The following is a 105,924-nucleotide window of genomic DNA, read 5'->3' on the forward strand; positions in this document are numbered from 1 at the left end:
TATATCACTCTTCAAGACTACAAGATGTTTTGGGCAAGATAATTGGAAGAGTGTGGTTTAGGAAGTTGCTGGCCCAGACTAGTGCAGTGGGCTTAAGGGTGAAACACACTTCTCAGAGTGCTGTGTACTTGTTGGCAAAATGAATTTAGTTTGGAAGAAGCTGTCTCTATGTCACTGTGTACTGTTGCTGTCTACTGGCTCCTGTTGGACCTGCTAGAATGCCAATCAGAGTGATGTGACATGGAGACCTGCTTAGAGTGTTCTTGGGCTGCAGGGTTTCATCCCAAAGGAAAAGGTAGAATGGACCCTGTCCCTCCAGACAAGTGCATTCAGGGAAATGGAAAAGGATCTCAGAGAAGGCAGCTTATACATGGGGCACAATAGATGCTAGCTCTCAGCTAAGATCTTATTTATACAGAAGAAATGTTCAAATATGTAAAAGGTAGCGAATAAAGCTCTATTTTCAGTCACTGTGGCTAGGGACAGAAGTTACACACAAAATGGTTTAAGTGATCAGAAACTGATTTAAACCTGTAACAGAACAGAAGTTCAGTGCACATAAACCAGCTTCAAAATGGCTGAAACTAGCTTAAGATATACCTGGTTGAATGTAGTATCAGACTTAGTTGATTTGGGCCAAACCGGTTTATGAAACTTCTGTCCCAGCCCCCTTCCTGGTTCAAGTTAAATCGCAATGCCCTGGCAACCCAGCATGCTTTCCAGCCCTGGGCTCAGCTGTGCTGTCTGATCCAGAGAGCAGGGCTGACTATTGGTAAACTAATGTGCGTGTGTTTTGGTTTTTTTTCTGCAAAGGCCACTGTTCAGGATAAACACCATTTCATCCATTAAAAATGCCTGCAAAGGTAAATAGGTTCATTTATGTTCTAACTAATGTATTACTAGCAAAGTTAAAAATAAAACATTTGAAAATAGAATTGCTGAGAATTTTGAAGCCTGTGGAAATGATGTAATGAAATTCAATATTTACTCGGTCTCAATGACTTCCAGATTAAGTTTGTTTAGTTTACAAGGCAAAAAGATCTTAAAATTACTAACTCCATGAGGATTAGTAAATGCCATCTGTGTCCTTTCTGCCTCTTAGATCATTCCTGTTATAAACATTCTCAACTGGAGTTCAGCTGACATTTTCCTCATGACTGCATCAGGAGGAATAGAATTCAGCTTCTTCCCGTAAAGTAGAATTGGCACTGAAACACAAATGTATTCATATTCAGTAATGTTCTTACAGATGTTATAGCTGGACTTAGCACAAATTGCTCTTACAAACAATCTGACAAGTTTGTTTTCTTGGGGTACAGGCAAATTTCTTTTCTTTTGAAGAAATGCTGTACTGTTGTCACTAGTAATATATACATGTCGTTTGAGAGATGTTCTAGCAGATTATAGAGAGTTTGGTCTGTTTTATTCTCTGTATTTGAGATCAGCTCTTGAGATGGTAAAACTTTCCTGAGAATTAATGTTAATTTGTGGGGTGAGGTTTATGGAATAGGGGCCCACATACTGTTTGTGACTATCTCTGTTCCAGGACCTTGCATGTTTGAAAATAAGATACACTTACACTCTGAATATATCCAGACTCTGGCATTAATTTCTCTTCCATCAGGAAACTGGTTTGCAAGGCTTCCATCAGCAAACTGACTTGTAACCATGTTTCCACTTAGAAAAGGGGGAGAAAGTGACATCAGAAGAAGAGGTAGCACACGGTTGCTATTTTCTGACAATACTAATGCTTTAACTCAGCCTTCTAGCAAATCATGTTCTTTATCCAGAATCACCTGTTATGCTGTCTTCATCCTGAGGTACCCACTTCAGTGCTCACATGTGTTTTTTTTTCTTTATGTTCTATAGCAGATATTTAATAATGAATTAACTTCCATTCAATCTTCAAACACACCACAAAGAATAGTAAAAATGTCACTCAGAACTACTTCCACTGCAGTAAACACTTAATACAGTGCCTTGAAGTCTGTAGTACAGTGGATTGGTGCTTTTTAATGTGTCCAAAGAATTTTGTGACCCTGGGATGATTGCCTAAGATTGCTTTCTTTGTTCACAAATGCTCATCACTTAACTAGCAACACCAAGTGACAAGTTAAAATAGCAAAGCACAGGTGTGATTGAGTTAATTAAACTGCAGAATAAATTGCCCTGTAGAAGGAATGTTTTGGGGCCATATGAACGGGAATGTTACACACAGACAATTCTCTGGAGAGCTAGAAGTCACTGATTACCAGTCTCCAGCATATTAAGCTCAGAAATAGTTAAATATGATAAAATAATGACATCCTGTGAATATGAGTTTGCATGAAATTCAGCTACTGAGAGGTTCCCAAGGTACCAGTGGCCAAGGAAAGCATACCAATAAGTTGGGAAGTAAATTCTTGCCAAGAGACTGACTCGTGAAGGGCTGCTTATAGAAGCATTACATCTATTTAAAAATGGGTATTTCCACGATGTTTCCATCTCTTTCTTGGACTAGGCAAGGGTTTGGTGGAGAAGTAAATAAATGCATAGTGATGTTGCTGAGTTGAGGGAGGAAAATGGAGCAGAGAAAAGGCAGTTGTAGGCAGACTGTGCAATAACGGACACCAGTTGCACGCTGGTGCTGAGCTTTTGCATTAAGGTCTTAAGACAGAGGCTAAGACTGGATGTGCCCTTAGCAACTGTTTGATATGCACTATTTAGTAATCTCCTAGGATTTCGAGAGAGATGGAATTAGGATTGGGAAAACATTTTTGGAATGAAAAAAAGCTCATGTCAAACACATCTTTGTTGTGGGAGAAGAGTATCTTTCACTTAAGAGAAGGGAGTAAAACAAGAACTTTCTCCTGATTTGATGACAGGTAAAAATTTTCATTACTAGAAGAGATTGATTGATTGCTGATAAACATAACAGAGCTCCTGTGCTCTGCCCAAGTCGGTACCCATTTTAACAAGGATCAAGATTTGCAGCATCTAGGTCCTCATAGGATTGTCTGACTGCAGCCTTAACTAATAGTTGTTGACTCATTGGGAGCAGAAATTAACTCAAATTGAAGGCTGTTGATAGTTTGTGTGAAATGAGTTTTATTATCAATCCATTCCAGTTTCTAGAGGTTAAATCATTTTCACTACTCCCAACCCACTCCTTTGTTATCAGATAGAGGAAAGAGGCTAGCGATTTTAAGCTGTATTTTGCTTATAGAAGTAGCTTCATAAATGTGGGAGCCACTAAAGGGTTGTGGGCTACGGGCCAGTCTTTGTACAATAAGTGTAAATTGTTTTATCTGTTTTGTGACTAAATAAAATGCTTTAGGCACTAGCATTTCACCAGAGCTAAATTCATACAGATGTTTGCAATGACATACATAGGTACTCTTACCTTGTCTGTTTTCCATGAATAGTTGTAACTTTGAGGGTAGAAGGTGGGAAACCACCAGAAACAGGTTCTGTAAACCTGGGACAACATTGTGTTGTATTTATGTTCTGGAGGAACAGATCAAATAATCTAAAAAGATTAAATAAACTTCAATCTAATTACAAAAAAACGCAAGGAATCAGAAGACTGAGACTAAAACTCTTCAGATCATAGGTTATAGCAGGGACATTCAATCTTTGCTTCAGGGCCACATTGGCAACTGTAGAGACACTTAAAATGGCATGGAGCACTGCATTCTGGGACCTAAAGACTTGTAGAGGGAACACCTTGTTATTATAGAAGATGGTAGCCTGGGCCTGCACTGCAAGATTATGAAGAGTACAGCCTGAATTGTGAATGCCTTCAGATTATATTTTAGCACTAGCACCATCACAGGGAATATAACAGTTTACCTGAAGTAGTAGCTGTAATATCTGTATGTATCTCTAATATCTGTACATTGTACCAAAATGAGCATATAATCTTTAAATAGTTGTCATGAAAAGATTTATTTTTTGAAACCTGAAATACAGTATCCTGGAGCTTCTGATTCACCTCACTTCAAAATAATACCTTCTGTCTCATGTTAAAAGCCAGCTGTGAGTCAGCTATTGGAAATGATGCTCCAATGTCCTTTTGGTGCCAATACACTAAACTGGGTAAGATTGTGATGAATCCAAGCTGTGTGACTCAGTTACTTCAGTTGAGTAACTGATTGGCTGAGCCAGCAAACTGATGGAAAAACAGGTGAAACAAATGGAAAATAAATTAATAATATCCTTCAATAGTTCTTTGCATATTTAATTTTTACTCGTAAACTTTTCTTTGATGGTATCAGAGCATTGATGAACCCTGCATATTACTTGCATCCTTTTTAGAGATGGGTATTAGGTCTGGAGAAACTGACTTAACTAAGGTCAAACAGTGAAGAAGTGACTGAAACAAGAATATATGATTCAGTTTCCTGTTCTAAACAAAGGACATTTAGTCAAATATCTTTTTGGAATACTAAATATTTTCTACTAAAATACATTGTATCCCAGTGGTCTTCAACCTCTACATGATGAAGATCACTTTTTGCAAGTAAAGGGCACCCCAGGATCTACTGTGCCTCCCTCACCCCCTGTGCCACACACCCCTGGACTGCGGAGTGTCCCAGACCCAGTCAGGGCCCAATTCCACTTCTTTGCCGCAGCTGCACTGAGCTGCCCTCACCCAGTGGCCAGATGAACATGGTGTGGAGCCCTGTCGTAGCCAGGTCTGGAAGTCTCCACGGTCTAGGGGCACATGGGGCAGAGGGCTCCTACTGCTGGGTGCAGCCTGGCAGAGGCTCTGGGGGCCTGTGCCACCCCCCACTTGTGCTCCAGGAGGAGGCTGCTCCAGCTGCACCTGGAGCACAAGGTGGGGAGGCATGCGCTGCGCCCAGTGGTGGAAGCCCCGCCCCCCCATACGCCCCTGGACTGTGGAGACTTCCAGACCCCGCCAGACCAGGGCCCAATGCCACATTCTTCTGGCCACCAAGTGGACACAGCTTAGCGCAGCAGCGGCACAGAGGTGAGATCAGCCCCACCTCCACATGCGTCCCTGCTGCTGAGCTGAGCTGAGCTGTACCCACGTGTGGCCAGTTTTCAGCAGGGCTTGAGGCACAGCAGCAGCAGCCTTTGCCACTTCTGCCCCTGCAGAGATGGGGGGCGGTGCTCCCCTGGGCTCCACCGGGCCAGGCTGGGGCCCTACTTACTTTCCCCTGCTCCTGGCTGGGCTGCATGGTCAGTTGCTCACCGCAGGGTCCTCAATCTGGCCCCCGCCCCTTCCCTCCCCCACAGATTGACCTCCTGGGGCTGGTGGGGGGAGGGGGGGTGCACATGTGCATACACCCAGCTCTCCCCCAGCCCAGGATCAACCAAAAGAGGTTCTGGGATTTACCTGTCAATCAGGACCGAAGGGTTGGTGACCACTGCTGTATTCCATTTGTCACATCTCATTTGGTTCCTTCTTGGGAACTAAACCGTATCTTCTGTAAAGCATTGCATGCATCTTTGTATCTATCACACCTTTGGCAAGTAACTAATATGGATCACCACACAGTAGTTTTGGTATAAAATATATCCATGCCAAATCATATTCTGAATAGACTCATTATGGAACTATTAGAGCATCATGGTACGATGGCACTGTGGGGTGCCTTGAGATTCTTTCAAGGGTGTCATGGGGTTCCACGCAATGTTAATACCATTAGGTTTACAAATCTGATTCACAAGATAAACCCAGACATTTCAAACAGAAATCCATCGTTGTGGTTTCTTTCAATTCTTTGCAACAGAACACTTCTCTCTCATTTTTCTGAAGGCAAAAAAAAAGGGGAAAACTAAGGGCTGGCATTTTTCAAGGGGTCCCTCAAATGTATCCAGGAGTGCCTTAAGTCTGAAAAAGGGTAAGAACCACTGTACTGCAGGATTAGACTGCCAGTATCTTTTGTAAGTTAACTTTGTCAGTTGCCCTATATAAAGGGGAAAAGGAACTGAAATTAGGCCAACCACTTTTTTCCCAGCAAAAAGCAGCTCATTCCTGAAAGGTTGAGGTAGAACTGACTTTCAACAAGGAAGGCTTCTAATGCTGTAGAAGTTGCATTAAAGAGTCATGAGGCTGTGTAGTCTGTATTACTTGGTATTTTTTTAGCACTGACTGTATGAGGGACTCAGAACCACAGTCTAGTAAGCATCACAACATAGGTCCCATTTTAAAAGCAGTGAAATTGAAATGTGGAGACATTTGTACAACCAGTCAGAAAAAGAAAGAGAGAGTTGGGAATGATGCCCAAGATCTGACTGCTAATTATTTTGAGTACACTTTTCCTTGGTTATCAGAGGAGGCCATAGACATAGGGAACAACCAGATGTAACCATTTCAGTGCAAATCATGTAAATCTAATAAGACACCTCCATCTTCCAGGGGTATCTTATATATAACCTGTGGATTATCAATGTTAATGCCTTTTCTTCAAAGCAGCAGAAACCATGAGAAAAATCACTTCAGCTTCCTTTTATTAAACTATATCACACACACACACACACACACACACACTTTTCAGTTAGTATGCACCAAAATAAAAGTGAAAATCCTTTAAAATAAGTGTGGGAGAAGGTAAGATAAATTGAGAGGAGGGTAATAGTAACTACTTATGTTATATGTCTTGACATTTTAACTGCTCTTTAAGTGCTCAGTGCTTCTAAGTAGAGAGTGTGTTTCTGTGCTTGTTGTTTTGCTCTCTTATTTGCAGAGTTAATCACACAAAGGATCCAGTCCAGGAAGGGAATACAGAATAAGCCTTAACAGGAAAACTGGCTAGCTATGCAGTTCTGGCTTTTCCTTCTCTTTAATTCTAATTACAGAGGTGTATGAAAAAGCAACTTCAATGCCTTTCTGACATTATTTTGTTATGGGAGGCGTTATGCTAATTGTTATGGGGACATTAGATGATCATGCCTGGGAAGGAAAGAGTCCATGAAAATCTCTACTAACATGGTCCACTGTATAAACAAAGTTGTGTAGAAGGGGTTCGCAAAGTGTGGCCCTAGACCAAATGTAGTCTGTGAGGTCCACTAATGCAGCCTACCTACCACCCAAGGCTGCCCCTTTTGCATGTCTCATTCTGGTAGAAAAATGTGGGGACCCCTGCTCTACACTATCTAATAAATGAACAGGCTGAACATTAGCCACAAAATCTGGAGCTCTGGCTCATGTAAAATCTAATTTATGATTTTCCCATCCTTATATTTTGAGCTCCTTTCTACAAAGACTACATACATTAGAATCATAGAGAAGTAGGGCTTGAGGGGACCTCCAGAGGCCATCCAGCCCAACCCCCTGACTGAGGTAGGACCATCCCCATTCAAACTCTTCTATACAATCCAGTATCTAAACTCTTCGTAAGACTACTGTCAACCCTAACGCAACACACAGCCAATGTCCTGCTTCTATGAAATGTTGTCAGTATACATGCAAGAGATCCCACACCCCTGGCTACAGAGGAAGGCAAAAACCCCCATAGTCTGTACCAATCTGACCATGTGGTAAAGTTCCTTCCTGACCATAAATATGGCAATCAGTCTGACCCTGAGCAGAGGGGCAAAACCCTCTACCCAGGAACCTCCATCTTTTGTCCCAGCTAGAGCATTGACACACCCAAAGTCCCCAGCCTTGGATGTAACTAACATCCAGTGCCCCTGAGGAAGGCTTAAAAATACCCTGACATGTGTCACAGGCCAGCTGGGCACTGTGAGTATATCAATTTAGTTGCAGACTGACCGAGCACTGCAACTTTATTAGCCACTGGGTCCTGGCCTCCCACCATGACATCATCGACATACTGCCAGACATGCACTTTCGGGTGGCTCAGTTGGACTTCATGGACCACTGCAGCTAGCACTCCATGGGTCAAGGTGGGGCTATGAACCCAACCCTGGGGTAGGACTGTGTAGGTGTTTTGCTGTCCCAGCCATGTTAAGGCAAACAGAAGCCAGTGATCTTCATGGATGGGAATAGCAAAGAACATGTCTTTAATGTCCACGGATACTGGGGTTCATAACACTTTATGTTTTCTGTTAATGCAGGCAGGGATGGGACCGCGGCTGTCAGATGGTTGGTATTGGCATTTAAAGCTCTAAAGTCAATGGTCAATCACCGATCTTCATTTGGTTTACGTACCGGCCACACTGGGTTGTTGTACGGAGAATGAGTCCGAATGATGGTTCCATCCTCTAGCTGCCGATTGATGATGTCCTGGATGGGTTGTGTTGCTTCGGGGGGTGTGCAGTAATGAGGTCAGTGTACCCCCTTCATGGCCGGCAGGGCGAGCGGGGTCATGGAACATAGGGCTACTGCCATCATCACGTCTTCCTGCTCAATTTTCTGGGCTGTGGCGCAGCAAAACTGCCAGGTTTCTTGCTTAAAAATAAACCACTGCTCTTGCAACACATTTAGTCCCAGCAGGTTCAGCCCTCCCAGGAGCATGACAGCAGCTGCTGTTACTACGGAGCCATTAGGCAAGGTGAATGTGGGCTGGACCAAATGTCCTGGTCATCTGATGCCTCTAACTCCTACCACCTGGTAGAGGGTTCCCCATGCCCGTTTCTATTCTGCACAGTCCAAAACACATAGCTGGGTACCAGTGTCTAGTAGCATGTTAACTGACTTTTCACTTCCATTTAAACAAATCTTTGTAGGCACTTTGATTAAGGAGCTAATATTATTCTGTTACCGGTCTCCGATCCTCTACTGCCCCCATGATGGCCCCTTGCACAGGGGGCTGGGTCGGCCAGGAGTCCTACTTTGGGGAGTCGGGGGGTGCCAAGGGTTCTGTCTTCTTCCCCTTCCCGCCCTCACAGTGTTTGATCCATAACACCTGCAGGACTGTGGTAGGCAGTCTGTCAATTTGCTCTTTACTAAACCCTGCTGCCAGTAACTCTCTCCACATTTGCACCCACGGGGCTTTAGGTTTTTCATTTCCCACTTTCCTGGACTTGGGGAACCCTGCTGGGTTGTCTTTCTCGGGGGCCACTGCCATGGCCTTGGCAGTTTTTATTGGTTTGGGAAGCCTCGGCTTCTGCAAGATGAGCAGAAGCTGTACCAGCCTCCGGATCGCATTTCTTACCGGGCGAGTCACTAACTCTTGTTGTAATGCCAGCAGAGTGGAAGTATATTCTGTTGGCAATCTCCGGCAAAATTTTTTCCACATGGCTTCTGTTACTAATTTTTCATCTAAAGTATGTCTCCAGTTTCCTGCTTGAATGATTTCTGTCAAAGCTAGCTGATAAAGACAACGAATAACTTCCTCTAAGTTAGTCCATGCTGGGGGGTGGGGGGCGTAAACTCTTCTATGTTACTGTAACCTGCAGCAGCTGCTTGCATTGCAGCAGAAAACAAAGTGATATTCTGGCCCTGCCCAACCCACTGACCCAACTAGATTTCAGGGCGGAGAACCTATTGTGCTGCCTTGGTGTGACTCACAGATACTGCTGAGGCTCCTCCACTATACATTTGAACTAACTAGTCTATTATTGGCTCCCCTGGTTTAGCTTTATGTTGTTCTTGCAAGTTTTTGATTTCTGTGCAAGTAAAGGAGCGTGTCTCCCTCTGGAGATTTCCCCCTTGTGGCCCTGCACGGGTCATCACTACTGGGAAGGTTTGGGCTAACTCTCCTCCTAAATTCTCTTGGACTGGTGGGGCATAAGGAGGTGGGATCTCATGGGCTTTTGCTGCAAGCCTCTCATACCCATCATTTTCTGGCTTAGTTTTTACAATTTCACCATATAGAATTTCGCTCTCTGGATCATCCCACAGCTCAGTTTTTAGAATTCTGTTATAAAGACACCGCTGGACTTTTTCAAGGGAAGGTTCAACTGATCGTGCCACTTGCACTTCCTGCTCAAGGGAGGCAATTGCCTGTGTGACTAGTATCTTTCCCTGTCGATGTTCTAGTATCTCTAGTCAGTCTTGAGCTGTTCTAGCAGCTGCACACATGACACTGCTACAATTCTTTTCTTCTCTTAATTCACTTTCAAACTGAGTTACTCAACCCTCTAGGGATTGAATAGTTTGATGGACCTGAGTGGCTTCCTCTGCCCCCAGTCTTAGACAGGTTGCTAGCAACCAAGACAGACATCTCTTCCTTGGTTTGCCTTTCTGCACGGCAGTGAATGCAGCCCACTGACAGGGAACTGTGGGAGGATCACTCCAGGAGGGTTTCAATCTCTCTTAATCCCACCCTGGATTTTTAATACCCGTAACCTCTTCTATTAAAGCAATCAGTAGAGCCCACCCCTCTGCCCCCCCTACACCATTCTTTCCCTCTGAACTCTCCATCCTTGATCCTGTTTGTGACACCATTTTGTCACAGGCCAGCTGGGCACTGTGAGTATATCAATTTAGTTGCAGATTGACCAAGCAGTGCAACTTTATTAACCACTGGGCTTTTTGGTTCGGGATCGAGGAGGAGATGTTGGGAAGGAAAGCAATGACAAGTTTCACTTATAAAAAGAATAAATTTTACTTATAACAACAAAATATATAGTTTACACATATAACAGTTAGTAAAAAGGTTCAGCTAATAAACAGACAACATAACAATACAAGTTAAAATTGATAGTGATAATAAAACAAACAGACAAATTAACCAAGACTCCTCACTTGGTTAGTAACTTATTGATAGTCTCTCAGTTAGAAACACGTCAAATTGATTCAGCGAAGTCAGGCGTCCCCGATCTGCGCTTTTGGAGGGCTGTACCACCAGGGTGAGGTCTCTCTGTCGGGATCTGGTCCTCGCTCACATAGGGAGTAAGAGAGATCCGGGGTAATGGGACAGCAATGACTCTTCTGTTCCGTCCTTCCCAAGGGTTACTTAGCATGCGTGTTCTTTTATATCCTGTTTATGCTCATTTGTTGGTTATATAATAATTTATAATCTTATTCTATAGCTGTTATCCTATGGGGTTAAAAGGTGTTAGAAATCATTACAAGAAATTACTGCTTAAGCTTGGGTTTACCCAATAAGCAAATTACACTACATCACTTTGGGGTCTGAGATTAACATGTCCCCACCTAAGTTTATTTTACTATCGCTAAGCAGAAAAAGATTATAAAATCAGCTAAGTCTGTGGTTATATTCTTTAGTTCTGCTTTATAAAAGTCATGCTGTTTCAAGATTAGTATAAAAGTTATATATAATTCTTGTGGGTTATACTCTAGACAGACAAAAAAACAGTTTCATAAGTTCTATTTCAGATATCTTCAAAAAGCATTTTCTTTTGTTATAACTGCTTATTAACCCTTTTGGTCTGGCTATCACACATGTAGTGGAAAGGAGGGCCTGGGGGCAACCTGAAAAGCCCAGAATGATGGAAAACACCCATAGTAGTACATAGGCATAGCTACACCTAGATTACCCCTGACTAGTGGCTGTCCAACCTCTTCTTGAACACTTCCAGTGATGGAGAGTCCACAACTTCCCTAGGCAGTCTATCCCACTGCCTCAGTGAAGAAGTTTTTCCAGATATCCAATCTAAACTTTCTTTGCTGCAACTTCAAGCCATTGGTCCGTGTCCTTCTCTCTGCAGCAAGACAGAAAAGGTGCTTTCCCTCTTCTTTATGGAAGCCTTTCAAGCATTTGAAGACTGCTATCATGTACCCTCTGTTACCAGATTTGCCCATTACTTTGGGGTGTGCTCATTTAAGGGATACGTTTCTAGGGTCTTGGTAATTCTATCAATGTACTGCTTGTGTTACTTGTGTTTCTATACAGAGCTGTATATCTCCCTTCTGCAAGTCCTCACCCCCAATGGAGCTATCTTGCAGGACTCAGTTTCAATGGGGCTGGATTCCTCCAGTCACCAAATCAATCGTACACACACAAACACACACAGATTAACATGACATGCCTGACCCAGCTGGGTTGATCAGCGTGGACAGGCTGACACCCTCATATGCCAAGAATCAGTTCATAAGAGCAATAATAAACTGCAGTCAGATGCAAGCACACAGGTAAACAGAATCCCTCTGAATCCAGCTGGGTGTCCAGCTAACAACCTAATGGGCCAGCATTCAGTTCATAAGGGCACGTCTGAGTCAAACTGGGTCAATCAGCCTGTACAAGCTGATCCCCTTATGTGTTTCAAACTCAGCATGTCCCAATCTTTGGCCTCTTGATGAGCTGACCCCACAGTATTTTTGGGCTTCACAGGGATCTTTAGCTTAGGTCAGAGAAGTGTTGCTGCAGAGCACATGAGGAAGGAGAAGCAGAGAAGGAAAAATATACCCAGTTACTACCAGTTTGACTATAAAAGTTATTTATTGCTAAGTATATGAAATATATAATGGTACTAATAGTAATACTAATAGTATTACTAATAGTAATAGACATGCAAACACAAGCAATTACAATACTACCCTGGTTTCACTAAGTATTTGGGGAAACTTAGCTCAAGCTTAACTAATACAGTTCAGGTTCAGAAATGTATGCCTAGAGAGAAAAGAGAGAGAGAGAGAGAGAGAGAGAGAGAGAGAGAGAGAGAGAGAGAGAGTGCTGAGATCTCATCAGTCCAAGGCACCTGGGTCTCACAGCTGACAGGTAAAGTTCCTAGCACAATCCTTGAAGGGAGACAATATGTTCTTCCAATGTCCCGAGAACAACAGCGGGTGGTGTCAGCACACACACTGCTGCTTTTTACAGATTTTTATACCCTCAGTTCAGCTGCTTCGAAGCATTCTCAATAGTGTCAATCATTGTCTTTTCTATTGACAAGGGGTTATCTGGTTTGGACCATCTCAGGAAACTGATTGATAATCAGGAAACACATAAGGTTAGGGAGTAACCAGATACTTGGGAGCCAGCTTGAAATTCCTATGGATAGCAGATATACTGATGGGATATCTCATGGTTTCTTCAAAAACAATAGATAGCTTGCAGCATCAGGATTTTGGATTTTTACTTGTTGTGAACAAGCCTCAGCTTAGCATAACTTTTCCAGATCTTACTATAGTTTTTTAACAGACTTAAGGCAATTATTGGAGTGTTTATAACCTTTGGGCAGGAGGACTTCCAGCAGTCATCCCAGGAAAAGAATGACAACACCTGTGGTCAGGTCTCCAATGGGCTGGATGTTGTGATGAACCCTTTATCATTGTTCAAATGTTGCCCATACCCCCTCTGACTCAGTCTCTTGCCTCAGCATTCCCTAACCCAGCAACCGAGTTTTAGTCAATCAAGTTTAAATAGACCTCCCATAGTGGGACCAGGGAATGTATGGCCCGAGATGCCTATTAAACTTAGAGGTGTGTGTGTGTCTGGGGTCGGGGAAGGGGAAGGTCCTTTGTAAATCCAGATTAGAGCTGGTATGATAAATGCTGAGCTGGGTGTGTGTAAATGTGGGTTGATTAGCATTTGGAGCACAGATTCCCCATTATGCAGTGCTCCCCTGCTTCTCTAATCCCAGAATTCACTGCAGCCCCTGCTTCAGGCTTTCTGTTCTCCATCTCTCATGTAAACGAATGGTCATCTGGTTCCATCTTGGAAGCAAATGAGACCTAGGGCAGTTGTTTCACTCTTGTCACCCTTATCTGGAGGGTCTTAGGTGTGTCTCTCACTGCATCTTAATCAGTTTCATTTAGTTAGAGGAGGGGAGGGAGGGGGAATTCTTTGTGAGTCAGACAGACAGCATCCTGTGCCAGGGTTCCCAAGAACACAGAGCTGAGACGTAACACCTCTGAAGTGCCTTTTCTGCAAGTTGAATATGCCTAGCTCCTTCAGCCTTTCCTCATGTGACTTGTTTTCCAAACCTTTTATCATCTTTGCTGCCCATCTCTGGATCCTCTCTAACTTCATCACCTCCTTTTTTAAATGTGGAGCCCAGAACTGCACACAGTACTCAAGATGAGGCCTACCCAGTACTGAGTAAAGAGGCACCATTACTTACCGTGTCTTGCACCTAATGCTTCTACTGATGCATCCAAAAACCATATTCAGTTTTTGTGACTGACGCATACTGAAGACTCGTACTGAGTCTGTGGTCAGTCTATCAAGACTCCCAAGTCCTTCTCTATAGTGCTGCCATCCAGTCAGATGTCATCCATTTTGTATTTCTGTTTTCAGTTATTCCTCCCAAGGTGTAGTATCCTGCATTTGTCTGTGCTGAACTTCATCCTGTTAGCTATAGCCCAACTTTGCAATCTGTTGAGTTCTTTCTGAATTGCGCTCACATCCTCCAACTTGTTCATAATCCTTCCCCATTTCATGTTGTCTGCAAACTTGCTCAAGAAGCTTTCTATGTCCACATCCAAATTGTTAATAAACTCATTGATAATTTAGAAGGATAATAGTAATTAAGTATGTTACATGTCTTGACATTTTATCTGCAACTGCTGTTTAAGTGCTCAGTGCTTCTAAGTGGAGTGTGGGTAAGTCAGTGCTTGTTGTTTTGCTCTCCTATTTACAAAGAAACACTTGTTCACATTCCTTTCCAGTTTCATGTTGTCTGCAAACTTGCTCAACAAGCTTTGTGTCAGCATCCAAATTGTTAATAAACACATTGATAATTTTGGAGGAGGATAATAGTAATTAATTATGTTACATGTCTAGACAGTTTACCTGCAACTGCTGTTTAAGTGCTCAGTGCTTCTAAATAGAGTGTGAGAGTCTGTGCTTGTTTTTTTGCTCTTTTAATTATAAAAAAACAAGCACAGGGTCTTGATAGACCACAGCACCAGGCCCAGACTCCTGTGGGACTCCACTTGAAACCTCCTGCCATTCTGATATGGACCCTGTAGTAGGCTGCACGCCTTGGGCTGCAGCCCCACTGTAGGCAATAAGAACTCAGCCAGCTGACAAGAATAATTAGCTAGCTAGTGGAAGTTAAAGGCTAGAGGGAAAGGAACTGAGGGGGAGTGTAGCAAAGAGAGAAGGTGGGTAGGCTCCTGGATGAGCCTGAGCACTATAACAGGATTGCCTCTTTCCCAGAATTTTCAAGAGACCATGAGAGAAGCTGAGATACTATGAGTTTAGGAAAGGACCCAGTGTTTGCTGGAGGGATTGGAAAGAGAGGGAAAAGAGGGCAGGCTAGGGCTGCAACACTAAGCCCGAGCATTCTCTTTGGGTCTGGGAAAAGACCATGAACTATTTGGGTCTTTGTTTTGCTGTTTGTTTATATTGACCCCGTAGGGAGCCGGTTTGCCCCGGGAAACAGAGACAATGTGACCCAATAAAGAAAGACTGCTTGAGCAAGCAATCCTGCTACAGATGGATTAAAAATTACCCTTTGCTTGTGGCTATTGAGCCAGTTATCAGTCCACCTTGTACTAGCTTTCTCCAGCCTACATTTCTCCAATTTGTTTATGAGAGAATCGTGCAGGCTCTTGTGAAAAGCCTTACTGAAGTCCAGATACACTATATCCATAGCGTTCCCTTCATCTACCCAAGTAGTTACTTTGTCAAAGAAGGTGATCAAGTTGGTTTGACCTGCTTTGTTTTTCATAAATCCATGCTGGCTGCTTGTGATTTCTCCTTTATGGTTCCAGATGCTTGCAAAAGGCCTTCCTTAGGATACACTCCAGTAACTTCTCAAGTATTGAGATGAGTCCAACAAGTCTGTAGTTCCCTGGGTCCTCCTTGTTACCTTTTCTTAAAGAGGGGCACTATGGCCCTTTTCCAGTCCTTTGGTACCTGCCCCATCTCCCATAGCATCATAAAGATCATTGCCAAGGGATCTGAGATCTCCTCTGCCAGTTCCTTCAGTATCTTGGGATGAAGTTCATCTAGCCCTGATGACCTGAATGTTATTTAGATGCAACAAAAGCTCCCTGACTGTCTTATGTTATCTCCTCCCTCAGCTTGCCCTCTTCCTTATCCAGATAATCCTTATTAGGTTTCTGGCTGCATCTTAGCTTTTTTGCAGAGACTGAGGCAAAGTAGCTGTGGAGTAGCTTTACCTTCTTTGCATCTTCAGTTAGGAGTTTCCCCTGGCTTGTTAACAGAGGACCCACAGCTTCCTTGGGCTTTCTTTTCTGGCCAACATATTATAGAACTTCTTCTTGTTGTCCTTGATCTCCTTTGCTAGGTGCAGCTTGTTTATTATCTTTGCCTTCCTGATTTTGTCCCTGCAGGTTCATGCTATTTCCTGGTACACTTCTTTGGTGACCTATCCATTCTTCCGTTGCTTGTATGCTTTTCTTTTGCATTTGAGACATTTTAGAAGCTCCTTGTGCAACCATATTGGTCTCTTGCCATTTCTTGTTTATTAATTTGTGCTGCTCATTACTGGAGTATGCATCAGTCCTATACAGTTTGGGATACAGGTGGCTGCAGCAGGACAGAGACATAATATTTGCTGTTCCAAATAGTTGTCACTAAAATGAACAAACCAAGATTTAGACATTCTAGACAATAATACATCTGGCAGTAATCTGTCCATCTGGCAATAAAACTTGCACCAAATGTGATGAGTATTTTTTGGATGAATTTATTTGTCTAGGTATTTACCTAAATTTTACTATTGTGTGTTCACGACTGTAAAGAACAGAAGTATTTGGCCTGTTTCTGTGCAAAGATCACTTGCTTGAGAAAATGCAAACATTTTGCTTACCTATACAAGCAAGTTTTTATGCCTTGGAATTTTCCATCACTGGCTGCTATGCATGTTCAAAGCACAGGTGTCATATAGTAATGACATATAAAATCTCCCCCTTCTTTGGTATCTCCTGGTTATTTCCTAGATTGTCTCTCTGATGCTGGCCCTTTAAATCTAGATATGTGGTGGACATTTTGCAACTGGCCAATGCTAAATTATAGCTTTCTGCATTGCATGTTGTAAGTCCTCTTAACTCCTTTTGTGCTTCCTACTTTTCTTTATTGTTGAGGAGAAGGCCCTACCCAAACACAGGACCATCTCCAAATCTGTGCTATGCATTTCCAAACAGAAGTGGCAAAATGTATTGACAACTCTATCTTCTGTTAGGAACCCCATTGCTTAACAGCAGCACCATGTAAGCTGCTGGGGAATATAATTACATACAATACTACTTGTGCTTTCTAAACAAGCCTTGTATTTCATTCAGAAAGTTAATTTACTCTCAGTTATGATATTGACCTCCTGTGACAGTAGGGGAGACAGGACTGGCTATTATTATCAGGATGCTTTAGTTACAGAGTAGATGAAGAAACAAAATATTACAAGTTAAAAGTGGGTGGGGATTTACTGTGGAGCTGATGCTTAGTAAGATTTCCTCTGCTTGCTTTTACCCAATGGCTAAAAGCAAAAACCTGGTCATTTAGCTCTGTTTCATTGATGGCTAAGCTGCTCCTGTTTAGCTTTTATGGGTTAAATGTGAACAGGCAGACAATTACTGAATGTCACCTGTTCTGTGGTAAATCTCTTTTACCTTGCTGTAGGCTGTACATTGTCCATCCCCAAAGTGTCTTTGTTCACAACTAATTGCTTTATTTGCTTTGAAAACCTTCTCATACAAATGAGTTCCATGGCCACCTGGCTTTAGTGGTGCCTCAGTCTATCTGCCTGCTGAAATGCTATTTGGCAACTCTTCATAGTAGGAAGAAATTGTTTACAGCAGTCTCCTAAAACGTAGTTATTGTAAATTTCAGAAAAGCTGCTGGATCAGCTTCCAACTCTTAAGTATACTGCCACAGCTAGACAAAGAACCTACAGCTGAAGAACTTAGTAAGTCCATAGACTCCTCTAGCAAACAGAAAAGCACCAGGGGAGGATGGCATCCCAGCTGAGGTTCACAAGTGTGATAAGGCTATCTCGCTGCCGCATCTTCATCAACTCCTAGTGTGCTGTTGGGAGGAAGGTCAAATACCCCAGGACATCCACGACACTAACATCATTATTCTCTACAAGAACAGGGGAAACAAGGGTGACTGCAGCAGCTATGGGGGCATCTCTCTCCTCAGTGTCACAGGCAAGGCTTTTGCCAGAGTCATCCTGAAATGCTCACAACTGAAATGCTTGATGACTTCATCTACCCAGAATCACTGTGTGTATTTGTAGCAGGGAGATCAACAGTGAACATATTGTCCTTAGGCCAGCTGCAAGAAAAATGCAGAGAACAAAATAAGCCACTGTACATAGTGTTTGTTGAACTGACAAAAGCCTTTGACACTGTCAGCAAAGCAGGTTTGTTCAAAGTCCTGGTAAATATTGGATGCTCCCCAACATTACTCGGCATGATGACTTCCATGAAAATGTGGTTCAGTTCAGTTTGGTGGATCAACCTCTGACAGGTTTGAGATGAAGAGTAGAATGTGTTCTGGTTGTGTTCTGGCACCCACACTCTTTGGGATCTTCTTTTCTATGCTGCTGCGCTACTCTTTTGATGGCTTGGAGGAAGGCATATACCTTCACACAAGATCAGATTGCAAACTTTACAATCTATCTTGTCTAAGCCAAGACAAAAGTGAGGCTTACTACAAATACTCCCATGCTTGCAGGATGTTTGCCCTCACCATTAGCATTAAGAAGACTGTAGTCCTAGGACAGAGTGTTTGTAAGTCATCATCGATCAGCCTTGACAACGTATCTCTCAGCAGCGAGCAAGTTCTGCTACCTTGGTTCCACAGTGAGTGACATCCTAACACTGGATGAAGTGCTAAATGTCAGTATTGGAAAAGCAGCTACCACTTTTGGTAAGATCTCCAGATGAGTCTGGAACAACACAAAACTCACAATCAAAACTAAGATGCTTGTGTACAAAGCCTGTGTCCTCAGTGTCCTTACGTATAGCAGTGAGACATGGTCAACATATGCATATCAAGAAAAGAAACTGAACAGCTTCCACTTGCGCTGTTTACAGTGCATCCTTGACATCAAGTGGCAAGACAGAATCACCAACGCAGAGGTCATCTGTCCCAGCCACCAGCAGAGGGTTTGGGATTGAGAGTGTGGTCAGGGGTAGAAAGGTAAGAAAGGTTTATTGACTTAACAAAAACATGACTACACATAGTATACTAAGACAGATAATGACAGACAATAATAATTCACTCCAGCAGCTTATCAGCGGTACCCTCTGATGCCTAACGTATGACAAGTTTCTCTTTCCACAAAGCTCAGCAAAATCAGGCGTCCCCAATCAGCACTGTCTGAGGGGTACCAGGAAGGACCCTGGTATTCAGTCCTTGGGCTCCTTGAGATCCATGGGCCCACTGATCCAGGTCAACAGCTAATTAGTAGTTCCTTTCACAGAGCTGTATCTTCCTTCTAAATGATTTCCAGATGTGCCAGCTAATTTATAATTTCTGAGCTATGCTAATAACTTACAGCCATTCAGATTCTTTTTACTTCAACTGTCCTTAGACTGACCGATAGCAGTACAAGCCTTGCATTCTTCTGATAAGGTTAATTTTAACTATGCCACAGGGCCTGCCATCACTTCTATAAGGCTTTGCTAAATTTACTAGGCCTTACTACATCTTAGACTTTAATTAGGCTCTTAGCAATGACATATAGCTTAATACCTGAACAAATGACAGAAAAACACTTGGTCTAATCTTCACAGAGCCTTAAGCAAGCACCTTTATCACACAGACATAATTTTCAGCTGTCACAGTCATCACCCAAGCCAACATGCCAACCATCACTGCACTGCTCAAACAGCGGCACCTACACTCGCTTTGGCCATCTTTGCAGGATGGAAGATGGGTTCATCCTGAAGGACATCCTGTTTGCACAAATTGCAGATGGGAAGACTAGAGTGCCTGAAATTGCATTTCAAAGATATCTGCAAGCAGGATATGAAGGCTTTTGGGATTGACCCAAACCTTTGGGAAGCCTTAGCAGGAGACAGGACAGTGGTGCTCCCTTTTCAATCATGGAGTCCAACATCACAACAAGAAATGGTCACTAAAATTAGGGGAGAGGAGAGACCTTGTAGTAGCCTATAAGTTGGTCAAGGGAGGACAACAGAGAATTGGAGATGCGATAGTTACCAGGGTACCCCTAGGAGTAACTAGGAATAATGGGTACAAACTAGTGGAGAGTAGATTCAAGTTAGACGTTAGGAAGAAATTTCTCACAGTAAGGGTGGCCAAAATCTGGAACGGGCTGCCAAAAGAGGTAGTACTACCAGCTAACTTGGAGGTCTTCAAGAGGAGGCTAGGTAGGCACCTGGCTGGGGTCATCTGACCTTGGTCCTCTTTCCTGCCTAATGCAGGGGGTCGGACACAATGACTCTTCGGGGTCCCTTCCAACTCTACAATCTATGAATATATGAAAATTACACCAGAAACATGACCAAAGGAAACAGCCTATCAGTACAATAGCCCCTAATGCCATGTATACCTTTGACCACTGTGGCAGGACCTGCAAGTCTAACATGGCTCTTTATAGCCACAAGAAAAAATGCACCACCAGTCAATAGAATACCTGCAATATCCATCATCACTCACTGATGAATGGATATCATACATATGCATGTTCATACACCAGACAATGCTAACATTGCATGGCATTCTGTGGTACCCTTGAAACAATCTCAAGACATCCCAGGGTGCCACAGTCCCCTGGTTGAAAATCACTGATTTAAACTTTCTTTTTATATAGCCTCATCAACCATCTCTTACTTTAGTCCTAAAGTTTCCTGCCTTCCAACAGACTGGAGTTCCCTCACTTTCATTTCTGTTTGTAACAAAAAAAAAACACATGAAGCTGAGGCAGTGAAGACAGTTCTTTAGGCTGCAGGTATGAATCTCACAAGAATATGTCCTGCACAGATAAATTATTTTTGTTCTACGCTTCAGGTTTTATAATGTATATGACATCTGGAGCTTGGCAGACTGAAAGGTGCTTTAGTGTGCACAGGAATTGGTAACATCAATTTAAAGAATGTATGAGCTTGTCCAGTCACCATTGTTATCTTCTGAGTTTCAAAAGCCCCCAGAACCCTGTCAGATCAGCAAAGTAGCATTAAGGAAGCCTTGTAGTTATCTATAGTGAAGAAACACATTTATTTAGATGCCACTGTGCCTTCTGTCATAAGATTTATTTTGTGAGGGGAACATAACACCTCACTTTTTTGTAAATTGTGAGTAGAATGAGAGGGTATAGGCCACAAAGCACCCTCCATAAAGTATAGCTCACAAGAGCTGTACCTGTTCCCATTCATTTAAATCCAATTTATTATTAGTCAGTTGCTCCCTAGAGATAATGAAGTACTCCCAGGTAGCTCTGCTTTTGCACCTGTTCTATAAAACCTGGGTTGTACTGAATTGAGAGAGATCTGTTTAGGCAAAAGAAATTTTAGATTGCTTGGTCTGCATTTAGTTCTTCATCTCTTGAAATGTGTACATTTGTCTCCATATGAGGTGTTTTGTAATGATTTCCTACCCTGTGTGCATTACATAATCCTAAATTATCAGTTTAATTTTCTGTGTTGTTAATCTTTGAAAAATTTATAGCCCTTGGCTTTACTACAGTATTTCCCCACCCCCTTCCATTGCCCCTCCTTTTGTAGCTGCTTAAATTCCTCAAAAACAAAAGATTCCATTTTTGGTGAGATCACTGGTTCTCTCCCGTGTTGTCTTCTATTGAAGTTTGAAATACTGTTAATTTTATTGGGTATGAAAAACCTAGCTATGTCCTTCAAATCCATCTCAACTCATATCATTTTAAGGAAGCCTTAATTTACTGTGATAATAGCTGTTTCCTTTTATGCTGTCCTGAACGATTTCAGCCTGGTTTCATGTAAGTGAAATCCCACTTTCTATTTTAAAAGCACACAATCACTTTTTTTTCAGTTGGAAGAGTACAGAGCACAGCCCTTGTTTAGAGAGCTCCACAGTGAAACAAGCAAGCTGTTATTTTGCACATGGAAAATATTACAGTCTTCAGCTGCCTTCTCGAGTGGGAAGGATCAATAGGGCAGGCTGTTCTGGGAATAAGATGAATGTTGAAGTATCCAACACAGAGCGAAGATGGTTCTTTTTTTTCTCCACCTCTTATGAGTTCCACTGAAGATCAGGTGTTTGTGTGCTGGTGAAAAAGATGAAAGAATTTTAGTCTATTTATTCATCTGTTATTTTATGCATTAGATCCATATGCTCTCTTTCCCCACAAAGCCTTGGGTGGCTTACAATAATAAACAAAATAAATAAGAAGAGATAAAATATTAAAATATAATAGTATGCAATAAACAAAAAAATGCCTGAACAGTGCTCCAAAATGTAACCCTTCCTGTTAAAAGCCTTCCTAAATTATAAAAGGTCTTACAGGATTTCCTGGAGATGTGCTGGCTCAGGCTTTGCCAGCCCCCAGGGGGAAGAAATTACAGAACTGATGTGTGACTACAAGCAACTTCTTCTCAATCTCTTAATTGGTTCCAGAAAAACTGTGTTAAGTAGAACCGCACTAAGCGAAACCTGTTTCCCCATAGAAATGAATACAAGTAGAGATTAATTGGTTATTGCCTTCCCTGTCGCCTCTCCCTACTCCCCCGCCCACCTGCCGACACTCCAGCCCCACATACCAGCCTGGGCCTGTGCTCCTGCCGCCCTGCTCTGAGCCCCCGCCAGTCCTGGCCCTGGGCACTGGTCCTATACTCATGCCCGGCCCCGCCTCACTGCTTCTCAGAGCTGCAGCCTCTTCCCACCCCCCTCACCTGCCCACCAGCCTCTCTGGCCCCACTTGACAGCCTGGGCACTGGCACTACTGCCGCCCTGCTCTGGGCACAGGCCCCCACCGGCCCAGGCACCAGTGCGGGCCCCGTGTTATTCACCTCTGTTGCCACCGCTTCTCTCCACGCCTCCGCCTGCTCCAGCCTGGGCACCAGTGTTCTTGCTGCCCTGCTCTGGGTGCGAGCTTCCACTGGCCCTGGTGCAGGCCCCACACTCCTACCTCCACCCTGGGTGTGGGTCTCTGCTGGCCCTGGCCCCAGGCACCGTCTTGGGCCCCGTGCTCCTCCCCTCTTTTGCAGCTGCTTGTCACCCCCCCATTCTGCTCCGGCACCATGTGCCAGCCTGAGCCCATGTTTCTGCCATCCCACCCTGGGCCCTCATGCCTGCCTGCCCGCTCACTGCCACTCACTCACCTCCCACTTGCTGCCACCACTGCTGCTGCTTCTCCCTGCCTACTTGCCTGCTGAAACTCCAATTCCACTGAGCACTATAGCAAAACTGGCTGAGCACTCAGCAGAATCAGGTATCAATTCTAAATGAGCGCTATAGCGAAATAGCACTAACTGAAATCACTTTAAGCAGGGTTTGCCTGTACAGAGAACAACCTACTACAGTAAAAGCCGTGTTAACCGGCACTTCATTAACCAGCATGCTCTATTAATTGGCATGCCAGTTGACGCAGCAAAAGAGACACCGGAAGTGGGACTTCTGGTTTTGTTGAATCCCATAGCCTGGGGGAAAGCAGCCTGCATGGAGCCCCCACTCCCTTGCCCCCGGCACACTGACACCAGGGAAGGGGTGGGAGGGGTGCACAGTTAATCTGAGATGTGGACATGCTGGACATGGCAGGAAGGGTGTCTTTGCCCGACCAGGCAACGATGCCTCTCAGGTAACCGGGACATTTGGTTATCCAGCACCCCCCATTTCCCATAGGTGCTGGATAACAGAGCTTTTGCTATACATGTTTTTGATGGCTAAAAACTGGTACTGAGATGGTTTCCTTTTTGGAACTGGCTTGTAGGTAAAGTAAATTTGCATTAGAACAATGGTCCAGGGGAATGGCAAGGGTTACGTGATTTCTAAAAGCCTGTTTGTGACAAAGTTCCCTTCAAGGCCCACTGGCTCTGAAGCCAGCAGACACACAGGCTGGGAAATTGAAGACATGTACCACAATGTTCCATAACATGAGATAAGGTAGCATTAGGCCACAGTGCCAACTGCAGAGCCCTTGGAATTTCCAGTATTGGTGAACAGTCCAAATTAGGAGGCCTGGTAAATAACCAAATTAAGATGTATGCGTGTGATGGATTTGTGGGAAACAAAGGAATATGCTGACAGGACAGAACGTGGACAGTATGACAACAACAGGAAAACCAATCAACAATGCCTAGGAATGAAGAGTCATCAGAGGGGGGAGAAAGAATACAAAAGGAGGGATTTCAGATCAGCAAAGGGTCCCTGAGAGGAGAACTCAAGGCCACCATGGACAGAGGGCATACCAGCAGCCTGTTTTACCCACCCCACTGGGGCAGAGGGCGGGCCTTGGCCTTTGACCACCAGGCTGCTGACATCTGACATTCAAGAGAGAACCTCAGGGTGAAGCTTGTGTGCTGGTTAGATGTACCTTCCCTCTATAACAGCTCTAGGACTGGTAGATATAGAATGGTATGCATTATTCTTATCTGATATCACTATGTATCAATAACATTTGTCTATTATTGAACAGAGAGGTCTTGGTTGGTCTGAGGGTTTGGGTCCACCTGGAACAAGGTATCTGGGTTATAAATCCAGTGCCAACAGTTTTCACCAAATGGACTTGGCATACAGATGATACTTGCTCTCTGTTAACCTTAAAAATCTCTATGAAACATAAAGGAAGAGGCAATCCTTCCATCTCACTTTGGCATAAAATGGTAGAGTAGAAAAAAAGACATGCTAAGGCATACTTTATTCCTGGTCTTGAATTTTTCAGGACTTGGCACATGAGATAAGAATCAAGGGAGGAAAATGCCTCTTTGATGGTAAATAACAGACTGTAGGGATGTGTAAAGCTTCAGTCACCAATTTGATACAGAGAAGATTCGGCCTGATTTGAAGGCCAAATCACTGAATCCAAATTGAATTGGGAGATGAAAAAACCCCTCCGAATCGATTTGGAGCCTCTGAATCAATTTGGAAAAGATTTGGAAAAAGATTCAGAGATTCGTAAGGCAGCCTTTCAGGGGAACAGAAACTGATAAAGGGGTGCAGCAGTGGAAAGACTGACATCTGTAGCTGGCCAGTGACTGTGATCTTTCCCTGTGTCCCATTCCAATCACAGTGCTCTGGGGGAAGGACGTAGAAACAGTACATAAGCCTCTGTCTGCAGCCTTTCTGTCCCTTTTGTGAGCTGTTTGTGCCTGAGCACCGGGAAGACCCCCTGTTACAGGCTACCATCCCTGCTGTTTTCATCCCGCTGTGCCTTAATGCACACACAAAGTCGCACGTCACGCGTTTTGCTTTCAGAAGCTTGAGGTGAGGTTTCCGAGAAACCCCTGCAACTATCTCCTTGAAACCTGTCAGGCTTCAAGAGCTCAGAAGGGGCTACCATGCCTGCTGTTTTCACCCTGCTATGCCTTACACACACACACACACACAGAGTCACACCTGTCACAATTTTGGTTTGAGCAGTTTGAGGTGCAGTTTCCCAGAATCCCCTATACCTATCTCCTTGAAGCTTGGAAGGTTTCCTGCCCTCAGAAGGGGCTACCATCCCTGCTGTTTTCATCCAAATCTGCCAAAAAATGACAAAGTTATAGGTATTTCAGTGATTCCCCATTATAGTCTATGGCCAAATCACCGAATCTCTCCAAATCAGCTGAATCTTCTGAAGCCAATTCAGCCAAATCAGTTTGAGACAGTGATATGAATCTCCAAATTGAATCACTGTCCCCTGAATTGGCCAAATCCAAATCTGAATCAAATATTTCCCTATTCGCACAGGCCTAACAGACAGCTGTTTTTACTTGAGTCCCATTTGTGATGTTCTTACTGTCATAGAATCCTGACCTGCGAGTTCTCTGTGAGTTCTCTGTACAAGCTAAAGCGTAGGTGGTAGAGTGTGGATTATGTAGCTAAGAAGTCTGTGAAAGCATCCTGGCTCTCGGGAGCCAGAAGCAGAGAGGAGAGGAGGGAGCTGGGCACACGTGCATCCCTGCACACACGTGTGCTCCCTTACATGACTGGAGGCAGAGACAGACACAAGCGCAGCAGCAGAGGTAGCAGCAGGGGCAGCAGCAGTTGATCCCCCTAAGGTAAGTGTGGCAAAGGGAGCTGGCACAGCTGAGCCGGATCCAGAGGGGAAGCCCCCCGGATCCCTTTTAGTTGAGCCAGTTGGGAGCTGTGCATGAACAGAGTGCAGAAACAGGAGCACTCTGTAAGGGCGCGCTGGTGTTTGTGCTGTCGTTCACGTAGGCAGGCAAGCAGGAGGGGACAGGAGAAGGAAGTCTTTGGCAAGGGTAAAGTGAAAGCACCACACCCCCCCCCAAAAAATGGTGTGGACGCAGAGTGCCACTAGGGCCCCTGCCCGGGGGGCGCCACCTACCCAGGGCTTCTCTGAGGCCTCCATCCAGATGGAGATCATGGGGGGGCTGGTGTCAACCTGCCCCCTGGCCTACAGGGGATGCCTGGTGGGGGCAGGGGATGGGGTCCCCACACCTGTCCCATAGGCACCCATCTTAGGGCCTTGGAGGGGCAGGTGAGGGAGCTCCAGGAGGAGGTTAGCAGGCTGAGGGGGATCAGAGAATCAGAGGATGATATTGACAGGTATTTTCTTTCCCTGAAGGGCCATGCACCAAAGGGAGAAGAACTCCAGGAGGTGCCCTCCACAGCAGAATGGCAGAAGGTTCAGTTCAGAGCTAGGGCTGCTCGTGGTGGTGCAGTACCAACTCCCCCAGTCCAGCTGGGAACAGGTGTGAGGCCCTGGCGACATTGGAGGAAGAGGAAGGTGAGGAGGAAACCCCTGGTGAAGAGGTCAGTCCACGCACAGAATGGGCTGAAGGAGGCAAGTTGACCCAGAAGAAGAGACTCTGGGTGCTGGTCATAAGTGACTCCATCCTGAGAGGAACAGAGGGTCCCATCTGTCACCAGGATCCCATGACATGCGAGGTCTACTGTCTGCCCGGAGTGCAGATTCAGAACATGACGGAGATGATCCCGGCCCTTATCTGGCCCACTGATTACTACCCCGTGGTCCTAATCCATGTGGGCACTAATGATGCAGCCAGGAGCAGTCCAGATCACCTGATGGACTACCAAGCTCTGGGGGGCAAGCTGAAGGAGATAGGGGCACAGGTGGTCTCATTGGTCCTTCCAGTGAGTGGGCATGGAAGACACCATGAGACCTGCATCTGGGATGTCAACTTGTGGCTTCAGGAATGGTGTCTTGAGGCGGGCTTCAGCTTTCTGGACCACAACCCATACTTCAGAACAAGAGACATGCTCGGGTGGGATGGGCTTCACCTCTCCCCCAAACGTAAGCGTGTGTTCTCTTTCAGGTTGGCTGATCTCCTCTGGTGGGCTTTAAGACAGACACGTCAGGGGAGGGAGAGGAAGAGGACCATGGGAGCCACAGAACACCGAACCAAGAGACACCTGTCACAACCAAATTAAATACTGCCCATGCCACAAGCAAGAAATATATTAAAACAGTTTTAGTCTGCACTAGGTTAACTAAGAGTTAACTAACAAGAGGATAGTAACAGGTTTTTTTGCTGCGCATGTCAAAAAGAGATTTATAACTGCGACCCTAACTAGAAATGAAACTTAGCCTTCTGTGCTGTACATAAATCATTATAATTGGTCAAAGAAAACAAGGAGTAACCCTATGATAACACCCTAGCAAAGACCGCTAGATAACTGACGATTCTAATTAAATTTATGACGTGGCGAAAAGCAATTGGCTATTACACAAATAAAACCCGTCTTCACTTCCGTGAAGAACAGGAGACCTCCGCACACACACCTGAAAAACCTCTGAATGTATGCGTGAAAGTAACTGACAAATTGATCACTTGTCAGTTTCCCCCGTCTCGACCCAATTCTCAGACGTAAATCAACGACTTGCCGGCCCGACCTTTCTCTCCATTTCTCTGCCCGACCAACGAACTCTTATGCAGACCGACATACGACCTATGAGCCTTAAGCTGTAACTAACCAAGTATCTCTGACCTCCGCTATTCACCACCTTAATGGCGTGAGTAAATAATCTTGCTTTGCAACCGATAAGCATCAGCCTAATTAATTCCACTCCAAGCATCACAAATACCCACCTGATGGCCTTCTAAGGCCCCGGACCCTTATCTGCCCGGGTGGGAGTCAGGGAGAGCTGCTGGCCGGCTGCCCTGGGTCCCGACAACACCCACAAGAACAGCCCAGCCAAGGCAAGTGACGAGCACAAGAAATACCCAGATAAGACAGGGGCCCAGACAGTTCTGGGATTGGGGGGGAGGCACATACACCCTCAGGAGGCCTTAAATGCCTCTACACTAATGCTTGTAGTATGAGGAACAAGCAGGAGCAACTTGCCCTCCTGCTAGCTACCACAAACCCAGACATAGTGGGGCTCACTGAAACTTGGTGGGATCCAACGCGTGACTGAGCAGTGAACATCAAAGGCTATAGGTGGGATAGAACAGGGAGGAAAGGTGGGGATGTGGTGCTTTACGTCAAAGAGCAATACACATCCTCAGCAAACAGCACTGGTTCTGAGGTGGGCAGACTGAGGTGCTCTGGGTCAGAATACAAGACGGTCAGGGGGAAAGGGACCTAACGGTGGGGGTATACTACAGGCCACCTAACCAAGGAGAAGAGCTGGACCGGGAATTCTCAGGTCAGCTCACGGAGGCAGTTAAGTAAATGTACGTGGTCATCATGGGTGACCTAAACTACCTGGACATCTGCTGGGAAGAGCAGTCAGCCAGGTCTGACCACTCACGTAGGTTCCTAGCTGAGTTACAGGACCTCCATATAACCCAGGATGTGCACAGTCCCACCAGGGGAAATGCCTTGTTAGACCTGGTCCTGGTCACAGACGACAACCTGGTGAGCGGACTGCGGGTGCTCGACCACCTGGGCGATAGAGATCATTGCCTACTGGAATTTACCATCCAGCGCAGGGTGTCAAAGGCCTGCAGCAAGGCAGCAGCCCTGGACTTCAGGAGGGTGGATTTCAATGAGGTAAGGAGACTAGTCAGGGAGGCACTGAGGTCCTGGAGGGGAGGGGAGTTGGGAGTCCAAGAAGAGTGGTAGTTCCTTAAGGAGACAATCCTTCAAGCCCAAAGGGTGACAATCCCAGTACGAATCGAAGGGGGCAAGAGTGCTCAAAAGCCCCCCTGGCTTACCAAAAGAATCCACAAGCATCTTAAAGCCAAAAAGGAGGTGTACACCCAATGGAAGGGAGGGGCTCGAGATTGTAGGGGGGCTGTTAGGAAGGCTAAGGCAGAGATGGAATTGGGACTAGCAACCGGGGTCAAAGATAACAAGAAGTCCTTTTTTAAATACATAGGGGTAAAAAGAAGGTACCAAGTAATGTGGGGCCTCTGCAGGACATGCTTGGTAATTTGGTGGTAGCAGCAGATGACAAAGCTAATCTCTTTAACAGATTCTTTGCTTCCATTTTTCTGAGCAGGGACAGGGACATCCCCCCCCACTGGGATTCTGGATGGGCCCAGGGAAGGCGCAACCAGGCTTAGGGTCAGTGAGGACCTAGTCAGGGAAATTCTGAAGGGACTAGACACACTCAAATCAGCAGGTCCTGACGATCTCTACCCTAGAGTGCTTAGGGAATTAGCAGAGATCATTGCAGGACCCCTGGCACAGCTTTACGAGCACTCATGGTGCTCTGGTGAGGTGCCAGAGGACTGGAAAAGGGCCAATGTGGCCCTCTGGGCATTTTCAAAAAAGGGAGGAAAGAGGACCCACGAAACTATAGGCCCATTAGTCTTACCTTGGTCCTGGGGAAGCTCCTTGAGAAAATTATCCAGGAGCACATCTGCAAGGGGCCAGCAGGGGAGATTATGTTTAGGGGCAATCAACATGGGTTCATTAGAGGCAGGTCCAGTCAGACCAACCTGGTGGGCTTCTATGGCCGGGTCACAAAAGCCTTGGACGCAGGTGTCACGATGGACGTAGTCTTTCTGGACTTTAGGAAGGCCTTTGACGCTGTCTCTCACCCCATCCCCATTAAAAAATTAGGCAACTGTGGTGTCGATGCCTACACAGTCAGATGGGTCATAAATTGGCTGGAGGGCCGAACCCAGACAGTGTTGGTGGATGGGTCATTTTTGACCTGGAGAGATATGGTCAGTGGGGTTCCCCAGGGCTCGGTCCTCGGGCCCGCACTGTTCAATAACTTCATCGGCGATTTGGATGAGGGGGTGAAAAGTACCTTGTTCAAATTCGCAGATGACACTAAGATGTGGAGAGAAGTGAGCATGCTAGAAGAGAGGGACAGGCTAGAACTAGATCTGGACAGGTTACAGAGGTGGGCAGATGAGAATAGGATGGGTTTCAATATGAACAAGTGCAAGGCGTTGCACCTGGGGAGGAAGAACCAGCAGCATACCTACAGGCTGGGGAACTCCCTTCTTGTCAGCACAGAGGCAGAAAAGGATCTTGGTGTCACTACTGATTCCAAGATGAATATGGGCTGCCAATGTGGGGACACAGTCAGGAAGGCTAACCACACCTTGTCATGCATCCACAGCTGCATCACAAGCAGGTCCAAAGAGGTGATCCTCCCCCTCTATGAGACATTGGGCAGGCCACAGTTGGAGTAGTGTGTCCAGTTCTGGGCGCCGCACTTCAGGAGGGATGTGGATAGCATTGAGAGGGTCCAGAGGAGGGCCACTCGCATAATCAGGGGGCAGTAGGGCAGACCCTATGAGGAGAGGCTATGGGACCTGAACCTGTTCAGCCTCCACAAAAGAAGGCTGACAGGGGAACTGGTGGCCACCTATAATCTTGCCAAGGGGGACCAGCAGGCAATGGGAGAGTTCCTGTTCCCCCGAGCACTACCGGGGTAACAAGGAACAATGGCCATAAGTTGACTGAGAGTAGATTCAGGCTAGACATCAAGAGGCACTACTTCACAGTCAGGGAGGCGAGGAGCTGGAATCAACTTCCAAGGGAAGTGGTGCTCGCCCCTGCCCTGGGGGTTTTCAAAAGGAGGCTAGAGAATCACCTAGCCGGGGTCATTTGACCCCAGCATTCTTTCCTGCCCATGGCAGGGGGTCAGACTTGATGATCTGCTTGGGTCCCTTCCGACCCTACCAACTATGAAACTGTGAAATGTTGTGCAGAGTGTAAATGATGTCTCTTGTGTTTTCAAGTCAGTACTGCCTCAGAGTGCAGCGTGAAGGAACATTAGATTTTTCCAAGACCTGTGCTTTGGATGCGGTCTGAAATGTATTCTTCACCACTTGTGGTCCTTAACAGTCTCAAAACATTGTGCTTTTTGAGTAGGGTTATTAGTCAGGCTGGAATTTGGCCAGGACAACAGCTTTAACTGTATTTTGTCTGTTGATATTCCCATTACAATGTCAGCTGTACATTCTTTAACTGCTGTTACATTCTGGCTTGGATGTGGCTTCATTTCAGTAATGAACAAAATAATCCTGATTTGCCAATTAAAGTGGATAATATGCCTTAAGATCCTTTGGAATGAAATGAACCCTGCATCTGCCTTCTATGCACAGGAGTAATGAGAATCTGAACAGGAGGAAAGTATATTGCCCACTGTTGTAATGTAATATACATAAAGGGATGTTGCATTACAGCAGCAACTGTTTCCAGGAAGAGACCTTAACAGTGCAACCTGATCAAATTGTTTTGGTTTAACATTGTGGTTGCCTGCCGTACTATTGCAGTACTAGTTGCCTTCCTGTGGAAGGAGTTTTCAGTTGAACATTGCAGAATTTGACATTGATAGTTGAGCCAAAGTACAAAACGTCCATGAGATCAGCAAAACATGTAGTAAATAAATACTTATTTTAAAAAATTGCAAAAAAGTTATTTCCAGTGCTTCACTGAAGGAGACTCACACTATCTTAGCTCAGCTTGTTGCATCCAGACAAGGGATCAGAAGAAGTGGGATCACACAGCCTGCAGGATTTCCAACACCATGGGAAGAGTCATATTTTCAGGGGGTAATGTCTTTCTATGCCATGTAGTCTAGAACACCCCCAGGGGTACTTGAGAAGGCCCTAGGGGGTATACCACAGCAGGTGGGGACAGAGCATCACCCAGACAGATGCAGGGGGTGGGGGAAGCTCACACGTGGCGGCTGCCACCGCTCTGCATTCAGCCGTGTGCCAACCCCTGCTCCCCACTCGGTGTCTGGCCTCGCAGCCCCTCTCTTCCCCAGCTCCGTGTCTTACTGCTGGGGCACACTGATCCAAAAAGGTTGAAAACCCCTGGTCTAGAACAGTGATTCTGAACCAGGGTGACACCAAATTTTTTGAAGGGTGTTATCAGGCAATAAGTGAGGTTGCAGGAGTTAAGCACAGGTTCTGGTTTGTCCCTGCCTGAATGATTCCTGCCCCTCTCCCCTCTCCTCCCGCAACTGCCTAGCCTCTCTGCAAGGAGGTGAGCACTGTAATATATAAATTAGTTTTTGAAAGTGAGTGACACTTAATTCATAAAAGTTATAGAGGGGTGCCTCAAGTCCAGTGAGGAGGGCTTCAGGTCCAAAAAGATTGAGAATCACTGGTCTAGAAATGTTTATTTGTAAAAATCTAGTCAGCAGTTACAAGAACTTTTAAGTGTATTTGAACTGTTTGGCCAGAATCTTCAGCTCCCCCAAATCTGTGTGACAGATCGGTTTGGCAGTTAATATTGTGGGCCTTAAAGTGGACTTCGTAGTTCAATCCAACCCATTGAAAAACCCTTTGTCAGGCTGAGGAAGCACCTGCATTTGTTGTGTGTACTGTTCCTGGATGGAAGGAATAGTAAAGAAGCCAGAGGCTGATATGCAATGCAGGTGCTTCCTCAGCCTGACAAAGGGTTTTGCAACCCAAAACCTGGCATTCCAGGCAGCTAAGCTGAGCTCACCTGGAGCCTCACAACTGCTCTGAAACCAGCAAACCGCAGGCCTGTCAAAGACCTGACAGGTCTGGGCTTTCCCCAGCCAGGACTGTGTGCATGCGTGTGGTAGCTGGAGGTTATGGTGCCTCTGACCCACCTTTCACCAGGGGGATCCTAGGTCCTGGCATTTCCTGGGGCTGCCACACCACCAGCAGTCCCACCAGGCCTCCCCAACCCTGGCAGAGTGCAGTTTTAGTGGTCATGCCCAGGACATGAGGCCTCCTCCATCCCCAGAGCCCCAGTCCATACCTCCAAGTTCATCCTGTCATGGAAGGTCAGAAGAAACATGTTTTTCCCTGCTGGCTGGTGATGCAGTAAGTGCCCCCTCCAGCTCTGAGAGTGGGACAGTAACTGGTGTTAAAAAATAAAATGGAAATAGGTGCAGACAGAGTGAGGAGGCACTCAATCCATCTGCAGTTGGAGCTTGGGGAACCCCAACAGTGGGAGGTTCACCTTCAAGAACACCAGCTGCTCCACCAAACCAGGATCCAAGCAGGTGCGATGGGGTGTGACAACATCCCCAGCAATGCTGAACACCCTCTTGCTTGGAACATTGGTTGATGGACAGGACAGATGTTTGCAGGCAACCGTGGCCAGATCCTGCCACATCTGGCTGCGGCTTCTCCAGTAGGCCAAGGGGTCGCAGTCCAGTGGCTCCACATCTTTGGCAAGATAGGTAGCCACCGAAGCCTCAGTGCTACCTGCCCGAGGCTAGGGTCTGGTGCATCTGGACCCCAGCATTGAAGCCATGCCCTTGGCCCACATTGGCAGTGGCTGGCATGGAGAAGACTGTCTGGTGCTGGGAGTGCTGGCATGGGAAAGTGGATCCCTCTCTTCCACATCCCCTCACCTTTCTGCCTCCCTTACTGTTGACCAGCACCTCTATCCAGCGATCGAGGTTTTGGTGCTGCCAGTGCATATGTCCCACTTTACCCTCAGGTCACAGAGGATGGCCAGCATGTGGATTGTACTGGACAGCAAGGGATCTAGCCAGGTCCTGATGCCCTCCTTCAGCCGCCTCGCCAGTGCCTGCATTTCTGGTAACAGTGACTTGCCCCAGCCACAAACATTGATCCCCTGGAACTTCTCCATTTGGTTCTCAAGCTCCCTCACTATGGGGATCACCTGGCTAAGGAGGGCATTGGCAGGCAGCACTGAAGTTCTCGGTGGCCTCGAGGAAGGTCCTGAGGACCACCAAGATCTGGGAGATGGTATCCCATTCAGCTCTCTTAAGGGGACCGCTGATCCCAATCTCCCCAAGCAAGGCCATCTCATGGATGGCCTTCTGTCACTCCACCAGCCTTTCAAGCATCAGGTATGTGGAGTTCCACCGAGTCTCCACATCCTGCATGATTCTGTGCTGCGGGATGCTCAGCTCTGCCAGTTTCTCCTGCAGTATCTTGCCCCCCTTGATGCTGTAGTGGAAGTAGCCCACCAGCTTCCTGTATTTTGAAATGAGGTGGCTGGTAGTAATGGTGCCATCACCAGCAGCCCTGTCCTCCTACAAGGCATCCCCGACTATGAGGTGCAGCCCGTGTGCCACACAGTGGATGTGAAGAAAGTTGGCATCATGGACAGCCTTGACAATACTGGCCCCATTGTTGGTGACCATGAACCCGCAGGTGAGCTCACCCTGCCCAACAAGCCACCCCTGTACTATACCTCACCTCAGCTTCAAGGAGAGCCCACCAACAGCTTGACTGATTGCACCAGTGCACTGTGAGGGAGAGAAAGGCATGATCTCCATCCCAGCTGCTTCAGATGTCAGAGGTGAAGTGCAAGGCTACTTGCAGCCCTGCCTTACGCAACTCCTCCCTCAAGTACTCCCTGCATGCCTCATACAGGGAGGGCACCACCACCCTGCTAAAGGTGATGCATGCGGGCACTTGGTAGGATGGGGCCACAAGCACCATGAGCCACCTGAACCCTGGCTGCTCAACTAAGGAGAAGGGCTGGTCATCCAAAGCAAGCATCTCCGCAGTGCTCTGGGTGATTTCGTTCACCCTTGCAACGTGCTGCCCTCTATCTGCAGCTTTTCCCCACTGCTTCAGGGTGACCTGCCTCTGCTTTGGGGGGATGGGGGCTTTGGAGTGAGTGGGGGACTTCCCTTTGGTGGCAGGCTGAGGAGGAAGTAGGGCAAAGGGGTGCTGCCTCCTGAGATACAGCAGCATCACCATGGTAGTAAAGTATTTCAACTCCTTGTCCTGGCTGATCAGCCTTTGGTAGTGCTGGCAAATAGCAAACCTGGGATCATCTGCCACCTCAAAATGATCCCACACTACACTACTCCCCCGCTTCTGAGTTGAGGATGGAGATCCTGCCTTACCCCCTCCTCAGCAGGCAGAGGCACAACTGCAGGAGGAGCTGACTCAGATGAGCCACTTGCCTCCATAAACTCCTCTGAGGTGCCTTTCTAACAAGGAGAGCTGGGTCTAGGGGAACTTTGAGGGGTTTGGAGCACAAACTCAGATTCCCCCTTGGTCCCCAGAATTTTTTTAGCTAGGGCACTCAGGTCCCCTGGTTCCAGGTCCAACTCCTCCTCTGGCAGTGGGAGGCTTATGTTGGGAGATGAAGTTGGGGTGTAGGAGACTGTTATTCTGCTGCTGGTGCCTATTTCTGGAGCTAGAGGAGGTGGTGCAGGGACAGGTACTGCTCCAACCACCTTGCTTCCACTGACAGCAGAAGACTGCTGGCTGCCAGGAAAGAGGATGCATCTGTTTGGGTGGGGGAAGGGGGGTGGAAACTTGCAGCTCTAGCTCTCCCCCTACCCCTTCTAGCCCCTTTCCCTCCCTTGCCAGAAGACCTAGCACCTGCCTTTCCAGCACGCTTCATATTAATCTTTCCTGTGCTGGAAAATGTGTCTGTGTGTAACTAGTAATAGAATATATGTCTTCTTCTTCTCTGATATATGACTGACTGTGTCTGACTTCTGTGTTGTCTTTTTTTTACTGTTCTGTGTTGTTGTGTAGAGTACCTAAAATATCTATTCTCTTCTTCTCTGAATCTCTAACTTGTTGTGTTAATCTATATCTGAGTTCTGTCTTGTCTGTAGTGTCATTGTAGGTATGATTAATAATAATTGCTATATATAAATTTGATCTCTTCTTCTGTGACTGATTTATGTTACTCTGAATCTGTGACTTCTTCTTCTGTGTTTTGTTTACTGTTCTGTGTTGTTGTGTACCTAAAATATCTATTCTCTTCTTCTTCTTCTACAACTCTCTGATTTGTGTTAATCTGTATCTGACTTCTGTGTTGTCTGTAGTGTAATTGTAAGTATGGTTAATAATAATACCTATATATAATGTGTTCTCTTCTGTGACTATCTGACTTCTGTTATGTTAATCTGAATCTGTGACTACTTCTTCTGTGTTGTGTTTACTGTTCTGCATGTATTGTGTAACTAAAATAATCTCTTCGTCTTCTATGACTGTGCCTGACTTCTGTGTTGTGTTAATTTGACTTCTCTGTTGTTATTAGTCTGTATGTAACTAATAACTATAACTAATAAGATTAATAACTATATATATATTTTCTTCTTCTATGAATATCTGATTTATTCTGTGTTGTAATAATATCTGACTACTTTTTCTATAATGTATGTGTGTGAGTGTGCATAATGTGTGCTTCCCTGCACAGTGATGGATCACACTGCCAGGGAAAACACAGCTTTCTTTTTTAAAAGTTCTGGAAAAAAACCCAAGAAGAAATATAAATTGAAAGAAATGGATAAGTAGAGTGATTCTAGTTAGGAAGCTAAGCTATATCCAATCCTTTCCAAGACCAAAAAGGAGAAGGAGACTGACTAGGAAGCCAAGCCAGTCCAGTACCTTTCAGATGCTGTTGCTTAGGCAGAAACAGCTCACAAAAGGCACAGAAAGCCTGAAGACAGAGGCTTTTATCCTGTTTCTATGTCCCTCTCCCAGACTCTGTGATTGGAAGGGGTCTCAGGGAGAGATCACAGTCACTGGCCAGCTAGAGATGTTAGTCCTTCCCCCCATTTCCCCTCCCTCTTCTCAGTTTCTGTTCCCCTGAAAGACAACCTCCAAATCTTCAAATCTTTTCTGAATTGATTCAGAGGCTCCAAATTGATTCAGAAATTTTTAAGCTTCTCCTGATTCAATTCGGATTTGGAGATTCAGCCCCCGAACAGGGTCGAATCTTCTCTGAATCGAATCATGAACCAAAGCTTCGCACAACCCTATCCCACAGCCCTGCTGGTGCCCCTCACTTCCCCCCACAACCCCCTGGCTCTGCTGGTGCCACTTGCCACCACAGCCCCCTGGTCATGCTGGTGCCCCTCACTCTCCCCCACTTCCCTCAGCCCCGGGCGGGTATAAGCTGTGGGCTCAGTCTCCTGCCCTGCTGCCTGCTGTACATGCAGGTGATGCATTGCCAGCACAGCACAGAGCTTGCAGTGACAAGCAGCTTCTCCTCATGACTTGGTTATTCCCTGTCACACTGGGTCATGCCCGCTGGGCTACAGAGGCCCCAGGGAGGGCAGCAGCACAGAAGCCCAAGCCTACAGCCCATGCCCACTCCAACCCCTTCCCCATGCACAGATCTGGGGGGGGGGGCAGGTCCCCCCGCCTCCCAGGGAGTGAGCACAACACCAAGGAGCTAGCCATCCAGACTAGCCATCCACGGCCCTGTTCCGCTCCCTGCTGGGGCTCTGCAGCCATGCACTGTGTCCCTGGGCCCCAAGCCCCACACATTGCCCATCTGAGCAGTAGCCCCAGCCCCAGTCCCAGCCCTGCCCAACTCCCCCCCCCCCCCCGAATGGGGGCTCAATTCCCACCCCCTCCCACCTACTTACCTACAGAAGCTGCTCTTCAGGCTGCCTGACCACCCTCCTCCTGCTCCCTCCCAGTCCCTTGCAGGCTGGAAATCTGCCAGCCTGCTGAGGGCTCATTGCAAAACTGCAACTTATTGAAAAAGGTATTTATAGAGAACCTGGTATCTTTATCAGAGGACTACTGATGGGATATGGAGCCTTTCACCTCTAGAACTTTTGCACAAATCCATTTCTGATCATCAGTAGTGACCAAAATGCTGTTGTGTGGCCTATACGAGATATTTGTCACCGTAGCTCCCAGTAGACAAACATCCTTGCTAGTTATGTTCAGTGGTAGCATTAGGAAATTTATTCTGCAATTTCACTTCTGTTGTTTGCATCTATGTTACTAGTTGTGATGTGCAATTGAGAGGGCTTCAGTGTTGTGTTCACATGATCAGTTAACCAACATAAGGATCCTCTAACAATTTAAGGTCTTGGTTGAGTGAGGAAAAACAGTTCCTGAAGCCATAGGAATAAAACTGCTAAACCCATCATGTTGTCATTGTGAATGGTGACTGTTGAAATGCATTTTGCCTTGAGCAAATCATCATGCATATGCTTAAGTCCATCCCTATTAAGCAAATCACGTCCTGAAATGTTAAGCAGACACTTAAGTGCCTTGTTAATGAGAACCTCAAAATAGGTGCTTGTAATAATGTTGATATAGTGGCATAAAGTTAATTAGTTCTCCATTGTGGGCAGTCCAATTTAAACTCATTTCTTCTTCTATTGCTGCCCAATAGTTGTATGTAAATTTTATATTTAAAGAAGGCAACTGGACACTGCATATCCAAGAGATTAAAAGTAGGAAGAAAAAGCAAACCCCTGGATTAGATTATGGATCAAAGTTTATAATTTATTCTCTCTCTTTCCTGGGCTGAATTCAAATCCCCTAAACTCTAGGGAATATTGGAACCCCCAAAGTTTAAGAATGGTGACACTCAGCATTTTGATGCTCTTTGTTAAGATGAAAGTACATATATAGATGTCAGCCTTAACTGGAATTTGGAGGCTTTCTTCAATTTCTGCTAGTGTAAGTTTGAGAAAAATAATCAAGATCAAATTTTCCGGTAAGGAAATATTTGTACAAGCTTCATATCTAATTAAAAGAAATTCACTGGGAAAAAAAATTGGTCAGCTTTTAAAGTCTTGCTGTGCGCTAGTTGATAGGCCTGTGCAAAGCAGCTAGTATTTACTTTGGATTTGGATTTGGCCAATTCAGGGGACAGCGATTCGATTCGGTGATTTGAATCACCATCCCAATTCAATTTGGCTGAATCTAATTCAGAGATTCGGCTGCTGCCAAATCTCCGAATTTTCAAATCACCCAGGCCCATCCCCCACCCACCCCAGCTCCTGACTCTTTGGGGAAAAAAAGCCCCGACTCAGCAGGTGCTGCCGGGGGGGGGGGGGTAATCCCTGCTGCCCCCCACTGCATGGGGGCTCTGCATGAGCCCCCACTTACTCCCTCAGCCCCCCCCTTCGGGTGCCCCGCCCAGGCCAGCTCTGGCCCTTTAAGGAAAAAAAAAAGAGAGAAAAACCCCGAACTCACCATTCCTGCCGGTGTGGGGTGATCCCTGCTCCCCCCTGCTGGCCCATGCCATGTGTGGGTCTCTGCACAAGCCCATGAAGCCTTGAGGCCACTGCAGAAGCTGTGAGTTCCGGGGTCTTTCTTGGGTTTTTTTTTTCTTAAAGAGCCAGAGCTGGCCTGGGCAGGGCAGCTGGGGGGTGCACTGGGGTCTGGGGGGATCATGCATAGTCCCCCATGCAGCATGGGTCAGTGGGGGGCAGCAGAGATTGCCCCCCCTCCTGGCAGCACCCAGTGAGTGGGGCTTTTTTTAAAGGGCCAGGAGCTGGGATGGGTGTGGCAGCCATGGGGGGGGATGGGAGGGGTCCCCCCATAGTCCCCTCCACCCTCCCCCAGGCCCCCTTCCCCCATCCCCTACTTACCAGCTCCAAGTCCGGCTGCAGCTCCCTTCTGCAGCCACCGAGGTCTGCCCAAATCATCAAAGATTTGGGCAGTCTAGGAAAAGATTTGGAGAGCTTTGAATCGATTCAGACCATTTAATTGGTCCCCTGATTTGATTCGGATTCCAAATCAAATCAGCACCCGAAGCTTTGCACAGCCTTACTGGTTGACTCTTTTGGAAAGTATTTTTTTGTTTGAGCTGTATAACTTTTAATGTGAAGTCAAAGACATGGTGGGGTTGTTGTTCTGAGGTGACTATCCACCAAAATAAATAGTAATGGAAGGCAAGAGCATGGGGAGGTACTGAGCTCCACTGGAGCAGAAAGTGCACCCTGATAATCTGACTCCTGCAATAATAGCATTAGAAGAAGTGAAGGAAATATAATTTCCTGGAGAAAGGTATTAGGGAGAAGGCTGCCTAGCTCTGGAAAGGATTTAAACAAGATAACAATAGAGAAGGAGAGGTCAAGGTCAGGGATATTAAGCGCTCACAAAGAGTGGCAAGATCCATTTGCTTCAGACAGAAGCAGCCGGGCTGATGTGTGGTTGTGGATATGAATAAGGAAGGCTAAGCTGTGCAGTGAAAGGCAGAGAATAAAGCATATGCAGCACTGTGAGTGTGATGCCTGATGGGCAGGAAAAAGAGCAGTGCCCTAACCTCTAGGCTATAGCCACCTTCTCTCTTGCTTGCTTTTTTGGCCTTAAATCTCTTTTATGCAAGGCAGCCCAGTTTCGGTGGGAGGGGTGGAAACTGTCCTGATCTCAGACCAAACTGGTGGTAGGGCACTCCTAAGGTAAGTATGGTACAGCTGGGTTTTAATTCCCTCAGTCAGAGGTGGGTTTCAAATCTAGGTCTCCAACCCTCTAGATAAGCATTATAACCAGGACTGTTGATGGTAGGACCTGCAGTGCTATCACTTCCTCTTGTAAGAACTTCCCCAGATTTTGAAAGAAAAGTCACAGATCCCTGCCCTCAGGAGGAGGTTGATGCAATATGTTAGAGGTACAGATCTGTGCAGCTGACTTCTCTATGGATCCTTGGTAATAGAAAGATCTGCTGGAGAATGGGTCAGAACACTTATGAGTCTCCCTGGCTATCACTGTAACCTTCTGGCTACTTCCTTAGTGGACTCATTCTCCTGTTCTCCATAGATAATCGGTGTGTCTTTTTCTCCTACCACAAAGACCATGAACAAGAGAAATACTGAATGATGCATTGGTCAGATACCCTGACCCTGCCTCATAGACTACTGCAGGTCTTGATTTCTAGTGCCTTTGTACATTCATTCTTGATTCCTATTCTTCTGAGTTAAATAGCATAAAGCCATGATGCCCCAGCATCCTGAGAAAAGTGGCAGTCACTTCTTTCTCTTTCTTTCTCCAAGCCTAAGTACAGACAGTCAAAAAGCCTGAGGCTGAATCGATTCAATCTTCACAGGTTAGTCTAAGCGTATATTGAACCAATAAGCAAGTGAACAGATATTCACTTTTGATATTAGAAATGCAGCCACATGCCTGCAGTGGCCCAGGCCAGAAGTCGGGGGATGGTACAGCATGCCTCCCTGCTCAGCTGAGCTTGGACCAAGGCTAGCCTGCCCACCCTGCAAGGGGAAGGTTTGCGAGGAAGGCGCAAAGCATCCTGGGATGCTGGGGGACTGTGAGTTAACTTGGATCTGGGACAGTTCAATAAAATGGTTTGACCTAAATGAGTTAAGTCTGATAATACATCCATCCAGGTTTATCTTAAACTAATTCTGGCCATTTTGTGCACTGAACTTCATTTCAGTTACAGATTTGAACTAGGGTTACCATACGTCTGGGTTTTCCCAGACATGTCCTCTTTTTTGGACTCCTGTTCTCGTGTCTGGGTGGGTTTTTTAAGTTAGAGCAAATGTTCGGGTTTGGGCTCTTCCCCTGCGCTCCCAGGCTGGCTTCTTGGGGCTGGGAGCAGCAGGCAAGGTGATCGGCTGTTGGGGGGTCACGTGCTCCCTGCACAGGCCCCGGCCAGGTAAAAAGACACTCTGAGCATACATGTGTGTGCAAGCATGCATGTGTGCATGCATGTGAGCTGCTTGGGCAGCAGGGCTGGGGGGGCAGGCTACTGTGGGTCGGGAGTGCAGGGCACCAGCAGGGGGATATGGGTCAGGAGTGAGGGGCACCAGCAGGGCTATGGGGCAGAGGGCTGCAGGTTGGGAGTGAGGGGCACTGGCAGGGTTGGGGGGCAAGGAGCTGTGGGTCGAGAGTGAGGCAGGGGCTGGCAGGGCTGTCAGGACAGGGGCTTAGAAGTGAGGGGCAGAGGCAAGGCATGGGCATATCACTGCCCCCCCACCCAATCATATGCTCTCCCTCCTCTCCTCCCCCACCCCTAGCAAGTGTCCTCTTTTTTGATACTGGAAATATGGTAGCTCTAATATAACCAGTTTCCAATCACTTATACTAGTTTATGTGTAATTTCTGTCCCTAGTTCAAGAGACCATGTTGCTAACCTTGTGAATGCTGCAGCAAACCTAGACCAGGCACTGTACTAAGCAGTAAGTATCTAAAGCTGCAAGTGTTCTGCTACTGGAGCGTCACCTACGTATAATCCAGGCCCTGACTCAAATTGACAAGGACAGGTTGCCCTGTGAAATAATCTCTTTAAATAGCAGCAGCCAACCCTCAAAGTCACTTTTTTTTGTTTGTGTTGGAGTGCAGCTTACAGCAAGACACCTACTGAGTGTATTTCCCCCCCTGGGCATTACAGTGGTGGTACTTTTCAGAGGCAAGTGTGTCCATTGCCTGGGGTCTCTCTGCCTTATTTAACAACAGGAATTGCTATGAATTTTGCAGCACAATTTCTCTACTCCAAGGTTTTAAAGAACAGAACTCCCAGAGAATGCTCCTCAGAAGATGAAGACTATGATCCTTTCTGGCAAAGGTTGGAGAATCTTGCTGTGTGACCTAGAACTAGAGTGCTCCTTTCTCCCCCCTAGGAGTGATGGACAGTCCTGGGTTTGCACCCAGGGCCAGAGCAACTGGCATCACTTCCCCTGGATCCCTTCTGCCTCCTTATGGTGCTGTAGTTGGAGTTTTGCTTCACCTCTTTGTTTATTTTGTCACTGTGCTTTATAGGTAATGCTTTATTTTTCCTTCTTCTCGTTCCTTAGAAAAACAAATCGATTGCAGTTATTCAATGTTTTCCAAAGTTCTTAGTGGACTAAATTTATCTCTGGGATTACTCCACTGGAAGCAACTGGGCTATATTAGGAGTGAGCTGCAGGCAAAGAAACAATTTTTCTGTTAAGCCTTTGGAATTCAAATAATTTATGTCTCCATAAGTGTCCTGATGGAGACAGGCTTGAAGTGGTACAAAATGGTACAAACCATTTTGTATGACAGTTTATATTATGCATGTGTTTAGAATCTAGGGTTGCAGGTGTGCTACAAAGGTATTTTTACTGGTGATTATGACTGTCCTGCAATTTTTGTGGTACAACAGAGTCTGAAAACCCGACTGAGATCTTGTTCCCAGCGATTATGCAGTGCCTAGCACTGAGATCTGTGTGTACCCTTCTGCAAAGAGCTTGCAGGCCAGGGCTCTGATCATGCATTGACTATGTATGCAATGCCATTGATGTCAATGGCAGCCCTCGTGCTCAAACCTAAGCTTGTAATTACAGCATGGATAGAAAGAGAAAAAAGGTGGGAGAAAGGAAGGATTATCCACCTGGGGTGTGCAAATAAGAAACTGAGGCACAGAAAGAGAAAGTGACTGCCCAAGGTCATGTAAGACAGCTGTAGCAGAGCCTGGATTTGACCCTTGATCTCATGAATACCCAGCCAGTTCCTTAATTATAAGACTGTCTTTCTTTCACAGCCGTTTCATTTTTTTCCCTTCTTACCTGTCAGTTAATGGAAAATTGTTTACTATATGAAAAGACTCCCAAATAAGAGCTCTACTGAAATTTAATTTTAGATAGATAGATAGATAGATAGATAGATAGATAGATAGAAATGTTTGGGTCTGATTCTTCATTTTCCTAATAACTGCAGAGGCAGCTATGCTAAAGTGCATGCAGTAAATTTGATCTCACAACTGTGAATATTGTAAAAGAAGAATCTGTCTCTCTAAGGAACTCTTTAAAATTATAATGGCATTATCATAACACTGAATCTCTCTCACACACACGTACATACACAATATGTGACCATTTATCTTGCTTCCTGATTATTAATTCCCCTAGCATCCCTTTGACTTTTCCCAAATACTGCCAGCAGTAAGCAGTGGCATTTTTAGTAAACTGTATTTGAGGAGGCTATGGATTGAGGTCATGATGACTGGTCAGGCTGAAGCCATGCAAAGAGTACGGCAAGACACTCCCTACTATAATGAAGAAGCAATAAAGATAATGCTACATAGTAAGGTGTAGAAAATAATAATACAGCTTTACTAGTAGAAAGTAGGCAAAACCAGGTCTCCACTTCCCCGCTTCTTCCCCACTCCCTCCCTTGTGCATTGTCGTATTACACTGGAGAACAATAAAACAAATGTGCCTGCTGCATATGCAGTCTCTGAGGTGTTTTTTTCACTTTGAATAAACTACAGTTCAAACCAGTTACTTTTTACATAAACTGTATAGGCCCAGCTTACCTGGCCACATTACTTAGCATTTGGTTTGTGGGGAGCTAGGCTTGTAGTAAGACCTGGTTATGGCACTGCATTGGGATTTGGAATATCTCTGAGTTCAGTTACAGGCTCAGGAGCAGACTTCCTATATGAACCTAGATCAGCCAGTTAATCTGTCTGTGCCCTAGTTCCCCATCTGTAAAACTGGGATAATGTCCAAGCTTGTGTCTATGCTGTCTGTCTAAGGGAAAAGTTTCCCTAGTACCCAAGAGACACAGGAGCACAAGTCCCAGTGACCTTCAGTGGGAATTGGCTGCCTGAACCCCAAATGTGCTTTTGGAAAATCCACTCTGAGATTGTAAACTCATTGGGACAGGAATAAATCTTCTTGAGTGTTTGCAAAGTCAGGCCCCAGTCTCATTTGGAGGCCTCTAGGTGCTATTGTAATACAAAATAATAATACTGGTAAAATGCTTTTTTAATCTGTCACACTAATTCTAGTCTTGGGGTATTTTGTCCTTATACACAAGGGAAACAGTGTTGCCTCTAGTCCAACTCTTATAGGGTATTCAGATTAGAGATGACACCAAATGTTGTCTTGTGATGTCGTAGGGTTGTGTGACCCTTCTCATCATTTGATTTACTTTCCATTGTTCTCATTCTCTTAAAAAAAACAAAGGGCTAAACCAGAGTTAAGAGCTTGATGCGGGAATGCAGGGTAAAACTCTATGGCCTATGCTGGGCCAGAGCTCAGATTGGTCAATGATAGTGATTATTTTTGGCCTTTAAATATATGAGCCTACAATCCTCACTCAGTCCAAAATCACCATTGACTGGAGGATTTGGTCTGCAGGATTTGTCTTAATGAATCAGACTACTGTCCCATCAAGTTTAATAGCCTTTTTGCAGCAGGGCCCTCACCTGATAAATTAGAAGACTGTTAAAAAAGAAAATGTATAGTATGTGTAGGAAAGGTTTGTTCCTCTTTGCTGCTGAGCGGTTTCTGAAAAGACCTAAGATGCTTAACATTCTTGAGGAGAAGCTCAGCCTTTGAGGATCAGGCCTCAGTACAGCAAAGTTTTTCACAGGTTCTAATTTACTGTCTGTAGTAAATTATTTAATCTAAGCCCAGTTATCTTGAATGTAGACTACAAGTAGGTCTACAAACCTCATGTGACTGACAAGTCATCTTGGTTAACATATTGCTGAAAGGTTCTCATACAGTTTGGGGATGAGGGCAGTGTAGGAATGCAGAATTATCTGTCATTACTGTAGAGAAATCCAGTTATAGTATTTGATCTGGGACTGATTGTCCTGGGGCTTGAACCATGTCAATCTTCCAGGCTACATTGCCACTGCTTCATCAATAGGTGGCCAGCAAAAGCGCACAACCTGACAGGCTCGTCCCTGGAATGAATCGCAATAACTATACCGACATACAACAGGATATTGTGAGGGAAAGAGTTAGTACATTTTATCCAACATAGTTCAGAAGGACTTGAAGTGGCAGAGTGAATGTGTATGTCTGTACAATCCTTGAACAAAAGGCTTTATCCCAGTACAAATTCAGTGTCTCTTCACAGCTTTAGAATAGTTTGGGACTGTTAGAAGTTATTTTCATGTTTTATTATATCCAACACATTTCCATACTACTATTGCTCACTGAGACTGATGTACAGGAATTTGGAGGTCCTTCATTTTTGTAGGATCCTTAAAGAAATGAAAACAGAGGAGAGACCTGTCCTGTCATCCTCCCTGAACAATCCCAGGATGGTCTCCTCACTGCCTCTTCAAGAGCTAAAACTGAACCAGTAGCTCCAACTCTGGAACCAAAGAGCTAGATTTACATGGGTATTTAAAAGTCATGCATACAAAGGCTGGAGTGTCCTCCTTTATATTGAATAGTCCTGGGGTCAGTTCAGTCCTGGGGTTCAATTCCTTCTCTGCCTGAATTAAAGCAGGAACTTCAATTCAGATTTCCCCACTCTCCAGAAGAATGCCCTAGCTACTAGGCTAGAGAGCTTTCTAGTGTTCTCTCAGTTCTCTTTGGGCCAGAGATTGAGAATGAGCCTGATTCTATAGCCTGCTGGCTAGAGCCCTCAGCCGTGCAGTGGCACGCCAAGGTACTTGTTCCAGTGAATTAAACTGGAATGCAGATATTGCCCCTCCTAGTCACTGCTCTAACTACCAAGCTATAGAGCCTTTTTTCCCCTCTTCTGATCCCATAAATATTTCACTATTTTGCAAAGTGGAACAGCTTCCACAGGAAAGACTGAGAGAAACCAAACCAAAAATATTCTCTAGCTTAGTGGTTAAGGCTGTTCCCTGGGTTGTGGGTACATCAGGCTTAAATCTCTTCTCTGTTTCAGAGCAGTGAGATTTAAATGTGGGTCTCACCATCAGGCAAGTGCCCTGACCACTGGGCTATAAAGCACAAGAATGCAGCCTACTGCTTTTCTGTTTTCTCTCTGTGAATAGCTCCAATGCCCCCTTACAATTCTAAGCTTAAAAAGTCAAACCATTTTGCTTCAGAAATACCAGAGGGAACTGTTTTGACCCAAACTTGCAAACAGTTTTTGCCTGCCCTGATATTGCATTTTTAGTAACTAAACTGCATATGAGAAATTCTCCCAGGCACTCAGATTCCATTTGCTTGGATGAATAACTGGGATCAAGATGTACAGTCTGAGAAGCTCAAAAAATGTTCTGACTCCTAGGGTAGGAACAGACTTTGCATTTGTCCTGGAACAAGTTGTGCCAATGTTTGTCCTGAAACAGAAATGCCCTGCGATTGGTATGTACACACAAAACCCTTCTAATCGGGGTTTAATGAATGGTTGAATGTCCTGCTGCTTTTCTGCCATTGATTCAATGATGCAATCCCAGAAAAACTGCTTAGATGCACTTTGTGATGTCCTGGGACACACTGTTAGCTCTTCTTCTCCTGTGAACATTTTAAGGGTTTGTCCCAGGACAACGGACATGGACATCTGAACAATTGCACTTTGTCCCGGGATAATTTTTTCCCCCAGGATAAATGTGGCATGTGCTTGAAGCCCTAGCTACATGACCCTTTCATAAATTCTTGCAGTCCCACACAAGCAAACACCAGTAAGTCTGACCCTTAAAGGAAAATCTTCCCTGGAAGAGAGAAGGAAATCATATAAATGGTGCTTAAGAACAGATGAATTGTCCTATTAAGTGTTTTATGTTACATTGCAAAATAAGAACTGGCAAAAATAAGGCAGGCTGAAGCATGTTCTCTCTGTGCCTCAGCTGTAGTCAGGAAAGCAAGTACTCTTCAAAAACCTCTTGTAGGTCATATATAATATTTGTACATCATCATCTTTAACCCCACAAAGACATTGATCCTGTGGTCACTGCTTTTATGAGGAATAAATGCCTTTGGTAGTCCAGTCTCCTAGAATTGTTTTCCATAGAATTGCAATTGCTTCTTTTGGGGCCAAATTAGATTGCCTTTTTAGGACTAATAATAAATAAATTGGGTACTGAAATTAAAAGTCTTTCAGCTCTCATTGACATCAGAGGACTTAATATATAGCTGAAGTTAGCCTTTTCTAAGATAGGAAGGCTTTTTCCAATGAGTATAATTTGGCTCTGACATGCAGCTGCAGTTCTATTAACCTCATCAGAGTTTCACCTAGTCACGCTATGTTTAAGTTTGCTCCATTGAAAAAAAACACGTTATTTTTCCTGTTCATAGTATCTGAACATCTCACTCAGAACTATGAGTGCATCTGTGAGTACTTATTATGGCAAACCTATTTCACAACCTATTTAAAGGTCAGTTTAAAGTATTAGTGATACAGGAAGGAAAATTTAAGTTATCTGTGATTGTTGTCATCTTGTAAATATTTATCATCTTTAATTCTTTCAGACTTTTGGGTCTGGTGCTTTAACATTTAGCTGTCTACATTGCTGGGTTTCTGAGGGTCAATACAGACAGCAGAGTGCTCTCCCATCTGGCTGTCCATAATTATGTCATCTTTATCTAGAAATACAGCTTGACTCATTTTGCAGAAAGTGAAAAGGCTATTAAGTGGCCCAAAATCAGCATATAAATCCTGCAAGTTTAATTTAGCAATCCTGCCTATGTGGTGCATCTGAGCAGGACATATCATCTAGTTCAGTTGAGTAGTACAGTGGGTGCTTTTTCCTTGGGAAAAAAAGGACACATTTAAATTGGTTTAAATAAACATATACATAACTGATTTTACTCATTGTTACTTGCCTTGTTATAAAAGAGGATATTTCAGAGGAAGCAAAGAAAGAAAGAAAATAACTTGTTCAAAGTTGTTGCTCTTTACCAGATTTCAAAATGCTAATCTTGTGGCATTAAGACCTTAAGTAAATACAATTTTTCTCCAGTTCTTAATTATCTCTGGAATTTCCCATATGGATCTTCTCTCTACTTTTCTTCCAGTTATGCGGGGAAGCTCTTCTCAAAAAAGTAGGTTTATAAACTATGCCTGTATTATTATTATTACTACTACTACTATTATTAATCACACCAAAAGGTAAAGTGGCATGATCTATGGGTACATATTACAACTTACCAGCTGGATATTTACTTAATGTGGGGGCTGGCTGAGTATTTGCATGAAAATAATGTTTTATTGTGTGTGAGTTTCTTTTACACAGGATGGAGTATAGTTATTAAATCACGTACAAAATGTTACTGGCATGGCAAATCATGTTTTATTTTTCACTAACCAGACTGTTAATGTTTCCATGTTTTTATACATTCTTTAGTTGTAAGCAACTAAGTGTCTGCTAAGGAAACTCATGCTGAGTGGGTTATACAGACTGCTTTCAAGAAGAGATGCACGTGAGATGGCACAACTATTAGTCACCTCTCAATGGATTCTTCAACTCAAATCCAACATTTGCCCTGAAAGTTACTGAGCTCTCAGTTGGTATATGGCACATCAAGATGGGTTCTGTAAGGAAAATGTTTCTTGGCAATGAGGCTGCTGACTTTTCAAACGTGAAAGGTCATAGTTTCCATAATAAATGCTAAGATATTAATGTTTCAGATGTACATAACCTCATGTATAATAGCCCAGGAATAGTAAATACTTGACATCTGTTTGGCATTTTATTCTTTTCAATGAGCATAAATGTGTTGCCTGCATTAAGCAGACAAGGTTCCTTGGGTGAATTTGATATCTTTTATTAGACCAACCCAAATAGTTGGAGAATAGTTATTAAGTCAGCTTTCGAGTTCAAAAACCCTTTGTCAGGTTAAGGAAGTTCCATCAGTTGCTGCGTGCTCTTCCTGGATGGAATGAAAAGTAAAGAAGCCAGGGGCTGGGCTGGGCTGGGCTGGGCTGGGCTGGGGAGTCAATTGCCAGGCATATTATAATGTATCAAAAATCCAATGTCTATGTTTAGTCCATGATCTCTAGTATCCAGGAGGTTGATGAAATGGAGCTCATAGGCTGGTCTCTGGGAAGTGTTGTGTAAGTTTCCCTTGAGGATCCTGGGAAGTGTTGTGTAAGTTTCCCTTGAGGATCCTGGGCTCTCCAGAGACGAGCCTATGAGCTCCATTTCATCAACCTCCTGGATCCTAGAGATCATAGACTAAACATAGACATTGGATTTTTGATACATTATAATCTGCCTGGCAACTGACTCCCCAGCCCAGCCCCTGGCCTGTTTAATTTTCATTCCATCCAGGAAGAGCCCACACCAACTGCTGAAACCTCCTTAGCCTGACGAAGGGTTTTTGAACTCGAAAGCTTGCTTAATAACTATTCTCCAACTATTTGGGTTGGTCTAATAAAAGATATCAAATTCACCCAGGGAACCTTGTCTGCCTGTGTCCTTAGACCAACACGGCTACAACCTACACCCTTGCCTGCATTAAGGTTTTTAGGGGAAAAAAATCCAAAATGTGGTAGTAAAAATGGGAATTCAAGAGTAAATAAGGAGTCAGATTCTTTACTAGACTTTTGCCAGTAGAAGGTTTCATCCAAGGTTCCTGTATTCATCAAAACCCTTGACTAGACAAAGCCTTAGAAACTGATTTGCTTACTTTAGCTTTCCCTCCCAGTCACAAGGAGGAATACAGGATTATGGCCCCCCCCAACCTTAATCTGCTTTCTTTGGCATGTACTCTCTTCTGATATATGTATATATTGTCCGCATGGAAGGAGTCAAATTTCACAGCTTCAGCTTTCAGAGTCTTTGTTCATTAATGGAGATTTTAATATACATAGATTTTAAAATTTGTAATAGCCATAGTAAAAAATGGGTGGATTCTTCATATCTTGCATTTCTCTTTCTAACAACATAATAAATGTAATAAATAACTACTTCTTGTCTACCTAATAATATACCCTTTCCATCCATCACCCACATAAAAAAATGACAGACAATGTCAATAATTACTTTTTAAAAAGTGGCAAATATGTGCTAGTATTTAGAGGTATAAGCATATGAATTCTCATGCTTTCCAGGTAGTTCTAGTCTTCTGGAAGACAAGAAAGGTTTGTTTGGTTTTTTTGCCATAGAAAATTGTTGAATAGACTGGCTAGAGTGGGTGTCAAGGGTCGCACAGTCTCAAACCAGCTGGAGTGAACGCTGTGTGAGCTGGATCTGGCACAGTATAGTATTAGACTTTTACAAGATCTTACCTTCAGTTGATAGCTCCCTTGCTCACTTGCTAACTGCTGTTGTTCTGCTTAATATCTCTTTTACTCTATAAGCCACTCTTTAAATTCCAAGAGTTACTGGAAGCTTTTATTTTAATTTGTTCTTAGATGAGTTGGAGAACATGAGAATTTATTTCCAGGATTACATACTGTAGTATACAGAGTAACATATAAAAATATCATTTTGGAATTCTAACTTTAAAAAAAAAAAAATTTAACTGTGAGAGGGGATGAATGTACCCTTGCTAATACATAACAGTTACATGAAAGTTTCTCCAGTGAAATTAGGATTCTCCTAATTTTAGAGCATGTTCATGCAAAGGACTGCAGAGTGTGGACAATCTATCAAATTAGTGAGTTAGCAGAGAGTTTGCTTGTTGTCAGCCAGCCTCTTTGCAGTATCTGTTCATTGTGTATACAATTTACCTGTGATAAATGAAAGTTAAAACAGGGCAGCTAACCACATAATGAAACAAAGGTAAGTTATTGTAGTTCAGTTTCCATTTACTGTGGGGTAATTGCAGACAGACAGTTACCATGTGACAGCTGTTCCATGTTTATTTCCTCCTCACCTGTTAACTTACCTTTAATATGATTATTTATTTGTACCCATATTCTCCACAGATTCATCATATGTTTGTGAATTACTCATATTACAGTAATGTTGAGAGGTGCCAGTGAGAAAGGGGCCCCATGATGTTAGGCATTGGACAAACTCTCAATAAGAAAGTGCATAGCCAGTTAATTTATGGTTTAAATAGACTAGACCAATAAAGAATGGGAAAGGAAAAGATAAACCAAGGTGATAAGATGCATTCAAATTCACACAGCAGCAAAGCCAGGAAAAGAAGCCATGTTTCTTGGTTCCTAGTTTATTACCCTATCCAGTAGACAACACTGTTTCTAACTTTTATAATCTCCCTTTTCCTTTGAGCTTTAAGTGAAAGCTTTATGACAGCATTAGGAATAAGGTCAGTTCCTTTCCTGGATAGTAGGGCTTCATAAGAAAAATCTGACTTTCTATGTCAGTGGGAATTTTTAATGGAGGAAATGAATGTGGAATCTGGCTTTCCACACTGGCATGGATTGTTTATTGGACTGGTTAACTGACTGTCAGGTTGATTTACTGATGTGGTAATTAGTGCTTTTAAAATCCTAGGAAGGGATGCATTCCTGTAGCTACATAATGATTAAGTGCATTTCTCATTTGAAAAAATAAGGGATTGTAGATCAATGGCCATAACTTGTGATTTTGTAAGATGTTAATGTTTTTGCTTTGTGTTTTTTGTGGGGAGGGAGGGATGGGGGTTTAACAGCTGACTCAAAAAGGTTAATATTCCTTATTGTTCCTTACCTCTCTCTCTCTCTCTCTCTCTCTTCTAAATCTGCAAATAGATAGTTTAGTCAGGGCACAGGGGCTTTAGTCCTTTTGCTTCATGTTAGGATTTAATGGTTTCCCCTTACTACAGTCAGCCTATCCCTGTCGCATGCTAACTGATGACGGCCATGATTTGCAAGTATCTGAAGCAGCTGTCTGCAATATACAATGTAATCAGATATATTACTGCTATTATTAGCTTTTAGGAATGCTATGATAAGGCCATGCGTCTTTTTCACAGATTATAGAATCATGCACATCAAAAATAGGGCAAAGTTTTCACAAAAGCTGCATAAATCCATTGAGAACAATGAAAACTGCTGGTTGTAAGCATGTTTTTAATATCTAGCTGCTTAAAATGCATAAATATATTCTCCTAATTAGATGATGTCTTCGCTTCCTCCAGTGCCCACATTTTTGCTCTTACTGTGCCAGCTGACCAATTGCAAGTAGCTTTCTGTCCACATGGAATATAGTAGTTCATTAGCAATTAACATATATTTGAGGCATGCAAGCAAAAGAACAGCTTAGTTTCATGTCCTTCCTAAGCAGATGTCAAGCTTTTGATACCCCAGCCTTCTCTAACAAGATTATTTCATTCTTTCTCAGTGATGACAGTAAAGTGAAGAAACAGGATATCCCAACCCCTCGTGACATTCATCATTGTAAGGACAGGCCTATTAGAAATGGCAACATCGGGCAGCGACCATCGTCCATTAACCCTGAGAGACTGAAAGATTTTGGGGAAGAGGACTACTTGAATGGGGATGTGAAGACTTGGGAAATGAAGATTGTGAGCCGGAGTGAGGAATTACTTGGAGATGCCCTTGACCCAGTTTCTCACTCAAAGAGCAAGACCTATAATAAGCTAATTCGATTTGAAGATATAAGTGCAGCAGCTTTCAAAATCCAATGTGGTGTTCAGAAAACCCCCTGCATGGTATGGAATTTACAGTGCTTTACATTCTTCGATTCTTTCTTGTCTTATATGAGTGAGATCTGACCTAGATACTTGCATTGGCACAGAAGATGTATCTGTATACAATGATAATCCTTCCATAGTAGCAGTCATAATCACCTGCCTAATTTTTTCTTCTTTGTTTTTACCAAAGACCCACAGATTGTTACAGCACTGGTAAATGAAGAATACAACTGCATTAAGCATTCAGGCTAGGTACAGACAGTCAAAAAGACCATGGCTGAATTGATTCAGTCTTTGCAGACTAGTCTAAAATGCAGAGATTAAATTGAAACAGAAGTGAACAGACCTTTACCTTTAAGTCAGGAAATACAGCCACATGTCTGCAGTGCCTCAAGCCAAAAGCCAGGGACCACTAGAACATGACTCTTTGGCAAGTAGCCAGCATGGGCTGTGTATTCACTTCCTCTTCCTGCTGCCTCTGAGGTCTCTTGGATTTGCAGTTCAAAATCATAGCAACAGGACTCTGCAGGGTTGCTCATCACTTCCTCTTCCTGTTTCCAAATGCCTCTGGGATTTGTACTTCAGAGTCATAGCCAGCAGTAAGTTTGAGCAGGGGAAAGGGTGTTTAACCCCCCTGGCCCCAAACCCCAGCTGAGGTTTGCCTGGGGGAGCAGCCTCCCCCCCAAATTGGACTGCATCCCCAACCTGACTTGCCCTCCACCATCAGCCAACCCTCACTGCTCTAGGTAGGGAGCAGAGGGGTGGGGCCAGCCCTGTTCTCTGGAGCAAGCAGCCCAACACAGCCCAGGGCAGCAAAGCATACTGGGATGCTGAGGGACTGTGATTTAACTTGACCCAGGAAGGGGTCTGGGATAGAAGTTTCTTAAACCTGTTTGACACAAATCAGTTAAGTCTGATAGTGCATTCAACCAGGTTTATCTTAAACCAGTTTCAGCCCTTTTGAAACTGGTTTATGTGCACTGAACTTCTGTTCTATTACTGGTTTAAAGCAGTTTCTGATCATTTAAACCAGTGTATGCGTAACTTCTGTCTCTAGTCTAAATGCACAATTGCATTATGCATTTCAGTAAAACTTTTGTCACCAGAATCTTCTTATTTAGGGAGCAAAAAACTGTAATTTTGATTTGCCTTCTCCCCACTGCCCTGTTGTCAGTCCCCAGGCAGTGGAAACAACATGATAAAGCACAATATTCACCTTGTTTCTTTTCACCTGCATCCTGTTGCCCTGCTTATAGGTTAAAAAAACAAAGACAAACAAAAAACCCAACAGAAAAGCAGATTTATAAAATGAAGGAGAAAAAATGTTTTATGCGACCAATTTCCTTCAGTCTCCTATAATGGCCTGTTTTGTCAGGCCATTATAAGAGGCGGAGGCGGAGCAGTATTGTGATGCCCATAGTTAAGGTTTCCTAACTTTACTGGGTATTGATTGGTTCTATGATAGTACTTCACCAATTCGAGATTGGTTTCCTGTTGCACAAAGTGCAGTACAGCAGACCCATATTAGACCATCCCTTCCGTAAAGAGTTTCCAGTTTAGGTTAATGCCCAGATGAATGAAACAAATGAGTGGAATATGAGGAAGGGTGAGAAAGGAACAAAGGGCTAGATTCTGTTTCACCTCTTAGCTTTGTAAATGGACTTAAGTGCCTAAATATTATTATATTCCACTCTGTTCAAGTCCTGAAAATCTATAACTCTTGTAACACACCATCGTCTTACCCAAGCCTAAATCCATTTATGCAGCTAACAGGTGAAACACAGTCTGGGAACTTGAACAGCAGTTGGCCATTCAGGAGTGAGAGCTTGGGTTGTGTCCCAAAGGTTTCCCTTTCAATCCCCATGTGAAACTCTCACTGGGAGTTGTTGTATTTATCAACATATGGGCACACTACTGGGGTGCCCTTCTTGTCTTTGTCTGGGAGATCTGCATATGTTTTTAGAATCGAAATGTGCCAATTTCCCTTCTTAGCCTAGTAGTTGGTACAGTGATGCATCAGTGGAGGCCTTAGGGTTGTTGGGGCCCTGGGCAAGAGAGTCATTTGGGGCCCCTTAGAGTCTTAATTTGGATGACCTATAAGCAAGTCGGACATGTTCAATTTCAATTTCACTTTACCCTATCCATGAAACTGCAATGAAAGTATCTTAATACAATATTGATTATATAAATATTCGGTGTAATTATTTGTCATTTTTATAAAGTGTGGGGCCCCAGGCGGTTGCCCAGTTTGCCCTCTCCTAAGTCTGCTACTGGATGTATATATACTATACTAAATAGGAAAGTTTACCAAATGACATGCTGGTTGTCTTTAGCAAGTGGAAAAGACAAATCAAAGAAGTGACTGAGGTAGTATCACTACAGATGTACAAAACCTGAGAAGGTACAGGCAAAATGTCAATGAGTTATCTTGCATACCATACCTTATCAAGAATTGTATCATTTCACTGGCTCTGAAGTCACTATAATTTATGAACTGCACCAGTTAGATTTTCTGCCAGATTCTCCAGAGTGCAGTTTGGTGTTGAAGCTTTTGTTTATATATTTCGTGAAAAAGATAAATATCTGCACTGAAGGAAGAGAGCTGGAGAAAGCTGCATTTTTCACTGTGATCCTCAACTTAAGTCAATATTTATTAGCTGGATGTGACACTGCATGTTTGTGTGTGGTACATAATTATAAATAATTTCCCTCTTCTCCCTGATTCATGTATATCTGCCCAAAGAGCACTTTTAATATTCCTACTTTACAAAATATCTATCAAATCTTATGCCTTACAAATATAGCTGCCAGTTTTCTGAGAGCATATTCCTTTGGAAGAACAAAATTAAGAAAAACTGATGGAGGCTTGGCCAGGAAAAAAAAGCAAGTGGTACGAGTGACGGAGTAGCAACATTAAGTTATAAAAAAACATGCCATTACATGGGAAATTTGTGGGAAGGGGAGATGTCCTTAAGCAGAATTGATGCACTGAGCCTTGCTTGCTGAGGAACCACTTACATAAATTTTGAATAGTCATTCATGTCTATGAAAAGCAGAGGTGAAATTCTACTGCCCTAATTGTAGTGTGAAGGTGTGGGACATCAAGCCCCTTGGGTCTGCCAGCTTGAAGCCAGACTCTGGGAAAGGGGCTGTTGTCTATGCTTTGTGGTGTCATTAAGGCTTCTCTGATCAAAACCATCTGTAGAGCTGAGTGTACAGTTTGTATCTCTTTACAGAGATGCTGCCAGTTGTCATAGTATTTCCAGTGAGGTGAACGCTCTTCATCACTGCTGGTCTCAGGTGGATCGGAAGCAACAAATCAGAAGAGAGAGACAGAATTTCTTTACCAATCCCATTGGCCAGCTAACTGTCCATGAAGCATTTCTAATCAAGTATCTTGTTCAAGCTAACTTGAAATAAACTGTTACATATGTATAGAGATGTAGGATTGGAAGGGGCCTTCTTCATTATCAAAACTAATCCTTGGCTGTTGTTGGCAACCAAGTCTTATGGTCCTTTCCAGGGCTTGATCAAGCTCTCTCTGAAAACACATTTAGGTTTCTTGCTCCTTTTATTTTCAGTAGAAGGATGTTCCACAACTTCACGCCTCTGTTGAAATCTTCCTCTAATTCCTGGCCTAAAATTATTTGTGGCCAATTTACACTTGTAAAGATAAGCCTTTATCTTAAGTAACTTTTCTTCTTCCCTGGTGTGTATCCCTAATGTATAGAGAGAAAGCAATCATATCATCACTCAGCCTTCATTTTGCTAGGATAATGTCAAGCTGTTTTAGTCTCCGCTTGTAAAACAGGCTTTCTATTCCTCTCATCATCCTAGTAATCCATCTCTGCACCAGTTCCAGTTTGAATTCAACCTGTTAATGTTCCTAATCAAGGGACTACTCATGTAGAAGTCATGTAATACTTGTATGTTTTCCTTGTGAGAAATTGTGGAGACATGATATGATGTCCATGGTACAGTATAATATATATCAGCTCCTCCAATGAACTGCAGCAGTCTCTTACCTAACAGCTCCAGTTTTGGAAATTGGTGTTCATATTGCCTTTGTGGATGCACTTGGGATACTAATGTGCAGTTCAAGTTGTTATTTCTTAATAATTTGGCTCTATACAATGAAGGGAAATCACAAGTGCTAAATTATAATCCCTACTACCTGACAGAGCCACCAAAATCTGCAGTTAAATGCTTATACAGCACTCTCAATGTATACACAGTGCTTATACATGGATTAAAAACAATGTATTCCTGATTCACCAGCTAACAGTCAAGGACTCCTGACCTAGGGCAATATTGTGGAGTCCCACTGACGGTCTTTTTTCAGGAGCATACCTGAAGTTGAGACCTGATATGATGAATGGCTATAAAACAGATTGTCAAAGTAGCAGGAGAGGGAGGACAAAGACTGTAGCATTAGATCATGTAGTTGCTTTGGTTGTTGATGTGCATGCCAAGAAAGCTCTTTATTATTTGCATTTCTGTGGCACCTAAAGATTTCAACTGAGATCATGGCTTCATTGTGCTAAATGGACATACAAGGGATAAGAGATGATACTTTCCTCAGATATTTTATAACTAATTAGACAGGGCAAATCTTGGAAAGGGCAGTGCACTGACAGTTCCACAGTCAGACAGTAGGTAAGTGGCAAAGCTCAAGAGAGTACCCTAACTATTGTTGTTAAGAGGTGAAACAGTTGAATGCAGACTTCGTGAGAGAGCTATAGTTTAAGAAGTGAATTGAAGAACAATAAATTGGACTAATACATACCACATTAATTTGAGCCCCCACAATTAGAAATAAGCTTTTAAAGCTGGGTCCTCAATCTACATCGCTCACATAATAAAGAATGACAATGAGAAACATGTAGGTTGCTTCAGTAACACAAGTTGTCTGATCAAAGCTATTTCCTCAACATCACCAGATGTACAGGCCCCCACTCTAAATCATGGTGCTTTATATAAAATGCCATGAATTGGAGCACCCCACGCCCTGACCCAAAATATGGTCATCTGTTGGGTTGGGGGCAGAGAGAGAGATTGAACCTACCTGCAGGAGCCTGAGGAACCTCCTTTGTCCCCCAGCCCACCCAGCTCCAGAGCTGCCATGAGTTGAAGGGGACGGGGATTAGGGGGGCACAATGTGGGGGGCTCCAATCCCACCTGCCTCCCATCCAGCTCAGGCAGGGAAGCCCCAGCCAGCAGCTCACTCCCCCTCCCCACTCCCTTCCTGCTGACAGCTCTAGGGACAGGCCTGGACTGCATCAGCTCAGCCCCCATCATGTCACAAATTAACCCTAGAGAACACAAGTTCCCTAAGGCTCTGCAAAGTGGAGTGCCTTCATCTGATACTTCATTTGATGAGGGTTAATTTGTTGTGATATCAGCCACTTCAAAAGCACTCTGCAGACTTACACATTTGTCACAGCACAGCTGTAGAGTGTTTTTAGGAGACAGATTGCATGACAAATATAACTTCTGTCTGCACCCCAAAGAATTCAAGATGCCCTACAAAAATGAATGGACAACCCTGACAAGATATGTGGAAGCCTACTTAAGCAATGCATTATCTTATACTTGAACATTGTCTCCTTTTGTTATGTTTCTGTTCAAACTATAAGGTCCTTGGAGCCAGTGCCATGTATCTTAATGATGTGCTAAGTGCTTAGAAACATTGGCTGCTTTGAGCCAGATTTTTTTAAAGGAGTCACAAGCAGCAGTCTCCAGGGTGACCACCTGCCAATATTTTCAAAAGAGCTTTTGCGAATCTGGTTCCAGATGTCGGTGTTGAAAAAAACAGAAAAAATCTGGCCATATATCAGTAAATACACCAATCCACACAGAGTCTAAAAACACACTTAGAAGTGATCCCACTATTAAATTATGCTGCATTTGTAAGCTTCAGAAAATATTTTAACTGAATTAATCTCTAAGGTAAAAAAATCTGTTTCTGATATGCTTGATTTAATAAAAAAAGTGCATAACACTTTAAAAGTCCAGCAGTAAATAAAATATAGGATGACTCTCTCCAGGAATTATGGTTAACATTGTATGACGCATTACAGTAGATATGGATCAAGAGAGGTATTTAAAATATATTGCCATGCTGAGTATTTTAAATAACACAGCCTCTCACTGTATCTTTTCCTAAACTAAGTCTTAGTCCTTTAGGCCCACTTGAAGTCAATGGAGATCAGGTCACTATTTTGTAGATTTACTGTATGCTTTATATGTTACAGCCATATTCTATCCCAGAAGCTGCACTACAGTGGAAGTAAAGTGGGGTCTCTTTATGTATGTGTGTATAATAATATGAAATGCATGTGCAAAGTCATGTAAGAATATGCTAAACTGCAAATTTATGTACCTGTGACCACATCATGTGGACATTGCCTTCTAAAACATCTAAGCCAGTGATTCTCAACACCTTCAGGGGCCTTAATATCCTTTCAGGGGTGCCGCTGGGTGTCATGCAATGTTAGTGCTGTTAGGTGTGCAAACATGATTCACAAGATCAACCCAGAATGTTCACTTGGGAATCCATAGTGTTAAAAACATTCTGACCTGTTGTGGTCATTCTGAGTTCTTTGCAGTAAGAATTGATCTATTATTTTTATGTAGCCAGAAAAACAAGTGAAAACCAAAAGCTGACATTTTCTGAGGCGTGCCTCAAATCTGTTGAGAGATGCCTCGAGTCTAAAAATTAAGGGTGCACCAATAGAGATTTTTTGAGCCAATACTAATAGCCGATTTTTAACAAGCCATATCAGCCAATACTGATCCGATTTCCAATATGCAGTCCTGCAGTGTGGAGAGCAGTGACTGGCTGGTAAGTCTGTTGTGGGGGAAAGGGTAGGGGGAGGGAAGGGGAGAGGAAGAGAAGGGGTGTGGGGGGAGTGGCAAATCGAGGCCCCCGGGTAAGGGAGGGAGTAGCACTGGGGCAGGATAGGCACTGCCCAGCTAGTGTGGGGCAGGGCACAGAACGGAGCTGCAGCTCATCTGGGAGATATGGGGGGGCAGCTTCTGCTGCTGAATGCACCCCTGGGAGGGCATGGGGGGCATGTGCCCCCCAGATCTGCACACAGGGTGAGGGTGGGCTGCCACTGCAGACTGGGGCCAGGGTCTCACCGGGCTCTTCCTAGTGGGGGGCTGGTCTGGACTGCGCTTGGGGCACACAGCAGCAGTGCTGAGAGCAGGGCTATGGTGAATTTTGGGTGGCTGCAGCCCCTGTAATGCCCCCTCCCAGCACTGCCACTGCCCACCCCAAGTGCAGCCCCGGCCCCAGCCCACAGTGGCAGCCCGGCCTACCCTATGCACAGATCCAGGGGGTACACGCCCCCACCCCCTCGTGTCCTCCTGGGGTGCATGCAGTGGCAGGAGCCATCCCTCCATCCCTGCACCACTAGATGAGCTGCAGCTCCATCCTGTGCCCTGCCCCACCCTGGCTGGGCAGCCCCTGCCTCAGCCCCAGTGCCAGCCCCACTGCCTCCCTCACCGCGGAGGCCTTGATCTGCCCCCCCACCCCTTCCCTCTCCCCACCCCTTCCCCCACAACAGACTTACCAGCCAGAGCCAGGTGCTCTCCACACTGCCAGGCTGCACTCCTGGCCACCTGCATGCCAAGCTGTGGCTGTGCACATGCACAGAACATTTATTGGCCATGTTATCAGTCACATCAGCCAAAAAAAGCGGATTGCCATTACTCTCAAGTGCTGGTCTGATATGGGACCAATGTATTGGTTATCTCTACTAAAAATGTTAGGAATTACTGATTTAAGTCCAGGGCTTTCTACTCCTTTGAACAGTTTGAAGCAGGACTGTGAAGGAAATTGTTTTCTTATCCTTATTTCCCTCTCTCCTCAAATGTTGAATTTCTTCTTGAAAGTTACATGAGTTTAAGGGTAAAATGAGCAATATTCATTCTGGATCAGTGACCAGCTCACAGGCATGACACAGTAGGTTTTGACTCCAGAGTTATCATACCACTAGAACTGAGAAATAACCAGCATTCCGGGGATCTAGATCCAGTCTGTTTTCTAGTTCTGGCAAGTGCTGAGACATTGAACTTTATAATGGTTTCTAAACTGTTCTGGTTCCATCTTGGAGGCCAATGCAATTGTACTCGTGGTATCTAAGCAACATGGCTGTATAAAAGAAAGTAAACTATTAGAACTAATAATTTTTCTTGTAATTAATTCTCCTGCATTCGTTTTTGCTGTAAAATACAGAAAGCTTGGTGATGCAGTGTAAACATTTTATTTACACCTGTTTGGGATGATCTGCATAATTCACAGGAGTCTCTTAAATTATCCAAAGCTGTCATGTGTTCTTTCTATATGGAAATATATTTTTAAAATAATGGCTTTGCTCTGTAAAACCAATCAGAATACTGACATGTACTTCAGGCATCTAAAATATTACAGAAAAATAATGATCTTATTCTTCTCTTTCAGTATTCTAGGCTTTCAAAGCAGTATGGAATGGACATCTACTTAAAGAAAGAGTTCCTCCAGTACACAGGATCTGTAAAGGAACGGGGTGTCCTCTACCTTCTGTCATCACTACCACAGGTTGGACAAATTATCAAAGAACAAAAATAAATAAATAAATAGAAATTAAACTTGCTTGACCTAAATGCAGTAGGAAGCTGCCAAATTAAGGACGATTTGGCCTCTTACCTGTACCTCCCAAAGACTTCCTGCATTTCTTCATTGAGGAAATATGCTTGGCACAGCACTCAGATACTGCTGTGCTGAGCAGCAGAGACACTTATAAATATATTTTGTTACATATCTTTTACATTTGGTGAATCAGTGGGATATTTTTTGTGCAGTCTTGAGAGAAATAATTGAAGGAAAGGTTAGAAGAGTGCAGACTTCAGGACTTACCCTGATACTGAAATGAATTAACTTTGGATATTATATACTGCTGTGTTTCCCCAGATATGCTGAGACAACAAACTGAGCAATGACAAAGCCCATATTAAAGGCAGATGAGTGAGTAGTTTTGTGGATTAATGAACTGGTAAATAGTTTTGTAAGGAATTCCAGTAGCACTTGAATAACTGGTTTTGTCTCTCTTGTAAATAGTATATGTTATCTCTTTGTAGAACTAATAATACTATTTGGCCTAGTATCCTGCACCTCTGAGATTGTTTCTTCCTACACCTTTGGGAGAGTCATTCACATAGGAATGTGAAGCAGAGAAGTACAATGATTTTTTTTTCCTGTGACCAGAAAAAGAGACCAGATCCTATATCTATTACAGTCAGTGAGAGCTATTCAGTTGATTAAAATGAGAGAAAGATTGGCTCCAGGAATTTTTAAATGTGAGATTTCACTTAAGAAATTTTACAGTGAAATGCATAATCTTTGTCATAGATTGATCATCTGAAGTGGGAAAGAGGACTAGGATAGGGAAGTTTGAAGACTAAAACGATCCCTCAGAAACTTTCAATAAATCTGTGCTTATTTGGACAAACTGTTACTTTCAGTACTCCATAATCTAGCATAAGCGAACATATTTTGCAGGATCAGCAGAGAAATGGTGTGATCGTGGCCTCCGACAGTAACTTTTGTATGGCAGTTGCATACCATGCTTCAGAACTCCACATTCCAGTGTTTGTCATCATGTCTACCAGCACCTCTCTAGCCAGAGTGAAAATGTGCCGTGATTATGGTGCCATGGTTATTTCCTATGGCACTACAGCCAAGGATTCCCAGATGCATGCAAGAAGGCTGTCACAAGAGAATGGCTATTTGTACCTTGAAGAGTAAGTGGCAGTTTTTTTAGACAAATGTGAAGCTCTGCAACAACTCATTTTCTTTATGTATGTGCACAAACTCAGACCTCGACCCTGGCTTATCAAACATTTCCCTGAGTTTCCTGAGAGGTTGGTCCAAATTTAGACTGATGTGCATTTTCAAGTGCAAACCATGGATCTTTGTGGTGTATTTCCAAGGTTTTCTTCCCAGATATACCACATTTATTGGCTATGGCTACTTGAGTTTTTAGAATGGTTCAAAGCAGAACTCAAACCTGTTTATCCCTCATCATTGCCCTGCTGCCTATAGAAATAGTGTAGACAACTTCCAGCAGTTGTACAAAACTAACTACTGAATATGAAAATGATAGGATATTAAAATGAATCACTTATAAAGCACTGTCTAAATGTAGGTGACATCCTTGGAAATGGAAAAAAAACTGAATGATTTCTCTAAACAGTTTCAGATCCATTACAGTTCTTAAACTGGGCCAAAAGACTCCTGTTCAGACTATTCACTGCACTGTTCTTGATTACAAGCTTCACTTCAACTTCACAATTTGGAGAGCTGCAGGAGCTTGCTAGGCTGCATTTGTCTCTGGAGATACAGCCAGGGGGACTCTAGTCCTAGAGACGCACAATCCGTTAGCTTACCTATGGCCATTGGGTATGCACACAAGACACATACCAGTGTATATTTTTTGCCTTTTTCAGGGGTAACTTTACCCTGGAGTAGGGTGACCTACAGTGCCATAAGCTTTCATATGGTGTGTCCTCTGCACATTACACCATTATAAATATTCTACCAGTGTGAATGGGTTGGGTGTCTTCACTCACAGGCTAAGACCTATCATTAAATGGATTCTGGCCAATGCTATAATAACCTGCTGTGGCTTATAAGGGCCTAGGATCCAGACCATGGGGCTTCTCATGGGCCAACTCTGCATGCAGCAGGAGAAGCAGTGGCAGTGGGGCAGGTGGCCAGGGTGAGGCTTAACCCAGCTGTTGCTCACCTGCCTTGTTGCCAACATGTGCCCTGTTACCACCACTCCATGACCTGGATTTTGGTGGTAGGCCCCATCCCCAAATTCCTGACACCTCTGTCGGACCAGTGAGTTCTATAGTCCAGCCCTGCAAGCTGGATGTGGCCTACAGGCTGTAAACTGGATACAACTAGAATGTGGAACCAAAACAATGCTGGGATCAGGAGGTGGTTAGCTGGGAAACTGCAGGCCTTGCAGTAGTTTAGAGGGGGCACAAGAATGGCACCCAGTACTGCTGCCAGCCCAGCCACTGCTGCCAGCCTGATCCCTACTGGCTATTAGTGCTCAGGGCATAGATCCTTGTTGATACATCTCTGAGGCCTTGTAGTATACACTCCATAGAGAAACTGCTGACACAACAGACAAATAAGGGGAAAACCCAACCCTGTTGTAAGAAGGAGATGTGTTGGCTCTAAGTGGTAACCTAAGAAATAAGGTAGCTGAAGAACAAGAATGTCTGCACCTCCGCTTCCTGTTAGGTAGGTCTATACTAGTATACCAGCAGTCATTGGACCTTGATATCTTGGAGTGGTTTGAGAGCACTAGCAGTAACCGTATTAGTTGGGTAACATTGCTTGGACAGGCGCTTCCTTTTCCTTTTTTTTTAAACTTCCACCATGCCAACTACTAGCTGGGCTGAGTTATGAAGGAACTTGTTTAGTCAGGCTCATAACATATTAGGTGATAATAAAAGGTTAGTACAATATACAGGGCCCTGAAGTATGTAATGTGGCAAGGGAAAAGGTCTGGATGTCTTGAAATACTTTCCATTTGAATTTTCAGTCCAGTATTCATTAGAGGTGTGCGAAGCGGGCCCTATTTGATTCAGATTTGGATTGGGATTCAGCCTAAATTAGGGACAGAGATTCAATTAATTGATTCAGATCACTGTCCCTGTTCGATTTGGCCAAATCCGAATCTGAAGATACAATGCTGATTTGGAGAATCGGCGATTCGGATATAGACACAGCTTTAAAAGTTTTTTCTACATACCTTGAGGTACCAGCATGACTTGTAAATGCTGGGCCAGACTGAACATCCCACAGGAGCACAGGGGGCCCCACTGCGTGCTTGGTGGTGAACCCGGAAGTGGACCGAAAGTACTTCCAGTCAACTTCCGGGTCCACCCGCACCCTCCCGGCTCAGCAGTCAGCCACAGGGGGACCACGGGTGCCCCCAGACCCAGGAGTCACCCGTTGCCAAGTCAGGGGGAGTGCCAGGGGGGCCCCCAGTGCACTCCCTGGTGGACCCGGAAGTGGACTGGAAGTGCTTCTGGTCCACTACTGGGCCTGCTGAAAGCACGCTGGGGAGCCCCCCCACACTTCTGTAGGACACTCCATGTGCCCCAGCATTACAGCATTCACAAGCCACCTGCTACCTAGAGGTATGTAGAAAAAGCATTTAAAGCTGTTTCTATGTCTAAATTGCTGAATCTTTCCAAATTTATTTGGAGGGTTCCAATTCAATTCAGAGAAATTAAAGGGTCCTCTGATTCAATTTGGATTCAGAGATTCAGCCACCAAATTGGGCCGAATCTCTGCTGAATCAAATCAGGGACTGAAGCTTGGCACAGCTGTAGTATTCATCAGTATAGAAAACTAATAACATGTTAGCTTGTGTCCAAGTTTATTATACCAAATCACTGTATATTTTAGTAGAGTTGACACATTCTTTTCAGTTTTGATCACTGTGCTTGGAGAAGAACATAGTTAACCCTATGTCGACAGAGCAAGAAAGATTAATGAAATGAAGGGTATGCAGAACTTTTGGCAGAGGTGATATCTTTTATTAAACCAACTAAATGGTCGCAAAAAAATTCTTTATTTGCAAGCTTTTGGGTTCATGCACCCTTCCTCAGGCAAAGAAGAAAGCACAGATTGTAACATTTCTCACAGGCAGAAATGAAAATTCATAATGCACAGGAGAATAAAAAGATGTTATAGCTTTCCCTGGGTGGAAAAGTTCCTTTTATGCAAGTTATGCTCAAATACAAGTTCAAGCAGTCTGAAATGAAGGGTGTTACATATGAGGAATGATTGACAAAACTGGGACTCTGACTTGAGAGAAGGTGATTAAGAGGTAAACTTGATTGAAATATTTGAACGATCTAAGCATGGTTATAAAATGAGGCTTGATCATAGGTGGTGGAAGTGGGGGGCTAACAGGGCTTAGCCCTGCCAAACGTGAGGTGGCAGTAGGGCTGCAAGGCAGCCTGGCTGCAGGTTTCCAGTGGCTGCAGCAGTGGTGGGGAGGGGCATGCATGCAGCAGTGAGGGAGGGAGTGGGGCTGGAGCTGGGACAGGCCCTGCACAGCTGGGGTGGGACACAGGACAAGCCATGAGTGACTTATCTGGGGGGCACAGCTCCTGCTGCTAAGTGCATCCCTCCCCTGGGAGGCATGGGGAGCATCTGCACCCAGAGTTGTGCAGGTGGGCTGGGCTGCCACTGTGGGATGGGACCAGGGTGGTGTTGAGCTCTTACCAGCAGGGTGGGGATGGGCTACACTGAGCTTGGGGTGGGCAGTGGAGGTACTGGGAGAGGTGCTACAGGGGGGCTGCAGCCACCCCAACGTTTGCTGTAGTCCCCCCAACCCTCCCTCCCAGCGCTGGCTGCCCTAAGTACAGTGCGGCCCAGCCCCTGCCAAGAAGTGCCTGGCACAGCCCTGACCCCAGCCCTTAGCAGCAGCCTGTCTTACTCCACACAGATCCCAGGCACATGCCCCCATGCCTCCTGGTGTGCATGCGGTGGTGGGAGCTGATACCCCCTCCCCATGCCGGGCGCCCCCCAGACAAGCCACTCACAGCTCCATCACACACGCCACTGCAGCTGTGCAGGGCCTGCCCCAGCCCCAGCTGGAGCCCCTGCCCAAGCTTCACTCTCTACCCCCACCCCATGGCCCTTCCCCCACAGACTTACCTGCTGGGGGGCAGACATGCACACACACACAGATCCCCCATAAAATTTTTTCTCCCTCTGCCTATGGGCTTGATGATCTGTTTAAGGTCATTGGACAGGCCAGGTGTAAAGAATGATAGGCCAGGTGTAAGGTTTAGAATGATACAAGAGATGCAAGGGGATCTTCACCTTTTCCTCTGACCAGTATCCATAACCTTTCCCTTCCTTTTCTTTCCATTTAGATTTATTCTTCCTAATTAAGAGGGGGAAAATTCTGGTTAAACTGACAGTTAAAAAGGCCATTACATGTTTACAATACAAGTGCTAATTTGAGCATTCAGGTTGTATACAGAAGTGCTCAATGCATGTTTTACAACACTATCATTTTGTGCACACGAGTGACAGTTTTTGCTCAGTCTGGCCACAGAACGCAGTTTATAGCTCTGACTAAACACAAGTGCATGGCTGCAGACAGCTTAAAAAATGACTGAAAATCTGACCTCTCATTGCATGAAGTATCAAATGAAGATGTTTCAAAATGTAATGTTTTCTGTAACTTGTGTCTGTGCTCCCTAGAGAACTTTTTATAGCACTATAAAGTTACAGTGCTCTTAAACATGATGGGCGCATCCACACATGCAAACACGTGCGCTTGCAGCAGCTCAAGTAGAAGCGGTGCAAATTTGAGCCGGGGCTTTTTGCCTTAGTGCATGTGCTTGGACATGCACTTTGTTGTGGAGCAAATTGTGCCACTAGGAGCAAAATAATCCTTCCTGGCTTCTTCTGGATCTGCAGCCAGAGGGAATTAGAGCCTGGGGCCAGCACCTGTGCTGCCCCAGCAGTATAAAAAGCTGCCCTGTCTTGGCCCCATCCATACAAAAAGCTGCCCTGGCAAGCAGCTCAGGGCTACTCACTCTCTGGAGCTTCTGGGGCTCAGCCAAATGATACCTGGAGACACTACCCCTTGTGCCAGCTGGAGTACTGCAGCAGCATCCCAAATCCATTTTTAAAACTACCCCAAAATCCATGTTCTTCCACAGTTAAAATAAAAAACCACTCTACACACACACACACATATCTAGAGAGAGAGAGGGACAGTGATAAGTTGGGTAATGCTTTATTGGTATATTTACAATGTTAAAGCAATTTTGAAACCTACCAGTATCTCTATCATCATGAAAAAATACATTCTAAATACCTATATGTGTTGATGTGTGCTTTTGGTTTTCTTCACACATGATGGGTATGTGATGGGGGGATGTGGTGTTTGCAGAAAGGGGGTGAGAAGGGGTATGGGGGAAGGCGGGTGGGTGGGTGGGGAGGAATGTGGGTTGGTCTGTGGGTAGGAGTGGGGCAATTGTTGGGGGGACTGTGGGTGTGGGGGACCTTGTGGGGGGGCTGCTCAGGAGGGGTGGGTCCCCTGGCCCCCATAGGGTGCAGCCCCACCCCCAGCACATGGAATGCCCCCCCGCCCAGTGTCCCAGCTCCTCCCTGGAGGGCCACAGCCCCTATCCCCCACAGGGTTCCAGCCCCCTTGCCCAGGGTCCCAGGCACCCTGGAGGGTGCTCCCTCAGGGTCCCAGCTCCACCCTGGAGGGCCCCAGCCCCCTACCCAGGGCCCATAACTAACTTTTAACAGCAGCAGCGGGGGACCATGCGCTGAGTCAGGCCAAGTCCTGCCGGCCCTAGGGCCGTTCCTGCCCCCCAGCCGGGCTGGTCTCATGGCAGCAGGACCCAGCGCGGCAGAGGTGGGAGCCAGCCCTGGGGCCCGGCCCATGGTGACAGGACCTGGCGAGGCACGCAGGAACTGGCGAGGCATGCTGCGCTGGGTCCTGCCACCCGGCCGGGCCCTTCCTATACCAGCTCTTCCCTGCCACTCCCCATACGCCCCCCACATCCCCCTGCCACCTCTCACCCACCCGCACCCATGAAACCTGCCCCCCAACTTACCTTGGACAGTGCCAAGGGCAGCAAGAACACCAAAGAGACGCTCTGGCCAAAACCTCTTGGAGGACTGGCTCTGGGCACGGTCTTGAACAGTGCCTTGCTCCGCTCTATTGCGGAGTGGTTCTTTTAGACCTGGGGTCTAATTTTCTCCCCACGCTGCTAACTTGCAGTGTGGGGAACATTTTTTCGTTCCTGCGTGTGCCTTTTGCATGGGGGCAAAGGGGTTTGAGGTGGAGCAAGAGGCATGTGCGCGCTCATCTGGAGATGCCTGACAAGTGCAGTGCTGGAGGAAGGGGGGAGCCACTGAGCTTCCCTGAACTTTCCAAGGCTAGGAGGCAAGGGATGCTCTGCAGCCCCCTGGGGCTTCTCCACTGGTCAGAAATTTGACCAGCATACAGAACTTATTTAAAATGCTGTAGGTTGCTAAAGTGCTGTAAAATACAGTGTTTCAAATTTAATACCTCATTTAACAAGGGTTAATTTAAAGCACTGTACCCATTTTAAAGTTTTGTAAAGCTATGCATTTCTGTTCATTCACAGTCAAAAACCACTTTAAATAGCAAGAAAAACAACTTCTGTACACACCCTCAGATGTGGCATTTACATGTTCTTTTAAATAATCCTTATTTTGAAACTGGGTTTATAATGTATGCAACCTGAGAAGTGAAAGTGCTACTCATTTGTCTTTTAGCTGATGTTTTAATGGTAGAAAAACTTACCAGTGCTATTGTGAATGAAAATGTAATACATTACTGCAGAAGGTTTATAAGTGGACTAGAGTCTTTCTAATTGTTAGCAAAGAAAGTCGGAGGCCCCCTCTACACATTACATGTATTACACAATTCCCTGGTTAAGTGCACAAATAAGGGTCCCCCTCTACATGTGCAGGTAAAGTGAAATGGGATCTAACGTGTGATCCCACAATTGTGCCTCCTGCCATGCTATACATGTATGGCAGGAGGCACAATTGTAGGTCATGTATTAGATGCCATTGTGCCTTAAGTTATCACTAGTGCTGGGGCAGCCCTGGATCATGATCACAGGCTCCCCCAGCAGGGCCCCTTGTGGGGGGGAGCAGGGATGGGGGTTATTCCCCCTCCTTCCAGCATCCAGCGGAGGAGACAGCGGGGGGCTTATTTCGCCGCAGGGAATAAGCGCAGTGACAATTATGGGCAGACCCGGCTGGCAGTGGGGGTAGAAGGGAGACTAACCTCTTCCCTGCCCCCCTCTGCCTCAGGGGCCATGGTGCCCCACTGCTGCAGCAGGCCTGGCAGACTTGGCTCAGGTGCCTGCCAGTGTGACAGGGAGGGGGGAATTAAACCCCTCTCTGGCCAAGCCCCCACCCCTACCTGTCCCTGCTCCAGCTGGGGAGCAGAGGGGTGGGGAGAGCAGAGAGCCTAGCCCAGAGAGTATGCTGGGATGCTGTAGGACTCTGGTTTAAACCAGGAAGGGGTTTGGGACAGACATTGTATAAACCAGTTTGACCCAAATCAATTAAGTCTGTTACTACATTCAACCAGGTTTATCTCAAACTGGTTTCAGCCATATTGAAACTGGTTTATGTGCACTGAACATCTATTCTGTTACAGGTTTAAACCAGTTTATGATCACTTATATTGGTTTATGTGTAATGTCTGTCCCTAGGCTCTTACTTTTTTATGGTCTCTTCTCTTTGGGGTTATTGAGTCATTTTTGCCTTCTGCCATGAACTATGATATATGCTAGGTCTTTCAGTACTTCTGCAACCCTAATACCAATGAATAAAAGTAGCCCTTTGCTACCAGACACAAATTTAATGCATAAATGTGGTGGTGGGATATGAGATTACTGGTTCTGTAACCCTGCCTAGATTAGTCATTTGTCAGTAAATATGGAACACAGGCACTCAATGGTTTCATAACCTATATACATAACAGATTTATCATTCTGCAATTTTTTTTTCTTTTGATTAAAATGAAAATGGCCTTTAGAAATATATCTGAATCAACCAGTTTTTATTCAAATCTTGCTGGCTTCTAATCTGGTCATTAAAAATGGTCTGCATTTTAAAGTGTTTTACCAGTGAATACTTTGGCAGAATAAATGCTCCTCTTATCCTCCTAGTGAGGTGTTCCAAGGAAGAGTTAAGGTATCAGCTATTGGCCCTGGATTGTGGAAAGACTTATGCTGTATTGGTCGGCTCTGAGACAAGTGCTTCAATTTCCTGAAATTCCCCTTGCATGAGCATGATTACTAAATTCCACTTGTAAATAAGAGAGGGAAAGGAGAAAGCTGCATTTCATTTTGTATCACTGCTTACAGTTTGGGTTGTGGGAGGAATTAGAAAACATGCAGCTTAAGGAAGGAAAGCAATAGATACTGGACGTTGCCAAGAACTTAAGTATTTGATGGCGGTTCCAATACAGAATCAACTTAGTCATATTTATTAAAGTAACTTGATAAGTAGCCTGAAGACCTACTTGGGGCAGCAGACACAGTGTATTCTTCTGGCAAAGCATTTTTCACTTTAGTCCTTAGTCTCCAGTATGGAAACCATCATATCTGCTGCTTTCAGATTAACTGTACACTGTAAAGTGGTTTTGAAATTTTTGCTGAGGATCTGAGCCCATCTCTCCTCACAGGACTGTCTTGCAGTACCATCAGTTTGTTTTGCTTTTCCACTTAGCACTGCTGTAGAAAGTGTCTGGATTGATAAAGTTCATCATTGCAATATATTCTGATGCAAAATATACAATGATCTGACCAATAGTAGTAAACTACTGCATGCCTCAAGCCTAACTCTGCTTGTAGTTTGTTTCAATATACAGATTTTTCTGGTAAATTGTATCTTGCAAGTAATGGATTGAACCATTGTTCTGTGAGTAATTCCCAACTCTGCTATGACTTCATTTTCTGCTCTGCAGGGAGGATAGTGCTATTTACCTGGCAGGGCTTGGTACCCTGGGTCTGGAGATTTATGAGCAGGTACCAAAGCTGGATGCGGTGATTTTCCCTGCCGGAGGCCATTGTGGTTTGCTGGCAGGATCAGCTGCTGCACTCAAACATCTGAACCCACACATTTCTGTGATTGTAAGTATCACCTTTTAGATGTTGGTCCTTGATGACACTATCTTCCTGTTTCTGAGACTTCACTGTGGCACTGTGCTCTGCTACGATACTGGCAATGAATATGCATATGCTGTAGGTAGGTTATTTGTCCCCACGTTTATCACACAGGAGAATTCTGTTTCAGAGTTTGGGCAGCCTACTTTGCCACCTGTTGTTTTTTTTAGTACCATATTTGCATTTAAGGCAAATAAAACCAAACTCTCAAATAAAACCAAAAACCAAAAGTGGGTGCAGCAAGGATTTTGTTAAGGAAGCAGCCTCTGGCATTGCAGGGGTGGCTGCACCCCAGCTCCCAGCCCCTCCTCACTGGAGGCAGGCAGACCATGCTGGGGACTATCCAGCACCTAGGGAAATTTTTTTAAGTCCCCAAATCATGCAAGAATCTTTCCCTACCTCCATTCTTGGCACCCCCTCCCCACCCCTCTGTGCTTAGGAGCGTGTTCCCTCTCCTCCCCATCTATTTCCTACGGTCCCATCTTGCTGCTGCTGCTGCTGCTGCTGCTGCTGCTGCTGCTGCTGTCCTCTGCTGACCTGCAGGTGAGGGAAGCTCCAGAGCAACTCCTGCTCCACTCCAGCTAGGTTGTAAATGGAGCCAGCCTTGACTGGAGACAGTGGCAGTGAGTTCCCCATCCCTGTGCCTGATCCTAGGCTTGTAGGGAACCAGGAAAAGGAACCTGCCTGAGCCCTGCTCTCTGCACAGCCCAACTGGAGCAGGGCAGGATTGGCTCTGGAGCCCCTCCTGCCCCCAGGTCAGTCAAGGACAGTGAGAACAAGCACAGTGGTGGGTGGAGAAGGGGAGGAATCAAGGGGAGGGTATGTGCCTTGTGGAAGGAAGGGACAGAGTTCTTACCTGCTTTGGGGACTGAAAAAAAAGGTCCCAGCTGCTGCTCATATGGCATGATTGGAAAGGGGGATGTGACTACCCCCTGCACCCCTTCTGGATCTGCCCCTATCTCTCCATATTTGTGTCTTTTTTAACTAGACTCTCAACATTGAGCACTGTTTGTTAGCTTTTTTAAAGTCAACTAAAGTAATTAAAATCAGAACTGTTCAAGTCTCAATGGTTTCAGGATGTTGTGAAACTCTGCTTACTGGAAATTTTTTGGATTTAATCCTTATTTATGGAAGAAGCAACCTGCTCAGATCAACCTTGAAGACTGTATTTTTTTAATTAAACAACATTCAACCAAAATTGTAGACAAAATAAATCTTTCTAGTCCACAATAAGGAAACCTTTGCTGAAACTGTGAACACATATAGCAGGCAGCATGTCTGGATGGCTAAGGATTACTTACAGGCAAGAGAGAAAGAGAGAAAGTCTAGTGATTTTAGCCATCTCCGAAGTGCTTATGATGTATGCTATCATAAACACAATTACTGGGCTGTAACCAAAACTCTAGAAATAAGAACTCAGAACCTGGCCCAAGGAAAATACAGATGTGTACTGAGTATAGTAGAAACCATAATAAGGGAATGAAGAAACAGAAAGTGCAGGTCTATACCACCTCAGAATGGCACCACAGAGCACTGTAGCAAGGCATGGTGCATCTGCTTTATCTTCCAAATCAGCAGCTGAGCAACTGCCTTAATGCAGCATTGGCTGTGCTCTGAGGGTAAGAACAGATATTGAACTTGCCCAGGGACAAGTTGTGCCTGTGTTTGTTCCAGAACAGAAATGCCTGGGGATTGGTGTGAATGCTTATTGCCTTCCTATCAGGGTTTGGCAGGCAGCAAAATGCATTGCTGCTTTTCTGACATTGATTCAGTAATGCAATCCCAGGACAACCATTCAGATGTACTTGCAGTGCCCCAGGACAAACTCTTAACACTTTTTTATTCCATAAACCTTTTCCAGGTTTGATCTGGGACAACAGACGTGGATGTCTGAATGATCACGCTTTGCCCCAGAATAAAATGGTTTTATTCTGAGACAAATGCAACATCTGTTTGTAGCCAACATAAGGCTCTGTCCCTTGGTAGGGCTTATTGGCACATATCCAACACCATGCACAAGGAGTGGTGTCTTCCATTTTGAGAGATAGTGTGGATGGCATTGAGGCATGGCAGCTCAGTACAGTGTGCCTTGGGGCTGTGCTAAGTCAGCATAGCTATACCCAACATCTCCAGAGTGCTAGTGCTTTGAAATTATGTGGTATTATTTACAAAAATTTGTTATTCACCTTCCCTGTGCAGAGGATAAATACAAGACCTATGGATCACTTAGGTTGGGTATAAACATTTGGGGAGGTTAGACTGAGTTAAAAATGGCTACCTGATCTAAGAAAAGTCAGGATGGGCGGGGAGGCTCGCAGGGAGAGGAGCGTGGGGTCCATCGGGAGATGGGGGGCAAGCAGGACCTGCAGAAGGGATCAAGGGAACAGGGAGTATATGTGGGAGGGATTAGAGGGGCTAGCGGGGCCTGGGTGGTGGCTCAGGGGGGCAGGTGGTGTTCATGTTCATTTACTTGGCTCCCAGCATTGGTCAACACTGATAAAACTGGCACCAGGACCAGCCTGCAGGATAGAGGGGTTTGGTAGGCTCAGGAGCTGGCTTGTTCATGGGAGTAGAGCTGGGAAGCTAATCTAACCTTCCTGGAACTTCTGTATAGTTTGCACTTAAATGGACCTAACTAGGGATCTAAGTGTAAGGTCCACACCTGGACAAACTAAGTTAGATTGGGTGGCCATTTTAATGTAATCTAACCTCCCCAAATATGTATATGCACCCTTAAGGTATATTTTGAGAATGTACGTGGTATATAGACCTTTTGGGGTGCCTATACATGAGAGCCAAGGCTGCTCCAATGTGCTGAAATTCTAGCATGTTGGAGCCAACTTAATTAATTAAGTCTGCTGGAGTGTGGCAATTGCCGCACTCCAGCAGCCTCCTGTGTCTCGTGTATCAGCATTTCTGCACTTAAAAATGGTGGCAGGGGTGCTTGAACTCAAGCTTGTTGAATGAGCTTAAGTTCAAGTGCCCCCACTACCCTTTTCAAGTGTGGGGATGCTGATACAGAAGACACAGCAGCACTTTAATTTGTTACTACTTACCTTGAAGCACGGAAATTAATTGTTTTTCCTTCTCTTGTACAGTTATAGTGCTTCTTCATTTAAATCCTGATATTGTGCAATGGTTTGGGCTTTTTTTTTCACTTGGTGAAAATATTTCTGTTCACTTTTTAATATATATGTAGCCCTTCCCCTTCTTTTTTCAGAAGTAAACTAAAGTGGGAGCCTAGTCCCAGGACCTGAGAGCATGTGTTTAGAATAATGGCATATTAAAATTAAATTAGCAATGTGTTTCAGAATTATATCAAACTCTCCTAATACATTTTGCCTAGGCCTTTCTTGAATTTCCATTTTGTTTCCTTGGTGCTGGTGGCTCCTGTACTAATGTTAGCAGTATAGTTATGATCAATTCTTTTCCTTTTCCAAGGGTGTTGAATCTGAGAGTTTCCCTATACTACAACAGTCATTAAGGACAGGCCAACCTGTCAAAGACCAGGCCTGCAGCAATCATCAGTTTTATGGAGGTAAGAGAGAGAGAATTACTAACAAAATCACATTGTTATGAATTTCTGCCACCTTGGTGTTCCTTTTTCAGTTAATTTAAGTCAGGTCTAGTTGAATGAAGTAATAAACATGGGCTGAGTGAGGGTACTTTGTGGCCAAAGCATCTCAAATTTCTCTCCCAGCCATATAGTTGAACCAATAAAAAATATGACAAAAATTATCTCTTCATACATTTTGTGGATCATCATACCTACAACTACACTCCAACACTGCTTTAATAATTATTTCTAGTTCTTTTCACGCTCAGATGATGACTTGGGAATATAAATATTCTTCTTTGGAGCCGAGTTTTGTCACCTGTACTGACAACTAGTATTACCTTATCCTACTAAAGTCAGTGGGACAGTATACCAGGTCAAACACTGGGATGTGTAAGGGTAGAAAAACCTGGTGCTTAAGTATTTAGTTTTATAAAACAATGATCAGAGTTGCCTTCTATAGCAGTACTTGAAAATTAGATACCATTTTTTTTCATGTGCAGAGAAATCTGGGTATCAAAAGCAAACAAAGAAATAGCTGAATATCTCATTTTCAGAGCACCTACTACTTTGATGTTGTTTACTGTTACAGATGATAAACACCTCTGAAAATATGGCTGTGTAAGCCTGCACAGGTCTTCCCTTCCTTCTCATTCACCTCAGTTCTTCTGTGTGCCCTGTACCCTGTCTTACATATCTATCTTGAGAGCCTCACCATTTTCTCAAACTAGAGGTGTCAAAAACCAAACTTTTTACCTTTCTTAGTAAAGGCTCCCCTTCTTATGTGTTGCTACCACATAATCTGCTGTGTAACAAAAACATGTTATTTTTAACTTCTGTTTATGCCTCTTTACATATTGAGAACCTGATGGATGTCACATCACTGAAGCTGATGAAGCTGTATGACTGTGGGGGGCAGGTACCTAGGTCTAAATGCATGGATAGAGTTTTACATTATAAACTCTTTGGGGGCAGATATTTACTCTTTCGTGTTAACAGGTTAACAAGTGTGGAAAGCATTTATTTTTAAGACAGCATAATGGCAAGCTACTGTTTTTATTCTATTTCAATTGATAGCCAACATAAAACAAAATGACACTGGGCCTCTTGACAGCTTTGGACATACCTAAAGCAGCCAGCTTCATTTTTTCACATGTCACTTAAATCTGCAGATGTGAGTGGGCCTTGCTTTGGCACCAATTCTTTCCAGTTGACAGGAAAACTTGTAGACAAAGTTGTTACTGTGAGGTAAGTAAAGAAAGAAAATATACACAGCAATGTTACCTTGAATGGGCATGTTTTAAATGTAATGTTGTATGTTTCAGATGGGCTACAGAGGTGTCTTCCTGATAGCCTGATAAGTCCCTAGTTCTATTAACTTTTAAGAATTTTGCCTATGTGGCACTGAAGACTCAGACTAGAACTTGAACAGATACTCTAACAGCAAAAGCAGTTTCTGCCAATTTCAGTAAATGTCGGATGAGGCCCTTGGGAAGATAACACTAACTACGTCAATATCTGTGTGTTACTTTAAGTAGCATTTATCTTCCCATCTCCTTTGGTGTTCATTAAGCTACGTTTATTATAATGTCTATTTATAATAAATGTATCCCATAACTTTGCTTTCAGTGGCCTAAATAGTATCTGCATGCATAATAGGAAAGCAATGGGGCATTAAGAGACATATAAACAAAAGAGAAAAGGTGAGAGCTGAAATGATAGGAATAGTGTGGGGAATACAGGGCTGCTATTATGAAGAGCAGGCTGCCAGGAATTTATAACTGAAGTTTGTTACATCTGCTGTGTAATAATGGTTGTCTTCATTTCTGATCAAACCAAGGATGAATTGTGGGACAGATCCTGAGCTGGGGTAAATTATACCATGTTATGCCAGTTAAGGGTTAATTCCTACTTCTCTTAAAGCAGCTGTGAGAGGTTCAATGACCTTCCTGCTGTAAAACAACCCTTTGACAGCATACAGTAATATGATATAGCAATTCTGAACACTCAGTGGAACACCTCTAGTCTGATGTCCCATCAAAATAATGGGGTCAGTGTTGGCTGACAGAAAGTACTTATCCAGTTGAATTATCCAGCCAGAATACTGACATGAATATTTCTGCAAACAGTTCCATGACATCTTTGTCAGCATGTGTTCAAGACCTGTGTTCATGCTCAGCAACCTAGTGTCCTGTAATACTATGCTGAGGTTGATGGATAAACCAACCACAGGACAAACAGGATCCCTTAATATTATATAATATTACTAACCCTCTTTGGGAGGTTTATTTGTGTATTCATTCCTCAGTTTGCTAGTTCTAACACCGTTCTTTTTGCCTTAGGGAGGAGGACATTCTCATTGCCATACTGAGGCTGCTAGAATATGAGCGAGCCACAATTGATGCAGAAGGGGCCATTGGACTTGCGGCTTTAGTTGCAGGGAAGCTGCCAGAATTAAAGAGTAAAAGGTACAGTGCCTACAAAGCAGCAATTACAAACACAGACCTTATTAGGGAAGTCACCCAAGAGGGAGAGAGAGAGTGCCGTACTTCTCAGACAGAGAAGAGTTTGTTGTTTTCCCTCATTCTGCCCATGAGATCGCCTACACTGGTAAGGAGTAGTGCTTCTAGACAAAGGGGACAGCTCGCTGAAAGAGGGATGAGGCCAGCCTCCACTGAAGACCTTCCATTATGCTTAATAGATCTAGCAATTTACACCAAGTATTCAGTACTAAGCCCTCTGGCCCATAGTCAGCAAAATTACTTATGGGCTTGAAGTTAAGCATGTGCATAAATTGCAAAAATGCCTTTTTGATCAAAGTCCCTGTAATCATTACTTCATAGGATTGAGCCCAAGCTCAAGACATAGCCCAGAATACAAGACCGGGAAGGTGTGGGAGGGGGAGGAGGGAGTGTTGTAGGATCCTGGCTGCACAAAATTTGTGAGTGATTTTTATAGGCTGAGCAGAAAAATATCTGTTGCCAAGCATACCTTGGGTATTTAGGGTGCAAAGTAGCTTGTAGAAAAGGCAAGTCAGATGCAGCGGTGTGCTATGAATAAGAGAAAACAGGGTTTGGGATTCTAGAGGTCTGCGTTGTGTTTCTCCAGCCAGGCCATTGATTCGGTACAAGACTTGACAAGTCACATGTCCTCTCTGCAAAGTGAAACTTCATTAGTGTTTATGTTCCACTTCAAACACGTCATGCACGACTCACAATTACATCATGTTTATTACTGTTACTTAGTTCCCCAAGTACCTCTCTCAGTACCTTTGGCTTGTTAAATTTTTAAATTTCTACTCTGGCAAATTCCAACATTTTGATCAAGGTATGGAATGAATACTGATATTGTCAAGGTTTTCTATAGGAGAGGGAGTCAGGAAGATTTATATTTCAGAAAATTCAAAACACTTAGTTCAGTCTCTCAGAAACACAAGGGAACAATTTGATCCTGATTTCTAAGACCTTCCCACAGCTGCTCTCATGGCATGGTGGGAGCTTGCCTTGTCTCAGGCTATGACTCTCCTGAGATTTAGATGTTCTATTCTGGAGCAGAGACACTATCAGCATTTTCAGGCTCCTAGATATGGGACAGGGAGCTTGAAAGTCCCAAAAGAACCTCTGCTAGACATGTAATATATTCTGCAGTTACTGAGGCAACTGCAATATTCTGTTTTTACTTTATACAGGCAAGCAGGAAAGACCCTGTTTGCTCTTCCCTTTCAGAGTGGCAATTGCTGTATGCAGTGGCAACCTGGAATTGCCTTTGATGCGACAGTGCATAGATCGTGCCCTGACCCTGGACAACAGAATGTGCAAATTTTCCCTTCTGCTCTCTGACTGCCCAGGGGATATTACAAAGTTACTGGAGATATTGGCTCGGGAAGACGTGAGGTACTTCAGAATCATGTGGATGCTGCTGGCTGGCCACTGCTCAGAAGATAACACAATGTTTTCTTGAATGCAACCAATGACTAGTGCACTTTAAGTATTAGCTGAAAGTAAATGGATTTATTTAGTAACTAACATAACTCAGATAATCTATCTTCTGCTATTGTAGTCTGTCTCAGAAAACCTTTTCCTGTTACAAAGTGAATGGTGGTATGTGACCTGTAAAATAGGTACTACAAATATCCTACTCTGGATGGCTCATGTGATATAGTGAACTGTAGAATTTCATTGCTTCTAAAAATGGCAAGGCCTCTGTGTGTGTTGGAGAAAGCACGAATTCTTTTCTGAGACAAACTGAAGGCTTGTAATAGTTTCTACAGCTGACTAAAGCCCAACAATTCCATCTCATGGAACCTTCCAAAGTTTCAACATTTGTTTCCGTTGCACATCAGAATGAACCCTAAACCTCTTACAGGATTTTGTGAAAAGCTGAATCTTATTGAAAAGTCTGTTTTTCTGACTGAAAAAAGTCCAGGTTTCTTATTTGAATTTCTCTAGCTGAACAGAGTTCCCCCCTGGACTTCTGAAACCTTTCTGTCAAAAATGTTCAAATTGATAGATGCCAAACCAGAATGTTTTATAGACTAGCTAGGAAACTCTGAGGAAAAAAATGTTATTTGAAATGCTGCAGACTCCCTGTTTGTCTTTCCTCTAGTTACTTGAGTTTCTATTAAAGCATATTAGAAGTACGGAAAGGTACAGAGTTCAGGGCCACTTCTCTCCTTACAGGTGAATGCCTGGCCTGTGTACACGTTTAAAAATTAAGTGTAGCCTTTTCCTCTACAGAGGAACTCAGAGCTATGGATAGGTGCTAAGAAAACACACAGCCAGATGACTCTACTGGAAAATATTTAGGAGAGGAAGGGAGAGAGGCAATGGAGGATACACCTGGAACGATTTCTAAAGGATTAAATTTCCACAGGATATTTAATACTTCTAATTTTAGCTTTTTATCCTGTCTTTGGTTGCTCCAATCCAGAAACAGTGTAATACACTAGTAGGCAGCTGGCAATGGAAAATCTTCAGCTTGTTGAATGAGTTATAGTTGTTGTGTTTTGGCACAACTTGATTCTCCCTAAGACTGATAAATAAATATACAACTTATGTACTAACTGATTTCAGTGAAATTATAATGGAATGATTGTTGTCCAGTAGGTGTCAGGAAGACAAACTGGAAATGAGCTCAAAGTATTTAGAGATGTGAACAACCTGTGCTTTGAATTCACATTTATTTCAACCTAGCTGCATATTAAAGGGACATGTATGGATGTGTTTATCATCCAAATGCTCAAAGAAAATCATTTGACAATGACAAGGGCTTGCAGTGATCTCTAATTTGTTTGTTCTAGGGTGTTGGACATTAAGCAAGAACATATGTTTGTGACATCTGATCTCTTCACTAATGAGGTAAGGGGAGAAACACAAACATTATTTAATGCCTTAATACATGCATTGCTCTCCTGTCATTGAAAAGCCAGCAGTAAAATATCCCAGTTCTTAGTATCATAGAATTACGGTGTGTGGATGGATAGATCCTAGAGTTATTTGTTCTGGAAGTAATGAACAAACAATGGTATCCAATTGAAAATTCCCTTTGCATCTTTGTATGATAATTGTAATTATCTGAACTGGTGAGCAACAGTTCATACTGAGGCAAAGTTCTTTTGAACATATAAGAACACCAGCCTTAGTAGTAGTTCAATGAGACTCAAAGGGAGGAATGTCACCAACCAACACATTCATCTAAAACTCCCCACATCTGGGTCTCCTCTGTGACACCAGTTTTACATTGATTCAGTTCCATAGACTTCACTGGTAATCCCCAATCCAGCTACTGCCCAAGTCTAGTCCTTAGCTTGTGATACTGCAGCTCCAAGTGGTATGATGAGGTCCTATTTAGGCTCTTTAGCAGGCCAGGCAATGGGAAGAATTCTTAGATTACTATTTCTTAGATCACTAAATCTGTTCTGGATAACTGTGTTGATCCCAATTTGTTTTGAAACACTCAGCTGATCAGTATTTCTCTTTGTCATTACCATTTTGGATCAGGGTCTTTAAATTTGCAAAGAACGTAGGCTAAACACATGGATCTACCAACAAAGGTGAAAATGGATGTCACTTCAAAGATGTCCAAGTAACTTAAATTCCTAATCTCAAAATAGAGACTTTAGTCTCCTAAATTATTTAGGCACTTTTGAAAATGTTACTGTGACAGGGTGATGCCAAGGCACCCAAAAAAAATTATCCTACCCTGTCTAGGCCAGTCCATCCTGCACTAGCCCTCCATGACTCATTGTTAACTGATATCTGTATGCTGTGGAAGGTTGCCCTCATCTTACCAAGATGAGCTTCAATTTGTGGCCCCAGCTTCCAAGGCCAATAACACAGCTCTGTGCCTCCCCTATACCATGTCCCATGCCTTGCAGGTGGCATCCTACTCATCATGTCTAGTTCATGCTCTTAACTGGGCCACACTAACTCATGCCCCTAACTGGGCCATATTCTCTTGTCTCATCTGGTTCGTGCCTGCAACTGGGCCACCTTATGACTCATGCCCCTAACTGGGCCATACTCCTGCACCTAGGGAGGAAAAATGTTCAGCATACCTACTGCCTAGGAAATGACCTGCTTGTGGCATGGAAGCGGAAAGGGATCTTGGAGTCCTAGTGAACATGAGTCGTCAGTGTGACGAAGCCATCAGAAAAGCTAATGGCACTTTATCGTGCATCAGCAGATGCATGACGAACATATCCAAGGAGGTGATACTTCCCCTCTATCGGGCGCTGGTCAGACTGCAGTTGGAATACTGCATGCAATTTTGGGTGCCACACTTCAAGCGGATGTGGATAACCTGGAGAGGGTCCAGAGAAGTGCCACTCGTATGGTTAAGGGCTTGCAGGCCAAGCCCTATGAGGAGAGACTGGGGCACCTGGACCTTTTTAGCCTCCGCAAGAGAAGGTTGAGAGGCGACCTTGTGGCTGCCTATAAGTTCATCACAGGGGCACAGAAGGGAATTGGTGAGGTTTTATTCACCACGGCGCCCCCTGGGGTTACAAGAAATAATGGCCATAAGCTAGCAGAATGCAGATTTAGACTGGACATTAGGAAGAACTTCTTCACAGTTCGAGTGGCCAAGGTCTGGAATGGGCACCCAAGGGAGGTGGTGCTCTCCCCTACCCTGGGGGTCTTCAAGAGGAGGTTAGATAGGCATCTAGCTGGGGTCATCTAGACCCAGCACTCTTTCCTGCCTATGCAGGGGGTCGGACTCGATGATCTATTGAGGTCACTTCCGACCCTAGCATCTATGAATCTATGAATCCTTAGCTCAGGCCTCTCAACTCCACTCAGACCTGGCTCAGTTCTGCTCCAGGCTTCCCACCTCTGCTCAGACCTGGCTCAGCTTTGTTCTGGCCTTCCCAGCTCTATCCCATCCAATGGACCCCCGTGATCCACATGATCTTTTTTGTCCCATGATTTTCTATCAAGGTGTGTTCCCTTAGCCTTCCCCCTCCACAGGGTAACCCACAAGGCAGTGGGGCCTGAGGTTTTCCCCTGAAGTGGACCGTGTGTGGCATTTCCTTGAGGCTGCCCCACCACAGGCAGCCACACTACAGTAACCAACTCCTGCATGGTGCAGTTTTCAGACTTAACCAGAACCAATCAGACCGACTTGGTCTTCCTGCCTTCCCCCATGGGCCTCCCTCCAAGGTTCTGCCTCCCTCCTGGGCTGGTGGCTATTGGGCCCTTTGACCCTGACTCCATCTCATGGCTCTCTCTCTACTCTTGGCCCTACTGTGTGCTTGGACCCCTTATTCTAGAGCCCTCCTCTCAGATGACTCCATTTGCTGTCATCATTCAAACTGTATAGCCCTGGCTCCTAGCTCTGTGCAGTGGTCCCAATCCAGGGACCTTCATGCCTATCCAGGCTTGGCCCCGCCATCAGGCCAGTCAGGAAACCAGGCCCTCTGCAGCGCTGACCACCCTTCGCTGTGGGCTTGCATCCTTCAGCCCACTCCTGGGCCCTGGACCCAGCCTAGGTCAGTCAAGGTCCTCAAAACCAGTAAATTGGCCATCAGCCCTCTCAGTCATGGGTCCTTCCTCTCGGGCCCCCTCCAACTAACTTGCTTTCTCTCCACAGGGTTTAAAGCCCCACCAGGATTGTATCAGCCCTGCTCCTTGGGTATGCCCTGGTTTTGAACATGATCTTATCAGCTCAGGCCTGATGTGATCTCCTCTTAGGCCCTTAGAGTATTCAGCCCTCTCTCTTACAGGCTGGCTTGGTTACTCCAAGTCTCTAACCCTCTCAGCCCTGTCCTTGTAGGCCAGTGTTTTCCAACCTATTTAAGTAGGAGATCACCTTTGGCATTTAAAAGTAACCCAAGATCTACCATGCACTGCCACCCCCTTCCCCCCACCCAGAAGGTAAGTCTCGGGGGGGGGGGGCAGATCAAGGCAGAGGGCGAAAAAATTGTTTGGGGGCGCGCCTCCCCAGCAGGTAAATCCCACCTGGCCAGGGCCCCACTCAACTTACCCCTGCTCTTGCCTCTGCAGCACTGTCCCTTACCACGGGGACCTTGATCTAGCCCCCGCTCCTTCTCTCCCCCATGGACTGACCTGCTGGGCTGGGGAGCACACGTGCATGCATGCAGGCACTCATCTCTCCACCCCAGCCTTGGATCAACTCCAAGAGGCTCCAAGATCTACCACAGAGACTCCAAGATCTACCAGGGGATTGAGATCCACTGGTTGGTGACCACTGCCCTAAGCTGTAGATCCCACCTGGGTCCCCAGGAATCTCCTCCTCCCTAATAGTTCCCACACTAAACCTCCAGGTGGTTCAGATGGCTCTCAGGAGCTGCGATCTTCTGGCTGGTAGGTGTTGCTCCTACAGCTCCCCAGATGTCAGCCATTTTGTTCTTCTAGCCTGGGCTTATGTCCTGACCCAGCCCAGCTCTCCTCCTTTCCCACCATGTGGCCCTCCTAACCAGCCTCAGGTGTCAGCCCCCAAGTCTGCTGACTCAATGATTAGGCCTGGCCGCGCCTGCCAAAGGTTCCATAGGCCTGCCTGATTCCTTGAAGTGGCAGGTATCCCCAGTGCCCTGTTATAGTTACCCTACATCTGGATAACATAGGGGCAAAGGCAAATTCACAGAGGGATCCAGCCACTTCACCCTGAGAACTGGCAGCTGAGGCCATTGAGAGCTCTGGTCTCAGCTGCCAGGTGCATGCACTGGACACGTGCCCTTTTGCACCATCCTGAAATCACTGTTGTATAAGGGCATAGTTAAAGTCCCTCCTCATTTTTCCTTGTTCAGAAGAGAACTATTTTTTTAACTGAAAGCTGTGGCCCTTAGATCTCTTCTAGAAGTTTCTTTATTAGATTTTTATAAAATTCTTAACATTTATATTTATGGTGCCAAGTAAGTTAAATGAATTAACTTTCCTAGTCTCTTGGCAGAGAGCATTACAAGAATTTTCCATTCCTATTGCAATCTTTGTCATGAGGCTCATTTATCTGAATCTTAAAATCATATCTCATAAAAAAATGTATGCCATGTGCTAATGTCTGCCTTCATGATCTATTTTCATTAGCTGTCTGTTCTGGTAGTCTCAGAGCAACTTGTACTGCAAGAGAATTTTGATAGCCATCCAACTGAAATAAAGAACATTCAAGGGGTCAGAATGTTTCATAAAATGAATTACCTTGCTATTGAATTTGCATAATTATTTTTAACAGGAATAGAAAAGACTGTATTGTTCCTGTGAGATTATTAGAGATAAGCCTGAGCCGCAAAGTTGAAATCCAGATAAATATCTGTCAAAGATTTGAAGGTGCCTGGATCTTGGCATTAAGCATTATGCTCAGGCTTGGTATTTCTCAATATTCTCCTTTGCTGGAGAGAAACAGAGGCAGCTACACAATGCTGAATGCCAAAACTTTAATATTTTGAGTATAAATGACCAGACAACAGGGGCTTACACTTTCACATTGCTGTATGTGTGTAATATATCATGACTAGTAGGATATTAACCATGGGATAAAGTAATAATCCCGTTCACATTACTGTAACACTATTGTAAATATAGATGAAGTCTCTGACTAAACTACAATAATAGAGTAGCTAATTCAGAGAGTTCAACCAATCGAGTCAAGAATTTCACCTCAATGTTTGATCTTTCCTATGACTTACTCTTTCATTTCCAAATGAGGGAAACTTGGCGTCTACTCACTATTCATCATGAAGATGAAGTGATTTCTTTACCGTGGTGGTGTGTTTGATGTGTTTATTCATCTGGTGCATAGTGAGAAATCTCTGTGGGAAGTTATTTGCTGTTAGTCTGATCCTGGGGTGGTAAGGATTCTAAAAGGCGTTACATCCAGTTGCAATCCCCCACAAAATCATTGGTGGAACATTTTCCTGGAGAAAATAAACAGAATCTAAGAATGGGGAAAAAAATCTAATTGTTTTTTGCTGGCTGATGTGTTGGCTACAATTAGTTCTTAACAGTTGCTTACTGAAGTGATTTGTGAGACAGGATTGTCAGTGTTAGCGCATCTTCTTTGGGAATCTGTGAAAACATCTTTTGGATACTTCCTGCTTCATGAGTCTAATTTGGATTCTTTCATTTGGGGCAAGTGCAGATTTATGTCATGGGGAAGACAGACGGCAGTTCATTGTGGTCTGGCAGCAACAGAAACATTGTCAGGAGCATGTGACCTGTTTTATCCTGATGCAGTTGGAAATTAGGGCTGCGTGAAATTTCAGCAGCTGTTTTGTTTCGGAGGTGTTTCAGGCTGTTTTGGCACTCAAAGTGCCAAATACGAATCAAAACAGAAGGCTCTGAAACATTTCAGAAATGTTTCAGAGAATTTCAGAGTTTCAGAGCTGGGTTTGCAGGGAAACAAAAACCAAGAAGAGGGAGGGGAGGACTGCTCTGATATTGACATCTAGCTCCTGGTTCGATTCCCCACCTATCTGATTGCTTCCCCCAGCTCTTCCTGGGGAGCATGGGCCCCCAATCTGTGAGCAGGGTTACAGCAAGCTGCCACTGCAGGCTGGGGTCAGTGGCAGCCACTTGGCGTCACCGGCGCTGAGTGCCAGGAAGACTGTGGTGCTGCTGCTGGCCTCAGCCTACAGCGGCAGCCTGCTAAACCAGGCACGCAGATCCAGGGGCCTGCGCCCCCCAGGAAGAGCTGAGGGAATGATCACAGAGCTGGTGAATCGAACCAGGGGCTGGGTAATCAAACTGGGAGCTAGGGAATCGAACCAGGGGCTGGGTAATCAAACTGGGAGCTAGGGAATCGAACCAGGGGCTGGGTAATCAAACTGGGAGCTAGGGAATGGAACTGGGAGCTGGGGAATCGAGCTGGGGGCTGGGGGAATGTTCAGATCCCTGAACATTCCCCCAGTTCCTGGTTTCATTCCCCAGCTCCCCGATCTTTCCCCCAGCTCTCTGATTGCTTACCCCAGCTCTTCCTGTGGGGCGTGGGCCCCCAGATGATGCAGGATGACAGCAGGCTACCACTGCCAGGTGGTGATGGTGGCAGCTCTGGGCTATTTCCCCAGCCAGCAGCAGCAGCAGCAGCCTGATGAAACCCCACATGCAGATCCGGGGGCCATGCCCCGCCTTGAAAGAGCTGGGGGAATGATTAGAGAACTAGGGAATTGAACCTGGAGCTCTGGCTAACAGGTGGATCTGTCCCAGCTCCAGGACAGTGCGCAGGTGCCCTGCCAAGCCATGCTGCACCCGCATCATGGGGCAGCTGCTGCACAGATGCTGGGGGGAGAGGGGGGAATCCCTGCTGCCCCCCACTGCCCTGCGCTGCATGGAGGGGCTCTGCCACGAGCCCTCAGAGGCCCCAGTTGCTGCTGCCAGAGCCAGTGAATGCAGGTCTTTTTTTTCTTAAAGCTCCACACTCACCGGCTGCGGAGCATATGGATGACAGCTTGCTGTGGCTGCTGGCTGGGGCCAGCACCAGCACCTGAGTCTGCCTGGCGCAGCTTGCGCTGAGCACTGGAAAGAACCCAGTGCTGGCCCCAGCTGGCAGCAGCAGTCTGCTATCATCTTGCACACTGATCCAGGGGCCCGCGCCCCCAGGAAGGCTGTGCCAGACTCTTCCTGGGGGGAGTAGGCCCCCAGATCTGCACACAGGATTACAACATGTTGCCACTGCTGGCAAGTGATACTAGTTTTGCTTTGAAAAGTTTGAGGTGCATTTTCACAGAAATCCCAGCACCTGTCTCCTTGAAACTTGGCAGGCTTCATGCCCTCAGAAGGGGCTACTATCCCTGCAACTTTCATCTGAATCAGGCAAGAAATGACAAAGTTATAGGCATTTTAGTGATTCTCCATTATAGCCTATGGCTGAAACAGCATTGAAACTCTGAAACCGGTTAAGCCGAATCGAAACAGGACAGTGATCCGAAATACCAAAACGAATCACTTTCCCTCCAAAATGCCGAATCCAAAACCGAAATGAAACATAGCCATTTCGCACAGCCCTATTGGAAATGTCTTACAGATTCCAGATGTTTTGATATTCTATAACAATAATAACAAAAATCTGACAGGCCCTTCCTGTTTACTTTGACATTGAGGTAAGATAATAAACAACAGCAAAATAAAGTCAGGGCCAGATCCAGGGAAAAGTTAATTTCATGAGCCCTGGATCACAGGGCACATGGAACCTCCTTGATTATCCTATGCTTTGGAAGATCTCCCCCATTTAGATGGAGAAATGCCACTTCTTTAGCAGTCAACCATAGTATTCTACAGCTGTTCTCTTCCTAAATCAGTCTTGTTCACTGATGACCAGATTGTGGTCTCCTCACTTGTGCTGAATCCACCTCCGCCAGAAGCTCACCTTGAATGTCAATGGGAATACATGTTGCATAAGATATTCAGTCTGGATAAAGTGATTACAATCCAGGCCTAAGTTTTTTCCACTTCGTCAAATATGCTCCCTGATACCCAGCATGCAGCTAGTTTTTTGCTTTAGTAGCTTTCTTTCCTTCCTCCCCACAAGGCCCCTAGCAAATGAGGAGCAGATTCTTCCCTGGCATGACCGAAAGCAGTAGGCTACAGCCCACATTTTTGGAGTACCTCAGAAATAATACTTTAAAACTGAGAGAAAGTATTTGTGGTGTTCAGATGGAGTCATTTGCTATAATGGGGATTAACAGCTAGCAGGCAGGTCTAGGGCATATGAAAAAGGATGTGAATAATGCCCCTGTGGGTAAGTCTTTGAGGAAAAGTATATATTTACATCATATATTCCTTATCTTCAGGGTATTCGATAGCTAGAATTGAGCACATCTAAAAGAACCCAGCTAAGGCTCTGAGATGAAGACCATGATCAATAGCCCCACTCCCATAACGTAATGGAATTTTCTTTCAGATTCAACCATATAGGAGATAGAACTTGTCTGGAGGATTGTCCAAGACTGTGGAAAACATATCCATATCAACTAAAGGTCATCTCTAACAGATGTTAAGCAGTGGGAATGCATGAAATAAAAGCCTTCCAAATTAAAACCCTGCACTGTGCTCACACATTTTCCTCTGGGGGAGAGGATCAAGTAAAGAACAAACCACTTATAGCAGATGTCAGTTTCAACATTTAATTCATTACTGTAGGGCACTTAGATACTATGGCATGAGAACAGCACAAGGACCTCATTATAATAGAACAGACTGTATAATATCTTTTATATTTGTGCCATTTCTTGACCACTTGAATGATGTTTTTGCTGTTAGATAGGGATAAGAGCAAACCTAACCAGAGGCACAGAATCATAGATTTAAAGGGTTGGAAGGGACAACATCATGGATTACCTAGTCCAACCCTTTGCACAGATGCAGGATTCACTCTTTGTAACCCTCCCAGATAAATACTTCTCCAGCCTCTTCTTGAGAACCTCCAAATGAGGAGATTCCATAACTTCCATGGGTAGCTTGTTCCATTGTCATATTGGTCTTAGAGTTGTGAAGATTATCTTGAGATTTGATCCAAGTCTGCTTTGCTGCAGTTTGAGTCAATTGCTCTGTGTCCTGCCCTTTATAGGGAGAGAAAAATTCTTCATCTTATTTACAGTAGTTTATCAAATACATGAAAACTGCTACCCTTAATCTCCTTTTCTCCAAACTAAATGTATCTATTTCTGTCAACCTTTTCTCAGACAGATTGCATTCCAACCCCTTTGTTACAGTTGTTTACCTCTGGGTTCTGTATTGTTTCTCTACATTTTTAAAATGTGAAAGGGAAAGGACACAGAATTCCAGCATAGGTCTGTACTACCACCTCGTGTATTCAGTGCTTCTATTAATGCATCCAATATGTGATTTTTTTTTGTAACATCATCACATTGCTGACTTCTGTAGGGTTAGTGGCCTACTGTAACTGTTCTCAGCTGAACCACTGCCAAGTCAGTCATTCTGTACATGCCCATTGATTTTTCTTCTGTATGTTGAATTTCATGTTATCTATAGCACAGGTTATCAAGATTCCTTTGAATTGTAATCCTATCCTTCCAAGTGTTTGTCACCTGAAGATTTGGCCAACATGCTCTGTATCTCTATTCCAGTCATTAACAAAATGTTCAAGAACTGGACCCAAAACAAAATTGTGACCGAACATTTCAGACACACCTGCTCTTCTGATGTTGATCCACAAATAGATTTTTTATTCTTTGTTTCAAGTTATTCAATTAGTTGTACATCCATCTAATAGTATTTCTATCTAGTCCATTTTTCTCCAGTTATACTTACGAGAATTGAACGTGGCATATGTCAAAAGACTTAACTAAAGTCCAACTATATTATATTGACATTTCCCTTATCTACCAACCCAGTTACCCTGTCCAAAAAAGGAAATGAACTTGGCTTGTTATGATTTTTCTAACAATCCATGTTGGTTGATAGTGATACTGACTCTCTATCCTTGGAGTTTTTTAAGACCCAACTACACAAAACCTTGTCTGGGATGGTTCTGCTTTGAGCAAGGGGTTGGACTAGATGACCTCCTGAGGTCCCTTCTAACCCTAGTTTTCTATGATTTTATGATAGCCCTGTCATCCTTTAGAAATGTTCCCATTGTGCCCTCTTCTTGCTCCAAAACAAAGAATATATTTATGCACTTATAAAAATGCAGCTGTCATTGACAGGCTGGCCCTGATCATGCTTGCTGAAGAATAGTATTATAATTAGACATCTGTGATACAGTACAGATGTAGTTAAGAATGCACTGTATAATTTAATTGAGAGTGGGAATCCTTGAATTACCCATAATATTCCTTTTAGTCTAGGTTGCATGTTTTATATTGCATATTTCATTCATATAAACCTCATATGCCTCATACAGCATTGACTAGAGTGAGGTCAGAGTGTAAATAAAATCAAATGACCTAACACAGAAGGAAAAAGCAATCTTTACTATCAGGCTCTCTAAGGCTTTGTTACCCATCAACAGCTTGTCAGTATGTCGGTGTTCAAAAAATCCCAGTTGGCACAGTGAAGAGAAAATACATTTGGTCCTGTATGTTTGCTAGTGAATTCTTTTCCACACCACGAAAACCACAGTATAAACTAATATGATTGGCAGCATCAGAAGAGAACCATGACTAGGAAGGCAAGGAGCTTTGAGGTCCACATTGAGGCGTGCTGGCAGTTTGGCAAAGAAGCCATTTCTGTGGCACTCATCCTAAATTCTGTTTAAAGTTTTACATGACATGTGCAAACCTTGGCTAGGAACAGGCATTCAAAAAGCCTGAGCCTGAATTGATTCAATCTTTGCAGGTTAGTCTAACCTGCCTAGTCTGAACCAGTTTGCAACTTCACGGACATTCCCTCTGGACTGAAGAAATGCAGGCACATGCCTGCAGTGGCTCAGGCTAGAAGCTGAGGGGCACTAGAGCAGTCCTCCCTTCCATCCACAGTGCTGAGCTTGTTGTGGGGTGGCCAGGCCCTGGCAGGATGCTCTGATTAGGAAGGGGTGTAAACCAGCACCCTGCCTGCATCATCCCAGGCTTTTCCCCTTGCTGCTCAAGGGGTGGAAGTGTTGCCAGACCTCAGACTTCAATTAGCAGTCTCAGCCAAAGCGGGGGTGTGCAGTGCATGCATCTGTTGATGATACTGAGCTTTTCAATCTTCCTCTCCCTGCTTCTTCATACTGTCTGCAAACCTGACAGCTGCTAGAGCCAGTAGGGGGCTGATAACATAATGTTTATCAGCCCATCAACAAAACAAAAACCTTCCTCATTAGCTAAAGGTCTTCTTAAACAGCTTTTTCCAAGGTAGAAACAAAGGGACATTACCAGCTGACCTGTTGATTAGCTTCAAAAAATGGACTCTGTTCTGTCTGCCTGTCCCAGTGAAATTGGAGACACACACACACAGACACCTCTCAGCATTAGCTAGCATACCATATGCCTAGGGTCCATGGGGCTCAGGTCTGTGCTGTGGAAGAGGGGAGGGAGGGAAGGGGGAACCCTGCTTGAGTAGTTGGGGGGGGGGAGAGAGAGGCAGGGGGAAGCAAGGCAGACCCTGCTGTGCCTGCAGTCTCTGCTGGAGCTCTGGCTAGGGAACAGAGGGGCAGGGCCAGCCCTATTTTCTGGAGCAGACAGCACAGCCCAGGGCTGCAAAGTATCTGGTATGCTGGGGGATTCTGGTTTAACTTAAAACAGGAAGAGGTCTGGGACAGACATTGAGTAAACCAGTTTGACCCAAATCAGTTAAGTATGATACTACATTCAACCAGGTTTATCTTAAACCAGTTTCAGCCATTTTGAAATTGGTTTATGTGCACTGAACTTATGTTCTGTTACAGCTGAACTTATGTTCTGTTACAGGTTTAAACCAGTTTCTGATCACTTAAACTGGTTTATGCATAATGTGTGTCTCTAACCCTTAAATTCAACCAAACTATTAATCCAAAAAGGTGGTGATGGGGAAAGGTTGATAGGCTATCATTTACCACCTCTCCCACTCTCCCATGTTCTGGCTGTTCAGCAAAATCTTAATTCATAAGTCAAACATTTCTCTTCCTTTACAATAACTTTATATGTGCTTCTGTGAGGAGCTGTTTCCTGCCTCACATTGGGGGTGTAGAACCTGTTTTTATTGCATAGAGTTTACTCACTTCAAGCCAGGAATCATTTGGTCCTATTCAGGGCAATTTTAATAAATCCCTCTGAGCCAGGTGTGTATTTTTGTTTTAAAAAAACTACATGAGAACATCTATAACCAGAATTCCCAACCTACTTCAGATTTTTCATTTCCATGTTCTGAGTTTACAAACACATGCTGCTTTCCAGGTAGGGGTAGAATGGTATTGTGACTTGGTCATGTCTACATCAGTGCAAGACTGCACTTGGGAGTACCTCAGCAAAAGCATGGCATGCCTGCTCAACACAAAATACACCCTGTGCTGGACATATTACAGTAATCACTCCTAAGAGAGAGTATGGGGTGTACACCACTAAGTGCACAAAGGAAGCTCTATTACATACATTTTGAAGTGTGGCAGTCATGGTATGCTCTGCTGTGGCATGCTCTAGGGCAGCATTTCAAAACCCATGGGTCATGACCCAAAAGTGGTCACAAGAATATATGAAAGGGTTGTGAACAAACTTTAAAAATGGATCAACAAACTTTAAAAATGGATTCTCCTTTAAAGGAGAAAAACATTGGAAACTGGCTTTTTCATTGCAGGCTGGCAGAGTTCCAGCCTGCAAAGGGCTTCTTGGGGCCTATGCCCCATACACGCCCTCCCTACCCCACCTACCCCCTATCTGCCCCACACACTGTGGGGCTGGGGCCTGGGCACAGGGGGCAGTAGGTCAGGAGTGAGGGGCACTGGGTCAGGATTGGCCACTGATGTTTACAAATGGGTCCTGGTACAAAAAAGGTTGAGAACTATTGCTCTAGGAGAGGGGTGGGCAATTATTGCAGGTGGAGGGCCACTTACTGAGTTTTGGCAAGCCACCGAGGGCCACAAGGGTGGCTTCGCACCATGACAAGGTGCCCTACCCCCTGGTCACCATCTTGGGACTAGAAGTCCCACCCCCTAACCCCTGACCTTTGCCACCAGAAGTCCCTCCCCTTGCCCCCAGTAAGTACTCCTTTCAGCAAGGGTTTGCCATCTTAGAACCAGAGAAATACCAAATTATATTCTAAAAATCAAACATCTATTACAACATTCATTAATTTGATTTTAAAAAATATTTTTGTCCTGGTTTATAAGTGTTTGTGTAATGTACATAGAGGTGATTGCATAATAGCTTAAAATGAAGTCCTACTTTTGTATGCTATGGAAGGGTGTGGGGGGTGGGTATAGGTTTGTGGGGGGTGGGTATGTGGCATGTGGGGAAGGGTGTGGGTGTGTGTGTGGGGTTGTGGAGGGATAGGTGTGGGGGGCGTGTACACGTGGGGTGTGGGAGTATGTGGGTGTGTAGGGTGTGAATGGGTATGAGGTTTGTGGGGGGCTGTGAGTGTGTGGGGGGAGGGTGGCTGGGGAGGGTTGTGGCATGTGTGAAGGGTGAGGATTTTCCCACAGCCTGCCCCCCTCCCCGCGGCAGGCAGAGCCCCTACCAGCGCTCTTCTAGGCTCAGGCTCCATGCTCCTGCAACTCCTGCCCCTGGAGCATCAACGCAGCCCCATGCTGCTGCTCACCACCACTTCCCCCTCCCCACCCATCTGCCACCACTGCCTTTCTGCCGCTTCCCTGTCGCGTCCCGTCCCCCTCCCCTGCCAGCTTGCAGCTCCAGCACCATGTCTCAGCTGCATGGCTGAGACTGCAGGACACAGCAGGAGCTGAGCCAGCCTGGCCAGCAACGCAGGGAGCCAGCAGAGAATTGCAGGGGCCAGGCTGGCTCCGGCTGTGTCCTGTGGCCCAATGCTGCAGCCAGGATCCACGTTGTACCAGAGTAACTGGTGGGTGCAGGGGGAACGTGGAGGGGAGCAGTGACAGTGGTGGGTAAATGGCTACAGCAGGCGGGGGGCAAGTGGGAGCCAGCGAATGCATGGGAGTGTAGCGATAGCTGGGCAGGAGCGAGGGGCCCTCACTGGTGTCCCAGGGCCAGCACCGACAGGGACCAGAGTGGGGAGTCAGGAGTGTGGGGGTGGGGGCTGGCAGGGATCTATGGAGCCAGGACAGGCTGCACCAGAAGGGAGAGGGGGAACCAGCCCAGCTCCAGCCCCTGCCAGCCTGGGCTCCACGCTCCTCCCGCCCCACCCTGGGTCTCACCGGCCCTGGCCCTGGTGCACTGGCATGGGCCCCACGCTGCCACCCAACTGTTGCTGCGCTTCGCACGCCTGCTTGCTCCCACTGCCCCCCACCTGCTGCCGCTTTCAGCACTTCCCTGCCTGCAGCTGCCACCACTCCTATCTACCCCAAGCTAGCTGCTCTGGCACCATGTGGCTCCCAGCTGCAGGCTGGGACCACAGCAGCCAGCTTGACCTAGTCCTGAGGACTGAGGTGATTTAGCTGATTTAGGTAAAACCGGTTTATGGAACTTCTGTCCCAGATCCCTTCCTGGTTCAAGCTGACTCACAGATCCCCAGCATCCCAGGAGGCTTTGCAGCCCTGTGCTTTTCTGTCTGCTGCAGTAGAGCAGGGACTGTCCTGCTCCTCTGCTCCCTAACCTGTTTCCTGCCTGCATCTGTCAACCCATGGGGATGGGGTGTAGGGAAACGGATTCCCAGATACACCTAGCCCAGGCCTACACAGCGTGTGGGGAAGGGAAAGCCCCTGTGGTAACGGTTTTTTCCCTCTCCACAGCCCTCCCCCACTGGGGGCAGCCTGGAAGCAGGGGAAATTCCCCACTCCCCCTCCCCTGCAGAGCTGCTTGCCTCAGGTGCTGCCACAGGAGGGAGGGGGAAGAAGTCCCTAGGGCTAAGGACACCAGGGAGCCTCTGCCTTGGGTGGCTTCCCCCAGGGTCCCCCAGCCCGAGGCAGCCTCATGGAGCAGAGGGGAATTCCCCCACTCCCCCACAGCTGCTTGCCTCAGACTCGCAGCGGCTGAGGCAAGCAGCCACGGGAAAGTGAGAGGGAGAGAATTCCCCTTGGCTCCCCAGGGCTGCCTAGGCTGGGAAACCCAGGCTGGGGGAAACCCCTTGAGAGGGAGGCTTCTCCAAGGTGAGCTAGCACCTGGACAGGGGGTTCCTCAACCTCCTGTTGCGGGACAGCAGGGGTTGGGGGCATATGCTGGGGAGTCAATCAAGGATGGCCCAACTTGGCCAGCAGGTTGGGAGACGTACTCTACCACCCCACCCCCTCCCACACACACATATACACACTTGCAAGAGCTAGCAGGCTAGGAGATGAGTTCTAGCACCCCCAGCCAACTGGCCTAGATTACTGCAGGCCTCCCCCTTCCTTTCTGAATTGAAAACTAAATGTCAGTTTAGTTGGTTATCTGTGTAGTTTATGCAACTTGGAGGAAGCTGCCTAGATTGAATTAATTCTTCCTCTGGCTTTTTGACTATCTGTACTTAGCCATAATGCCAGATCACATTTCTTCCACCTCCCTGGAGAACATCTGTCCAAACTTCCTTTGACACTTCCTTTAAGAAAGCAGACAAGACTCCAGAAAAACTTGCAGCCAAGACTCCTGAGAAGACTCCAGCCAAGAACTCATCAAAAAATCCAACCAAGAGCCCTTCAAAAAGTCCAGCAAAGTCATCTCAAAGAAGTCCTTCCAAATCAATATGATTGCTATTTACAATATAAATACATTAATGTAGCTATATTACTCATCTATAATTGAATGAGTACAAAATTCTGGGTTATTTTTGGTGAAAACAGGGTATCAGGCCTTGGTTCAGGAATCAATCCCCTATTTATAACATTGTTTCCTATGGGAAAATCAGTTCCAAGTTACAACATTTCGACATAAGACTCAGTTTTCAGGAACCAATTGTTTTGGAAGTTCGAGGACTACCCGTAGTAGAAGAATATTTTGTTTAGCTGGTTTAACACTCATAAAAAGCAATTTTACTTTGATTAAAAAAAAGCAATGACAAACTACTCAAAATGGTCACTAAAGTTTTTACCCTCACTGAAAGGTGGGTCTCCATTTCTAACAATACAGGTGAAGGACTTTGAGTATCATAACTACAAAGTACATGGTGGTGTTTTGCCGCCTTGTCTTAGGTGTGACCCAGATTTCATGTACACCTAAAAATTTTCCTTGCCATTCATATTTAATGTGCATATCTGCCACCACGAAATATACTTATGGTTGCCTCACCCATTCTAGAATTCAAGAATCAAGCAGTTAACAACTATTTTATGCTCCAAAGAAGTATAAAAATGAAGTCATGTTCAGAATAAGAGAGTGAGGAGTCCTAGAAGTGTATAATAAAACTGGTTTATTTCATGTTGAATGATGGCAAACCACGTTCAATGAAAATGAGATCAAGCCTATGTAAGAATAAGCTATTACCAGGGTTTGGACACTCCGTTTCCAAATGACTGCTTTGGTCTTTGCTTTTATTTCAAAATTTTATGCTGAGAAATATGAACTTAGAAAGTGAGGCATGAGGATTTTTGAGGTAACAGGCTGAAAAGTAATTTTTTTTTGTCTCATTCCTTCCTTTAAAGAATTAACTCCATATAGCAGCAATCTGAATGGTATTTTAAAAATTTCTACTTAACAGGAATTCCCATGTGATCCCAACATGTTCACTGGTGCTTTAATGTGTTCAGTGAATCCTTTCAAGTGCTATACGAATGGCCAGTCCAATATGTAAAAAGTTAGACTTTCGTTATCCATATCTTTTCCTCAATACCACAGCATATTTTAGCCCTGAAGAGCTACATATTTGAGACTGAGAAGGTGTCTGTCTCCTTTCGGTCAGGTCACACAATACATACAAGTAAAGTAAGATAGTATTGTACAGGGTATGTGTGAAAGTGAGGCAAATGCTCCCAGAGCTTGAGGGAACCAATCCTGCCCCTCAAGCCCATGAAACCCTTGCCCCAGGAGCCTGGAGAGCCCAGCCAGCCCCATGCTGCCTGAGCTCTTCTGCCATGAACAAACAAGTGTGGGTCACAGTAAAGTAATCGAATTGAATACTACCTTCTGTCATTTGAGCATTTGTGGCATGACAAAAGGTATGGTTATCTGTTTGCTTTCACTTTGTGCCACCACAGAAAATGTGTACGGTGGCACAAAAGTGATGTCTGTTTCCACCCCTAGAGCAGAAAGATTCCAAGAGAAGTGAATTAGCAACAGTGGAAGCGACAGGCAGGTCCAATAAACAGGCACTTTTTCAGTACATATTACAGGAAGGTTTCATGGTGACTTAAAGGAGAGCACAGCCTCTAGGAGACAGAAGAGAGAAAGACAAAGTAACTGCTCAAAACTTTGGAAGCAAAGGGAAGATGAGATAGGGAAACAAGTAAGGCCAAATGAAGGATTCTGTTTTGAAGAAATGTGGAAACCATAGCATTTAGGGACTGCAGGATCCAGAAGCTTTTAACTTAGACTGATCATCTTGGCTTTGTAAAGGTATGTTATGGCTAAGATGGAAATACCTCTGTTGTCAGAGAATGTTGCCATCTTTCTAAGAATGTTCCTAAATCTTTTCCCAGGTCACCTGCATTGGAGAGACTAGAGACAAAATCCATACAGTACAACTAAGAAATGCTCTCTTGGATCGCTACCCGGAGATGAAGTGGACAGAACGGTGATCAACAAAGCACTGTGGAAAGTGCTACCGTCTTTTAACAAGCACTTTATAGAGAATTGAAACTTGAGGCAATAACAAATATTACCTTTCAGAACTAAACAGTTAGCAAATAGCTGCAGGATTGATTGATTGATTGATCTATTTCGGTGCTCAGAATACAATGGCTCAAATCATTAGATTAGCTATGGGAAAGCTTCATAGTTCCTGCTTGAGTTGGAATTCAAGAATAAGTTATGAAATGGCTGTTTGGTTTTTCACTGGCATGTAGACCCCTGTGGTAAGTAGAAAGAAAGAGGGCATTTTTCTTGAGATCTTATTATAGTTTTCTCATCCTCCTTCTTTTAATGCCTTCAGTTTTCATGTGTGTTGTGTCCTCCTTTGCTGGCATGCTCGCTTTACATTTTCCAAGCCAGAAACAGCACCTCATTTGCTGAGTCTGCCTTTATAATTACATATCTACATTTATGTCAGCACAACATCTTCACTTTCAGGCAAGGAAAAATATGGTTAATGAAGCACACTAGATAAAAAAATACATCTTGGAAAGGAAAAGCCAATGTTGAATTTTTTCCTATGGGAAGATTATAATGTTTATAGAAATATGGCTTCCAGAAATGTTGCAATTATAAAAAACTTATTTTAATGTTATTAATCCTCATGTTTATCAAACAAATGTAAATGTTTTTCTTCCCCACCCTTTGGAAACTCACCAGTACAAGCCACATATAAAATAGATATTTCACTTTTAGAGAGGGTCTTCACCTTCACTGAATTTTGTAATCAGAAGTCAGGTTAATCTTAGCTTGCCCAAAACAAAGCAATGTTAGAAATAATATATATGTTCAAATATGGCTAGTTAATAAACAAAGAGAGCTATAGAAGAAGAGGAAGCATGAATCTTAAGAAACTGCTAATGCAATTCAGAAGGAGCATATTGACTTGAATGTCCCTGAGAACCAATAATTGCACTGTAAGCAGAGACCTATTAATAAGTTAACACTATAGGGTAGGGAAAGACCTTGGCAAAAGCTTGGGCCCATTGCTGAGTCTTAAGTAGCCCAGTTGCCTGTGTAGTTGGATGAGATTCAATTTTAGGTCAGGTATAATGGATTCAATAAAATCACTCTAATGGCCAGATTTCAACAGGACTGACCCAAGATTTGAATGGGGGTACTTCAATTAATTCTGCCTCTGGATCCTCAAACTGGTGAGTAAGTAGGTAAAACAGAGATGTGTCTTCAGGTGTGCTATACCTACTGAAATGAATGGGATTCTTCAGTAGGACTTCAAGTAATTAGAGCTCCCTAGTGCAGGATTTGGGTTCCCTTATTAGGCACCCATGTAACTGGACTTCAGATTCATGTTTCCTATGACTGTGGAAGAAGATTGGATTAAAAGCCTGTAATGACCTTAAATAATTCCAAATTACTATTAAAATATACAAAATCCTCCTTTTTTCCCCCCCAAGAGTGATGCCCTTGCCAACTAGTGTGGTATTAATGGGGTGTAATTCCATGCACCTCTAAAAACACAGCACAGAACTCAGCCAGGAGAAAGGTCTCTGTTGGCTTTCAACTATCCGTCTTTACATTTTTGAGGAGCGCTGACAGCCAGAGGGGGCCCATTCTCCAGCAGAACCAATCTGGGGGCCTATCCTAAGGCTGAGCAGCCTAACAAGGGATGTTCCATGGACTGTAGGGCTGCCTGACATGCTGGTAGTCCTCTCCTAATAGCACCTCTGGCTGCCTATTCACATGCTCGGAGATGGGGAGGTGGGGGGGCGGGGCATTTTAATTACAGTGGTTCGCAGAGAGCTGCTCTAATTAAAATGCTGCAGCACTATGTGTATTAAGACCCTGCACATTTAAAAATGGCTGTGGAATGCTTTAAATAAAGCTCATTCAATAAAGCGCCCCATGTCCATTTTGAATTAGAGGGGGACTTAATACATGTGATGCTGTGACAATGCTAGAGCATTCAAATTAGAGCGTCGGAGCACGTCTATAGGCAGCCTGATTCCGGCCCTCTCAGAGCCTGTGGAGAGCAGTCTCATAGCTGTCTCTGTAGTGTCTGCAGAGCCTTTTTAGGGATCCCTTAAATTACTTGGGCCATAAGGAAGCCAGAGCAGGAGGAAAGATCTCACCCATGGCATTTAAAGCACGAGAAGTTCAGTGTTTCATTATTTTTGTAAGAACCATATTTATGTGCATATAAAACTAAAAATTACTGAAGTACTAAGGATTAGTGTCCTGCACTTTTTGCTGGCTTTCAGAGGTGAGTACATAGCAACAAAGGGTTTACATGCTTGAATTTATCTGTCTGTAAATCACAAGCTGTTATATACGACTCCTTTTCACTGGTCAAAAAAATCTCAAACCATTTAAGGAGACTTACATTATACCAGTTCCTCTCTATTTGTACACCTGGGACTTCCATCGCTAGATGACAAAGACCAGTAGACACTGAAGGACAGAAACTCAAATAAGGAACAACTCATTTAAGCTGGCAGAACTCAGTTGCATGTCTGCTATGAGCAGGAAGTGTAGTCCTATGGCCAATGCTTTTAATGGCTGCTGTGTGTGACTGAGTTTTTTGGAGCCAGTCTGAGATATCCAGTCTGTGTACCACACCGGTGGAAACTGCAGGTGTCCAGGATCTCTGAAAAACAAGATGAAGGGTTGTCAGTGGTCATTAGGCAGCCAAAAACAGAGTGACTGCCTTTGAAAATGGTTGTACATTTACTAGACTGCAAGTATCTGAAAAGTAGTTAATATAGGACACATATAATAAAATCAGTGTGCATTTAATGCGTCGTACTCGACATAAATAGTCATTAACATACAATATTTGTTATAGTTCTTTATCAGTAGGTTTCCTTATTTGTTAAATATTGTGATACCAGAGAGGATATCTGTTCTGAAGTGTTTTCTTTCACTACTAAGCTGAAATGGATATGAAGGAAAAAGGCATTCTGAATACTTAGATCAATGAATGCAACAGAAGAAAAAAGTAATTAAGTGTCTCTGCAATCATATTTTTGTATTATAGACGATAATGGGACTATGCCAATGCAATGTCTAATTTATATATTAAAAAATTCTCAATTCATAGTGTTTTAATGTGATTTTTTTTAAGTATCCTAAGTGACCTTTGCCTAAAACAAGTTTTGCAAAAAGTTCCACAAAATGTGAAATAAGAAATATATATCCTTCCAAGGCATCTGTTTACTTTTTTAAGCATGTAGCTAAAATCAGACTGGGCAACCCAATAACAAAAGATGATTCACTTTCTAATATGTTGTTAGGAATATCCCCCCCTTCCACGCACCATCAAGCAACATCAGGATTGCTGAGCTGTGGGCATAGGGCAGGGGTGGGCAAAATGCAGCCCACAGGCCAGATGCGACCTGCCAGGCCATTCTATCCGGCCCGCGGGGCCCCTAAAAATGTTAGAAAATTAATGTTTATCTGCCCCTGGCTGCCTATCATGTGGCCCTCGATGGCTTGCCAAAACTCAGGAAGCAGCCCTCCGCCCAAAATAATTGCCTGCCCTTAGCATAGGGTGTCCTTTAAGCATTCTGGAAGAATTCAGGCTGAGTCCACCAATATGCCTCTGGGGACCAGAACATGCTCCCCATGTGCAAAGATTCATTTCTTGAACAGAAGCCAGTTCTCTGCCTGCAAGAATTAACCACAAACAGTCCCAGGCCTGGCATAACTCCAAGAATGCTTCACCTTCCCATATACAGGTGACACTGCCTTTTTAAATGAAATTCTTGCTCTCCTGGCAAAATGTCAGACACAAAAAGGAGAGAAATGAGTCGATGTTTTTCTCATTTGGCATCGCACTAATTAAGAATAAAAAGGGCCACTGGAGAACAGGCATATTTTTCTATTTCTGTAAATGGAAGGAGAACTTTAAAGGTAGAGTTAGAGTGTCCATAGTTCCTTTTCCAAAATGTATCAAGTAGATTAGGTATCTGCTAAAATCTACTGCTATATCCACAGAGCAAGGACTATCGTCTAGTGCCATGGTTCTTAACCTTTTCAGACTCCAGGCCCCTCTCCATAACATTTTTTAGCAACACCTTCCACAGGTGTGGATGGAGGAAGCTCTTCCTTTTCCCCTTGCAAGGGAGACATACTCCCCTGCCTTTGTCTCAGCACATAAAGCCTAGGGCATGCAACAGGAAGTGCATTAGCAGGGGTGGCACTTACTTCACCCTGTCCACAATGGTGTTATGCCTGTCTGGCTAACAGATGGGCCAGGAGTAGCAAACCTCTAGGCAGCCTGTCTTTTCAGGTCAGGCTGCAGCAGGAATATCCCCTCCTGCCTCAGCCACTTCCTGATCCAGCTCTCCATAGCATCTCCCCAAAACAGAGGCATGTCAGGGAAGTTCCTCCTGGTACCCTTAGAAGGATCTCTAACAACCCAGTTTTGAATCACTGGACTATTAGTTAGAACGCAAGACTAAGACAGTGATGTTCAACCTTTTTTGCACTCGGGGCACCCCTTCAGAAAATGCCAGCTCTCGGCTTTCATTTCTTTCTTGACTATAGAAAAATAATTGAGCAATTCTTTTGTTATGAAGAACTTGGAAAGGCTACAACAGGTCAGGCTGTTTTTGATGCTATGGATTCCTATTTGAAATCTCTGGGCAATAGTACATGCCACGGCATTGAATCCTTATTAATTTAATGAGCTTTAAAAATGTTAACTTGGGTTATTTTGGTGAGTTGCGTTTGTGTTTTTATGTCACAGTCTTTCAAATGAATTAAATCCTGTGTGTAATTCCTCACAGATTTCAGCAGAGGAGCCAAATACCAGTTTACCACCAGTAATGTCTTTCCTAATAAATTACAGCAGGAGGTACATGTTCACCGGTAAACTGGCCTCCACAGTCCCTGCCCCACGCTGGGAATCTCACGTTAAGCTACCCCCCACCCTGCACGCCAGGCCACGGTTACCCCAAAACCCTGCCACTTGCACCCACCTAGGCTCAGTCCGGTGTCCCAGTAGGTGACCCAGGGTAATCCAAACAACAAGCTGTGTGAATCAACCCCTCCCCTCCCTTTCCCTTCTCCCCATGTTACAAAGTAAATCGGAGTTTAATCTAGTAAATGACATGCAAGTGTTTGTACACCTAATATTGAACAGCAACCTTAAAGGATCTCACGTTGCCGCAGGTTACTGCATCACAATGGTTGAGAATCACTGCCTTAAGAGACTACTAGCTCTTCACAGATTTACTTGGTATCCCTGAGCAGGTGTTTCTACCTTTCTGTGGACTCTATTTGTAATGTGCTCATAGCCCATTGGACATACAGGGAAGTAAGTCGTACATTAGCATTTACAGAGTCATTTTTCATTATAACACTTTGTTTTCATATGCTTATGGCTAAAATAGTTGCATGAGGCCAAAAATTTCGTGATATCTCCCTAAGCAGAGGGACAGAGAGAGACACTTAACTGGATATTCATGAGCCAGTCCAATAAAACTATGGAGAGAAAGTAAGTCTTTCCATTGGTTGTATCACATGATTATTTTTTTTATTTTTGAATTTTATTTCAGCAAAATATGGCTAACCTTTGAAATGAGGCACAGCAACACAGTCTCTAATGGGAACAAAGTTTCTAACTCTTTTCCCATAACAAACTGAATTCCAAGTTATAAATGACTGGAAATTACCTCCAGGAATTCTCTATTTAAATGTGTTTGTGTGCACTCTGTTGTAACGTGGTTCATTCTTGCCTACCTGGATGAGAAAATATATCCTTGCTGTAATTCTGTTTTAACTCACAGAGCTGTACTTATCTGTAATATCTGTGGTATGATCACAGAATACAGCTTTTGTTCATACAGTATAGTGATTCATCATCGCATATGTATCAGTCCATCCACAATGTCACTCTTCCTGTTTTAATTAGACGTATCAGATGTTCTTGGCAGCAATTCCCAAGTGCCATATCTGAGACTGTCTACCGTAGGGTAGGGTGTTTAAGCGAGGGCCATTCTCCCTTGCTCAGCATGCTGATATTTCTGTGGCAAATCCCACAATGCACTGCAATTATCCAGACACTCCGAATTGGTGCACTTTCCCCCAGTTGGTGTCTTTTTGTTGGCAGCTTTGAAAGAGACAGGGGAGAAGCAGGCATAGCTGCCAGTAGTATGAGACTGTATATCTGATAAAGGTGGCATCACAGGAAGAGCTCTGTAGCTGTCCCTATTGTCAAAGTGAATTTCAGAGGCCAGCCTCTTGAACTGTCCTAACTGCACTTGTGTTACTTAATTTTGATTAAGGGGCGGTGTGGACAGAATAAACTGATCAGTGAAACTATTTCAGTCTCCAATCCAATTTACTGAACAATTAAGTAATACCAAAACTTCAAACTGTCTATAAAGATTAGATATCCTTACGTAGGACGTCCAAATGATGCGCATTGACTCAGCTGGCAAGGCGTTGTCATGGTACTAGTGGCCACAACTGCAGTAGCTGGGTGTTGTTTGCTTCTCGGGGTTTCCAAAGGTAAGCTTCTTTGGCTATTTGTAAATTCTCACTGTCTCCGACAGCCAGAGCCGACTCGAGGTGATTTAATAATTATTCGTTCGTTGGGCGGGCTGGTGAATAGAGAGGCTGACAAAGCTTAATGGTTGTAAAACTTTACTTACGCCGCTTGTAGCTGCGACGCAGACGATCCGGTCGTCTGAACAACTATGTTAGTTGTTCCAGCTGGCAGGGCTCAGGCTAGCTCACCTGTCCACAAATCAAGCCGGCAGGGAAAGGGTACGTCTGGGATTGCGCTCGGCGACAGGGAGAAGAATCGATAGGTGATCAGTCTATCGATCAGCTCAGCTGCAAGTCAGATCTTTTTGGAAACACTCTGCACCGTGCTCAAAGTTCTCCGACTTGGGCGGAAGTCACGCGAAATTTTAAACGGCTAGCAAGCCAATTACTAGCCACCACGTAGGAATAATTTAGAACTGGCCAATAGCGGGACACAAATTTGCATTCGAATGGCGGGAACTGTCTTGCACCGGGGTTTTTCTGCTGTAACAGAAAACCTTTACTTTGCAAGAGGCTCTCATGTAGCGGGAAAATTCCATCGTACCGAGGCACCAAAATCACTGGGTTGTGACACTCACGAGTTTGTTTGTTTTTCTATATGATTGACAAGCTTCCATATGTAGTTATGCCACAGGTCCCCACCAATCACACCTTCACACAGGCTGTCCCCATGTTACTTTGTTACCTACATTCTGTCTTTCAGTGTTCTTATTGCTAAGTATGTCACCTAAGTAGGTCATCTAAGTAAGTCAGCTCCAAGCTGCTATGTGCTTACCCCACATCCAGGTCATGGCATTGGTTATGTCAAGGACTACATACCCATTGGAGGCATAATTTGTGGCTCTCTGAACTGGCAGAATTCTGGATTTGACTTCCTGTGTTGTGTTGGTGCCTTAGGATGCAAAACCTCCCTTATGAAAGAGACTGTCCTAACCAGTGAGAGACCTGCTATTGCTCTCTAAAAAATAGACAAGAGCTAATGATGCCTATTTTCTGGAAAAGCCCTCTAGACAAGTCTACAATAAGAGATATTGCATGGAGGTGTCCCGAGTAAAGTCCTGCTGCATGTATGGTAAAGGAAGCCAGCATCACAAATATAAACATGGCAGTAAGAACTGCCTGTGGGTGCTGATAAAACTCCCTTTCTCATTATTTCCCCACCCATATAAAGTCCCAAGGCTCTACAAATGTAATGCATATTATTATGGGATACGACTGGGCGGTACATATTGAGGATTATAGGCTGTACAGAAAGGACAGGGTGGGGAAGAAAGGGGGAGGGGTTGCGCTCTATGTCAAT

General features: G+C 44.6%; 1 protein-coding gene and 1 long non-coding RNA gene across 2 annotated transcripts; both read left to right on the forward strand.

The window, feature by feature from the left end:
* Window positions 1-10,681: 10,681 nt before the first annotated feature.
* LOC109285598 (uncharacterized) lies at window positions 10,682-27,851 on the forward strand. Its single transcript, XR_002093376.2, has 3 exons — window positions 10,682-10,766; window positions 26,410-26,571; window positions 27,122-27,851. It is a non-coding gene; the product is annotated as an uncharacterized LOC109285598 (long non-coding RNA).
* A 14,332-nt stretch (window positions 27,852-42,183) lies between these two features.
* On the forward strand, window positions 42,184-101,166 carry LOC102560077 (L-threonine ammonia-lyase). Its single transcript, XM_006264413.4, has 11 exons — window positions 42,184-42,431; window positions 52,785-53,115; window positions 61,565-61,681; window positions 62,642-62,883; window positions 71,661-71,826; window positions 75,301-75,397; window positions 76,588-76,663; window positions 77,758-77,883; window positions 79,141-79,308; window positions 80,715-80,772; window positions 97,961-101,166. The coding sequence occupies exons 1-11, from the start codon at window positions 42,331-42,333 to the stop codon at window positions 98,057-98,059; spliced, it is 1,581 nt and encodes a 526-aa protein (XP_006264475.2). The 5' UTR covers window positions 42,184-42,330; the 3' UTR covers window positions 98,060-101,166.
* Window positions 101,167-105,924: the final 4,758 nt, after the last annotated feature.

Source organism: Alligator mississippiensis, chromosome 6, assembly GCF_030867095.1.
Source record: "Alligator mississippiensis isolate rAllMis1 chromosome 6, rAllMis1, whole genome shotgun sequence".
NCBI classification, from domain to species: domain Eukaryota; kingdom Metazoa; phylum Chordata; order Crocodylia; family Alligatoridae; genus Alligator; species Alligator mississippiensis.

Excerpts from the sequence above, each read along its gene's own strand:
- LOC102560077 (XM_006264413.4), top strand. The coding sequence starts at position 42,331 with ATGAATTTTGCAGCACAATTTCTCTACTCCAAGGTTTTAAAGAACAGA. Across the intron at positions 61,682-62,641 it reads TTCTGTCATCACTACCACAG|GATCAGCAGAGAAATGGTGT; the intron begins GTTGGACAAATT and ends CATATTTTGCAG. Across the intron at positions 75,398-76,587 it reads CAATCATCAGTTTTATGGAG|ATGTGAGTGGGCCTTGCTTT; the intron begins GTAAGAGAGAGA and ends TTAAATCTGCAG.